We start from the raw sequence: 143004 nt of genomic DNA on the forward strand, positions 1-143004 counted from the left end.
ATCAACAACTCTAGATAGGGAAGTACTCGAAGGTGCACTCTGAGTTACACTTCACTTACACTGTTTACTCACTGTACCTCCCAGGAGACCCTCAAGGTTCCCCTATTGACTTTTAGATGAAGAGTTAAATGAGCTAGAGTTACCGAAGAGTTACATTAGTTGACGGTAGCTAAGTGTTTATGTTAGCATTAGCAGTTAGCTTGAGACTGAGTAGCTTCTAAGGCTAATACGTCATAGACACAATAGCAGCAGCTCAACTAATGGCTGTGTAACCCAGGAGACCTGACAAAACAGGTAAAGCATCTGTGCTCAAGCGATAAAGAACAATTAGATTACAATCTGAATCTCTCAGTAAAAGTGCAAAGACGTGTGCTGTGGAAGTTTTCTCTGCTACTCTAAAGGTATTACAAAACATGTGTAGAGTTGACAATTCAAAAGCAGTAAATCACCAACAGTATCCAACAATCTTAGAAAATAATTAGCTTAAAGTTTTAAGAGTGGCAAAGCTAATGTCGAATATATTGGGCACTTTAGGCTACATACTGTAGTAAAGGAATTAAACACACACCACAGTCAATATTTTAACCATTATGTTCCTTTAGTAGATGCAGTGGTTTAGTTTTTCTTACCCCCCATCGCTGAATTGCCAGGCTTTAATTTTGGATGTCCCCCTCACTCCTCTCCTCTTCTCCTTTTTGTGAATGTTCTGTCAATCACTTGGTTCGTGTTGGCATATCTATCCTTATTAAATCATTGTCATTAGATGTTTGGCACCAGAATCGTCTCCACTCTCACTAGTGTTCTGTCATGTGTCTTTCAATATCTTCCCAGCTCTGCATAGCTAGGATTCCTCTGGAAACGGGTCCATCTTCATTCTTTTAGCCGTTTCTTCTCTGTGATGTTTAATAACCTACCCTATCTTTATTTAGCACCACATTCAGACATTCTCTCTCCATTGTTCTCTATGTCCTCTCTTTCACTATCATTATTTTAAGTATTCTCGTACTCAGGACAGAGTGAATGGGTAAGCAATGGCTCTGGCATTCATTATCATACTATAACAGTTCAGTTCACTTTAATCAGTCATTTACACACATTTAATTTTAATTTCTTGAGCACCACAAATTCACATTACAGATCATCACTGAAACATAGGTATTGACATTGCAAAAGCCTTGCAGCCATCTTAGAGCCTTGAGTAGCCTTCAGACAGGCCAGAAACACCTTACCGACTCTAATTTGAACATTATAATGTGCCTTACAAATTCCCCATGCATGTATTCTCTCAACATAGTGACATACTCTTCACATATACTACTTGTCTTAAGCAGGGGCGCAACTTTGGTTTTAGAAGTGGGAGGGAACATATATATATATATAATTTTTTTATCGGATAAACACTCCAAACAGCCTACCCAACCGCTTGGAGGCGTCCGCATGGTCCTAAAGCACATCGTTGCCTCGTTTTGTATTAGATTCCAATTATAAAACTGGGAGGGACAAAAATGAAATTTCAGAATGTGGGGGGGAGGGGGGGCATGTCCCCCCCAGTCCCCAGGGAAAGTTGTGCCCCAGGTCTTAAGGGTAGAGCAGCATTATGTGTTGTTCATTTCCCACTCTGTTGACAACAGGCTTCAATGGTCGGCCTGACACTCATCTGTATACCTACCACCTGTAAGGGGGGACTCCCAGTCTGTATAAGGGGGACACCTGCTGGCTGATTGTGCTACTGCACGTTGTGCACGTTCATCTGTGATTTGATTTTGATTTTCCATTGTTGCATGCAAATAATCTCTCCTTCCTCCTGAAGTGTGTACTTGTTCACTACACCCCACAAAGTTAAAAGCATTGCATTGACGTAGGCCTGGGCTAGAGGGAATTTCCATATACCTGTAATTTCCTTTCAAACCCACGAAGGGGAGAAAGGAGAGATTATTGGGATGCATGCCCTGTAAGGTATGAGGGTTTTCCCAAAGAGGAGACGGTTTTAATCCCTCATTACCAAGTTCCAATGCTGAACACACCCACACATGCCTTTTGGGCCTCCCAGATACTTTTCATACATGTGTTTATGAGCTTGGTTTTACTTAAGATGTTGTTTGTTTTTACTCTCTCAGTTAATTTCCTCCACGTCTGCCTTTCTCCTGTCCGAGTTATGTCTACACAGATCCTTTGTATCACAAACCCTGACTCACCAAACCCATGAAGCTTTCGAGAATCAGCCCCTATGCTGTGTGATCATCACATCCTTCCATCTGCATGTGAATCACTACTTACAAACAGACACGGCCCAAATGATTGAATAATCCTTGCACAACATCATACGAAAGAGTTGAAAAAATGTAATTAACAGTATTTTATGTTTACCGCCTTTGTGTAGCTGTATTCTTTTTTAACACCACTGTTTGTAACAGCTGTCTCTGCCAATATGAGCTGCTCAGTTGGGCACAGTGGGAGGATAGATATAGAAAAGAGGGACAGACGGGTCAAGAGATGAGATTGAGAATGAGTGAATAGTTCCCCTCAGGAAGAAGCTTAGGCTACATGTTAATCATCATCAGAAGAAAAAAAAAATGGGAGCATTTCCCCTTCTGCCTCATTTCTGGGTAAGATAGGCATGGTTGCCAGTAAGGACAATAGTGATTTACATCACACCAGGAAGGAGAAGGTAGGGTAAGGCATACAATAATAATGGAGAAATGTGGGTTGAAAGACACATGAAACCTAGGTCATATGATGAATGATTTCAATAAAATGGTTCCCGTCAACCACAAAATACATTTAAATCAAGAAAAGACACACAATATACAGTACCAGTCAACCATTTGGATACACCTACACATTCCAGGGTTTTTCTTTATTTTTACTATTTTCTACATTGTAGAATAATAGTGAAGACATCAAAACACATATGAATCATGTAGTAACCAAAAAAGTGTTAAACAAATCCAAATATATTGAGATTTGAGATTCTTCAAATAGCCACCCATTGCCTTGATGACAGCTTTGCACACTCTTGGCATTCTCTCAACCAGCTTCATGAGGTAGTCACCTGGAATGCATTTCAATTAACAGGTAAAGTTAATTTGTGGAATGTCTTTCCGTCTTAATACGTTTGAGCCAATCAGTTGTGTTGTGACAAGGTAGGGGGTATACAGAAAAAAACCTATTTGGTAAAAGACCAAGTCCATATTATGGCAAGAACAGCTCAAATAACTTACTTTAAGACATGAAGGTCAGTCAATACGGAAAGTTTCAAAAACGTTGAAAGTTTCTTCAAGTTTCTTCCATTCCAGTCACAAAAACCATCAAGTGCTATGATGAAACTGGCTCTCATGAGGACCGCGACAGGAATGGAAGACTCAGAGTTAACTCAGACCTGGCCTCCACAATCCCCCATCCTTAACCCAATTGAGATGGTTTGAGATAAGTCGGACAACATAGTGAAGGAAAAGCAGCCAACAAGTGCTCAGCATATGTGGTAACTCCTTCAAGACTGTTGGAAAAGCATTCCAGGTGAAGCTGGTTGAGAGAATGCCAAGAATGTGCAAAGCTGACATCAAGGCAAAGGGTGGCTATTTGAAGATTCTCAAATATAAAATATACTTTGATTTGTTAAAAAAAAATTGTATACTGCATGATTACATATATGATATTTCATAGTTGTGATGTCTTCACTATTATTCTACAATGTAAAAAATTGTAAAAATAAAGAAAAACCCTTGAATGAGTAGGTGTGTCCAAACTTTTGACTGGTAGTGTACATACAGTGGGGGAAAAAAGTATTTAGTCAGCCACCAATTGTGCAAGTTCTCCCACTTAAAAAGATGAGAGAGGCCTGTAATTTTCATCATAGGTACTGTACACGTCAACTATGAAAGATAAAATGAGAAAAAAAATCCAGAAAATCACATTGTAGGATTTTTTATGAATTTATTTGCAAATTATGGTGGAAAATAAGTATTTGGTCAATAACAAAAGTTTCTCAATACTTTGTTATATACCCTTTGTTGGCAATGACACAGGTCAAAAGTTTTCTGTAAGTCTTCACAAGGTTTTCACACACTGTTGCTGGTATTTTGGCCCATTCCTCCATGCAGATCTCCTCTAGAGCAGTGATGTTTTGGGGCTGTCGCTGGGCAACACGGACTTTCAACTCCCTCCAAAGATTTTCTATGGGGTTGAGATCTGGAGACTGGCTAGGCCACTCCAGGACCTTGAAATGCTTCTTACGAAGCCACTCCTTCGTTGCCCGGGGGGTGTGTTTGGGATCATGCTGAAAGACCCAGCCACGTTTCATCTTCAATGCCCTTGCTGATGGAAGGAGGTTTTCACTCAAAATATCACAATACATGGCCCCATTCATTCTTTCCTTTACACGGATCAGTCGTCCTGGTCCCTTTGCAGAAAAACAGCCCCAAAGCATGATGTTTCCACCCCCATGCTTCACAGTAGGTATGGTGTTCTTTGGATGCAACTCAGCATTCTTTGTCCTCCAAACACGACGAGTTGAGTTTTTACCAAAAAGTTATATTTTGGTTTCATCTGACCATATGACATTCTCCCAATCCTCTTCTGGATCATCCAAATGCACTCTAGCAAACTTCAGACGGGCCTGGACATGTACTGGCTTAAGCAGGGGGACACGTCTGGCACTGCAGGATTTGAGTCCCTGGCGGCGTAGTGTGTTACTGATGGTAGGCTTTGTTACTTTGGTCCCAGCTCTCTGCAGGTCATTCACTAGGTCCCCCCGTGTGGTTCTGGGATTTTTGCTCACCGTTCTTGTGATCATTTTGACCCCACGGGGTGAGATCTTGCGTGGAGCCCCAGATCGAGGGAGATTATCAGTGGTCTTGTATGTCTTCCATTTCCTAATAATTGCTCCCACAGTTGATTTCTTCAAACCAAGCTGCTTACCTATTGCAGATTCAGTCTTCCCAGCCTGGTGCAGGTCTACAATTTTGTTTCTGGTGTCCTTTGACAGCTCTTTGGTCTTGGCCATAGTGGAGTTTGGAGTGTTACTGTTTGAGGTTGTGGACAGGTGTCTTTTATACTGATAACAAGTTCAAACAGGTGCCATTAATACAGGTAACGAGTGGAGGACAGAGGAGCCTCTTAAAGAAGAAGTTACAGGTCTTTGAGAGCCAGAAATCTTGCTTGTTTGTAGGTGACTAAATACTTATTTTCCACCATAGTTTGCAAATAAATTCATTAAAAATCCTACAATGCGATTTTCAGGAAAAAAAATTCTCAATTTGTCTGTCATAGTTGACGTGTACCTATGATGAAATTTACAGGCCTCTCTCATCTTTTTAAGTGGGAGAACATGCACAATTGGTGGCTGACTAAAGACTTTTTTCCCCACTGTATAGACTGTTTTGACTGTGTTGACTGCTTGAGTACATTGTATACCTCAGGTATAACTCCTCTATCATTTTTAATAGGATGACCACAAACCCACAGATCTGTATTGAAGTAAGAGTTAATTTGTTACCAGCTCGATGTTGTCTAGCAATTCAGCATGGTTCAGAACTGGATCACAGGAAAGTAGGTTATTGGGTTATGAATCCCTTACAGTATGCAATGGAGCTGTTAGTTGAAATCAAAGAAAAGTGGACCTATTGTTGACCATTGACTGGAAGGAAGGAAATGTTGAGAATCCAGTACAACGAAACTGCCAGATTCTTTACTCCACTGGCACAATTCAAACATTTACAGGAAGTTCACCCATGTACCACATATATCCTGAGGGGTGGGGGGACATTATATCAAGCTTTTAGCAATATGATTGTCAAATCCCCTAGTGAGGAGGGTTTTGCAAAAGAGGAGTTATGGTATAACAAAGTGACGTATGCATTCCTGGGTTATGAGGCATATGTCCTCTGGCTCAGAGAGCAGGAACTGGAACTCCGACTTATTCAACAGACTCTTAATTATTCCGTCAAAACAAGATGACAGGACTGGCCCACGCCCTCACCCGAAGGCAACTCATTACACACATCAGGTGTTTTTGTTTAAAGGTGTGTGTGTGTGCGAGCGTGTGAGCGTGTGCGCGTGTGTATGTGTGTTTGTCAGTCTGTGCTCATGTGTCTGTTCTTGTGTGTCTGTGTGTATTTGCGTGTTTTTTTTTTTCATACATTCATGAATGAGAGGTAGAATAACAGAAAAAGAGACTGCTAGAGCTACATAGATCCACCAAATCAGGACAGGTAGTTTGTGGGAGGAGAGAGAGAGAGGAAATACGCAGGTAGAGAGAGCAAGGCATAAGGTGTCCTATCACAGATAATAGTTTGGTGTTGTTTTGTTAGCAGGGGCTGGGTCACTCACAACAAATCCAAGTGGATTTCAGCAGCACCGATACACACAGAAACACACCAGCGGTCATTAATACAGCAGAAGACTTTTACAGCAGTAGGACAAGTTAGGCAGCCCGCATGATAGATCAAGTTTCACTGCCTGTGAATTGAGGGACAAAGAACAGGGTACGCGAAGGGAGAGAGAGAAAGAGAGAGACAGAAGGAAGAGAGAATAACCATACGTACTGGCACAGAGTTGTGAGAGGGAGAACTTTAGAAGTAGAGGGAGAGAAGGCACAAGACGAGGGGAAGGGAGAGACTGTTGAAGGGAGTTCTACTTGCTCCAGAGACTGAAGGACAGTGCATCCTCTGTACCCTGTGACCTGTGAGTCTGGGCCAGCTGAGAGGAGACTTCAGCACCATGAGTGTGAGTAGAGATGGAGACTACAGTCTGGGAAAATAGGGGATCAGGCTAATCACCTGTGGAGTAGTATTGATCACCTGTCACTCAGCTTTTACTGTGGACTCGTAGAGTAGTGGTTTACAGGTTCACAGTGATGAGACTTTAGAGAAAACATATGGGATAACATGGCTGTGTGTACCTGTATATAAATGTACGGTCTGTGTGTTTAGTGAACAATTGTTATATATGCAAATAGTTCCTTGCAAAGCAAGCGATCCTCAGGTGCATTTTAAAGTATTACCATGTTAAAGTATTACTGCCTCATTTTAAGGTGTCTATGCTGACAATATCTAATTTCTTGTGAGATCTACAGTGCATTCGGAAAGTATTCAGACCCCTTGACTTTTTCCACATTTTGTTATGTTACAGCCTTATACTAAAATGGATGAAATCGTTTTTTCCCCCTCATTAATCTGCATACAATACCCCATAATGACAAATCAAAAATTGGTTATGACTTTTTGCAAATTTCCGTCTGGACACTCTACCATAAAGGCCTGATTGGTGGAGTGCTGCAGAGATGGTTGTCCTTCTGGAAGGTTCTCCCATCTCCACAGAGGAACTCTGGAGCTCTGTCTCCCTGACCAAGGCCCTTCTCCCCCGATTGCTCAATTTGGCCGGGCGGCCAGCTCTAGGAAGTGTCTGGGTGGTTCCAATTTTCTTCCATTTAAGAATGATGGAGGCCACTGTGTTCTTGGGGACCTTCAATGCTGCAGAAATGTGTTGGTACCCTTCCCCAGATCTGTGCCTCGACACAATCCTGTCTCGGAGCTCTACGGACAATTCCTTCGACCTCATGGCTTGGTTTTTGCTCTGACATGCACTGTCAACTGTGGAACCTTATATAGACAGGTGTGTGCCTTTCCAAATCATGTCCAATCAATTGATTTTACCACAGGTGGACTCCAATCAAGTTGTAGAAAAATCTGAAGGATGATGAATGGAAACAGGATGCAACTGAGCTCAATTTCGAGTCTCATAGCAAAGGGTCTGAATACTCATGTAAATAAGGTATTTCTGTTTGTTATTTTTAATAAATGTGCGAACATTTCAAAAAACCTGTTTTCGCTTTGTCATTATGGGGTATTGTGTGTAGATTGATGAGGGAAAAAATGTATTGAATCCATTTTAGAATAAGGCTGTAACGTAACAAAATGTGGAAAAAGTCAAGGGGTCTGAATACTTTACGAATGCACTGCATATGTGTGAAATAGACATATATTAGGGTTTTTGTGATTGTACACATCTGTAGTTTTTGTAGTCAGCCTGCAGCTTTATGGATCTTGGTGCCAGAAAGGCTAAGTGATCAGTGATCAGTTTGTGTAGGAAACTGGTGTGCGTTTGTGTGTGAATGCCTATGTGTGCGCATGAATGTGTCTGTGTTGTTGGAGATCCCTGCCTTTGATTAAAACTCACGTGTAGCGTTTAAAATACAATCCACAAAGGAGAGAGAGCACCTTTTTATGCACAAAAGCGAAACATGCCAAGTGATTTTATCGGTTAAACCTTCTGTGACCCAGCTCTGCTTCCCAAGGTGCTTCCTCAATGCAAACTGGGTCTAGTCCCATTGTTCACTCTCCTGCATGGGCCAAATGGGCCAAACTACCTGAACACACCTCTGTCTCGCTCCCTCACACATGCATATACATCTGCATACATCTGTCTCTCTCTCTCTCTCTCTCTCTCTGTCTCTTTCTGTCTCTGTCTCGCTCTGCGTATTTGTCTCTCTCTCTCTCTGGGATTTTATTCCACCCCCCTTGTAAATGAATACCAACTGTCTGTCAAAGTGAATTCTTGCACTGAGGTCATCATTGACATAGATTGTGTGATTCAGGTTCGGGTTGTGTCTCTGCCATTATAAAATGTTGTTTTTAGATATCTTGTTGCAAAGTAGGCGATCCTCAAGTAATATATTTGAGCAAATGAATGTGTGTGGCCTGCAGTTAGTGACCTTTTATTTATTTACTTCACCTTTATTTAACCAGGTAAGCCAGTTGAGAACAAGTTCTCATTTACAACTGCAACCTGGCCAAGATAAAGCAAAACAGTGCGGAAAAACAACAACAACACAGAGTTACATATGGGATAAACAAAACGTACAGTCAAAAACACAATAGAAAATCCATATACAGTGTGTGCAAATGTAGTAAGTTATGGAGGTAAGGCAATAAATAGGCCATAGTGCAAAATAATTACAATTTAGTATTAACACTGGAGTGATAGATGTGCAAAAGATGATGTGCAAATAGAGATACTGGGGTGCAAATGAGCAAAATAAATAACAATATGGGGATGAGGTAGTTGGGTGGGCTAATTACAGATGGGCTGTGTACAGGTGCAGTGATCGGTAAGCTGCTCTGACAGCTGATGCTTAAAGTTAGTAAGGGAGATAAGAGTCTCCAGCTTCAGAGTTTTTTGCAGTTCGTTCCAGTCATTGGCAGCAGAGAACTGGAAGGAATGACCTATAATTTATATGTGGTCTACAACTCACTAGGAGTCTCTATTTTCGATAGTTTGCTATGTACTGTATATTGCTGGTCACCTTTGATGAAACAATGCAGGTATTTTGGTTATGTTTGGTACTGGTCAGTCAGCTGTCACCCCCTGAGATGTGTATAGTCACATTCAAGTTGAACTGGCTGACCTTCCTCTTCTCCCACCTCTGTACTCTGCATCCATTCTTTCCTTCTCTCCTTTTTTTCTCTCTCTTTGTAACCATATTTCCTTATCCTGCTCATTTTGACCTAGATTAGTTCCTGTTTACAGTACATCTATGTGGAGAGTTCCATCAACCAGCAGCGTCTCCATGACTCATGCAAATCATACAGGATCTCTCTCTCTCTCTGTGTGTCATTCAAATCAATATTCACATACAGTGAGCAATGTTTCCTCTAAACTGCGCGCGCACCTCCTCCAGGACTGCCGCACAGAACAACTGCCGCGCAGAGAGGCAACCGATTGAACTTTACTGAGTTCGCACAATAGTATAGATTCACTTTTTTTTCTGTGATCGAATCAACATTATATCAGCCCCTTTTCAATGCAACATACCAGAATAAATCGAACTATGCAAGATTGAGTCTGTGATTTTGTTGCAGGCAGAGCCAGAGCGCAACGGAGTAGAATTATATTGGCGGGTGTAGTCCAGGAGCGGTCTTTCAATCACCCGCGATTGAATGCGTTTTTCAGATCAGACCGCAGAGCCGCTCGTGTGCATGTTTGTTGATATTCTTTGCGAGTTATTAGCCCAGTTATAGATAATTGTAGGTCCGCAATGGAGAGTTACTGCTTCCTACAAGAGCACAAAACGTGTAGGCTACCTGTCAAGCTGTATTTGAAAAGCCAGTCAGGTAAAAAGCTTATGTCTTGCTTTTTGCCCAAGCACTACACAGCTGATTCAAATAATCAAAGCTTGATGATGATTTGGGTGGGGGGTAGGGCCGAGTTAGGGAAACCCTGCAATAGAGAACCAGTCCTCCCCTCCCCAGGTCACTAAAGGTATGTGACTTGTGTCAAACCTTATCTCTAAGCCCAGCTCCCAACGACTCAGCAACAGGGCGTCTTTAATGGTTTAGGATTGTAGTCAGTTAAATGTACAGTGTGTATATATATCTCACTTCTCTTTTTCTCCTAAGTTGTGGTTGTTTTGCTGTTCTTCTCCTCTATGTTGGTAGATCCCTTTGTTTTAGTTTCCAAATTAGACCAGACTGTCTCTATGGAGAATAGACAGGAATACTTGATGCAGATGAAGGGATTTCACTGGAAACTGAATTGAAAATAGCAGACATTGTGTGTGTATATATATATATATATTTTTTAAATACCACTTGAGAATGGCTCACTACCATGCTGCTTGATGTCAACACATACAGATAAAACACTAAAACAAACCTTCTTTGATTTTGGGTTATATTTAACGAACCTTAAAACCTGTTTTGTTTCTCAAATGGTAAATCTTTAAACAAAAGCACTGAGAACTTTAACTACAAAAGACCAACAGCAGGTAAGAACTGTCTGTATTTACCCAGCCACTAAGAGCCCTGTCCATCACTATAGCCACCACCTGTCTCTCCATACAGTATAACCCTCCATATCTGCGTGATAGTGTATTGTATGGTGTTGTCCATATTAGGACAGCCTCAGTCTCAGCAGGACTTGGGTTCACTGTTGCTGAGTGTGTCAGGAAGGACCAGATGACAGTCCGTAGACTGTACATGTGATGTTTTAGTGTGGTGACAGATTTGTACAGTATTTGTGGACCAGTTGGAGAGATTGGACAAAATAGCCAATACTGTAGATACCTAACAGACTGTTTGAGACACCAGTCATTGGTATTTTGATATGTTGTTGTTTTCGGTCGTGATGGCTGTTTCACCAGTGAGCAGGTTTCATTCACTGAGGCAATGACTTATGACTCATGACAGTTAATATGGCAGGTACTTGTGCTGCGGTACACCTGAATGATTCTACAATCATGAACACATTGTCATATAGAGAACAGTTAACCAAGCATATATTCTATTAAACAATAGATATATAAAGCTGGGGCAGAGTTGTCAGTTACATAACTTGAATTAAGTGATTTATAGCGTGACTGATTAGAATACTGTATAACATGCTCCACCATTCAAGATCTATTGTCTTTTAATGGAGTGGAACTGAACAGCATGAAGCAACTACATTTAGAGCAGAGAACCACACCCACACCTGAGCCTGTGTCATATGACTATCTCGGTCTCTGTGTCGGACGGGCCTGGGAATTGTGCCCACAGCACTAGGAATTACAGTCAAACACAACTTTGTGATGGGAGGCACACTGTGTTTCGTGTGTGTATCCTGATCCAATCTGTCATGCCGCCCTCTCTAGACCCTAGAACCTCACACTCTTTTACACACTGTCCCACATTCTGCACTGAGCACATTACGATCCACTTTGTCTCATTCTGTCTTCTCTCTCCAGACTGACACCTGGCTTGCTGAAGAAAGCAATATACCATTAAATCCTAGACAACAAGGTAAGCATTGTAGTGGAATTGATTCATTTTGCAATCATATTGCACAAGTATTGCATAATATCCAATATTATACTGTCCAATTCTGCTTTAGTTGCATGTGTCTACGTTTTAAATAGGTCCAAAATCCTGATTGTTCTGTCTCTATCTTCTTTTCCCTCAGTTGAAGTCCGGCCTGGTAAAAAACGAAAGCCCATGACGGCTCCGAACTCCCAGAAAGAGAAGTCCTCATCGACGAAGTGGGTCCTGATCACTGTGTTGATGGTACTGGTAACGCTGGGGATCCTGGTCACAGCTGGCTTCTTCAGTGAGTCCAGCTTCAACATCCATCATCGTTGCGTCCCAAATGGCACCCTATTCCCTACATAGTGCACTACTTTTGAACAGGGCCCATAAGGATCAAGAGTAGTGCAGTCAAACGTAGTGCACTATGTAGAGAATAGGGTGCCGTTTGGGACGCAACCCATCTCTACACCTTCTCCTCCCCTTAGCTAACACAATACATACTAGTACTTATCCCCCTGTACAAATGCTCAATGAGTCACAATGAAACCGTAGCAACATTATTGAATTTGTTTCCACAAAACTTTTTTGAATGTTTTATTTCAGTCAGCAAACAATATAATATCCTGTCCCTATCTTCTGTCTCTCCTCCTTTCATCCCCCTTCCCCCCTTTCTTTCTGTCCCCAGTCGCGCAGCTGATCAACAGTAAGTACTTCTTCTGCTCCCGGTCGGTGAAGTTCATTCCCCTGGACAAAGCGTGTGATGGGGTGGCGGACTGTTCAGGAGGAGAGGACGAGCTCACCTGTGTGGCCAAGATGACGGTCAACACTACCTTCTCAGGTAAACACACACACACATACACATGCACAAACACACAGAAAGGCACACACCACTCCATCTATAAATCTTTATACATCTGTCTCTGTGTCACTTCTATATGTTTAATCTCATTCTTACTTTCTCCTCTCTCTCTCTCTCTCTCTCTCTCTCTCTCTCTCTCTCTCTCTCTCTCTCTCTCTCTCTCTCTCTCTGTGTGCTCAGTGCGTCTGGTCTCTGAGCAGAGTGTTCTCCAGATCTACAGTGCTGGGACAGGATGGAGGAGTGTGTGTAGTGAGGACTGGACCCAGCAGCACACAGAGAAAGCCTGTCAACAGCTGGGCTACACCTAGTGGGTCTCCTCCCTCCCTAACTCACTCACCACTGAGCAACTTAAATACAGATTCCCCTTTACATTATTCAGTTTCTCTTAAATGTCTTGAAAATGTCTCTCTGTCTCCACTCGTTCCCACAGTAAACCCATCAGTAGTAGTATTTCAGTGCGGAACTTGTCCTCGTCCCTGAAGACAGGACCGTTCTCAGGGGTCAGGGTCGCAGCCGAAACCACCCCCATTTACCAGACTGTCATTGACCGGTAAGCATTAGAATATGGGTTATATTGAGCCTGTTACTGTCTACTGTGTTCTGATATTCACTCTGACACTTTCCAGCTATGAGATCTAGTTTCAACAGAAAGGTGAACGGATCAGTAAAAAAATTACACAGTGCCTTGGTATCAAATATGGTTGGATATGATCTTGATCAGTGCAGTAAATGGAGAATTGAATCAAGTCTAAATAAATAATCCCCACTTTGGGTACTTCTGTCTGTACTTGACTTATGGTACTTGTCTTATTTTTTATGTTTTATTGTAAATAGTAATTTGTTCTTAATTGACCTGCCTTAAATAAAAATAAATAAATAAATGACTATGTTGACCATGCAGCTTTGTCTGCATCACTGTCACACTGTTCACTATGCAGTGTTTGTGTTGGTTCACTCCCATTCCACTGCCACTGTTTGTACTAAGATGGCAGTTAAGGCTCAGGCAGTTGTGACATGGCATATAGAATGCATGACTGCCACTGATTACAGATGGGGTGGCACCGCCCTGTCTGTTTACTCTCTAAAACAGCCCAAGGCACTGGAAAAACAGATTAACCGGACTCTTTTTTATTTTCTTCTGTTTCCTTTGATCGTCTCTCACGGCTGTGTCATCTCTCTCTCTCTCTCTCGCTCTCTCTCTCGATATGTGTCTCTGACTGTGTCATACTATCTGTTTTTCTGACACATACAACTTTGGAGTTTCTGTTCTTTCCCAATCCTTTTTTTGCGTAATTAGAGGAAACAAGAAGTACGAGTATATTATGTCTGACAGGCACTGAACCAACACTGAAGATGAACTCTGGAATCAGACTCTTTGTCTACCGATTATGTTTGGTAATCGTGTTTTGGGTATGTTTCTTTGCATACAGCATGTGATGTGTCTATGTACTGTGTGTATGTACTTTGTGTTGAATTCCCCTCTTTGTTTGATTCCAGCCAGGTGTGTAACTCAGAATCCGTGATCTCCCTGACCTGCTCCGGTAAGCCCTTCCCCTGCCTCTGCTACCCCACCTCACACTCTGTCACCTCCCTGTCCCCCTTTAATGGACTCCCCCACTCCTTCCCCCCGACTGCTCATTGGGAAAAGACTTGAGTGATATTCATCATCCAAGTTCTCTAGGAGTTGAGTTATACAAGAGATATAGACAGAGAGACTGAGACTGGAGAATGCAGGCAAACTGGATCCAGGCAACAAGCCACTTTGTAATGGGTCAGTACTGGCTTGAGTGTGTTACTTAACTGACAGGTAGCAACGCTAACTGCCAAAGGGCTCATTTGAGTTCGCTCCCACTGCTAATTGTACATTTACTCGTCAAACTACCTTAGTGTACAAGGCAACTCCTGAGATGCTACTTTAGTACTTTACAAAACTCTTCAGTGAAACTAAACTGTCTTTCCCCTGTGTGTGAATCAGACTGTGGAGAGCAGGGGCAATCGGACCGTATCGTGGGGGGGGTGGAAGCGTCTATAGAACAGTGGCCATGGCAGGTGAGCCTGCAACACAACGGACAACACACCTGTGGAGGGTCACTGGTGTCACCACGCTGGGTCGTCACAGCAGCACACTGCTTCTCTGGGTCAGTACCACTGGACATCCAATACACAATATATACACTGTAGAATGTGTGAATATCTACTCTAGATATCTACAACTAGCTTAACCAGACATAAACAATCTAACTCTGACCATCCAACATGGAAAATCCCACAAAGTCTGCAATCGTATAATAGGCTTAAGCATCTGGAGATAGAGACAGAAGCCTTGCTGCTAACCCCTGTATCTCTTCCCTCTCCTGGTCCTACAGTAGTAAGGAGCTGAGTCGCTGGCGGGTTGTGTCTGGGAGGACCTACATGGGCATCCTGGGAGGCTCGTATGTAGACAAGATCATACTGAACGGAGATTACAACGCAGCCCTCAATGACTACGACATGGCCATGATGAGGCTGACCATACCCATCACTGTAGGAAGTATGTCACTTCCCCGACATGACATTTTAGCGACACACAGACTGTGGTACTGAATTTGCTGGACAATTCCAGGTTTCCAGGTTTCTCAAAGGCTAGACATAACAAAAGCCCCGCATCCACCTATTCTGGTTTTGAATGACTTACCATGTAGAACATTTCTCAGCACTCTAAAAAATGAATACTACGCACTACATAATGATATGGAAATATGTACTTGTAAAAGCAGTTCAATTCTAGGAAGAGTGAATGCATTCATGGTAGATTCTAACCTCTAGTGGCCAATTGATCAAACTGTCAATTTCAATGAGTCTTGCAACTTGGGAAATCCCTCTAGGGAAATACTGTATATTTAGATTGTAATGAGAGTAGGCTGTAATGTATTTATGAGGAAGTACATGTCAATAAAGTTCTGTTTCCTCCACCAGACTTTCGTCGGCCCGTGTGTTTGCCCCCTTTGAACCTGGGCCTGAAGGCAGGAGACCAAATGACGGTGACAGGCTGGGGCCACCTCCATGAGAAGGGTGAGCATACAGCAAACAAAACTACCCCTTCCCTTTCTCTCACCCTCTTCATCTCTATCCAACAAGCACATATACTCAAATCATTCTCACATAATGTTAATAGTTACTTTCTCCTCTTCTCCTTCTCACCCCTCTGTCACCTTTTCTCTCTCCTCAGGTAAAGCGTCTCCTGTCCTCCAGAAGGCTATCATTCCCCTTATAGACAGTGATCAGTGCTCCAGTCCCGCTGTCTACGGTGACTCAATTACTCCCAGAATGCTTTGCGCTGGTTACCTGGAGGGCAAAGTGGATGCATGTCAGGTATAAAGTGGAATGTTTGCTTTGAGAAAAACAGAAGAGAAACTAAGAAAGTGTTTGGCATGAATACATTCAATGCCTTGTCCTGTAAGAAAACAAATGGAAAGACTTTATAACACTATTGAATATTGAAAATCCACCCTCAACTTCGGCCTTTGGCATACGTGTATAGTGCGTAATTCTAGTGTACTTAATGCCATTGTTGGGTCATGTGTTGTAGGGAGACAGTGGTGGTCCTCTGGTGTACCTGTCAGGACAATGGCAGTTGGTGGGGGTGGTGAGTTGGGGGATCGGCTGTGCCAGAGAGGGTCAACCAGGGGTCTACTGTAATGTGGATGAAATGCTCAACTGGATCCACACTGTCATGGAGGTATGTATGCTTACACAGGAGCTAGGAGCTAGTGTATTTGAATAGTGTTTATTTTTACTTTGTACTATGTAGTCTAGATGTTGTATGCTGCTGCCCTGAAAACAAAGACTAATATTAGTGTATTGTACACTACAGTTGAAGTCGGAAGTTTACATACACTTAGGTTGGAGTCATTAAAACTCATTTCTCAACCACTCCACAAATGTCTTGTTAACAAACTATAGTTTTGGCATGTCGGTTAGGACATCTACTTTGTGCATGACTGTCACGGATTCTGCCGAGGCTGCCCCTCCTCCTTGCTCGGGCAGGTTTCAGCGTTCGTCGTCACCGGAGTACTAGCTGCTGCCGATCTATGTTATATGTTTCTATCTATCTTGTTATTACTCCGCCCCTATTTAACCCTGTGGCTCCCATTGTGTTCTGTGCATGTTTGTTGTTTGTTCGCCGATGTCGTGAGTGAGCGGGTTTATTCCTCACTGCGTGGAGGCCTCTTGTTACTTTACGTGGTTAAGTAAAGATACGTTTTTTCATTGAGTTCGGTGTCCTGCACCTGACTTCAGTCTACCGCATACACTGACATCGTGACAATGACACAAGTTAAATTTCCAACAATTGTTTATCGACAGATTATTTCACTTCTAATTCACTGTATCACAATTCCAGTGGGTCAGAAGTTTACATACACTAAGTTGAGTGTGCCTTTAAACAGCTTGGAAAATTCCAGAAAATGATGTCATGGCTTTAGAAGCTTCTGATAGGCTAATTTACATCATTTGAGTCAGTTGGAGGTGTACCTGTGGATGTATTTCAAGGCCTACCTTCAAACTCAGTGCCTCTTTGCTTGACATCATGGGAAAATTAAAAGAAATCAGCCAAGTCTGGTTCATCCTTGGGAGCAATTTCCAAACGCCTGAAGGTACCACGTTCATATGTACAAACAATAGTACGCAAGTATAAACACCATGGGACCACGCAGCCGTCATACCGCTCAGGAAGGAGACACGTTCTGTCTCCTAGAGATGAACGTACTTTGGTGCGAAAAGTGCAAATCAATCCCAGAATAACAGCAAAGGACCTTGTAAAGATGCTGGAGGAAACAGGTACAAAAGTATCTATATCCACAGTAAAACGAGTCCTATATTGACATAACCTGAAAGGCCGCTCAGCAAGGAAGAAGCCACTGCTCCAAAACCGCCATAAAAAAGACAGACTACGGTTTGCAACTGCACATGGGGACAATGATCGTACTTTTTGGAGAAATGTCCTCTGGTCTGATGAAACAAAAATAGAACTGTTTGGCAATAATGACCATCGTTATGTTTGGAGGAACACATCCCAACCGTGAAGCACGGGGGTGGCAGCATCATTCTGTGGGGGTGCTTTGCTGCAGGAGGGACTGGTGCACTTCACAAAATAGATGGCATCATGAGGAAGGAAAATTATGTGGATATATTGAAGCAACATCTCAAGACATCAGTCAGGAAGTTAAAGCTTGGTCGCAAATGGGTCTTCCAAATGGACAATGACCCCGAGCATACTTCCAAAATTGTGGCAAAATGGCTTAAGGACAACAAAGTCAAGGTATTGGAGTGGCCATCACAAAGCCCTGACCTCAATCCTATAGAAAATGTGTGGGCAGAACTGAAAAAGCATGTGCGAGCAAGGAGGCCTACAAACCTGACTCAGTTACACCAGCTCTGTCAGGAGGAATGGGCCAATATTCACCCAACTTAGTGGGAAGCTTGTGGAAGGCTACCCGAGACATTTGACCCAAGTTAAACAATTTAAAGGGAATGCTACCAAATACTAATTGAGTGTATGTAAACTTCTGACCCACTGGGAATGTGATGAAATAAATTATTCTTGACATTTCACATTCTTAAAATAAAGTGGTGATCCTAACTGACCTAAGACAGGGAATTTTTAGTAGGATTAAATGTCGGGAATTGTGAAAAACTGAGTTTAAATGTATTTGGCTAACGTGTATGTAAACTTCTGACTTCAACTGTATGTCATGGTCTGACTATGTATATTTTATTGTTCTAGAAAAACCCTTGAAGCCTCAAACCGTGACCAAAAGCTAATACTCTATTGGGTTGGGCTATCAGAATGGATTTAAGCGGATCTACATGGAGCTCTGTTAGGGGAATGTAAGAGGAATCCTCTTCAAAGTGCAATTCAAAACACCTACAACAATACATACCTCAAACAAACACACGCACATGCCCGCACACTCAGATAGGCACAAAAGTGCATAGACGCAAACATGCGGACACACACAACACTCCTTATTTACTATAACAGGTTATTTACAGTGTGGCTTGTGCCATTTTATGTATCTCTGGGACCACTTACGTGGTAGTGTAACACTGTCGCTGGAGACGACAGTTGGTATTGGGCTGCGTCCCAAATGGCACCCTATTGCCTTTATAGTGCACTACTTTTGACCAGAACCCAATGGGTAAAAGTAGTGCACTATCAAGGGAATGGGGGGCCGTTTGGGATGAAGCGTGGGTTTTTCACATGGCTGAGCACTTTGAGACAGGACTCTCACCAAGTGCCTCTGCTGTCTTTTTGTCAATGAGGTTGCGAGAAAACAGCCATACATGCTGTACTTGACCACGTTTATATATGTAAAGTCGTAATGTGACCACATCTTTATGTGAGTATTGAAATGCATTGCACAATGTTCAACATGTTCATCCAACTTTCCATGGGTGAAATGTCTTAATGAAAATATATGTAGATAAAGTATATGTGCCATTCAGTTGAAATTCGCATTTTACCTAATGTTAAATGATCCTCAAGTATGGTGCTGTGACGTCAACCTTTCTTCATATTATATGTCAAGGGCGGGCCATTAGTCCCCTCGACTTACCGTACTGTACATGCCATCATAGATTCACTTTTGCACTTTCAGGTGGTCAGACCTATTCACTGTGTGCCGACAGATTTCCAGTGTGTAATCGGAATAATCCTTACTTGCGCCAACATGCACATGTACAAGGTTCTGATTAATGACGTGTTTTTTAGAAATTGTGAACATTTAGTGTTTCTTTGTATATCTGTAAATATTGTATACTACGTAGAAATGGTTGTCTGTGTAAGATAAAAATGTGCCTGTATTGTTGGTATGTTTGATAAAGGGATGCCTATGTTCAATAAATGATCAGATTTGGGTTGGGATGAACTTTGAGTATTGTGATGTCTCAGCAGGGTCTGATTGTACTGCCTAAACCCTGTATCAATGACGTGTAAGCTTGTGTCATCCAGTGGGCTATATAGGGAAGTTACAAGACAGTAGTAACAATAAAGTTAATCCATAGCCTCAGCAACAAACAGACACATCCACAACAATAACTCCTTTTATGCAAACCTTTATTTCCTGTTTATTTCCAGAGAAAAACTATTGAGTTGCATAGTTATGAGAGGTGAGAATGTTGGACATTATTACAGAAACAGACGAATAGGAGGGGGAGTTGCACATTCACTTTATACAGTGGGGAAAAAAAGTATTTAGTCAGCCACCAATTGTGCAAGTTCTCCCACTTAAAAAGATGAGAGAGGCCTGTAATTTTCATCATAGGTACACGTCAACTATGACAGACAAAAATAGATTTTTTTTCTCCAGAAAATCACATTGTAGTATTTTTAATGAATTTATTTGCAAATTATGGTGGAAAATAAGTATTTGGTCAATAACAAAAGTTTCTCAATACTTTGTTATATACCCTTTGTTGGCAATGACACAGGTCAAACGTTTTCTGTAAGTCTTCACAAGGTTTTCACACACTGTTGCTGGTATTTTGGCCCATTCCTCCATGCAGATCTCCTCTAGAGCAGTGATGTTTTGGGGCTGTCGCTGGGCAACACGGACTTTCAACTCCCTCCAAAGATTTTCTATGGGGTTGAGATCTGGAGACTGGCTAGGCCACTCCAGGACCTTGAAATGCTTCTTACGAAGCCACTCCTTCGTTGCCCGGGCGGTGTGTTTGGGATCATTGTCATGCTGAAAGACCCAGCCACGTTTCATCTTCAATGCCCTTGCTGATGGAAGGAGGTTTTCACTCAAAATCTCATGATACATGGCCCCATTCATTCTTTCCTTTACACGGATCAGTCGTCCTGGTCCCTTTGCAGAAAAACAGCCCCAAAGCATGATGTTTCCACCCCCATGCTTCACAGTAGGTATGGTGTTCTTTGGATGCAACTCAGTATTCTTTGTCCTCCAAACACGATGAGTTGAGTTTTTACCAAAAAGTTATATTTTGGTTTCATCTGACCATATGACATTCTCCCAATCCTCTTCTGGATCATCCAAATGCACTCTAGCAAACTTCAGACGGGCCTGGACATGTACTGGCTTAAGCAGGGGGACACGTCTGGCACTGCAGGATTTGAGTCCCTGGCGGCGTAGTGTGTTACTGATGGTAGGCTTTGTTACTTTGGTCCCAGCTCTCTGCAGGTCATTCACTAGGTCCCCCCGTGTGGTTCTGGGATTTTTGCTCACCGTTCTTGTGATCATTTTGACCCCACGGGGTGAGATCTTGCGTGGAGCCCCAGATCGAGGGAGATTATCAGTGGTCTTGTATGTCTTCCATTTCCTAATAATTGCTCCCACAGTTGATTTCTTAAAACCAAGCTGCTTACCTATTGCAGATTCAGTCTTCCCAGCCTGGTGCAGGTCTACAATTTTGTTTCTGGTGTCCTTTGACAGCACTTTGGTCTTGGTCATAGTGGAGTTTGGACTGTGACTGTTTGAGGTTGTGGACAGGTGTCTTTTATACTGATAACAAGTTCAAACAGGTGCCATTAATACAGGTAACGAGTGGAGGACAGAGGAGCCTCTTAAAGAAGTTTCAGGTCTGTGAGAGCCAGAAATCTTGCTTGTTTGTAGGTGACCAAATACTTATTTTCCACCATAATTTGCAAATAATTCATTAAAAATCCTACAATGTGATTTTCTGGATTTTTTTTCCTCAATTTGTCTGTCATAGTTGACGTGTACCTATGATGAAAATGTTGGCCTCTATTATCTTTTTAAGTGGGAGAACTTGCACAATTGGTGGCTGACTAAATGCTTTTTTTCCCCACTGTAGTTCTTAAACGAAGCATCGTGTTAGAGACTGAGGGGGTTGAGTTGGGTCAGTCAGTGACTGCCTCACAGTAAGTGGGTGTGTATGTTTTGGTGGGTGAGAGGGCGAGCTGTTTTCCTCTGCACGAGCCACATTAGCCCCCATGCTCAGCTTGGGCTTAACAGTGGTCGTTACAATTTAGCAAGGCATTATGGAAGTACAGCATACTTTAACCCCAATAACAAATAGCAAATGTACTGTACTTAGTCATCAGTTAGGATGATACTGCCACTTGAGCCATTCAAGCCTGGCCAGCTAGTGACTACTAACCACAGACAGTAACCCTGTGGGTGAGGCCAGTGAGGGAGTGAAAACAGCCCCTCAGAACCCTGGACAGCTCCTTGGAGTAGAGGATGATGGGCAAAAACTGTGTACACCTGTATGTGTGTGTTGTGATCCTAACAGGTTATAACCTTGATACCTATGAGCTCAGAGTAAAAGTCCTATCTATTTGATAGTAAACTGTGATGTGTGTAGCAAGAGTTGGCTACAAGTGCAAATGCACAGCCATTGTAATAAGGATTAAAATATATACTTTTCTTTTGCTTGTTTGTTTCACTTGGCCTTGGTGGGCTAAAACAGCTCACAGCCGAGCCTTTAGAAAATGAGTTTTAAAATGCAGTTTGGCCAGAGGACCTGTACTGTACTGTATAGTATACTGCAGGTTGGAGCAGGGGGTGTTCCCTGCACTGGAATGTGGGAAGCAGAGAGCAGACTTCACAAACTCTTGGCTTGGCAGTGTGAGTAGGAGTCGCTCTGGCAGTGGGCCGCAGGAAACCCATATTAGTATCAAATCAGATGATTATTACATCTGTTATATAAGAAGCAGACAATGTTAGTACTGAGTGGATATATTTCTATCCCTGTCCCTTGACTGTCATTGCAGATCTTTATATTGAATACATATACCTTGTGGCAATATAATCTACAATGCATTGTTAGCAAATTGGAGTATTCTTATTTGAACTACAGAGAATTTATAGCATGTATTAGCGTTGATTGGATTTCCCATTGTATATAAGTATTTTGATAACATTGAACGTGAGATATAGCTCTGTATCATTTTCCAGGTTTTTGCTATAATACACTGCTCAAAAAAATAAGGGGAACACTTAAACAACACATCCTATATCTGAATGAATGAAATAATATTATTAAATACTTTTTTATTTACATAGTTGAATGTGCTGACAACAAAATCACACAAAAATTATCAATGGAAATCAAATGTATCAACCCATGGAGGTCTGGATTTGGAGTCACCCTCAAAATTTAAGTGGAAAACCACACTACAGGCTGATCCAACTTTGATGTAATGTCCTTAAAACAAGTCAAAATGAGGCTCAGTAGTGTGTGTGGCCTCCACGTGCCTGTATGACCTCCCTACAACGCCTGGGCATGCTCCTGATGAGGTGGCCAACTCCTGGACAGTCTGTGGTGCAACGTGGCGTTGGTGGATGGAGCGAGACATGATGTCCCAGATGTGCTCAATTGGATTCAGGTCTGGGGAACGGGCGGTCCATAGCATCAATGCCTTCCTCTTGCAGGAACTGCTGACACACTCCAGCCACATGAGGTCTAGCATTGTCTTGCATTAGGAGGAACCCAGGGCCAACCGCACCAGCATATGGTCTCACAAGGGGTCTGAGGATCTCATCTCGGTACCTAATGGCAGTCAGGCTAACTCTGGCGAGGACATGGAGGGCTGTGCGGCCCCCAAAGAAATGCCACCCCACACCATGACTGACCCACCGCCAAACCGTTCATGCTGGAGGATGTTGCAGGCAGCAGAACGTTCTCCACGGCGTCTCCAGACTCTGTCACGTCTGTCACGTGCTCAGTGTGAACCTGCTTTCATCTGTGAAGAGCACAGGGCGCAAGTGGTGAATTTGCCAATCTTGGTGTTCTCTGGCAAATGCCAAATGTCCTGCACGGTGTTGGGCTGTAAGCACAACCCCCACCTGTGGACGTCGGGCCCTCATACCACCCTCATGGAGTCTGTTTCTGACCGTTTGAGCAGACACATGCACATTTGTGGCCTGCTGGAGGTCATTTTGCAGGGCTCTGGCAGTGCTCCTCCTGCTCCTCCACAAAGGCGGAGGTAGCGGTCCTGCTGCTGGGTTGTTGCCCTCCTACGGCCTCCTCCACGTCTCCTGATGTACTGGCCTGTCTCCTGGTAGCGCCTCCATGCTCTGGACACTACGCTGACAGACACAGCAAACCTTCTTGCCACAGCTCGCATTGATGTGCCATCCTGGATGAGCTGCACTACCTGAGCCACTTGTGTGGGTTGTAGACTCCGTCTCATGCTACCACTAGAGTGAAAGCACCGCCAGCATTCAAAAGTGACTAAAACATCAGCCAGGAAGCATAGGAACTGAGAAGTGGTCTGTGGTCACCACCTGCAGAACCACTTCTTTATTGGGGGTGTCTTGCTAATTGCCTATAATTTCCACCTGTTGTCTATTCCATTTGCACAACATTATGTGAAATTTATTGTCAATCAGTGTTGCTTCCTAAGTGGACAGTTTGATTTCACAGAAGTGTGATTGACTTGGAGTTACATTGTGTTGTTTAAGTGTTCCCTTTATTTTTTTGAGCAGTGTAGTAAAACAGTGAATCATCATTGGATGCTTCCTGTATTACTGTGTACTGTCACAACGTGTACAAGGTATCAATACCGACGGACACATGACATAATTTGTTTCATTTCGTGGTTGTGCAAGTGTGATAAGAGTGTATCAAAGGGTGCTTAATAATACTGTGCTGTAATAATACTCATAATACTACCAGCCATGCTGTTAGTCTGTGTTGCCTGAGACGTTGGTTCACAGGGTGAGTTGTGTGGATCTGCCTCGGTGATGCAGGCTTGAGCTGATTGCAGCTTTTAGTCTATCATAACACGTGGTCCACAATGCATTACTTTGGCTATGCGACTGTCTCTAGAGCACCACTACACTGGGCATGCTCACTGCTGCACCCCGCAGCTCAGACATTCACAATCAGGCTCAGAGCTAGTGGATCTCAGCTCAGACATGGCTAGTCGACCTCAGAGCTTGTGGAACTACACATACTGAGGGGCTTGAACAGACAGTGTTCTTCTAGAGATACTGAAGCAGTGAACAGTGAAGGATAACTCTGTACTTAGTAACACACATTCTCAGATGATTAAAGTTAAAGAAGGGACAATGAATCTGCAAACAACAAGATACGAACACAGTAACTAGCCTTATGAATCATTTTCTTCATCAACATGATCCTTCTGAATACATCAACAGAGGGTTGATTATACAAAGACTGATTAGTATTGCTTTTCTCCCAGAGGCAGGCTTTGCGTGCTTTTCTCCAATGTCAAACGAGTAATGGTTCACTGACTTTACGTGGAACCAATATTGTGTGTGTATGTCTCTGTGTGTCACTGGTTTTTTACAGGGTAATACAATGGACAGGAGAGCCACCATGGACCACATCAATACAAACAGTTGGTACATCAGTGCAAAGAACAGGCAGCACGCCACCATACCCAATATCTAGGTTCATGAGCTGGTTATTGCATCATCTGTTTTACTACCACAACAGCAAATTAAAGTTTTCATTCTTATTGCTTCCATTAAACATAGGTATCTATGAATAGAAAACGGAAACTACAGTGATGGTAAATAGTGAACAAGGTGATAAGTTGCCATCTCATCCTCGGTGATTCTGCAAGAACCAGCTGAAATGTTGTTGCTACATCATGTATGTTACCTTGTGTTCTCTAAAGCTAAGACATTACATGGCGAAAGTAAGTCCAGTGCCACTAGTACGTCCATCAACTGATCCTACAGGATCGAAATCACAACCATGGGATATGGGTATGGCAGTGCTCTGTCTGAAAACATTCCCTTGCTCTCCATGTCACCAGGGCCCCTGGTAATAAAAAAAAGGTCCTGTAGGTCAAGTGATAAGAAAGACCTTTCCAAAGGTGCTAACCTCAACATGGTAAGGGAATAGAAGAGGAAGGTCTAGAATGGATTATCCCTAGACAGACTAGTTGTCCATATCTATCTATCTAATTGCCACCCACAATATGGTTATAATCAACTGGGCAACCATCACCCCCCCTGCAAAGTCTACTAGCACTCCTCTCTTTTTTCCTCACATCAACCACATTCTAGATATTCATAAGAATACTCTATATGAATAAAGTGCCTATAATACCCCTCCTAAGTCTACAGCACCACCCTCTTCCTAAACCCCTGTACATTTTCTTATCTGAGGGCGAGGAGAGGTGTGGAGAGGAGATTGAGGGGCCTGTACATTTACATCTCAGATGAGTAAAACCTACGAAGTGGACATTCATTTATAGTTCTATCTCTGCAATTACAATGATACTTTATACACACATAGACGTAGAGCGGTGTGGTTGTCATTTTAAATGGCAACACTTATTTTGAACAAATATGGCTGTACAAATAACACATTTGCTTTAGAAACAGGTATGAAATGAAATAAATACATTTAAATAGATAATTTATGGCTTTGCCTAGTTTGATTGCATGATTCCCATTAACGTGGCAATATGACATTCATTCTTGAGGGGACGGAGTCATAAGGGAATGCTTTGATGAGGGACAATGGACCTTTGTAGTACTAGAGTCATTGCATTCCGCAGCTCAAACTCCTACTCCCACAGCTGTCTCTATTTTGGGGGAACAACAGTGGATATTCATGAAGAACCATGCACATCAGTAGTGGGCCTTTTCGTTTATATGGTGACTGATTTGAATACGGGACATAGGCTACACAAGGTCAAGGGGTATCGATGATGAGCCAGCTTGGTAGTTGGCATCAGAGTCATCAATACAATGTTTTGCAGTATTGAAGTTGGAGGGCATTATCCTGTAATAGGCTAATAGCCACATTAACATGTTAGTCCTATGGGGGTTTACTTCAAATTAAGTGGATGTGGATAAACTACAAGTAGCCTACATATTCACTATACATACAGGCCAGGTGAGGACAGAACACTAGACATCAGTCTTTCCTGTGGTATGGACATGTCACATATATAAACAACATTCACATGCTAAAAAAAAAGCATTGGTTATTTGTTAGAAGCAGCATCATAAACGTTCATTCATTTCTATAGGGAAATGGGTTTCTAGGAATTGTCTTTACTTTAGGTCTTGGTCTTTTTATATTATCTGTGTTTTTTATAATTTTTTTGTGTTTTTTTCTGTGTGTTTTTCACAGCGGTTTTAAGGCTTCCTAAAAGCGAAGGGAGCAGGAATTAAGTACAGGCACCTGTGTTTCATCTAATGCAAACATGAATCAAACCAGTGTTGGGCTGGATCTATTATACACTCCAATGACTCCCTTCTTCCTCTTCTCCTTTATCACATTCCTTTTCTCCGCAGTGGCATTGTCCTCATAACCAGCCCACTGCTCTGCCTTCCAAAGCTTCAGAGCAGTATTTGTATTCAGTATGCAGATCTAATGAAGAGTCTTGACCTCAGTAACTGTAGCAGTTGTTGATAATAGTGGTAAACATCTTTCAGTTACTGTACATGCTATTGAATAGGCACAATTGATACTGTATGGAATTTGTTCCGCATCATCTTTAAAGGAATAAACTTTTTGTCAAAAATGGACTGTAAACGTTCACTATAGTTAAAGGAGGGAAGCTGTTTGCTCCCTGTAAAAAGTGTGCAGAGAGTACAAAGAATCTCCATCGGGCAGTAGGCTACCTTAAATATTGCTCTTAATCAAAAGAGCTGTAGAGATGGTCAGAATATATTGTGCTTTTGTAGAGTATACAAATGGCAGTTAATAGAATTTGGCAGTGTGTGAGTTACTGTGTGTGTGTGTGTTTATGCAGGTTGACATTTATTGGGATGAATCTTGTCCTGCAGGCAGCTCTGCAGGGTGGTCACTCGCTGGCTTAGCCACAAGTCATCAAATTACATTTTAAACACAGGAGGCTGGTGGGAGGAGCTATAGGAGGATGGGCTCATTGTAATGACTGGAATTGAATTATGGAAAGGTATCAAACACATTAAACATATGGAAACCACGTTTGACTCCATTCCATTTATTCCATTCCGGCCATTAAAATGAGCCTGTCCTCCTCTAGCTCCTCCCACCAGCCTCCTCTGTTTTAAACCTAATCTTAACCCTAACCTTAACCACACTGTTAACCTTATGCCTAACCCTAAACTTAAATCTAGTGGAAACCGCTCAGCTCTGCCCCCAGGACAAGATGCATCCCAATAAACGTCAACCTGCTGTTTTTACCTAGTGTACATGAATGAGTAACTGGTGAGACATCGATGTTGATTCAAGAAATGTTCAGAAATAGGGTTTGAGAAGATTCAGTTAAATACTTCAATAAACCCCAATTTGGGTACACAATATTTTAGGGTGTGTCATTGGAGTGTGTCTGATCCAGCCCTGATCACCTATCATGTTCCCCAAATCTCTAGCACAATTTAAAATATACATTTTACATATTATTTCACATTGGTTTATGTTATACTTTTGTCATTAGATAAAGATAAAACAGTCCATTGATAATAGCTTTCTTTCTATGTCTGTTCAATATATTTGCATGTGTACATATATACATGTACAGACATATATGTACATATACATAGGTGCACATGTTTCATGCCTTTGGTGTTGCTTTGTTGTCAGCTTTGGCTGTGTTGAGTCCATTGTCTGTGTTGTCCTGTCCTGAGCTCACAAGGCACTCTTTACTGTGAGAGGAGAAAGCAAGAGAGAGAGAGAGAGAGAGAGAAAGAGTCAGAGTCAGTGTGAAGAACAAAAGGCAGGTAAAGAAATGTTGATAAAGGCATGCATACCAATGTTCCATGACAGTTTCAAAGGGGGGAAGCGGTAGCCGAAGAGCTGTTGGTTCGAATTCCAGCGCTGACGGGAAACATGTGAAGGGGTGAGCTGGCAGGGTTGCTAGCATTAATATCTCAGGTGCCCTTGAGCAAGGCACTTAACTCCCAAACAGCTCAATGGGGCCACTCTGTGGCTGATCCTGTGCTGCTCCCAGCCTGTGCATGTGTGCACTATCTCTGTATCTCTGTAGCCACACACACTCAGATAATACATACTAACTGCATACTCTGCCATCACTTATACACCTGAGTTTTTAATCACTTACTTCTTCTCTGCAGACTTTCTTAGGATGAGGAGCACCACAGTTTTTGTCACCATGACAACGATGATCAAGCCAATGACTCCGCCCACGACAGACACGATGATGGTGGTTACGGTATTGTCAACCACTTTCACTGGGGAGAGGAGGTGGATAACAAGAGAGAGGGTGGAAGGGAGGGAGGAATAGAATGGTAAGAGGAAGAGAGGGTTCTGTAAGATGAGTATTCAGCTGTTTCCCTATAATCATAGTCAGGTGTACATTCTAGGAGAATATGATGAAGTAATTTGATGCAGATCTTTGACATTATGTCAAAGGTGTATCTGTAAACATTCAAGAAAAACGAACTGGCAAACATGTTTCACCAGGCAGCGAAGAGAGAGAAGGAGGGAAGAATTGAGAATGTGTTGATCAGTCTCACAACCACAGCGCTGGAAGATCGATTGATCCGCTCATGAGGAGATATGATACATTTTCATATAGCTTTTACCTCCAAGGAATTGATTCTAGTGTATGCTGTGTATACACTACGATCAACACACTCGGTTGGACAATAAATAGATAATTCTGCAACATAACACTTGACCATGGAACTGATATCAGGGTATTCTTGAGCCATTATACAATGTGGAACTTAGACACATGACAAATAAAGCAGATATTTGCCCTACTTCCACTTGAAGACATCAAAAAGACTGGTGACTGGGTGGCCTAAACTTAAAGTATGAAAATGTCGTCAATGAGTATGTCGTATGCAGTCAGGGAGTGTGCAGTGTCTTACACTCATCCACCACGAAGAGGGTAAAGATGGCGCTATGGTTGCGGTTCTTCTCCTTGGGGTTCCGGGCAAAACAGGTGTACTCTCCCTCGTCCTCGAAGGTCACGTTGAACAGCAGGATGGAGATGTTGTTGTGCTTACTGCTGCCCACAAACTCTATCCGCTCGTGGTACACCTGCACCCGTGGTTCCACACCTCCTATAGGGATCACTGCCTCACACAGCTGGAGAGGGAGAGGGAGAGGGAGAGGGAGAGGGAGAGGGAGAGGGAGAGGGAGAGGGAGAGGGAGAGGGAGAGGGAGAGGGAGAGGGAGAGAGAGAGGGTGAGGGAGAGAGGGGGGGAGGGGAGAAGGAGAGGGAGAGGGAGAAGAGGAGGGAGAGGAAGAGGGAGAGTGGGAGGGGGAGGGGAGAAGGAGAGGGAGAGGGAGAGGGAGAAGAGGAGGGAGAGGAAGAGGGAGAGTGGGAGGGGGAGGGGAGAAGGAGAGGGAGAGGGAGAGGGAGAAGAGGAGGGAGAGGAAGAGGGAGAGGGGGAAAGAGGTGGACAACAGGGGTGAAGCAAGCAAGCAAGCAAGCAAGTTTATTTATATAGCACAATTCATACATCGAAGCAATTCAATGTGCTTTACAAAGATGTTTATCAAAAGTAAAGGGGAGAGATGTTGAGATATGAGTTGAATGTCACATTGTTCATTGAGGGCGTGTTAGTGAGGGAGATAACCGTGTCAGTAAGTGTCATGCCTTCGTCATGGTGCCATTGTCGTTGTAGTGCCAGTTGAAGTAGAGGTTCTTGATGCCGATGCAGCTGGAGTAGGTGCAGGGTAACAGCACCGTGCTGCCATTCATCGCCTCCATGAAGGGCACCTTCCCCACTGACACCTCCAGCGCTGAAGCACACCATACTCCTGGAAGGGACGGAGGAGGGAGGGAAGGAGAGAGAGCGAGAGAGAGAGAGTGAGATAATATTATTAGATTTGTAAGTAAACCATTTGGGATTCAATGATGTGGCACACTGGAAGACAGAAATTGAAATGCTCTACAGAGAGAGAAACAGAGAACGAAGAAGGGAAAGCGTGAGGACATCATTTGTTTTTCACCAGCAGCAGTAGCCTACATGACCGTTCTTCTCTTATCTCCAGCAATTTTTTATAGCGGCCTGGCTGTTAAATGGCTGTTACGATCATCACTTACCCAAGGAGCTGGCACTGGGGTACAACACACACACACTGTCAAACTCAACTAGCTCTTAGTCTGACGTCAGAATTAGATGTTCATCGATGTTTCTCAAAATTCAAAATTCAAAGTTGTTGCAAATGTCAAATTTAAGGTTAAGTTTAGGCGTTAACTCTGATTTATTAAGTTAGAGTTAAGTTTAGGCATTAACCACGAAATCTTAAGGTTAGGCATTAACTTTGAATGTTTAAGGTAAGGGTTAAGGTTTGGGATAGGCTTAAAACAAACATCTCAAAAATAACTTTCTATTGCTGAATTTCAACTTGCAACCTTTGGAATCAGAGGCAGATGCTTACAACCATCTGCTATCCCCATCCACAATGCTCTAGCAAAACCTACTTGAAGGTAACTGTTGCCCCTAGTGGCCAGTTTCCACATCATCGCACAACGTCCTCAGACATGGATGGATGTCGAATACTGATTTGTGTCACGGGTGACCTGGCTGGTCAACCTCGGCCAATATAGACCTGCTGAGTGTTTGTGTGTGTGTATGAGTGTGTGTCCATCATGAGTCATCATGCCTCCCTAGTCAAAGCATCAGCGTGATCTCCAAAATATTTGAGTCCTTTCTATTCTACTGCATCCAAATCAAGTAGCCTATTCAAATATATTTTCAAGAGAGAGCGAGTGAAAGAGAGGGAAAGCAAAAATAGAGAAAGAGTAAGGGAATGGATGGATGTGTGTGTGTGGGAGTAGAAGGAGGAGGGACAGAGAGAGAGTGCGAGACAAAGAGAGAGCTAGAGAATGGATGAGGAAAGAGTGAAAGATAGACAGAGAGCCGGAGGAAAGAGAGACAGAGAGAAAGGGCAGGTTGTTTTCTGTCTGGTCCTGTGGGCCATGCAGTGCAGCCCGCTGCAGCACGACGGGCGGTGGTATTCTCACCATGTGGCTTGGAGTCAGAGCTGAGAGGACTGCACAGGGGCTATTTTTAAATCCTCTCGTCCCATCTCAATATTTCATTCTGGGAAAGAGATAGTGAGTGTGTGTGCTGATTGTATGTGCCTGTAAACAACCCTGGTACGAGTGAGTGTGTTTTTTGACTGTAAATGACTGAAGACTATAGTACTGCAGTCCCACCAGCCTTGCACAACATGGCAATAGATCAGATCAGGAGAATCAAGCAATCCCATCAGCCAATTACCCCAGCTTAGCCTAGCCCAGCCCCTGCCTTACCATAAGCATAAATGAAATCAAACATTGCCCTTTTAAAATAAATGAAATGAGGAATCAATGAAAATAATGTGTTTGTACTTGGCCAATACTACGGTATGTTAACACACTGTGATGTGATAATAATTGCCAATAGACGGTTGGGTTGGTAGCCTGGGTACCTGTCACGCCCTGACTCTGGGGACTCATATTTGTTGAGTCAGGGTGTGTATTTTCTGTGTGGTATGTTCTATGTTGCGTTTTCTAGGTTTAGATCTAGATCGTCTAGATCTGTGTTGGCCGGTGTGGTTCCCAATCAGAGGCAGCTGTCGCTCATTGTCTCTGATTGGGGACCATACTTAGGTAGCCTATTGGCACTAGGGGGTTGTGGGATCTTGTTCCAGATAAGGTATGTTGTGTTGTGCTGCCTTGGACTTCACGTTTCGTTTGTTGTTTTGTCGTTGTGTTTAATATTTAATAAACATGTACGCATATCACGCTGCGCCTTGGTCTGACCCGTCTGTAAGCGATCGTGACAGAAGATCCCACCAAACGAGGACCAAGCAGCGTGTTCAGGAGCAAATGGCGGGAATTCAACAGGAGGTTACATTAGTAGATGTCCTCCTCGGTTGGGGGAGAATTACGGAGGAGGAGGCCGTCCGCTACCGGAAGGCAATGAAGGAGGATGCCCAGGTAGGAGAGGAGAAACGGCGCCAACAGTGCCGACGACGGAGACCCGAGAGGCAACCCCAAGAACATTTTTTGGGGGGGGCACACGGTGTGGACGACGAGGCAGCAGGAGGCCGTTAAAGGGCGGATCTGCAGGTTAGGAGGCAACCATGTTACGGGGGCTATTGGTTCAGAGGGAGCAGGAGTTATTCGGTCAGAGGGAGGTGCTACAGGAGGCTAAAAGGGAGAAGGAAAGTGTAGAGGCACGGCGAGAGGAGTTGGTTAGGCAGCAGAAGGAGCGGGGGTTTATAAAGGAACCCAGTCCTGCTTCTCGCACCAAGAAAGTGGTGCGTGTCGCCAGTCCGGTCCGGCCCGTTCCTGCTCCCCGCACCAAGCCAGTGGTGCGTGTGTCCAGCCCGGCCCGGCCTGTTCCTGCCCCTCGCACCAAGCCAGTGGTGCGCGTCGCCAGCCCGGCCCGGCCTGTTCCTGCCCCTCGCACCAAGCCAGTGGTGCGCGTCGCCAGCCCGGTCCGGCCTGTTCCTGCCCCTCGCACCAAGCTAGTGGTGCATGTCGCCAGCCCGGGCCGGCCTGTTCCTGCCCCTCGCACCAAGCCAGTGGTGCACGTCGCCAGCCCGGCCCGGCCTGTTCCTGCTCCCCGCACCAGGCCAGTGGTGCGCGTCACCAGTCCGGTACGGCCCTTTCCTGCTCCCCGCACCAAGCCAGTGGTGCGTGTGTCCAGTCTGGCACGGCCTGTGCATGTTCAATCGGTGCCTGGTCCGGCACCGGTCAGCTGCTCCACTCCGGAGCCAGAGCAGTCCGCTCCACCGGTGCCCAGTTCAGCTCCGGTCAGCGGCTCCACTCCGGAGCCAGAGTAGTCCGCTCCACCGGTGCCTGATCCAGCTCCGGTCAGCTGCTCCACTCCGGAGCCAGAGCAGTCCGCTCCACCGGTGCCCGGTCAAGCTCCGGTCAGCGGCTCCAGTCCAGACCCAGATGTCAGCCCCTCTCCAGGTTCGGGGTCTCCCACACCAGGGTCCAGACAGGGCTTGGTACTTCGTGGGAGGAAGGAGAGGGGAAGCAGCGCGCCGAGGTCCAGACCAGATGAGGGGCGCAACAGGGAGGCGGAGAGTAAGTGGTCGTCACGCCCTGACCCGGATCCGCCTCCGAGGCGGAAAGCCCACCCGGCCCCTACCCTGTTATGTTTATGTTGTGCGGTCGGAGTCCGCACCTTTGGGGGGGGGGGGTACTGTCATGCCCTGACTCTGGGGACTCGTATTTGTTGAGTCAGGGTGTGTATTTTCTGTGTGGTATGTTCTATGTTGCGTTTTCTAGGTTTAGGTCTAGATCGTCTAGATCTATGTTGGCCGGTGTGGTTCCCAATCAGAGGCAGCTGTCGCTCGTTGTCTCTGATTGGGGACCATACTTAGGTAGCCTATTGGCACTAGGGGGTTGTGGGATCTTGTTCCAGTTAAGGTGTGTTGTGCTGCCTTAGAATTCACGTTTCGTTTTGTTTGTTGTTTTGTCGTTGTGTTTAATATTTAATAAACATGTATGCATATCACGCTGCGCTTTGGTATGACCCGTCTGTAAGCGATCGTGACAGTACCAGTCTGTTTCTGCTAACATTCCACTCCAAACATGGCATGAGACGGAGTGCAAGGAGTGGAATGTTAGCAGAAACAGACTGGTACCCAGGCTAGTGGGCTGGCAACGCCATGACAAAAATGCAAAAGGCTGTGTATTGTTGTTACTCTGATCGGTCGGATAGCTAGCAATAATGACTAGAAGCATGAGTGGCTTGCGAAAGTATTCACCCCCCTTGGCATTTTTCCTATTTTGTTGCCTTACAAAATGGAATTAAAATTGATTTTTTGGGGGTTTATATCATTTGATTTACACAACAAGCTTACCAATTTGAAGATGCAAAATATTTCTTGGGGTGAAACAAACAAGAAATAAGACAAAAAAACTTGAGCGTGCATAACTATTCACATCCCCCCCACCCACCCTTACTTTATAGAGCCAACTTTTGCAGCAATTACAGCTGTAAGTCTCCTGGTATGTCTCTATAAGCTTGGCACATCTAGCAATCTTTAAGTCATACCACAGATTCTCAATTGGATTGAGGTCTGGGCTTTGACTAGGCCATTCCAATACATTTAAATGTTTCCCCTTAAACCACTCGAGTGTTGCTTTAGCAGTATGCTTAGGGTCATTGCCCTGGTGGAAGGTGAACCTCCGTCCCAGTCTCAAATCTCTGGAAGAGTGAAACAGGTTTCCCTCAAGAATTTCCCTGTATTTAGCGCCATCCATCATTCCTTCAATTCTGACCAGTTTCCCAGTCCCTGCCGATGAAAAACAGGGGGATGGTGTTCTTGGGGTGATGAGAGGTGTTGGGTTTGCGCCAGACATAGCGTTTTCCTTGATGGCCAAAAAGCTCAATTCTAGTCTTATCTGACCAGAGTACCTTCTTCCATATGTTTGGGGAGTCTCCCACATGCCTTTTAGCGAACAACAAATGTGTTTGCTTATTTTTTTCTTTAACCAATGGCTTTTTTCTGACTACTCTTCCGCAAAGCCCAGCTCTGTGGAGTGTACGGCTTAAAGTGGTCCTGTGGACAGATACTCCAATCTCCGCTGTAGAGCTTTGCAACTCCTTCAGGGTTATCTTTGGTCTCTTTGTTGCCTCTCTGATTAATGCCCTCCTTGCCTGGTCCGTCAGTTTTGGTGGGCGGCCCTCTCTTTGCAGGTTTGTTGTGGTGCCATATTCTTTCACATTTTTAATAATGGATTTAATGGTGCTCCGTGGAATGTTCAAAGTTTCGGATATTTGTTTATAACCCAACCCTGATCTGTACTTCTCCACAACTTTGTCCCTGACCTGTTTGAAGAGCTCCTTGGTCTTCATGGTGCCACTTGCTTGGTGGTGCCCCTTGCTTAGTGGTGTTGCAGACTCTGGGGCCTTTCAGAACAGGTGTATATATATACTGAGATCAGGTGACAGATCATGTGACACTTAGATTACACACAGGTGGACTTTATTTAACTAATTATGTGACTTCTGAATGTAATTGGTTGCACCAGATCTTATTTAGGGGCTTCATTGCAAAGGGGGTGAATACATATGCACGCACCGCTTTTCTGTTATTTATTTTTTAGAATTCCTTGAAACAAGTTATTTTTTTCATTTCACTTCACCAATTTCGACTATTTTGTGTATGTCCATTACATGAAATCCAAATAAAAATATTTTTAAATTACAGGTTGTAATGCAACAAAATAGGAAAAACCCCAAGGTGGATGAAGACTTTTGCAAGGCACTGTATATTTGGATTTGTTTAACACTTTTTTTGGTTACTACATGATTCTATATGTGTTATTTCATAGTTTTGATGTCTTCACTATTATTTTACAATGTAAAAAATAGTAAAAATAAAGAAAAATTAGTGAATGAGTAGGTGTGTCCAAACTTTTGACTAGTAGTGTGTATATTTTTTGCACGCTACTCCTCTTACACCATTTAAACTAGAAATGTCATTCAAACTTTAAAACGTGCAGACTGGTCTGGACTGAGTTGCTTGTATACAACTTTTGGATATATTTTATGCTTTTTAAGCTATGAAACCTTTAGTCATTTTTTTGGTCCTCCATCCACTTTCAAGGGATTTCCTCAACATTCTAAAGGCCCAATTGTGACATCATCACTTTCAACATTGCATTCACTGTAAATGCAGCAATGCAACTTTTGACGCAAATCAGCTACTTTGACCCCTTTACCAACAACTTAGACAAACATTTAGAGGGTATGACATCTTGTTCTATTTCCCTGATATTCACATCTGAAATTGGAACATAATTATCTGTTACCAATCTAACGATACAGCTGTTTTGGTAACTGCATTAACACATTGTTATCCAACTTTTTCCAAACAATTGCCATTTTAACCACTCCCCCAACAAGTCAGACAAAGACTTAGAGCATATGAAATCTTCCTCTACCTCTATGCCTTTGAAATCTGAAAGCAGAACAGGAATAGCTTCTTCCAAACAACAGGTCAAGCTGTTTTAGTAACCCATCGACTGCTTTCATTATAGATGCAGTAAGTCATTTCAGACGCTAGCAGATTCATTACTTACCAACACCAGCTGCAAATTCCAATAAAACTACATCACATTTTGAAGGTCACTTTCCTTTCTTTGTCTAACAACACTATCATGAATCTAGCAAATAAGTTGTTTGGGTCAGAGTGCAGTATTTATTTAGTTTCATAGCACAAACTGTAGCATGTTTCAGACCACAACCACACAACTACCGACAACAACTACTGACCACAACTACATAACTACTGAACACATTTACTGACCACAACCACACAACTACTGACCACAAATACTGACCACAACCACACAACTACTGACCACAACCACACAACTACTGACCGCACAACTACTGACCACAACCACACAACTACTGACCACAACTACGAAACCACACAATTACTGACCATACTACAGACCACTCTCAATTATATGAAAGTAACATTTCTAATAACATAATGTGTGAGCAGCATTAGGTGAAAATGGATGAGAAATACTCCTACTAAACAGATGGAAAGATATACTTTCTGGAAAATGTACCTTTTAGTGTATCATATGGATATGGTTAGCTAGCTAGCTAACCAACAACTGTAACAATGAATTTGAAAGACAAGAACGTTATTTATTGGGCAAATTAATTTCTGTTTAAAAAAAATTATTTGCAGACAGTAGTTTATGTTGTCAATAATTATTTGATTGTAAGCCAACCCCATCTGTTTTTTGCCTCATGTTTATTTTTTGTGAGGGCATCGGTTTTGTTGGTAAACAACCCACCTCTCTATTATGCACTAGGCCTTTAAGGCTGCAGTTATGGTGTGGTTGGAGGTATGTCCAATGCACAGGTTCCATCTTGCGCCAGCCCAGCCCAGTCCAGTCCCACCTAGCACAGTCCCACCTAGCCCAGTCCCACTTAGCCCACTCCCACCCAGCCCAGCCTAGCCTACTCCACCCCAGCCCAATCTCGCTCACTCCCTCCTAGCCCACTCCCACCTAGCCCACTCCCACTCAGCCCAGACTCGCTCACTCCCACCTAGCCCACTCCCACGTAGCGCACTCCCACCCAGTCCCACCTAGCATAGTCCTACCTAGCCCAGCCCCACCTAGCCCAGACCCACCTATCCCAGCCCAGTCCCACCTACCCAGTCCCACCTATCCCAGCCCAGTCCCACCCACCCAGTCCCACCTATCCCAGCCCAGTCCCACCCAGCCCAGTCCCATCTAGCACTGTCCCACTTAGTCCAGCCAAAACTATCCCAGTCCCACCAAGGCTCTAGCATTCCCTCCCTATGCTGAGATGGAGCCTCCCATTCAGCTCCAAGGTCAGTGTTGCTGTATATAGCAAAATCATTTTCACCCTGACTGGGGGATGTGTGCCATTATGGAACACTTACTCATTAATGATGCCTATTATGATGGGAGTGTTCACATTTGAGCAGGTGTCACGGCTCTATGATCCACAGAGAGGTGATGATGATGCACAAAAATAAGATGTCTTCATGAAGAGAAGCAGGGAGGGGGGTTTGTGTGTCGAAGGATGGTGGCTGCAGTGGTGGATGGGTATGTTTGTGTGTGCACAATGTGCTTCTGCAATAGAAAATGCATTCAACTTGTTAGTGGCATTGATCTATTTCCGTTTTCTATACTGAACAAAATTATAAACGCAACATGTAAAGTGTTGGTCCCATGTTTCATGAGCTGAAATAAAAGATCCCAGAAATGTTCCATACGCAAAGAAAGCGTATTTCTCTTAAATGTTGTGAACAAATTTGTTTACAGTGAGCATTTCTCCTTCGCCAATATAATCCATCCACCTGACAGGTGTGGCATATCAAGAAGATGATTAAACAGCATGATCATTACACAGGTGCACCTTGTGCTGGGGACAATAAAAGGCCACTCTAAAATGTGCAGTTTTGTCACACAACACAGTGCCACATATGTCTCATGTTTTGAAGGAATGTGCAATTGGCATGCTGACTGCAGGAATGTCCACCAGAGCTGTTGCCAGGGAATTGAATGTTAATTTCTCTACCATAAGCCTCCTCCAAAGTCATTTTAGAGAATTTGGCAGTACGTCCAACCGGCCTCACAACCGCAGACCACGTGTAACCAAGCCAGCCCAGGACCTCCACATCCGGCTTCTTCACCTGCGGGATCGTCTGAAACCAGCTACCCCGACAGCTGATGAAACTGAGGAGTATTTCTGTCTGTAATAAAGCCCTTTTGTGGGGAAAAACTCATTCTGATTGGCTGGGCCTGGCTCCCCAGTGGGTGGACCTAGCTCCCAAGTGGGTGGGCCTATGCCCTCCCAGGACCACCCATGGCTACGCTCCTGCCCAGTCAGGTGAAATCCATAGATTAGGGCCTAATTAATTAATGGACTGATTTCCTTATATGAACTGTAACTCAGTAGAATTGTTGCATGTTGCGTTTATATTTTTGTTCAGTATAATTCATTGCAGATCAATAGACAATTTGCTGTGCCAGTGAATGGCAATACAGTCTCAAACGACAAGATATTGACTGAAAAAGGTTGTCTTAGTAAAAGAGTTTGTCCTTGGCTGTGATCGAACAGCTATTTTAAGCAACTTGCTAAGGAAAACAATTAACAATTCAACAGATCATTAATTGCACCGATTAACTGAGGCAATTACCACATTAGTGCTGATTCTTCCACTTCAATCCAAATAGTGTAGATCATTCTTTATGAATATCCCATCCGAAATATACCCCTAGCCCCTAGCTCCTACCCCCTAACCCCTAACAGCTAGTCCCTAGCCTCTAGCCACTTCAGTCCAAATAGTCTCAATCATATTTATATCACATCTGAAATCTAACCCTGTGATCTGGATTGTGTAATCAATATGGTATGAATTCCACCTAGAGGGCTAATTGGAGCTATTGGCATATAGTTTATACCCATCCAATCCGCTGTCAGACCTTGACAAATTGTTATTTTTACTTGGCCGCTGTGGCTGAGAATGACAGATGCTAGCATCAATCACACTTCAGCAAAGAGATGGAACTGACTGATGGAAGCAGACAGGTACCTGAGAGGAAGCTGGCGGATGCAAAACAAACTACGCTCCCTATTTTGTACTGCTTAAATGTAGCCTTCCCTGGTAATCTCCCTTCCCTGTTTCTAGGGATGCACACGCATAGGCATACGGTACACACAAACACTTGCACGCATGTACACTTCCCTCTTCAGCATCGCAATATATCCCTCCCTCCCTCCCGTTCTCTCTCTCTCTCTCTCTCTCTCTCTCTCTCTCTCTCTCTCTCTCTCTCTGTAATGCAGCAGAGTAATGCTGCAGCGTCTCAATATACTCTGTTTCTCTCTCTGCCTCCTTCTCTCTTGCTCTCTCGCTCTCTTACTGGCTTGACAATGTCGCTGTCTAACACTGCCCTTTCTCTCACACTGCACTCAATTTCTCTCCTTTTTGTCCCTTAACATACTCCCTACTCATCTTCTCCTCATCTTTACACAATTTATAGGCAACTGTTTTGTGGTGTTGTTGGTGTTGGCCCTCAAGGGCTCTGAGGCCACTATAAGCTGTATGATGCCAGCAGTGCTGGGCTAGCTGGGTTGGGGACAGCACGGCCGGTCAGTCGTGTGTGTGTGTCGTGGGTCCCCAGGAGGGCAGGACAAGACTAATCTCTCAGTGGTTTTAATTAAAGAACCACCCTTCTGCTCACCAGCCTCGACTGCCTGCTGCTGCCTGGCAAATATATGAACTCCCATCACTTTGTCACACATGCACAGACACAACACACACACAAACATATGACCACACACACACGCACACACACACACACAATCTTTGCCTCTAAGAGCGAGAGAGAGAGCGAGAGAGTGAGAGAGAGAGAGACAGAGAGAGAGAGAGACAGGCTGCCCTTGGACTGGTGTGTTGTTTATAGAGAAGGCTTGACTCCTCGTCCATTAGCCGTGACTCAGCAGACTGTTTATTCTGTTTATACAGTCAACTTGAAATTGTGGTGACACTGCTGTTATCATAGTCTGAGAGTTTTACATTACTGTTGTACAACACTGTAATATCCATTGAATGAAGAATATTTGTGTTCACCTGATACATGTTATTTGCCTTGTAGTTTAAGAGCTAGTGTCTATCGTACTGCTCATATCACGACTAAGCACATTTTTAAGCATGTGTGGTCTGTGTGATTGTGCGCCTAAATACTTAAACTTGCCTTTCTGCGTATCTGTGAGGTGTTTACTTGTTTGTCCTCTAAAATACATCTGTCTAGACTAGCAACCCAACCTGGCAGCCTCCCTGCCCTCTCCTGATTCCTTTAGTGGCCCTTGTGAATGCATCACAGCTGTGATACCTCATCTCAGATTAAATCAAGAACAGCTGTCCTCGAAGCCCACCATCACTCAGAATCTCTCCCTAACTGTTCCTCCTCTCCTCACCCTGCCCTGTGCATCCCTTCATTGCATTAAAAACTCAAAGTCGGTTAATAATTCATCTGTCCTTGGTTCTCCCCTCTCCTCTAGTCTCTCCTCCTCTCGTCTCTCTCCTCTTCATGACAGGAGTGCTGACTGGGTTGTTTTTTTGGGCCCACCACACGTGTCTCTACAGGCTGGGTCAGACAATGGGGAAGGCTCTTTATTTCCACTCAAACTTGTATTAATCCCATCTTCTTTCATGGGAGCTCCTAAAGTAACTAAACTCTTGTACAATGCATCTATTTCTGTATTCTCTCCATCCCGTTCCTCTTCACGTTCGTACTTCTTCTCTAAGTTAACCCTCTCTCATTCAATATCTCTGACCCTCTCTTCCTCCATATTCCTCTCCTCCTTTCCGTGCACGTTTACTAGTGGCTGCGAGGCCTTAGCCTGGAGCTCGGTTATCTATCTGGTCCCTTGGGCCCTCCACTTAGTGACTACAGGAGTAGGCAGCGCTATTGCATATGGAAATGCATCAGGAGGTTTTATAATGCAGTCAGACAGAAGCCTGTGAGTCACTCCATAGACCTGAGAATGACCCTCAACCTCAGCCTGAGTGGAGCAGTGATGTACAGAAAGTACACTCAGCCTGTGCAGCAGGGCTCTCTCTCTCTCTGGCCCTCTTACAGGCATACTGCTCCCTCTGCTACATCACACCAAAGCACAGTGCAGAGTGGAGGACATTGGTTTTCTTGGATCACTGTAGCTTCAGCTACACTGGAGAAAGCCAAGGAAAGACTGATTTGGAAGGTTTTTAGGAGTCAAGAAACTAATAAACATGGAAACATGCATACGTTATAGGTATCCAGTGTCATTTAAGGTCAACCCACCAACCCTCTCAAGAGAACGTGACTCACCTAAACAGCAGCACCACATAATGACATCAGACCCCCATTAGAACAGAACAGAATTTGGATTTCTCCGAAATACGCTATTTTCTTTTCCCAATATGTGCCCTCCCTTTGGGCGTTGCCACTTTGGGAAGAGTCAATCGAGGCAGTCTTGGCGGATTTGAACTATTGCCAAGTCTATCTTTAACTGCGGTCTAACTTAATCATAAACACTGAACGCGGAGCATAATGGTTTTGGATGCCATTATAGAGATCATGTATCTAAGCATTTTTGTTGAGAGCGTCATCCACAAGTCATTATCTTTTGAAATTGTTTCCAATTCCAGTGGGAGTATGCCATACTGTATTAGCACACATGAGGCATCATTCAACTTATTTGAAAACAGGAACACACAAAAATCCAAGTCCACAATAGACCCACATACCATAGCAAGCATCCCCCAACCCAAGGGATAGGAATTCATTAAAACATCTGCCTTCAATCAACTCCTCAGCAGGGACCCTTTGGTGTATACTTTCTATGTGCTATATTCAGGCTCTCAATGTACAGCCATAACTCATTTCCCTTGTAACCTATATGGGAAATCACTTGACGATTACTAGAACGTACCCTTCATAGAAAAATGAAAATTGACCCGCTTTAAAGGGCTTTCTGGTTAATTTGGACAGGTTTTAGGATATATCCAAGAAAAACGTTGATGCAGTCCTAGTAACTTCTTTTTCTAATCTACTTTATTCTCCCAAGGTACCTTCATTCATGAAGTCATCATACATGCCCTCATAACCTTGACATGCATAATCCTACAGTAAATGTAAATGGCCCAACCATGGACTACCACCTAGGACTTTAGTACAGCAATTCAAATCACCACTTCAGCAGGTGTGCAATACAAAAACAAGTGCCACTGCAGTGTTTCAGTCTAACATTATAACAACGGACCACAGCAAGGAGTCTGTCATTACACGTTAATCCATGTAGTTCAATGTCGCAAACAATGCCAGTGCATAGTGTTAGTATTACAACCCATTGCTATGTATGGTGGTCCTCTGTAGCTCAATTGGTAGAGCATGGCGCTTGTAACACCAGGGTAGTGGGTTCGATCCCCGGGACCACCCATATGTAAAAATGTAAGCACACATGACTGTAAGTCGCTTTGGATAAAAGCGTCTGCTAAATGGCATATTATTATTATTATTATTATTATTATTATTATGTACAGGCCGTCAGCACCGTCCAGTAACACTACACATGGGAGGAGTGCTGAGTGTCCATGTGTCGTCAGAGGGGTTATGTAGCTCTGGGAAGTATGTATCTGTATGTGGGTGAGGGTTGATGACATTCAAAACTGTGTGTCACTCACTCTCACTCTGCCTGTGTGTGCTTGCCTGCCTGCCTGTGCGTGTGGGGGAGGGGGGAGGGGGGATTCTTACGGTATTGGCAGGGCTGTAATAACTATTCGGCCAGTAAGAGTGGCATGTGTCTGAAGAGGTTATGACATCAGACCGGGGTGTGGGTTCAGGTATTGGCAGGGGTAGCTTAAGACGAGTATGGTTATGAACGCCAAGGCAGTTTAAATAATAAGACCGTCTACGTTGGACTTTAAAATGACAAAGTTGGACTTTGTTATAGGAGACAAACAGGCTCATGGCCAAATGTCAAAGAGTAAACTAAAGCTCAACATCTGAACAGCCTTGTGGTGTTGAGGTCTGTGAGACAAGACTGTTGGTCAGGTAATCAAGCCAGAATGAGAAGGAGACGTAGATGGAGACAGGGGCATCCCTCTAATCCCATTCACACTCTGACAATAATAAATGATCTACTCTCCCTGGTCCCAGCCACTTCGTCTATTTCTGCTGAGCTATGTCTTTAACATTCACTGCTGCTGGCTGGGAACGTTGTTACTCCACGGTTGTTTCAGATCTGTGTGACCCTACATGCTATTCATGACTATACAGAGTAAAATCATACATGATAAATAATACTGCATCTAAAGGCTTTAGCATTACATCCACATTAAATGGGATGGGTTGTGGTGGGTTTGCAGGAAATGGATCACTTCCCAATGCCATTTCTATTCACAACAACATAACAAGCCAACATCACAAGCCATACCAAAGAACCTCTAAAAAGGCCATGCCCTTAGTTTTAGTGGGGCTAAGAGGACAGGTGCAGCTAGGAAGAGAGAGGACCCCCCCCCCCCCCCCCCCCCCCCCCCCCTTCCCCCGTTGTAACCCCTAGAGTAAAATGCTACACCATAATACATGGTCAAAGTCTTGACCTCCAAAGGCTAGGCATGCCAGTCCATTATCTCAGGAGTCTATACACCACAGGTATTTATAGGATGTCATGTGTGTGTACATTATTTGAACGGCATAAAATCCACTGTATTGCATATCCAACAGATATCCACCGGGGTAGTTTACATGGCTATTTCAGAGATAAAACATCAAAACCCCTCCAGGAATTAAATGCCTTGGTAATGGTCAAAGTTATCTGATAGCAGACCCAACCACATATCCACCCAGTCTGCCCTGCAAACGTGACTTTCATATAGGGAGCTGAATGTAGCTTCAAGTTACACACACACTCTTAGAAAAAAAAGTTACAATCAAATCAAATCAAATGTTCTTGGTTGCGTACACATATTTTTACAGATGTTATCGCAGGTGCAGCGAAATGCTTGTGTTTCTAGCTCCAACAGTACAGTAATACCTAACAATACAATTCAAAAAATAAATAAAAAATATCAATATGACCAATGTCAGAATATAAATATATATGTATATGATGGTGTGTATAGACAGCATGGACAGTATATGAATAGAAAAGGTGTGTACAGCAGTAGTTATATGGGATGAGCCTTGACCAGAATACAGTATATACATATGAAGTGGATAAAACAGTATGTAAACATTATTAAAGTGACCAGTGTTCAATGACTATGTACAGTGCCTTCGGAAAGTATTCAGACCCCTTGACTTTTTCCACATTTTCTTAGGTTACAGCCTTATTCTAAAATTGATTAAATTGTTTTTTTCCCACATCAATCTGCACACAAGACACCATAATGACAAAGCAAAAACAGGTTTTTAGAAATGTTAGCAAATATATTACTAATAAAAAACGAAAATATCACATTTACCTAAGTATTCCGACCCTTTACTCAGTACTTTGTTGAAGCACCTTTGGTAGGGATTACAGCCTTGAGTCTTCTTGGGTATGACGCTACAAGCTTGGCACACCTGTATTTGGAGAGTTTCTCCCATTCTTCTCTGCAGATCTTCTCAAGCTGTGTCAAGTCGTTGTCCTGTTGGAAGGTGAACGTTCGCCCCAGTCTGAGGTCTGGAGCAGGTTTTCATCAATGATCTCTCTGTACTTTGCTCCGTTCATCTTTGCCTCGATCCTGACTAGTCTTCCAGTCCCTGCCACTGAAAAACATCCCCACAGCATGATGCTGCCACCACCATGCTTCACCGTAAGGATGGTGCCAGGTTTCCTCCAGACGTGACGCTTGGCATTCAGGCCAAAGGGTTCAATCTTGGTTTCATCAGACCAGAGAATCTTGTTTCTCATGGTCTGAGTGTCTTTAGGTGCCTTTTGGCAAACTCCAAGTGGGCTGTCATGTGCCTTTTACTGAGGAGTGGCTTCCGTCTGGCTACTCTACAATAAAGGCCTGATTGGTGGAGTGCTACAGAGATGGTTGTCCTTCAGGAAGGTTCTCCCATCTCCACAGAGGAACTCTAGAGCTCTGTCATTGTGACCATCGGGTTCTTGGTCACCTTCCTGACCAAGGCCCTTCTCCCCCGATTGCTCAGTTTGGTCATTATGGGGTATTGTGTGTAGATTGATGAGGATCTTTTATTTATTTAATCCATTTTAGAATAAGGCTGTAACATAACAAAATGTGGAAAATGTAAAGCGGTCTGAATACTTTCCGAAGTCACTGTACATAGGGCAGCAGTCTCTAAGGTGCAGGGTTGTGTACCGGGTGGTTGCTGGCTAGTAACAGTAACTAAGTTCAGGGCAGGGTACTGGGTGGAGGCCGGCTAGTGGTGACTATTTAACAGTCTGATGGCCTGGAGATAAAAGTTGTTTTTCAGTGTGTCACAAGGTCAAATCAATATATTGTGTTGTAGGTTTTATGATGCTTGTATTATAACCAAAGTAGATAGTTTTAAGATAGTTTTATACATCAGTTGGGGTCTCTATAAGCTACAATATGAGGTCCTAAACCTAGCATGAAAGTACATCCTTGTAGCTGTGTGGGCTAATATAGTCAAAATGTTTGCCTTGGGGTAAGTTGAGCCAATGGCCATGGGGCAAGTTGAGCCAATGGCCATGGGGCAAGTTGAGCCAATGTCCACCAGACCCCATACAAATTATGATTACATTTTGTCAGTGCTATGCATAATATGCATAGTATTTTTGAAATATGTCATGCATATGAACTCAGACATGCCCTGTTTATGCATATGTAAAACAAGCAGCGGTTTAGCCCCCCTTGAGGTTCATGAGAGTGTAGCCAAGGAATTGAGAGAAGGGAAGAAGTCCATTCGAGCAGCAGCAAATTATGAAAAAATAGACTGAATGACACTGAAGGGGTACATTGACAAAAAATTAAACAAACATGTACTTGTGCGAAAGAGAGGCTATGACAGAGTAGCAGAGACACACAAGGTCTTATCTGATGACATGGAGTCTGAGCTTGCTAAACATATCAAGAATTTTTCAGACCAGTTTCATCCCACTGGGCACAGATGTCAATTCAACGTCTATTCTAACTTGGTTCAACGTAATTTCATTGAATTGACATTGAAATGACATGGAAACAACGGTGATTCAACCAGTGTGTGCCCAGTGGGATGGGCTTAGAAGCCTCAAATGCAGAGAACTTGCCTACGAATTGGCACATTGAAACAACATCGCCGTCCCAGACAACTGGTCAAGAAATAGAAGGGTAAGTGATATTGAACAGAGAGATCTATATCTGAATGTAGGCCAAGAGACCACTTTTTTTGGACAAGCTATGTTTTCAAAACTGTTATGTTTACATGAATTCTGATTATTTCCAGGGATACACAACATCCTGAACTATATGTAGATATATTTGTTAGAAAGAAAACTATATTTCCCTTGACATAGTGATGCTGAATGTAAAAAATAGCTCAACTTACCCCACTCTCCCCTACATGAATTACCCATTAGTCTTGCTGAGGGTGAGAGTTGTTTTCTCCATTAGACTTACGGGAAAAATAGATGAAATTTGTAATGCCAGAACAGATGTTGGCTATTTCACGACTGCTCTCTCACTTCAAGCGCAAACAAACAAACAGATGAGAAGGGGCTTGGTTTTTCATCAGGACTGCACTGCCCTTAGTAAAGATGCAATCCAGGATCTTAAAGATGCAATACGCAGAAATCGCTCCGCCATTTCCTGGTTGAAAAAATTATAATAGTTCGTCTAATTTCAGTTTATGTGACAAAACAAGCATTCAAAATGTAGAGAATCATTGTACCATCTAAACTGCTGTGAAATATTTATTCATTATTCCAAAATATTTTATTTTCAGCTGTTTGAAGCTGGTGTACAGAACCAAACGTAAAAGATGCAAAAATGAAACTTAAGAACGAGAAGCATAGAAATAGCGCACATAGAACTGATCTACCGCTTCTTAGACTTGCTTTCAACGAGAATGACAGATATATACACTACCAGTCAAAGGTTTTAGAACACCTACTCATTCAAGGATTTTTCTTTATTTTTTCTATTTTCTACATTGTAGAATAATAGTGAAGACATGAAAACTATGAATCATGTAGTAACCAAAAAAGTATTAAATAAATCAAAATATATTTTATGTTTGAGATTCTTCAAATAGCCACCCTTTGCCTTGATGACAGCTTTACACACTCTTGGCATTCTCTCAGCCAGCTTCATGAGGTAGTCACCTGGAAAGCATTTCAATTAACGTGTGCCTTTTTAAAAGTTAATTTGTGGAATTTCTTTCCTTAATGCGTTTGAGCCAATCAGTTGTGTTGTGACAAGGTAGGGAGGGGTATACAGAAGATAGCCCTATTTGGTAAAAGACCAAGTCCATATTATGGCAAGAACAGCTCAAATAAGCAAAGAGAAACGACAGTCCATCATTACTTTAAGACATGAAGGTCAGTCAATACGGAACATTTCAAGAACTTTGAAAGTTTCTTCAAGTGCAGTCGCAAAAACCATCAAGCGCTGTGAAATTACTGGCTCTCATGAGGACCGACACAGGAATGGAAGACCCAGAGTTACCTCTGCTGCTGCGGATAAGTTCATTAGAGTTACCAGCCTCAGAAATTGCAGCCCAAATAAATGCTTCACAGAGTTCAGGTAACAGACACATCTCAACATCAACTGTTCAGAGGAGACTGTGTGAATCAGGCCTTCATGGTCGAATTACTGCAAAGAAACCACTACTCAAGGACACCAATAATAAGAAGAGACTTGCTTGGGCCAAGAAACACGAGGAATGGACATTAGACTGGTGGAAATGTGTCCTTTGTCTGGAGTCCAAATTTGAGATTTTTGGTTCCAACCGCCGTGTCTTTGTGAGATGCGGTGTGGGTGAACGGATTATCTCCGCATGTGTATTTCCCACCGTAAAGCATGGAGGAGGAGGTGTTATGGTGTGGGGGTGCCTTGTTGGTGACACTCTCTGTGATTTATTTAGAATTCAAGGCACACTTAACCAACATGGCTACCACAGCATTCTGCAGCGATACACCATCCCATCTGGTTTGGGCTTAGTGGTAGTATCATTTGTTTTTCAACAGGACAGTGACCCAACACACCTCCAGGCTGTGTAAGGGCTATTTTACCAAGAAGGAGAGTGATGGAGTGCTGCATCAGATGACCTGGCCTCCACAATCCCCCAACCTCAACCAAATTGAGATGGTTTGGGATGAGTCAGACCGCAGAGTGAAGGAAAAGCAGCCAACAAGTGCTCAACATATGTGGGAACTCCTTCAAGACTGTTAGAAACGTTTTCCAGGTGAAGCTGGTTGAGAGAATGCCAAGAGTTTGCAAAGCTGTCATCAAGGCAAAGGGTGGCTATTTGAAGAATCTCAAATATATAATATATTTTGATTTGTTTAACACTTTTTTGGTTACTACATGATTCCATATGTGTTATTTCATAGTTTTGATGTCTTCACTATTATTCTACAATGTAGAAAATAGTAAAAATAAAGAAAAACCCTTGAATTAGTAGATGTTCTAAAACCTTTGACCGGTAGTGTATTTCACATTTCTATGTGAATTTGGTCAGGTCGCCCAAAAAGTGACATATTGCATCTTTTAGCACAACAAATACGTAACATATAGTACGAATTGGATTTGTAACATATCATACGAATTGCAAAGAAAACATTTTAAAAAAAATCTGGATGTAACATATCATACGAAATGGATGATATAGTACACAATTGGATGACGTAGTACACAAAAAACGGGGACCACATTTGGCTCGTGAGCACAACAAAATTATTGGCTGAAATTATACTAACGTTTAAAAGTGCATCTTTAAGCCTTACATTTTTGTATTTGTCTGGCTACATCCTGATGTGCGACTAAGATGTCCTAATTCCCTGAACTTCTGTCCATCACCTGATGTGAAGGACAAGTCTCCCAGCTAACATCTCTCATACTGTAGTCCAATAGTCTCTCTCTCCACTCTGCCAATATAGAACGACCATAGGATCTAATTATATAACTGCCGGGCCATTATATGTGACATATTGACGCACAAACGTTCCAGCAACATTATAGAACCTTCCCTGGTCTCTGATGGATGTCTCGAGGGGGTGATGGCTTGCCCTAGACCTGGCTGGTCAATATGTAAACCCAATCTGTTTTGTTGGAGGTTAAACCCCTCCGCTATAAGCTAGGGGTTTACATATGAACATGCACATTAACCCTTCGCCCCCCCAGCTGTAGAAAAAATACCTGCCGTAGTATTAAAGCCTGTACTTCACCTTGAAGCAGAGCCAAGGAGAACCGCCGGGCAGAGAATCCAGAGAAAACTGGCCAAGGATACACACAGGCAAGAGAGGTTACTTCTAATGTCATGTCACATTCCATCTCAAAGAAATATGCAAATGAAAAGCCTATTTATTATCGGTAGCTCTCTGCTGTGGCAGCCGCCTTAGAATTGTATGCTAATTTAGATTTAAAAACTTGTTTTAAGATGTTTTGTGCAATCTTGTGATCTTGCTCTTATTTGATCGGTGGGTTGATGTCAGTGTGAAAAAGGCACTCACCTCAAAAGATGCTGAGGAGTCTTAGGTTATCACACTATAACAAACTGATATGATAAGGTGTGGATTCTCAAATACATAGGGCATAGTTTTTGTCTAAAGCTTGAGTAACTATATTGTATTACTGTACATTATATAGCACTATATGTTGAAACAATATGGAATATGATACAATGCAATTTGTGGCAGTCAGGTACTCTACTACAAAGCAAACCTATACAGTAATTTGTATCATAATATAGCATATCACTCAGACATATAAATATAGGGTACCATGTGGTTACTGGACCATTCTTAGTGGACACACTAGTCTATACGTAGCTAAACAAAACATGTTAAAAGCAGGAAGAAGACTGGGGAGAATGAGAATGGATGGATATCCTGCGATTTGAGTAGTTATTGATCCAACCTTCTCATTATCTGACTTTAAACAAATATTAATTAAATATATTTTCCCCAAAATATATAAATACAAAATATGATATTCCTCCATACATTCCTATACACTTCCCTCACTGTATTAAGACCTTACACTTAATCTCATCAGCTGTATGAGTTAAATATGTCCCTGATTAAGTGACATGTGTAAATGTTCCGTGACAGAATGAAGTGCGTAGTAGAATCTGCATCACTAGTTCCTCTGATGAGAAGACAGTGTAAAGGGCTGTCTTTTGACAACTACACTGTGATCCTCACATGACAACTTCCATTCCATTGCCTCAACTAGATGTATATTGTCTTGTCCCATGGATCATTCCCTCCATTCCCCCCTAAAGATGTAAACATTGGACATTATCATACTCATTGACTTGGCAGGTCCATTGGTAGTGCCCATCATTCCACTTGCCCTAAACAGGATCCATTGTTACCGGCATCCTCTTATTGACTCAGCATCTACGCCTTCATAACTCAAATTGATCCCCTCCACTCACTCTCTTAGTGAGACGTAAAATAGCAAGACGCAGCACTCGCTGCCCCGACGTGGCTAAAACACACAACTCCGAGTCTCCCAATATAGAAAAGCATGAGCCATGTAACCAAATAAACCCCTGCCTTACAAGCAACAAATAAATAAGCGTGCAACCCTGTCTGCCAGCGTCAGACACATTTCTGCAAGCGCGGCAGAACCTGCAGTGATTTGGCTGGCACCCCAGGGATAGATGGAGGGAGACGGGTGCAGAGAGAGAGAGAGATAGAGATAGAGAGAGAGAGAGCAAGAGAGAGTTAGAGAGAGAGAGGGTTAAGGAGAGGAGAGGAAAATTGCCAGTATAAAGTCAGCTTTTGGACTCACCGAGCAGAAGTGTGACGACAACACTGGCGTGGACGGTGTCTCCTGAGCGCAAACACCTGGACATAGAGAACCTGCCGCTTCCTTTGGACTCCATATCCTTCTGCGTCCGTCTGGCAATCTGTCCGTCCGTCTGATTATCTGTCTGTCTGTCTGTCTGCCCCTGGATACACACTCTGGGTGTGTGTGTGTTGGCTGGAGCAAGCAGGGGTGTGGGTGGGATAGAGGGGAGGGGTATGGCGAGGTGGGACGCAAAGCGAGCAAAGAAAAATAGCAAGACTCCTGCTGTGAGTGTCTCCCTCTTCTTCTCCCCTCCTTTGCGATGAGTCCCAGAGAAGGAGAGTGAAGGAAGGCTTATTCCTGAATTATGAGTTCTGTCTACCCTTCTGTATGTGCCAGGCTGAAGACAGACTGAAAGAGAGAGTAACAGAAAGAGACAGATGAAGGGAAGGCTGCTGCACCTGATCCAGGCTTTCTCTCACTCTTTTTGCTTCAGTTCCTCTCTTTCACTCGCCGACACACTGATTATCCGCTGAATCCCTCAGCTTGAGAGCTAGAGCAGGCAGAGGAGAGCAAAAAAACTCATTCAGAGAGAGCGAGAATCTGCACCATAGAGCTATGGAGCTGTGGAAGCAGTCAGGGGATGTCAGCGTTGCCCCTGACGGAGAGCTGCATGTGGGGGGAGGGAGCGGAGAGGACAGCAGTGCCTGGAGCTCAGGCAGACAGGCAGCAGGCAGCAGGCAGTATGTGTCTCCCTAGCCGGCACAGGAAGGAATGAGTGGGGAGGGAGAGCCACTGCAGCAGAGGCATGGAGGACAGAGCGAGAGAGCGTGAGAGGGAAAGAGGGGAGGGGGAGGAATGGGAGAGGAGAGGGGTTGAAGGTGGGCCTTCAGCCTGATTGCATCTGGGGGCTATCTCACACACGGTGCTGGGTTCAGCCCTGCACTGGAGGGTCCTGCAATCCACCCTGTCAACCACTGCACCCGTGGCCGGGTTTAGGAGGGTTTCTCTGGGTACACTGCCATCTATACTGCCCTCCATCCTGGATCACCTCCCACCGCTCTCCATCAACTTTCCATATATTTTAGAATAATGACTTTTCCTTGAAAGCTGTTTTTATTTCTACATGTACCATTCCATGACTCATCTAATTCCCCTACATGTACCATTCCATGACTCATCTAATTCCCCTACATGTACCATTCCATTACTCATCTAATTCCCCCTACATGTACCATTCCATGACTCATCTAATTACCCGTAAATGTACCACTCCATGACGGATCTAATTCCCCCTACATGTACCATTCCATCAGTTCACGTTCAATCCAGTTGGATTTCAAACAAAGACAGTTCATTTTTTCTCTCTGAGAGATTTCAATCCGAGGGATTCCTGCAATTTTTATTTATTTTTTATTTCACCTTTATTTAACCAGGTAAGCCAGTTGAGAACAAGTTCTCATTTACAACTGCGACCTGGCCAAGATAAAGCAAAGCAGTGCGATAAAAACAACAACACAGAGTTACATATGGGGTAAAACAAAACAAAGTCAAAAATACAACAGAAAAAAAAAATATATATATATACAGTGTGTGCAAATGTAGCAAGTTATGGAGGTAAGGCAATAAATAGGCTATAGTGCAAAATAATTACAATTAGTATTAACACTGGAATGATAGATGTGCAAGAGATGATGTGCAAATAGAGATACTGGGGTACAAATGAGCAAAATAAATAACAGGTTGTAACCAGTGAAGTCACTGAGGTCAACTACCAGATCAGATGCCACGGCAGATATTTGATGAGCATGCATGCATAGTAACATGCCGTTATTGATACACGTTCAAATTGTATGGGTCTTTATAGTCCTGCTAAAACATCTCTGTCGCATCTGCTGTTTCTGCAGCAACATTGAGCGTACTTTATCACAAATGCGTTTCACTCTATCAACCAACTCTCCAAATAATGATGAAATCAAAACATACCACTAAAATAACCGTAGTTTAAGAAAGGCTATCGTAATGGCAATCACGTTGATTGATTTCTGTGTGTACGTACATAATCTCCTGTACATGTTGCTTTGAACTTGACTGGCCACGTCTCACTCTCTGCCTCTCTCACCCCCCCACGCCCACCCTAACCCTGTCACCCATATGATTGACGGCCCTGAATGAATGGCCTCCACCACCTGTCACCGGTTGAGTGGGAGTAGATGTCTGGTGACCCATTCCCATGGCGGTGGGCGCTTGATGCCTGGGGGGGAACTATGTGGGTGTGTAGGGGTGTGAGAGGGGTGTGGAGATGAGGGGCGCTGCAAGGTGAGAGGTACAGAGACCCCCTAATAAAGGTCGCTGTAATTGACCTATGAGGGTTCACGTGACAGAATCCAGAGGGGCAAGGGCCAATGGTTATGTAAAGGAAGATACCGACCAAAACGCAAAATATTAAGCAATATTGTAGCCAAACATCCCCACTTTGATAAAGACATTCCCATACTCTCCACCAATACTCGACCAATACTCTTGAGTGTGTAAAGTGGTGTGTGTGTGAGCTGCTCTATATGAGGTGATTGATGCTTGTCATTCAACATGATGTAAACCTTGATCTGAGAACAGCTGTCACCCTGGCATGGGAAGTGTGTGTGTGTGTGCGTTTGTGAGTGCGCATGCGTGCTTGCGTGCATGCTTGTGTGCGTGTGTGTGTGGCATGCAATACTAATAAAACAACCTCATTCAGCATAATGCAATTGTTTTAGCTGACAACGGACGTAAGGAGCTACCTGAGTGGTTTGATATTTGCATATTCACTGAGGCACCTACAGTTCTGTAGAAGTGACATGTTCCAGGCGGGATTGATGGATTTTTGATTCTGCACCTTCCCACCACACACACATAAAACAGAAGCGCACGTACACATGTGCACACACGTGCATATAGAAAAAGCCAACACAAACACACACACACACACACACACACACACACACACACACACACACACAGTCCTTCTTTATTGCAGCGTCATGTGTGTTGAGGTAGGTGGGGGGGGATTGGGCTAGGAAGAAATTCACATAATGTAGTCTGTAGTCTAGGGCTGGGCAGAGGAAGAAGGGCAGGTGTGACTGCTATCGACTGAGAGAGATATGGGATAGGGGAGAGAGGAAGAGAAGGAGGATAGGAGTTGGACGGTCGGGACGGAATAGGTGAGACCATGGCGTGTGGCGAGGGGGGGGGGGGGGGGGGGGGGTTGTAAGGGCGATAGGGTATAAATGAAAAGAGTTTAGGGAGGATATTTGGGGGAACGGACAGCGAAGAGAGTGGCTATAGTGGATGATACATGCCCTAGTAGCTATGGAGCCCAGGACTAAGAGCAAGGAAAACAACGCAGATTCTGAACTCTGTCATTGAGCGCTGTCGCAGGACTTAAACGGAACCAACAGAACATTTAGATTTCTGAAGCACACAATGGAGTATGAGAAAGAAACGCTTATATAGATGCCCCTCACCTTGAGAAGGAGCAAAGAGTAAAGCTATGGGTGCTGAGGAGAGGGAACCATAGTGATCCTATGAAATTACTATCTGTAATTCTATGGTTGGAACAACATGAAGTGGTTGGAGGGACAAGAAAGTGACTGCTTCCTTGTACTACTGCAACTGAGGGGAGCACGATGAAGCAAACTCTTTGGCAGAGTGAGAGAGGAGGGCAGGGTTGGGCAGCAGAGGGATGCAGAGGGGAGGGGAGGAGAAGCGAGGGAGGATATGATTGGAGGACAGCTGAAGGAGAGACAGAGGAGGGAAAGTCTTCAGAGACATTTACGCATATAGAATGCTCAGCACTGACCTAGCATTCACTCTCCTTGGTCTCTCTCGTTCTATCATTCCTTGCCTCTTGGGCTTTGCCTTCACTATATCCCCTCCCTTTGAGAAGGTAAAATGGTGCATCGAGCCTCGCCTACCTGAGATTTAAAAATGTGACCTTAGCCATCCCAGTAAGAACTCAGCGCGACAGAGAAAGACAGAGCTGCTCTGCTCCCCCTCCCTCCCTCACCATCCCTCTCTCCCTGCCTCCCTCCCTTCCACCCTCTGCTTCTCCCCCTCCCTCTCTCTATCACACACACACGTTCTCTCTTCCTCGTAGCAGCCGGTGAATGTACAGAGCTCAGAGTAAGGCCTAAATGCGAGGACATGGATGAGAATAGGGTGGGCCGTAGTTCTCATTTTTGCTCCTTCGTTATACTCTTTGTTTTGCATGTGTGGTGTCAGTTGTTGACAGAAAGACCGTTTTATTTATTTGTTTTCTGCCATGGGGACCTTGACAAGGTGAGTGACCATCTTGTCTGAAGTTTTGAACCACTATGTTGTGGCACTGGTGAAATGTTGTAGCCACACATTCCTAATTATAGCTATACTACTGTGTGTTCAGTGTTTTGCATTGGGTGATGGTAATCAAATGTGTGTTTATTTGTATGGGTGATTGCTGTACGTGTGTTGTAAAATAAAATTATGACCGGTTCTGGAGGTAGTCCAAATTGTATCTTCTTGTGTAGCGGCTGGCAGTGACATCATTGTGTAAGGACCGATACTGTGTGTACCTATAAATTCTGATAGAGGCATTACTTGCTTTATTGCAGTTATCTGTTTAACAGGCAGTATTGCACATGTAGTGAATTAAGCAAAACATTTCAATATTTGTGAACAAGCATAATTTGCTACAATGACTACAATATTTTAAAGAATCATGAAAACAACAATACATTCAACTTTGTATTCTTACGGTAAGCAATTGTAAGCTGAATCCTCTCAGGTGACCTCTCAAGATTACCTCAGTATCTTAATTTTCAGCTCTGTGTGGTGTGCTTTTATGTGGGATAGTAAGAGTTTGCATGGCATGTTATTACTATAGTGTATGTAAACTGCATTCAACCTCTGTTTGTGGCATACATAATTGAAAAGACCTGTCTCAAGTGAGATTGACATGTATGACTACTAAGAACTTGACAAACGTACTGTTCAGTGAGATGTACTGCAGTGTTCATGTTGGTGTATTTAGAAGTTGGAGTCAGTATGACTGTTGTAGAGAAATTGAGTACAGTATATCAGAGATTCAATAACTCCATGATTTTGATGGGATACTCTAAGACATCACCGTGACAAATGTTTACCGATGACATTTTTTGGGCCAAACATTGACCCCAAAATCTGATGATTTGACTGACGTACAAATCTGATCGGTGCCTGATTGATGCCAGGATAAACATGTTTGATCAATCTTGGTACAGCACTAAAATTAAAACATCTGGGCTGTAAGAGTCGCAGCTTGTTTTTCTGATGGACATGATCCGTTACAATTGGCCACAAACTTTGAATGGACACAATGCATTTTGGGAAGTCTTCTGTAGACAAACTTTTTTTGCTAGACAGGGTTTACAACTAGTTGTCTTGTCATGTCATCATGGTGGATTCAAGCTTTTATGCTTGTGATGGGTAAGTTGTTATGTGTATTGATGGCTAACCCACTAACAATTTGACCACACCACAATCATCAAGATAGACAAGTAAAGATACACTGACGTGGTTGTTTTAAAGCAGTTAACAGTATTATTCTGAGGTGTTTGGATACACTGACGTGGTTGTTTTAAAGCAGTTAACAGTACTATTCTGAGGTGTTTGGATACACTGACGTGGTTGTTTTAAAGCAGTTAACAGTATTATTCTGAGGTGTTTGGAAGTCCAGGTTGCTGGTTTTGCTTCAACACTGCAGTCAGATGCCTGTGTTAAATGGCTGGGGTCCAGTAGGGATATATTCTGATAGCCCGACAGAGTTCCAGCATCCACCACCATGTTGTCTAGGAAGGCTTCCTCAGACCTGCCCAGGGCCTTGGTACTCTGGGGAAGAGGAGGCAAGGACTCATGTGGGGTTGGCTATTTTCATGATCAATTGCGACTGGAGAATTTCTTCACAAACCAGACAGAGTAATCCACAGCGGAGCAGAACCTATCAATAGGCCACAACATGGAGTTTTCTCAAAAGAGTAAGACTAATCTTGTCGAGCACTGAGAAGCAACAGTAATGTATCTGTCGCTGCATGTTTGGGTAAGTTCATAACTATTACATTTTTTGTCCATTTTTTTACATTTAGTGATGCTCATTGTTAATATTTCTCAAGAGTGGTTTGACACTATTCTATCTAACTTTTAAGGAGATAGTACTTTCCTCTGAGACCGAAAAGTACATATATTTTTCAGTTTGTGAAAATAATAATTTAAATTCACCATTGGCCTTATTATTCAATATGTGGCTCTCATCAGACACAGTTCTGCTGAGTTTAGTCTTTTTATAATCAGCATGACTAACAGGAACTAAATATTGATTTTAGAGAGGGAGTCCGATTTCAGATAAGCTCTATTTCTCTTGATCAGGATATCCCGGAATTGAGAGGAGGTGTTTTAAAGGGAACGGAGGAAAGCGAAAGAGAGAATAACTCCAGTGTGATGATGGCTTAAAAGCTGAGGACTAGAGAGCTGGAGGAATTAGAAATATTGTGTGTTATGTAATGCAGTTAAGATCCCAATAGAGAAACTAATGAATAGCTTGGCTATGGTCTTCCTAATTATATATTCTGAGACCAGATTTACTGACGGCTATTTAGGAGTTTTAACTGTTTCAGTAATGCACTCCTGGCAAAACACTCGAGCTTTTAGTGTTGGCAGCTCCCTCTCCTTTCACAAATACACACCTCCAACACACACGCACACACACACACACACACACACACACACACACACACACACACACACACACACACACACACACACACACACACACACACACACACACACACACACACACACACACACATATACCTATACCTAACTCACTCTAGGGCAAACGGCTGAGGTGACAGAATTGCTGGCACTGGACAGCAGCTGCGGCATTTTTGACCTAGCATGTCTGAGTAGGATTTTACCTGCGCAATGGAGTGTGTGTGTGTGTGTGTGTGTCTATAACTGAGTTTGTGAGCATTCATTTGCATGTGTGTGTCACCTTCAGTCCTGTCTGTGCAGGAGACCCCTTTGTTGGCTTATCGCGCCACACTCTACAGTGACCTTTTGACCTTGCTGTCATCTTAACCCCGCCAGACCCATTTATTAAGAACTCTCCCACTGAGACCCAGATACCTGCACCACATTTTTTACATATTCATCCTCCCTTCCTCTCCTCCTCTCTCCCTCCGCCTTCTCCCCTCCCTTCTCCCCAGGCTCCAGCAGAAAAGCTGACCTTCCTCTCTCTATTTGTCTCACATTAAAAGAGCCAGAGGGAGAGAAAAAAGGAAATGTAGAGCGAGAGAGAGAAAATCTATCTGCAGCTTGAGCCGCAGTTTTCTTCTTTTTTTTTTACCCGCCAAGATGAAGTCTTTGGATATTGCTACAGTGCTGCCCCATGGTAGTAGCTACACACAGAACACTGGTGCATTGGCCATAACCTAGAATTACAGCCTCCACACTTCACCTGCTATCATTAATCACCCCTTCTCACCAGTAGTAATTCCATGGCGCAGTTTTAGAGCCAATTTGCCAGGGCTTAGTAAAAAATATAAAGCTAATTTGCTGACAATAAAATGCACACTGTAATATACTCATTTTTATTTCAAAATACAATAATTATTACAGCTCATTCTTAAAGACACAGTGCAGTGCAAGCATTTCTGGTGTTCGGTGCGAGAGGGCCTGGTTAGAGCCATGCGTCACAGAGGAACACTGCAGTAAAAACATGCATGATCACACAGAGACAGACATGCAAACGCAAAACTCCGGGACCTCCACTATCCCAGCTAGCTATCCCAGCATTCAGGACTCTAGCGGAGATGTCAGAGTGAGTGACAGGAGAAATGGAGGTCATGTTTATTTTTTATTTATTTTCCAGAACATGTGCTTTGTCCCCTACCCATCGGTAGCATTGTGTGTCAGTGTGTGTTCATGTATAAAATACAGTACAATATTTTTTTACATTCTTGAGGTACCATCATTACTTTGGAAATTAAGTCTGATTGTGACTTAGAGATATATTCTCTGGTTGTGATAACAAGCTTCCCAGACTTATTTCTAACCATACATCTAGCTGATGTCTCATTAGCCATACATGCTGATTAACACCACAGTCAAAATTGCACATAAGATTAATTAATTAATATAGTAATTAGTAATTAAGTAGTTCTAGAAGGGGAGCGTGTACGCCCTACAGGTGGAGATCAGCATCAACCTTCCACTGTTTAATTAATGATCTTTCAGATGTGAGCTCCCCAAACTCAGGCCAACTTACCAAAGACCAAGTAATGATGGCTACCATAATGTCAACAGCTAGGACAACCACAAAGTCACATCATAAAGTACAAATCACATGACTATTTGGTACAAAATTCAACAATATCAAAATACAATACTCAATCAAATGAAATCTAAATTAGAATGGATAGAATCTGAGGAGACAAATAATAAGAAACAAAGTAGAAAAGAAACAAGCTTTGGCAGTGAATAACGTCAAGGCAGCCTATGAATGGAGTGCCCATTGCAGAGACAGGCAGAGACTGTCTCCAGATGAGGTAGGGCACTCCTGGGCACAGAATCAGCATGGCCCCTGGCTTTAGGCCTTAAAACCACATCAGACAACACCAGAGGCACCCAGTCATATTCTGCCAAACTACAGTCACACTCCCATAGGCTATCTGCTCCCCCAACACTCTCTGTTGGAAAATACAAAGCCAAGACTTTTAGACAAAAGGAGCAAATGAAGATAGTATATTACAAATATTGACTAAAATAAATAATGTTACTATTTTACGGTTGTGATATTGTTTAGCAACTAAACAGTTTATCTGTGCTTTTGTGATCCTTCACAGACTTACATACATTATAATGCTCTTATGATAATGTAACGTAAGCCCTACATCTGTGAAGGTAGTTTCAAATTCACTGGGTGGAAAGTGGAATGATTGATTGTACATTAATTTCAAAAGTAGTTGTTACGTCAACTTGGACATCTCACGTTGTCTCCCAAATACAATCACAACCAGTGCAATACTAATACAGCTAAATATGTAACATCCAAAAAACATCCAAGATCAATTACCTCAGAGGAGAGAGGTCCCATACATTCAAACATTGATAGTTTAAGACAGTGAAGACCACACCTAAATAGTGACAGCAATCAAAGCACACCTTTAGAGTACAGCTTGGTATTTGGTTAAAATGTATAAATATATGTATCTGATATAAATTATACTCTATCATACTTTTTTTTCTGTTTTCCCTGAAAGTGCTCAGCTTGTATGTATGTGTAGGCCTCAGCATGTGGACTTCTGATGTGCAAAACAGCTACACGGCTATATGTGGTGTTTGAAGCTTATGTGTTGGATCATGTATAGTCAATGTGTCTGTGTGCTCATTTGAGTGTGAACGACCAACTGAGGCCGGACATTCAGGTGTTGTGTAAGGGTTACTGCAGGTGGACAAAAGGGGGACATCATTTGGGATTGGGCTTTTTGTACAATGTCAATTACTATATCATCACAGACCAACAGATTAATGATCCATCCATTGTAGGCAGAATTGTGCCTGACATAATGTATGCAAAAAATGTCAATACAAGATGGCGTATTGAATACACAGCAGTACAAATCACCTCAAGATAAAAACAGAATATTCAATGCCAGTAAGTTAGACTAAATATTAACATTTCGTATATTCGAGGGTAACAACATTCAATCTGGATAATAACACAAAACAAACTATAAGGCCAGAGAAATGTATCGACAAATATTACAACAACACGCAACACCCAAACATGACGGAAGATAAACGAGGAGAATCAATCTCCAAGAGAAAACGCGACTCCTTGACTGATACAGATTATTTATGCTTTTCACCACTGGGACTGGTAAGTTTGGAAAGTGACGTGTTGAAGTCGATAAATGACAAACTGGGCATACTAGAGTTGGTCAGTAATGATGTAAAAGAGTTGAAGGCGAGTCTTGAAATGAGTGTCGGAAAAGCTGCGATAATGGAGAGCGATACAAAAAAACTAAAAGGGACAGTCACTAGGATGGAAACGGACATTAAGGAACTTAAAAAGGAGAACAACTTTCTGAGAGAAGCCTTACTAGACATACAAACTAGATCGATGAGAGAAAACCTAGTACTTACGGGTATCCAGGAAAAAGAGGGAGAGATTACAGAAAGAATTGTGAAGGACTTCTTTCTTACAGCGCTTCAAATTCCACTCGAGGCTGTCGACAAAATCCAACTCGAACGTGTACACCGTTTCGGACAAAGAGGACAGAGATATGAGCATCGAATCGTGGCCAAATTTGCTTTTTTTAAGGATAAAGTAATGGTTAAAAGCCTAGTTAAAAGACTTGCTGGCACGAAAATAGGCATGAATGATCAGTTCCCGAGGGAGATTGCAGAATGGCGCAAAGTTCTGTACCCAATCTTCAAGGAAAATAGATTAAAAGGGAAGTGTGTTGCTCTTGTTGTCGATAAACTGTATATTGACAACCAAATGTTCCGCGACACAAAGACTACTCCATGGCTATTCTGAAAGTTCTAATAGAGGAGTCGAATAATAGAACACCCAATACTAGCCATGGTAGGGATTGTAATAATAAAGCACATTTATAGTAGGTATTGTATTTTATAAAGGGATAAGACGGTGTTACAAGAAAAGATAACAAGCAAAATAATACATCTTCAAATACAACTAAATTAGAACACAAGTACTCAATCAACATAGTGGAGATAAAAACATAGCGAACAGAAGACATAGAAGGCACAGTATGTGGGTATGTGTGGATGAATTGTGATGGAAGGTGTGGTGTGCGTTTTTGTGTTTGAATAAGTCTGGCGTTAATTGAGTGAGAAAGGAAATGGTTGCATATCCCAAAACCAACGTGTGTCTGTGAGCAGGGGTTGTGAGATTGAACTTTCAATTTTGTACAGATGAGGGATATACATTTTAAAATATAGTATACTTCTAATATATTTTTTTATTGTCCTATAATGACGGAACGATCTCCAACCCTATATCCTAGACACCCACCCATACACCAAATAGAAGTCCCAATCTGTTTTATGGACCTGCTGTGTGTTGCCTATATGCAGCCAAAACTGTTATTGGACCATAAACAGATATGTCTCATTAACCTTTACGGACCAAATAATGATGATCCACACTTATTTGACTATATATAATCAATTATCAATCCTGCAAGAAATTCAAGACTCTATTATTATGGTGGGAGATTATAATACCGTTTTAAATAGCTCAATGGATAGTAAAGGAATTCACACTACAAACAATCACCCTCATGCTCTTAAGGAAATCGTGAATGTCATGGATACATTAGAACTAGTAGATATATGGAGACTTAAATATCCTGATCTAGTGAGATATACATGGCGGAGACTCAATCAAGCTAGTCGTCTTGACTTCTTTCTTATGTCATTCTCGTTGACACCAAAAGTTTAAAAAGTGTTGATAGGGGACAGAATGCGGTCGGACCATCATATAATTGGCATATACATTACTCTTACTGAATTTCCACATGGGCGAGGATATTGGAAATGTAATCAAAGCCTATTGGATGATAACTTGTTTTGAACTAGGACAGAGGAATATATAACTGATTTTTTCCGACATAACATAGGTACAGCAAATCCCCTTATTGTATGGGACACCTTTAAATGTGCCTTTAGAGGCCATGCAATTCAGTACTCATCTTGAAAACAAAAGCAATTTAGGTCAAAAGAGTCCATATTAACAAAGGAAATAGAAGGTCTAACAGAACAGATAGATAGCAATAAAAACTGTAACATAGAGGCTCAGAATAAATTAGAGTCAAAACAAAAAGAAATGGAGAAACTTATTCAAGAAAGATCAAGTGTAATATATTATAAAAATAAAGCAAACTGGATGGAATATGGGGAGAATTGCACTAAATTATTTTTTAATCTTCAACATAGGAATGCTACCAAAAATAATTTACTGAAACTGTTTACAAATGACGGCGTCACCCATGATTCACCAAATTATAATTTGAAGGAGGAAACAAAGTACTTTAAGCATATGTTTTCGTTTCAGTCGCCTCCATCTCCTCTAACTGAAGCTAATTGTAGAGATTTTTTTTTCTATTGATAATGTAAAATTAACAGCCATACAGAAAGACATGTGAAGGTGAAATTACAGAGGAGGAACTTCTGGATGCAATTAAAGACTTTAAGTCCGGGAAAACTCCAGGGTTGGATGGCATACCAGTCGAGGTATAGCAAACCTTTTTTAATATACTCAGAGGACCGTTATTAGCATGTTTTAACCACTCCTATGTAAATTGTTGATTATCAGGCACTCAAGAAGAAGGTCCGATTTCATTATTACTGAAACAGGATACAAGTGGAAAATATAAAGATCCAGTCCATTTAAAAAATTGGAGGCCCCTTACACTTCAGTGTTGTGATGCAAAAATTCTAGCCAAATGTATAGCGCATAGAATTAAAAAAGTATTGTCGGACATTATTCATTCTAATCAGACAGGTTTTTTTTTTTTACATGGAAGATACATTGGAGATAATATAAGGCAAGTACTGGAAACAATAGAACACTATGAACAATCTGGGAAACCAGGCCTGCTATTCATAGCAGACTTCGAAAAGGCATTTGATAAAGTACGACTGGGGTTTATATATAAATGCCTGGAGCATTTCCATTTTGGAGAATCTCTTATAAAATGGGTTAAAATCATGTATAGTAACCCTAGGTGTAAAATAGTCAATAATTTTAATCTGTCAAGAGGAGTGAAACAAGGTTGTCCACTATCGGCATATCTATTTATTATGGCCATCGAGATGTTAGCTGATGATTCATGTTTTCTTTTAAATCCACAACTTGAATCCCTCCACAGCCTCATAGAGGATCTAGATACATTTTCTAACCTCTCTGGATTACAACCAAATTATGATAAATGTACTATATTACGTATTGGATCACTAAAAAAATAAAAATGTTACATTACCATGTAGTTTACCAATAAAATGGTCTGATGGTGATGTGGATATATTCAGAAAACATATCCCAAATGAAATAAATGATCTCACTCCAATACATTTTAATAGAAAGTTAGCAAAAATAGATAAGATCTTGCTACCATGGAAAGGTAAATACCTGTCAATTTGTGGAAAAATCACCCTGATTAACTCTTTAGTATTCTCCCAGTTTACCTATTTGCTTATGGTCTTGCCTATGCCTAGCGAACAGTTTTTTTAATTATATGAGAAAAAAATATTCCATTTTATTTGGAATGGCAAGCCAGACAAAATTAAACGGGCCTATTTATATAATGAATATGAATTCGGAGGACATAAATTATTAAATATTAATGCATTATACCTATCTCTAAAAGCTTCAGTCATGCAAAAGTTATATTTAAATCCGAACTGGTTCTCTAGCAAATTAGTAAGATTGTCTCACCCAATGTTCAAGAATGGCCTTTTTACCTTTATTCAGATTACAACCTCTCACTTTCAGTTATTTGAAAAGGAAATCATCTCCCAAATATCACTATTGCTAAAACAAGCCATAGAGAGTTGATTGCAATTTCAATTTAATCCTCCAGAAACTACAGAATAAATAATGCAACAAATATTGTGGTTAAACTCAAATATACTAATCGATTAAAACCTAAAAATAATAAAATAAAAATAAAAATAAGGTATAATCTTGGTAAATGATATCATCGGTAGGACTGGTGGAGCTAACAAAAACATATGGAAATGTCTGCGCTACCCAAAATTACAACCAAATAATTGCAGCATTACCGCAAAACTGGAAGAGGAAAGTGGAAGGGGGAAAAAGTAAGGAACTTGTCTGTCGGCCTTGCATTAAAGAACATAATTGGTTAAAGAAAACTGTGATAAATAAAAAAAGTATACCAGTTTCATTTAAGGACCAAAGGATTGACAGCCGTCACATATAGATTGCAAAATAGTTGGGAAGAGATTGTTGATGTACCGATCCAATGGCATAGTGTTTATGAACTGACACGCAAAACGACACCGGATTCAAAAATGTGAATCTTTCAATTTAAATTATTATATAAAATTCTTGCTACCAATATAATGTTATTATTATGGGGGATGCAATCTTCCCAGCTCTGCAGATTTTGCTGCAAAGAGACAGAATCATTAGATCATTTGTTTTGGTACTGTCCATTTGTTTTTTGTTTTTGGACACAGGTCCAGGAATGGCTAAAGGATTGCAATATTTACCTGGAGCTAACCCTGCAGATAGCATTACTGGGTGATCTGAAAAGTCATAGTCAATCGATCAATAATATAATAATACTTTTAACAAAAATGTTTATTTTCAATTTACAATCTGTAGAAACAATGAGAATAGAAAGGTTCAGAACTTTTGTAAAACATCACAGTACAGTTGAAAAATATATGGCAAAAATAAATCCAATATGGATGGTGTTAAGAGATAGATGGGTGTCGTTGAATGGAGTTGAAGGATGGGACTAATAACAACTAACAACAACTAATAACAACATGATAACTAATAATGTAAGCATACTGTGTCCATAATAAGTATATAGGTTATAGGTTGAGAGCTTTTGTGAAAGAGCACAGTTAGAAAGATATGGCATATAGAAGCAAACCGGATGGACACCATGAAAATGATCGGAGAGGTTGAGGGTAGAGGAAGTTCAGGAGTAAAAACAAACAAAATATAATTATTTTAAAATTGACTGTGTCCATAAAATGTATATAGTATGTATAAGCTGGAAGTAGAGGCCTAAGCATTGTTGTTCACTAGTTTACTCCAATTAGGGAAGGGGTGGCGGGGTTGGAAAGTAATTTACATTCACATTTACGTCATTTAGCAGACGCTCTTATCCAGAGCGACTTACAAATTGGTGCATTCAACTTATGATAACCAGTGGGACAACCACCCTATGTTTTTTTTATGGGGGGTGTGAGGGAGAGGGGGTGGAATGATTACTTTATACTATTCCAGGTATTCCTTAAAGATGTAGGATTTCAAGTGTCTCCAGAAGGTGGTCAGTGACTCCCCTGTCCTGGCGTCGTGGGGGAGCTTTTTCCACCATTGGGGTGTAATAAAGGGAAATATATTTTTTAAAAGGATATGTACAGTTGAAGTCGGAAGTTTATATACACTTAAGTTGGAGTCATTAAAACTCATTTTTCAACCACTCCACAAATTTCTTGTTAACAAACTATAGTTTTGGCAAGTAGGTTAGGACATCTACTTAGTGCATGACACAAGTCATTGTTCCAACAATTGTTTACAGACAGATTATTTCACTTATAATTCACTGTATCACAATTCCAGTGGGTCAGAAGTTTACATACACTAAGTTGACTGTGCCTTTAAACAGCTTGGAAAATTCCAGAAAATTATGTCATGGCTTTAGAAGCTTCTGATAGGCTAATTGACATCATTTGAGTCAATTGGAGGTGTACTTGTGGATGTATTTCAAGGCCTACCTTCAAACTCAGTGCCTCTTTGCTCGACATCATGGGAAAATCAAAAGAAATCAGCCAAGACCTCAGATTTTTTTTTTTTGTAGACCTCCACAAATCTGGTTCATCCTTGGGAGCAATTTCCAAACGCCTGAAGGTACCATGTTCATCTGTACAAACAATAGTACGCAAGTATAAACACCACGCAGCTGTCATACCACTCAGAAAGGAGACACGTTCTGTCTCCTAGAGATGAACGTACTTTGGTGCGAAAAGTGCAAATCGATCCCAGAACAACAGCAAAGGATCTTGTGAAGATGCTGGAGGAAACAGGTACAAAAGTATCTATATCCACAGTAAAACGAGTCCTATATCGACATAACCTGAAAGGCCGCTCAGCAATGAAGAAGCCAATGCTCCAAAACTGCCAAAGAATACCCAGACTACGGTTTGCAACTGCACATGGGGACAAATATCATACTTTTTGGAGAAATGTCCTCTGGTCTGATGAAACAAAAATATAACTGTTTGGCCATAATGAACCATCGTTATGTTTGGAGGAAAAAGGGGGTTGCTTGCAAGCCGAAGAACACCATCCCAACCATGAAGCATGGGGGTGGCAGCATCATGCTGTGGGGGTGCTTTGCTGCAGGAGGGACTGGTGCACTTAAAAAAATAGATGGCATCATGAGGAAGGAAAATGATGTGGATATAATGAAGCAAAATCTCAAGACATCAGTCAGGATGTTAAAGCTTGGTCGCAAATGGGTCTTCCAAATGGCCAATGACCCCAAGCATACTTCCAAAGTTGTGGCAAAATGGCTTAAGGACAACAAAGTCAAGGTATTGGAGTGGCCATCACAAAGCCCTGACCTCAATCCTATAGAAAATGTGTGGGCAGAACTGAAAAAGCGTGTGCGAGCAAGGAGGCCTACAAACCTGACTCAGTTCCACCAGCTCTGTCAGGAGGAATGGGCCAAAATTCACCCAACTTATTGTGGGAAGCTTGTGGAAGGCTACCTGAAACGTTTGACCCAATTTAAACAATTTAAAGGCAATGCTACCAAATATTAATTGAGTGTATGTAAACTTCTGATCCACTGGGAAAGCTGAAATAAATCATTCTCTCTACTATTATTCTGACATTTCACATTCTTAAAATAAAGTGGTGATCCTAACTGACCTAAGACAGGGAATTTGTACTAGGATTAAATGTCAGGAATTGTGAAAAACTGAGTTTAAATGTATTTGGCTAAGGTGTATGTAAACTTCCGACTTCAACTGTATATGTATGTGTATATATGTATGTATGTATATATGTATGTATGTATGTATGTGTGTATGTATGTATGTGTATATATATATATTTGCAAGAAAAAAAACATGGGGGGATTGGAAGTGATGCAGACAATTACATTGATGGAAGTTACAATCTATCTGCAATATTAAAGCTGATCTACCCCCCTTTTTAATTTTTTTATAAAAAAATATGTCATGCTAATGTATGATGTAGTACTAACTTCATTCATAACAATACAAATGTGTCGTTTCGATGTATGAGCAAGCAACACAGGCTAAAATATCATATTGGAGGTGAAGCAAGGGTTCAGAAGACTTGACTACTGATAAAATCATGCCTGGCTTCTCCATTCAGGGAGAGTCTGAGTTTGAAGAAAAGACATTCGGACACTCTATGGACACTCAAACACATTCTCAAACACACACACAAACACACACATATTCACACACGTGTATACACCCACACTGCTCGTAGTTACATCTGAAGGTCATTCACAAGCTTATACCCTGTACATAAAAACAAACACACAGAGCCAAAAATCCACCCATACCATTCTCACACAGAAAGGTTGTCATTTGGACACACACTATAGCTGTCAAAAAAAACATGGAACTTTTTTGCCCCAACCATTATGCATCGCTAAGTAATGTGATAGAGCAAGAAAAAGAGAGAGAGAGAGAGAAGGAAGGAAGGAAGGAAGGAAGGAAGGAAGGAAGGAAGGAAGGAAGGAAGGAAGGAAGGAAGGAAGGAAGGAAGGAAGGAAGGAAGGAAGGAAGGAAGGAAGGAAGGAAGGAAGGAAGGAAGGAAGGAAGGAAGGAAGGAAGAGAGAATAATATGATTTGATTTGGAAGTAAATCACTTGTTATCCAATGGTGTGGCAAACTAGAAGACAACAATTTGAGAGATAGAGAGAGTGAGAGAGAGAGAGAGAGAGAGAGAGAGAGAGAGAGAGAGTGAGAGTGAGAGTGAGAGAGAGAGAGAGAGAGAGAGAGAGAGAGAGAGAGAGAGAGAGAGAGAGAGAGAGAGAGAGAGAGAGAGAGCAGGATCTTTCCCAGTAATCACGGATGTCAATTCATCCATTTACTCTACAGATGTAGGATTTTAATTTGAGCCAGTTTGCTACAGCAGGAAAATAATCCTGCAGCAACAGGAAATGTGAATTATTATGTGGATTATAATTAATTTATATTTTTCTAAGAGTTTATAAATTTTTCGTAAGGGAAAACTTCAGAAGCCTTTTTAAACCTCAAATACAGTACACATTTATCCTGCAACAGGGTGATCAAATTAAAATCCTACATCTGTATATTTAGAGAGACTAGAAGCGAGAAAAAGGGGAAAGAGGAATGTCGTTTGGAGGCTACCGTCCACTAGTCTCCTCCACCTTTTGTGGCTTCCCGTCAAAGAAGAGAGGAGCTAAGATGGCTGACTGAAGATAGAGGCAGGGGTGGCATGGGTGGCGTGGCTGGTGGCTGGGGCTTCCCATAACTGCAATCTTGTTTGGCTGGACAAGAGGGAGGCGGCGTGGGGTGAGGCAGATGCTGGACGAGGATTCAAGCAAGGGTCACTATACATCTTCAGGCAGGAATGCTTTTCTGAAGGTTATGGTTAATCGGAAACAGAGAGGCAGGGAAAGAGAGCAGAGATATACATGAGCTCAGCGATACAGTACATATAGTACATCAAATCCACCTATTGAACAAAAACAAGGAAACAGCACCCCAATACCAACACACTAAAGAGATGTGAAAGTCACATGAGAGTAGAAGACAAGATAGTTTAAACATCTAGGTCAGTGCTTCCTAAAGTAGACACTGGTTGTCTTGCCAACCTGACTTGTTTTTAAGCTGATTTCCATGCTATTGTTGTTGTACAGTATTTATATACCACTGTAGGATCAGGGGGAAATGTTGGGACATGTATTAACTTGTACAATTCCATACATCAAACACAGACTGCACCACACACCCATCACCACACCACATTGGCTAGTACCACAATGCAAACACAGCAATAGCTACTGTGCAGAAACAGGCAGGGGTTGATCTCTTATAGAGTTAGTGTGGAAAATATGTTAGTTACTAGTAACTGAAAACCTAGTAAAAACACACAAACACATTGCCCTGAGACATGGCTGTAGACTGCTATAGCTTCCAAAAAAAGCTATGACACATCACATTTTCATAGTCCCTTTCTAGATGCTCTACAGTCTATCTACAGACTATCAGTAACATTTCAACTACAGTTGAAGTCAGAAGTTCACATACACCTTAGCCAAATACATTTAAACTCAGTTTTTCACAATTCCTGACATTTAATCCTAGTAAAAATTCCATGTCTTAGGTCAGTTAGGATCACTACTTTATTTTAAGAATGTGAAATGTCAGAATAATAGTAGAGAGAATGATTTATTTCAGCTTTTATTTCTTTCATCACATTCCCAGTGGGTCAGAAGTTTCATACACTCAATTAGTATTTGGTAGCATTGCCTTTAAAATGGTTTAACTTGGGTCAAACATTTTGGGTAGCCTTCCACAAGCTTCCCACAATAAGTTGAGTGAATTTTGGCCCATTCCTCCTGACAGGGCTGGTGTAACTGTGTCAGGTTTGTAGGCCTCCTTGCTCGCACACACTTTTTCAGTTCTGCCCACACATTTTCTATAGGATTGAGGTCAAGGCTTTGTGATGGCCACTCCAATACCTTGACTTTGTTGTCCTTAAGACATTTTTCCACAACTTTGGAAGTATGCTTGGGGTCATTGTCCATTTGGAAGACCCATTTGCGACCAAGCTTTAACTTCCTGACTGAGGTCTTGAGATGTTGCTTCAATATATCCACATAATTTTCCTTCCTCATGATGCCATCTATTTTGTGAAGTGCACCAGTCCCTCCTGCAGCAAAGCACCCCCACATCATGATGCTGCCACCCCCGTGCTTCACGGTTGGGATGATGTTCTTCGGCTAGCAAGCAACCCCCTTTTTCCTCCAAACATAACGATGGTCATTAGTGCCAAACAGTTCTATTTTTGTTTCATCAGGACAGGTCTACAATTGTGGAGGTCTCCAATTTTGTTTCTGAGGTCTTGGCTGATTTCTTTTGATTTTCCCATGATGTCAAGCAAAGAGGCACTGAGTTTGAAGGTAGGCCTTGAAATACATCCACAGGTACACCTCCAATTGACTCAAATGATGTCAATTAGCCTATCAGAAGCTTCTAAAGCCATGACATCATTTTCTGGAATTTTCGTGTATGTAAACTTCTGACCCACTGGAATTGTGATACAGTGAATTATAAGTGAAATAATCTGTCTGTAAACAAATGTTGGAAAAATTACTTGTGTCATGAACAAAGTAGATGTCCTTACCGACTTGCCAAAACTATAGTTTGTTAACAAGAAATTTGCGGAGTGGTTGAAAAACGAGTTTTAATGTCTCCAACTTAACTGTATGTAAACTTCCGACTTCAACTGTATCTACTAACCCTAACCCTATCTCTAACCCTAACCTAACTCTTATCTTAACCCTAAACTTAACCCCTTACCCGTATTCTAAACCTAAACCTAACCCTAACCCTAACCGTAACCTTAGCAAGCAGTTGCTTATCAACATATAGTTTGTTGATAGTAAGACCATGAAAATCCGGACTATCCAAATAAAGTGCGACCCAAATTCATCCTGGAACCTTGCACGGTGGAGTCTACAGCCATGTGTCAGGTCAAACAAACACACAGGTGCAAACTAATGGACAAAATCTAACTTGAGATACAGTGAGCACATGTACACTTTCCTTCCCCATGAATCATGTTAGACAACATATTTGTGCAGACAAGTTCTGTGTTTGTATCTGAAGTTAGGATTGAGCCCTACAGGCATTCAGAATCAGAACTGATCAGATCTAAGTCCTGGAAGAGAGACGATCAGGTAGAAAAGAGGTTGAAGGTAGAAGGGAGAGCAGACCAGAGGGGGAAAGGCAGGATAGGATTGACCATTCTATTGGATGAGATCAGGACAGAGGTTGAGAGTGAGACTGTCTCAACAGTCCTTTCCATGTCTCCTGTCCTTCATGACCACTGATACATGAGATGACAGCACATTGATTTAATCTATTGTCCTTTCACATCAGTGGTCATACGGGAAATGAGCCAGGGACAGACTATTATTTTGAGATTGTCAGGACAGAGCCTCATAGTTAAATATCAAACAGAATTTGAAGTTCCCATCACCTTGGTAACGAGAGAGAGGGATGAACAGAAAGGTTTGGGGAAGAAGGAAGAAGGCCATAAGTGGCCACTTCTTCTTGGCTAACTGGGGTCACATGACCAGCACAAAACACCAATCACAGATTGTTACCAGTGTGAGGGAGGGAGTGGGGCTCCAGCGAACGTTGGGCCTCCAGGACCATGCAGGCCGGTTATAGCTGCCTGGCTCATGGCAATATCCACAAACAAACAAACACACACATACACATTCACGCACACACACACAAGAACACACATATAAATGCAAACACACATACCCGCAGGAACACACATTCAACATACATGCAAATAAAACAAGAAGAATAAAAGAAGGGAAGAGGGATACTTGTCAGCTTTGTTCAGGGTGGTTTTAAGAGAAATGTATGACTCCACTTATGCTTTACACCGGACATATTTCTGGAATGTGTTTCCATAACATCTATATTTTGTGAAGTTTCTGGGGTTATTCCAACATGTTGTGGTATAAATGATGGACCACCCCGTCAGTGCACATACTATGTACAGTTGAAAGAGAAATATAATTGAAGTCGATTTTAAGACTCAAGAGCATTGCCTCAAGTAGATGACAGAAGGAGAGAGAGAGAGAGAGAGAGAGAGAGAGAGAGAGAGAGAGAGAGAGAGAGAGAGAGAGAGAGAGAGAGAGAGAGAGAGAGAGAGAGAGAGAGAGAGAGAGAGAGAGAGAGAGAGAGAGAGAGAGAGAGAGAGAGAGAGAGAGAGAGAGAGAGAGAGAGAGAGAGAGAGAGAGAGAGAGAGAGAGAGAGGAGAGAGACAAGCAGCAAAGAGAAAAGAAAGAGAAGGAGGATAGCCTAAATCAGGTGACACATTATTATCATTTCCCAACTTTTAGAAAGAGTCAGAGTAAAGCAATATACAGATGTAGGATCTTAATATGATCACCCTGTTGCAGGACATGTTACACTTGTACTGTATTTGAGGTTTAAAAAGGTTTCTGAAGTTTGCAAATTCCACTTAGAGGAATTTCAGACTTGACTTTCCCTTAAAAACGTGTAAAATCCCAGAACAATTTCCATTAATTATAATACACATAATAATTCACATTTTCTGTTGCTGCAGGATTATTTTCCTGCTGTAGCAAAATGGCTCAAATTAAGATCCTACATCTGTAGAGGTATCGAGGAAGAGATACAGTTGAAGTTGGAAGTTTACATACACTTAGGTTGGAGTCATTAAAACTTGTTTTTCAACCACTCCACAAATTTCTTGTTAACAAACTATAGATTTGGCAACTCGGTTAGGACATCTACTTTGTGCATGACACAAGTCATTTTTCCAACAATTGTTTACAGACTTATAATTCACTGTATCACAATTCCAGTGGGTCAGAAGTTTACATACACTAAGTTGACTGTGCCTTTAAACAGCTTGGAACATTCCAGAAAATGATGCCATGGCTTTAGAAGCTTCTGAAAGGCTAATTGACATCATTTGAGTCAATTGGAGGTATACATGTGGATGTATTTCAAGGCCTACCTTCAAACTCAGTGCCTCTTTGCTTGACATCATGAGAAAAACAAAAGAAATCAGCCAAGAATTCAGAAAAATAATTGTAGACCTCCACAAGTCTGGTTCATCCTTGGGAGCAATTGTACAAACAATAGAACGCAAATATAAACACCATGGGCCCACGCAGCCGTCATACCGCTCAGGAAGGAGACACGTTCTGTTTCCTAGAGATGAACGTACTTTGGTGCGAAAAGTGCAAATCAATCCCAGAACAACAGCAAAGGACCTTGTGAAGATGCTGGAGGAAACAGGTACAAAAGTATCTATATCCACAGTAAAACGAGTCCTATATTGCCATAACCTGAAAGGCTGCTCAGCAAGGAAGAAGCCACTGCTCCAAAACCGCCATAAAAAAGCCAGACTACGGTTTGCAACTGCACATGGGGACAAATATCATACTTTTTGGAGAAATATCCTCTGGTCTGATGAAACAAAAATATAACTGTTAGGCCATAATGACCATCGTTATGTTTGGAGGAAAAAGGGGGTACCTTGCAAGCCAAAGAACACCATCCCAACCGTGAAGCACGGGGGTGGCAGCATCATGCTGTGGGTGTGCTTTGCTGCAGGAGGGACTGGTGCACTTCACAAAATAGATGGCATCATGAGGAAGGAAAATTATGTGGATATATTGAAGCAACATCTCAAGACATCAGTCAGGAAATTAAAACTTGGTCGCAAATAGGTCTTCCAAATGGACAATGACCCCAAGCATACTTCCAAAGTTGTGGCAAAATGTCTTAAGGACAACAAAGTCAAGGTATTGGAGTGGCCATCACAAAGCCCTGACCTCAATCCTATAGAAAATGTGTGGGCAGAACTGAAAAAGCGTGTGCGAGCAAGGAGGCCTACAAACCTGACTCAGTTACACCAGCTCTGTCAGGAGGAATGGGCCAAAATTCACCCAACTTATTGTGGGAAGCTTGTGGAAGGCTACCTGAAACGTTTGACCCAAGTTAAACAATTTAAAGGCAATGCTACCAAATATGAATTGAGTGTATGTAAACTTCTGACCCACTATTATTCTGACATTTCACATTCTTAAAATAAAGTGGTGATCCTAACTGACCTAAGACAGGGAATCTTTACTAGGATTAAATGTCAGGAATTGTGAAAAACTGAGTTTAAATGTATTTGGCTAAGGTGTATGTAAACTTACGACTTCAACTGTAGATGTTCAGAGGAAGATGGGTAAAGAAGAAGAGATGACTGAAAGAGAAAGTTAAAACAAAGAGGGGTTCTCACTTGGTTCCCTCCTCGGTGCCCCCCTCTGCATCCAGCTTGCCCTCTTCTTCCATCTTCTGCTCGTCAGAGATGAGCTCCTGTTTCTTGTGGCGCCGTATACACTTCACCACCACCATGGACAGGATGAGCAGAGCCAGCGCACCGCCGACTGACGCCCCGATCGCCACCGCTATGGTCGAGTCCCGCGGGGGAGGCACTGTGGAGGGGGAGAGGAGGAGGGAAGAGCAGGTGAGATAGTTCTGTAGATAGAGTGTATAGTTGGCAAAGGGCTGATTAAACCACAGTGTGAGGATACGAAAAACCAGGAAAGCAATGCTGAAATTGACTTTTATGTATGTATGTGTGTGTGTGTGTGTGTGTGTGTGTGTGTGTGTGTGTGTGTGTGTGTAAATGCATGTGTGTAATCATGCATACATGTGTGTGTAAAAGTGTGCATGTGTGAGACCAGCATTTGTGAGAGGCAATGATTCTGAGGTGAGCTGGGTTGGCACGACCTTCAATAAGTAAAAAGCTGTATAGTGTTGTGTCATCATGTCCTGGGCTGAAGGAAGGTTGAGACTGAGACTAAGGGAGAACAGAAACACAACCAGATGAGGAACTGAAGGATGGAGGGATGGATTGGTGAGTGAATGGATTGATAAATGGATGAATGGCAAGGGCAGGGCACATTAATTAATGACATGCTGGCAAACAAGCCTCAAGGCCAGGGATGGGCTGGTATGGGTGGATGGATGGACCAGTTGACCACAGATTAGTGCTGAGCGATTAGTGCTTTTTGAGGTCGGTCCGGTTTTGATTCTATTATAAAAAATGTATCACAGTTTTCGGTTTCTATATATTTTTTAAACATAAAATGCACTTTGCTTTATGTGGGTTGAATGCTGTAACAACACAGAATAAAACAATTAATACAAGTCCCATGATGGTAGTGACTGCCCATTACTGCTATTCACTTATTAACCATCATTTATTCACATTACTTTACTTTAATAAAATATTTGTTTGATTTGATGACTTTATTATTTCATTCCAGGTCATCATCTCATCTCTATAGAGCTTCTGCCTATGCGGTCTGACGAAATCACAATTTTAGTAGTTCTTCAAAGTAAATAAGGCATACTTTTATGACTGCTGAATACCAACTATCAATCACTTAGATCAAGTATTTTCAGGCTCGCCAAGCAACTGCTAAGCAACTTGCCCCCTGTCCCTCTTATTTCTCCCTGCCTTGCCCCCTGCCCTTACATTCTGTGACGACAAACATGTTGATGATTCCGTGGCCCTGGATGCGGTCAGGGGGGTTGCGGACGTAGCAGTTGTAGATGCCCTCGTCTGACAGCTGGACATCAGAGAGGGTGATGGACAAGTCGTTCTTTTCCAGGTTACCCACAAACTGCACCCGGTCACTGAACCGGTCCGTCCGCAGGGGCATCATCCCCTTCTTATAGGTCATGAACTGGAGGAGAGAAGAGGAGGAAGAGGGGGATTAGCAGAAAGATAGACAGAAAACATGTAGTTTTTATTGAACCCAGGACTCCCTGGAAAACAGTGGCAACTGTTACTGAGTACAGATGTAGGATCTTAATTTGATCACTCTTTTGTTGCTGACAATTTTCCTGCACTGCAGGAAATGCAGATGAGCTTCGTGATTTGCATACATTCACTGAAAACCTGCACTAACACACGGTTATATTAACATTATTGCACTTTTCATGTTGCCTACTTTTGTCCAGCTCATAGCCTAACCACTGATCAAGCAACATAATGGACTAAACGTTCAAATCCTGTTGCGGCAGGAATAATTTGCTAAGACAATACTGGTCAAATTAAGATCCTATATCTGTAGACTATACTGGCTAAATAAATACAATGAAATGAAACACATCTAAAAAAATAAAATAAAAGAAGATTAATGTTACTGTATATCATGGCAGAGTCAGGGGGACGGTGTCCATTTTAGCCTTACACCTTACCCCTCCTTGAGTCAGTCCTCACCTTCCTTGAGTCAATCTGAGGCTGAGGGTGTCCTAAAATGGACACTGTGCATCGGCCTGGCATTGACACAATACAAGGGCAGACACACGGTCTGGTCTCTCACCATCTCCTCAGTCTCGTTGGTGTTCTCCTGGTAGGTCCAGTTCATGGCAAACTTGTTGACATCCATCTTGTAGCAGGAGGTGAAGATGCACTGGATCCTCACCATGGTGCCATTCAGGACGTTGATCTGGTTATGGACCAGGACATCCATACTAGACGCAGGGCAGGCTGGGGGAGGGAGGGATGGAGGGGATTCATTATGAAACACATAGATCTGCTACACATGGAAGTATGGATTTTGTTGTTTACTGTTCTATAGGAAGGAATGAGTTCATTCACGAGAAAGATCATACAGTTGAAGTCGGAAGTTTACATACACTTAGGTTGGAGACATTAAAACTTGTTTTTCAACCACTCCACAAATATCTTGTTAACAAACTATAGTTTTGGCAAGTCGGTTAGGACTTTGTGCATGACACAAGTCATTTTTCCAACAATTGTTTAGAGACAGATTATTTCACTTATAATTCACTGTATCACAATTCCAGTGGGTCAGAAGTTTACATACACTAAGTTGACTGTGCCTTTAAACAGCTTGGAAAATTCCAGAAAATGATGTCATGGCTTTAGAAGCTTCTGATAGGCTAATTGACATCATTTGAGTCAATTGGAGGTGTACCTGTGGATGTATTTCAAGGCCTACTTTCAAACTCAGTGCCTCTTTGCTTGACATCATGGGAAAATCAAAAGAAATCAGCCAAAACCTCAGGAAAAATTTGTAGACCTCCACAAGTCTGGTTCATCCTTGGGAGCAATTTCCAAACGCCTGAAGGTACCACGTTCATCTGTACAAACAATAGTACGCAAGTATAAACACCATGGTACCACGCAGCCGTCATACCGCTCAGGAAGGAGACGCGTTCTGTCTCTTAGAGATTAATGTACTTTGGTTGCGAAAAGTGCAAATCGATCCCAGAACAACATCAAAGGACCTTGTAAAGATGCTGGAGGAAACTGGTACAAAAGTATCTATATCCACAGTAACACAAGTCCTATGTCGACATAACCTGAAAGGCCACTCAGCAAGGAAGAAGCCACTGCTCCAAAACCGCCATAAAAAAGCCAGACAACGGTTTGCAACTGCACATGGGGACAAAGATCGTACTTTTTGGAGAAATGTCCTCTGGTCTGATGAAACAAAAATATAACTGTTTGGCCATAATGACCATCGTTATGTTTGGAGGAAAAAGGGGGTACCTTGCAAGCCAAAGAACACCATCCCAACTGTGAAGCACGGGGGTGGCAGCATCATGCTGTGGGGTGCTTTGCTGCAGGAGGGACTGGGGCACTTCACAAAATATATGGCATCATGAGGAAGGAAAATTATGTGGATATATTGAAGCAACATCTCAAGACCTCAGTCAGGAAGTTAAAGCTTGGTCGCAAATGGGTCTTCCAAATGGACAATGACCCCAAGCATACTTCCAAAGTTGTGGCAAAATGTCTTAAGGACAACAAAGTCAAGGTATTGGAGTGGCCATCACAAAGCCCTGACCTCAATCCTATAGAAAATGTGTGGGCAGAACTGAATAAGCGTGTGCGAGCAAGGAGGCCTACAAACCTGACTCAGTGCTACCAAACACTAATTGAGTGTATGTAAACTTCTGACCCACTGGGAATGTGATAAAAGAAATAAAAGCTGAAATAAATCATTCTCTCTACTATTATTCTGACATTTCACATTCTTAAAATAAAGTGGTGATCCTAACTGACCTAAGACAGGGCATTTTTACTAGGATTAAATGTCAGGAATTGTGAAAAACTAAGTTTAAAGGTGTATGTAAACTTCCGACTTCATCTGTATGTATGAGATCATCACTTAAACAAACTGCTATGTATTTCAAAATATATTTTTTTCTGGGTCAGTGAAATCCTCTGTAAAGCAACCACCATCAGCTGAAGGTGATAGTAGTATTAGGATACTGCTTTAGCAGTAGTGTCTATCCACACAACCTGGGAGGAATTGCGCAGTACACAACCGTACTGTAGTAACATCTCGGTATGCACACAGTGACTCTCTCCTGCACCGGTTACTCTTAACGCACCTCTTGACACACCGTGTACAGCACTCCCTCTGAAGTGCCCTGAACCATACTGAAGGAACGAATGAACGAATGCTTAGACAACACTTTGAACAGCCAGAGTGGTTGAATCGGTGGTTCAGTTGTAGGCACAGAGGAATTCAGCCCGGTAATTCTGCCCTGTAATCGTTCCACTCGTATTGCTAATGGTATTCATTGTTTGCGGGTTGGCGTTTATTGCGACGATGGCTTATGCATGAGTATTGGCTAAAGCTGCAGAAAAAGAGTTTGACTGAATCTCCTGAATACATAACTCATTGAGGCATTGAGGCAGAACTGTGCTGTATACCTGTGTGTGCCTACAGCGTTGTGTCTGTGAACTGCATATGATGACAATGCACAGTATCAGTTAGGCATGTGAACACTTGCACATCTGTTTGTTTCTTTGTGTGTGTGTGCGTGTGTTTGTGTGTGTTGTGTGTGTGCAGGGCCTTTGCCAGAACGAATCAGTTGGGTGGGCCTTTGATATCCAGAGGTGGGCATGTTTTTTCACGGGACGTCCTGTTTGTGCACACATTTGTGTTGGAAAGATATTTCAAATACTGAGGAACTATCATTTGCAAGGGATGTAAAAAAAATAAAAATAAAATACTTTGTATACAATGTGAGGTGAAGAAAGAATTACTGAGAAGATCAGCTTATTAGTGGTGGACATGGTGAGTTAAGACAATCAGAAATCAGACATTGCCCAATGGGCATTTTCCTACATTTGCACACAGCAGGCCTGGTAAATTACTGTAATTAATACATGCATTAACATAAATTAATGTAGTCTAATGACAGGGGACTAACAGTAAATTTACTAGGCCTACTGGTGACATACAGTACCAGTCAAAAGTTTGGACACACCCACTCATTCCAGAGTTTTTCTTTATTTTTACTATTTTCTACATTGTAGAATAATAGTGAAGACATCAAAACTATGAAATAACACATATGCAATCATGTAGTAACCAAAAAAGTGTATGTAACCAAAATATGTGTTATTTCATAGTTTTGATGTCTTCGCTATTATTCTACAATGTAGAAAATAGTAAAAAATTAAGAAAAACCCTGGTATGAGTAGGTATGTCCAAAATGTTGACTGGTACTGTATGTAATGGGGAATTGATAAAAAAGAAACAATCAAAGGGCAAACAATTCACAGAATTAAACAATGAATGTGCAAGAATTGGCGGGAGACAGCTGAGCGACATTCTGGAGAGCTGAGTGCATGCATTCTGGAGAGAGACATGCCATATCTTCGCCACACACCCCTCCCCTCCTTCGTGTTGCAACATTTTAAATCATACTCAAGACACATTACCTTCACACCTATTTTAGATGCTTTTCACTGATAGCCGCAACTCAATCAGCTAGACTTATTGCAACATGTGCACTACCCAAATTGCAGGCTTCCCAAATAGGCATAGGCCTACGCACTTGTGATTTGAAACTATCCACATAGATTTATTTTAGGCTAAGTCATGCTCTCTGGTGAAGTATTTATAATGTTTTCATTTAGGAGTAATTATGTAATTTTGGCAAAACATAAATGTACTTTAAGGGAAGCCCGCATCCTAACAGTGCACTGTGCACCCACCAACTTTCCTTTCCAATTCGCAAGAGGCTGAAACCAGAGATCTGTATATAATGACAAGATGCTCATGTCTCCACCCTAACAATGGGTGTCGTTGTCCCAAAGGCGGGAAGGCAGGCGACAAGCTTAGGTCTGCATAATATGCCCATAGAAACGCATTGTGCTTACTCTGGACAGATTTTGGCGAGAGTGAGACCTCTCGCTTCACCTCTTCCTCTCTGCTGAAACTCTCTCACCGGATAAAGCATCCGAATGAAGTAATGGCGCCGTAGGAGATGGCTGCCGTTTTACGGCTCCTAACCGATTGCGCTATTGTGTGTGTTTTTTCGCATTATTTGTAACTTATTTTGTACATAATGTTTCTGCCACCGCCTCTTATGACCGTAAAGAGATATATCAGGACAGCGATTACTCACCTCGTACTGGCCGTAAAAAAATTATTTAACGAGTCGGACGCGAAGGATTTACTTCAGACACCAGACAAGGCCCAAATCCCCGTCATTCACAGGAGAAAGAGACGGAGATATCGGGGACGTAGGTTGGGGTGCCTTGTAAGGATCCGACGGCGAGTGGGTAATCTGCCTCTACCATCAGTCCTATTAGCCAACGTACAATCATTGGATAATAAAATAGACGAGCTACGATCACAAATATCCTACCAACGGGACATTAAAAACTGTAATATCTTATGTTTCACCAAGTCGTGGCTGAACGACGACATGGATAACATATAGCTGGCGGGGTTTACGCTGCATCGGCAAGAGAGAACAGCGACCTCCGGTAAGACAAGGGGTGGTGGTCTGTGTATATTTGTAAACAACAGCTGGTGCTAGAAATCTAATATTAAGGAAGTCTCTAGGTTTTGCTCGCATGAGGTAGGGTATCTCATGATAAGCTGTAGACCACACTATTTACCAAGAGTTTTCATCTATATATTTCGTAGCTGTCTATTTACCACCACAAACCGGTGCTGGCACTAAGACCGCACCAAATTTACTGTATAGGGCCATAAACAAACAGGAAAATGCTCAACCAGAGGCGGTGCTCCTAGTGGCTGGGGACTTTAATGAAGGGAAACTTAAATCCATTTTACTTAATTTCTACCAGCATGTTAAATGTGCAACCAGAGGAGAAAAAAAAACTCTAGACCACCTTTACTCCACACACAGTGACGTGTACAAAGCTCTCCCTCGCCCTCCTTTTGGCAAATCTGACCATAATTCTATCGTCCTGATTCCTGCTTACAAGCAAAAACTAAAGCAGGAAGCACCAGTGACTCGGTCAATAACGAAGTAGTCAAGATGATGCAGATGCTAAGCTACAGGACTGTTTTGCTAGCACAGACTGGAATATGTTCCGGGATTCTTCCAATGGCATTGAGGAGTACACCACATCAGTTACTGGCTTCATCAATAAGTGCATCGATGACATCGTCCCCACAGTGACCGTACTTACATACCCCAACCAGAAGCCATGGATTACAGGCAACATCCGCACTGAGCTAAAGGATAGAGCTGCCACTTTCAAGGAGCGGGACTCTAACCCGGACACTTAGAAAAAATCCCGCCATGCCCTCCGACGAACCATCAAACAAGGCAAAGCATCAACACAGGACTAAGATTGAATCGTACTACACCGGCTCCGATGCTCGTCGGATGTGGCAGGGCTTGCAAACTATTACAGACTACAAAGGGAAACACAGCAGCGAGCTGCCCAGTGACACGAGCCTACCAGACGAGCTAAATTACTTCTATGCTCGCTTCGAGGCAAGCAACACTGAAGCATACATGAGAGCATCAGCTGTTCCGGACGACTGTGTGATCACGCTCTCCGTAGCCGATGTGAGTAAGACCTTTAAACAGGTCAACATTCACAAGGCCGCAGGGCCAGACGGATTACCAGGATGTGTACTACGAGCTTGCGCTGACGAACTGGCAAGTGTCTTCACTGACATTTTCAACCTGTCCCTGACTGAGTCTGTAATACCAACATGTTTCAAGCAGACCACCATAGTCCCTGTGCCCAGGAACACTAAGGTAACCTGCCTAAATTACTACAAACCCGTAGCACTGACGTCTGTAGGCATGATGTGCTTTGAAAGGCTGGTCATGGCTCACATCAACACCATTATCCAAGAAACCCTAGACCCACTCCAATTTGCATACTGCCCCAACAGATCCACAGATTATGCAATCTCTATTGCACTCCACACTGCCCTTTTCCACCTGGACAAAAGGAACACCTACGTGAGAATGCTATTCATTGACTACAGCTCAGCGTTCAACACCATAGTGCCCTCAAAGCTCATCACTAAGCTAAGGACCCTGGGACTAAACACCTCCCTCTGCAACTGGATCCTGGTCTTCCTGACGGGCCGCCCCCAGGTGGTAAGGGTAGGTAACAACACATCTGCCACGCTGATCCTCAACACAGGGGCCCCTCAGGGGTGCGTGCTCAGTCCCCTCCTGTACTCCCTGTTCACCCATGACTGCATGGCCAGGCACGACTCCAACACCATCATTAAGTTTGCCAAAGACACAACAGTGATAGGCCTGATCACCGACAACGATGAGACAGCCTATAGGGAGGATGTCAGAGACCTGGCCATGTGGTGCCAGGATAACAACCTCTCCCTCAACGTGATCAAGACAAAAAGAGATGATTGTGGACTACAGGAAAAGGAGGACCGAGCACGCCCCCATTCTCAACGACAGGGCTGTAGTGGAGCAGGTTGAGAGCTTCAAGTTTCTTGGTGTTCACATCGCCAACAAACTATCATGGTCCAAACACACCAAGACAGTCGTGAAGAGGACACGACAAAGCCTATTCCCCCTCAGGAGACTGAAAAGATTTGGCATGGGTCCTCAGATCCTCAAAAGGTTCTACAGCTGCACCATCGAAACCATCCTGACTGGTTGCATCACTGCCTGCTATGGCGACTGCTCGGCCTCCGACCGCAAGGCACTACAGAGGGTAATGCGTACGGCCCAGTTCATCACTTGGGCCAAGCTTCCTGCCATCCAGGACCTCTATACCAGGCTTTGTCAAATTGTTAAAGACTGAAGCGACCCTAGTCATAGACTGTTCTCTCTGCTAATGCACAGCAAGCGGTACCGGAGTGCCAAGTCTAGGTCCAAAAGGCTTCTTAACAGCTTCTACCCCCAAGCCATGAGACTCCTGAAAAGCTAATCAAATGGCTACCCGGACTATTTGCATTGCAGTGCACATCTCGGTCAAATAAATTATCAATATTTCAATGTTTTATTTGGACAGGCATGGAGGTACGGTAGAATGGGCCAGGCCCCCTAAGACCCGCTCATAACGGCGGCCCTGTGTGTGTGTGTGTTCTGTGAGTGCCTCAGTGGGATGTCTGTGTGTGTATTGGTCTGAGTGTGGCTGTTAGTGAGTGCAAGCACGTGCGTGATGGCTGGGGTGGGATGGGTGTGTTTCATCGGCTCTGCACCATTCGTTCCCTCTGCAGTCTGTCGAGTTTTGTGTTCCTGGACAAGTTCCCCCTGCTGCTGCAATCACTCTTCATCGTACTGGGTCTCTGCAGCAGCTAGTCCCTCTACTCACACCCTCCTATATCTCTCTCTCTCTCTCTCTCTCTCTCTCTCTCTCTCTCTCTCTCTCTCTCTCTCTCTCTCTCTCTCTCTCTCTCTCTCTCTCTGTTTGTGTGCTGTAGTGGTGCAGTTAGTGTCCTGTCCCTCGGATCACTCACTTCCTCCCTCTCTTCTCTCCCTCCCTTCCCTCCCTTCCTCTCTCTGAATCAGGTGTCCTCTGGAAGTACTGCAGTACAGCACCTGCTTAGAGAGGAGAGAGGCAGGGAGGGACAAATACAGTGAGGGAAAAAAGTATTTGATCCCCTGCTGATTTTGTACGTTTGCCCACTGACAAAGACATGATCAGTCTACAATTTTAATGGTAGGTTTATTTGAACAGCGAGAGACAGAATAACAACAAAAAAATCCAGAAAAACGCATGTCAAAAATGTTATAAATTGATTTGCATTTTAATGAGGGAAATAAGTATTTGACCCCTCTGCAAAACATGACTTAGTACTTGGTGGCAAAACCCTTGTTGGCAATCAGAGGTCAAACGTTTCTTGTAGTTGGCCACCAGGTTTGCACACATCTCAAGAGGGATTTTGTCCCACTCCTCTTTGCAGATCTACTCCAAGTCATTAAGGTTTAGAGGCTGACGTTTGGCAACTGGAACCTTCAGCTCCATCCACAGATTTTCTATGGGATTAAGTTCTGGAGACTGGCTAGGCCACTCCAGGACCTTAATGTGCTTCTTCTTGAACCACTCCTTTGTTGCCTTGGACGTGTGTTTTGGGTCATTGTTATGCTGGAATACCCACCCACGACCCATTTTCAATGCCCTGGCTGAGGGAAGGAGGTTCTCACCCAAGATTTGACGGTACATGGCCCCGTCCATTGTCCCTTTGATGTGGTGAAGTTGTCCTGTCCCCTTAGCAGAAAAACACCCCCAAAGCATAATGTTTCCACCTCCATGTTTGACGGTGGGGATGGTGTTCTTGGGGTCACAGGCAGCATTCCTCCTCCTCCAAACACGGCAAGTTGAGTTGATGCCAAATAGCTCCATTTTGGTCTCATCTGACCACAACACTTTCACCCAGTTCTCCTTTTGTTGTTATTCTGTCTCTCACTGTTCAACTAAACCTACCATTAAAATTATAGACTGATTATTTCTTTGTCAGGTGGCAAACGTACAAAATCAGCAGGGGATCAAATACTTTTTCCTCACTGTAGGCTGACATCCCACACACATACAGATACACTGTATGCTCACATGCAGTGCATTCAGAAAGTATTCAGACTTTTTCCACATTTTGTTATGTTATCGCCTCATTCTAAAATGGATTAAATAAAAAATAATAAACAGAAATACCTTCTTTACATAAGTATTCAGACCGTTTGCTATGAGACTGGAAATTGAGCTCAGGTGCATCCTGTTTCCAATGATCATCCTTGAGATGTTTCTGCAACTTGATTGGAGTTCACCTGTGGCAAATTCAATTGATTGGACATGATTTGGAAAGGCACACACCTGTCTATAGAAGCTCCAACAGTCGACAGTGCATGGAACCACCAATACTATTCCTAGAGCTGGCCACCCTGCAAAACTGGGCAATCGGGGGAGAAGGGACTTGATCAGGGAGGTGACCAAGAACCCGATGGTCACTCTGAGAGAGCTCCAGAGTTCCTCTGTGGAGATGGGAGAACCTTCCAGAAGGACAACCAACTCTGCAGCACTCCACCAATCAGGCCTTTATAGTAGAGTGGCCAAACGGAAGCCACTCCTCAGTATAAGGCACATGAAAGCCCGCTTGGAGTTTGCCAAAAGGCACCTAAAGACTCTCAGACCATGAGAAACAAGATTCTCTGGTCTGATGAAACCAAGATTGAACTCTTTGGCCTGAATGCCAAGCGTCACATCTGAAGGAAAGCTGGCACCATCCTTACGGTGAAGCATGGTGGTGGCAGCATCATGCTGTGGGGATGTTTTTCAGCGGCAGGGACTGGGAGACTAGTCAGAATTGAGGGAAAGATGAATGGAGCAAAGTACAGAGAGATCCTTGATGAAAACCTGCTCCAGAGCGCTCAGGACGTCAGACTGGGGCGAAGGTTCACCTTCCAACAGGACAACGACCCTAAGCACACAGCCACGACAACAGAGGAGTGGCTTCGGGACAAGTCTCTGAATGTCCTTGAGTGGCCCAGCCAGAACCTGGACTTGAACTCGATCGAACATCTCTGGAGAGACCTAAAAATAGCTGTGCAGCGACGCTCCCCATCCAAACTGACAGAGCTTGAGAGGATCTGCAGAGAAGAATGGGAGAAACTCCCCAAATACAGGTGTGCCAAGCTTGTAGCGTCATACCGAAGAAGATTCGATCCTGTAATCGCTGCCAAAGGTGCTTCAACAAAGTACTGAGTAAAGGGGGGGGTTATTTCTAAAAACCTTTTTTTTTTAATCAACTTTAGATTGAGGCTGTAACGTAAAAAAAATGTGGAAAAAGTCAAGGGGTCTGAATACTTTCCGAATGCACTGTATAGACCTATAGCTACACATTGGCAAAATATATGCACACCCTGTACGTCACACACACACACACACACACACACACACACACACACACACAACACGTGTACTTGCAGAGTCAGCACTCAGCAATGCACTCTAATCTGCACTGGTGCTACGTGAATGTCTTCCCAGTCCATGGTTTGGCCTTGTATATTCCCATTTAGCTATATACAGATGTAGGAACTTAATTTGAGCTAGAAATCAAGTCTGTCATTTTAAAGTGGAAATTACAAACTTTAGAAGCCTTTTTAAACTTCAAATACATTATATGTTCTCAGCAACAAAAGAGTGATCAAATTAAGATCCTACATCTGTACTGTATCTAGTGCATCTATAGGGTGAGTACATTCTGGAGGGGGTTACTTTACAGTATGTCCATCACATCCTTCAATATGCAGTACCAGTCAAAACTTTGGACACACCTACTCATTCCAGGGTTTTTCTTTCTTTTTATTATTTTCTACATTGTCGAATAATAGTGAAAATATCAAAACTATGAAATAACACATATGGAATGATGTAGTAACCAAAAAAGTGTTTTAAACAAATCAAAATATATTTTATATTTGAGATTCTTCAAAGTAGCCACCCTTTCCCTTGATGACAGCTTTGCACACTCTTGGCATTCTCTCAACCAGCTTCATGAGGTAGTCACCTGGAATGCATTTCAATTAACAGGTTTGCCTTGTTAAAAGTTAATTTGTGGAATTTATTTCCTTCTTAATGTGTTTGAGCCAATCAGTTGTGTTGTGACAAGGTAGGGGTGGTATACAGAAGACAGCCCTATTTGGTAAAAGACCAAGTCCATATTATGGCAAGAAAAGCTCAAATAAGCAAAGAGAAACGACAGTTCATCATTTCTTGAAGACATGAAGGTCAGTCAATACGGAAAATTTCAAGAACTTGCAGTCGCAAAAACCATCAAGCGCTATGATGAAACTGGCTCTCATGAGGATGACCACAGGAAAGGAAGACCCAGAGTTACCTCTGCTGCAGAGGATAACTTCATTAGAGTTACCAGCCTCAGAAATTGCAGCCCAAATAAATGCTTTACAGAGTTCAAGTAACAGACACATCTCAACATCAACTGTTCAGAGGAGACTGCGTTAATCAGGCCTTCACGGTCGAATTACTGCAAAAGAAACCACTACTAAAGGACACCAATAAGAAGAAGAGCTTGCTTTGGCCAAGAAACACGAGCAATGGACATTAGACCAGTGGAAATCTGTCCTTTGGTCTGATGAGTCCAAATTTGAGATTTTTGGTTCTAACCGCCGTGTCTTTGTGAGACGCATAGTAGGTGAATGGATGATCTCCGTATGTGTGGTTCCCTCCGTGAAGCATGGAGGAGGAGGTGTGATGGTGTGGGGGTGCTTTGCTGGTGACACTGTCAGTGATTTATTTAGGATTCAATGCAAACTTAAAAAGCATGGCTAACACAGAATTCTGCAGCGATATGCCATCCCATCTGGTTTGCGCTTAGTGGGACTATTTTTTATTTTTTTTTACAGGACAATGACCCAACACACCTCCAGGCTGTGTAAGGGCTATTTGACCTTGATATGTATGATGCCAACATCGTTGTCTAGAATTATAGGCCTATACACACATATATTGAACTATAATATTATAGTATGTGTAGCATTCTGAGAGAGAGCTACATTATCTCATCCAATAAAGAAAGTATGTAAATAGTGTTTAACACCCATGTGACCCAATGCTTTTGCTGCACTACTTGATCTGCTATTACAAGGCAGGAAATACTGCAGTGTATCGCCCTCTCCCTCCCTCCGTCCTTCTTCACTCTCCCTTACTCTCCTCTCCCTCCCTCAGCACACCCCATATATCCCTCCTCCTCTCTCTTTCTTTCAGCTGCTTTTTTCGGCGGCTCAAGAGAAGGTAAAGACAAGGCGCACTGCAGTGCTGTAGAAACTACTTTTAAAATGTCATTGGATTACTGTGTGGCAGTATATAAACATGGTCGCACACACACATGCACCAACACATGCATGCACGCACAAAGTTGCATTCTCCCTCAGATGCCATTCTCGAAATAAAGCACTCTGTCTCTCATCTCATACGCAAAGTATAAACACATTATGCATGCATAAGCACACACACGGGCGCACGCACGCACACACACACACACACACACTGCACCAAGATAAATTCAGGCAATCATGATTTGTTCTCTACAGTTAACATCACATATTGCCAATACTAAGATAAAGTCCACACTCTTAGAGAAAAGGGTTCCGCAAGGGTTATTAGGCTGTCCCCATAGGTGAACGTTTTTTGGTTCCAGGTAGAACCCTTTTTGTATCCAGGTAGAATCCTTTTGGTTTTGCTGTAAAAACCCTCTTTGCAAAGGGTTGTACATGGAACCGAAAAGGGTTCTACCTGGAACCAAAAGGGTTCTACCTAGAACCAAAAAGGGTTATTAAAAGGGTTCTCCAATGGGGACAGCCGAATAACCCTTTTAGGTTCTAGATAGTACCTTTCTTTCTAAGAGTGTAGATTCGATACTGTACTACTACACCTATCATTTCAGATGCAGCTGTAAAACTAGCCAAAACACTAATAGCACGGAAGAGAATGAAAGCTTTTATTGAGTTTCTACCATACCACCTTTATTAATCTCTGAGTGTGTTTTGTGGGGAGAGTGGCGTTGTAGTTTCTTGTGGTTTCTTAGCTAACAGGACATTGTCAGCAGAATGTTTGTGCAGTGTGTATACAAAGACCAGACTTAATGGTTCAATATGTGTGTGTTTGTGTGTGTGTGCGTGTGTGTGCGTGTGCGAGCATACTTGTGTGCAAAGGACTTAATGTGGTAGATCAGTGTTGGGAAAGCTCACTAACTAACAAACAGCAATCCACTGAGACTGCGGTTCTGGCTTGGTACTCTTTCACCTGGTTCAAGACTAGTTTGGACCAGAGCCATGTATTTTGAGAGTTGGGCCAACTTTTAGAATTTTGAATTTGTTCTAATTCTAGACATTCAGTTACATAGCATTATTAAAATATTACCCATGTAAGGTAATGGGGCGTTAAGTCTAACATGGATGCCATAGAATTTTAAAGTGTTATGTAAATGAATCATAATGCAGAAACATCAATGGCACAACACATGGCTCTGGTTTGGACCAGAAGCTGTCGTCTCCTTCTCTACCAGTGGCATAGATGTCACCTCACCCCCATGTCGATTCCATTTCTCACCCTGTAGGTGGGTGATTGCAACCCAGCAGGGTTCATACCCAGGCTGCCTGCTGACAGGGCAGGTGTTGACTGGCTGATGGATAGGCCGACCCAGGTGGTTGACCTCTGGGCCCATTAGCTGCCCAGTGATCCATAGCCTTGAATAAAGGTGATTGCCAATGTCCTTGGTCCTGTGTGTGTTTAGTGTGAGTATGTGTGTGTGTGTGTGTGTTTGTTTGGCTGTGGGCAGTGGGCAGTGGCTCAGCATACTATATGACTAGTGAGTGCAATGGGGGAAGGATAATGTAGTATAATACATTATTGAGGGACTGACCTTAATATGGTGGTCATAATGTTATTACATTTGGTTTTAAGGAGGTAACAGTGTTCAAGACTGGTCAAATGTATTGGATCTCTGTCTTTTGATGGCTGAGGTATGTGTCTTTGATATGACACAGAACACATTATTAGGTGAACCTGCTGACAGGCAAGGTCATTATGCAGGCTATGGGATTACAAACTACACACTGTAGCCTGTACCTTACAGCTCAATCTAATCATGTAACCTACAGTATCCCTTCCATGATGAAGCAGCTATTCCTACTCTCTACTTCCTCACATTCAAAAGGAGCAGCCTTATGGCACCATCCTGAGAATGAGAATTGATGATCTATCCCATGAAATGAATGCTGCCAGCTCTGAGCTAAACTGCTGCATAGCAACAGTAGGCTACAGACTGCAGAGTGGGCTATACAGTGGCAGTGGATGTGGAATAGCCTGCCCCCTTGTGGATGAAATTAAAAAGTGCGCTCAAAGATCCCAATACCGAATGGACATCATAAATACTGTTGGTTGTTAGTCAGCAACCGGTTTTCATCGAATGTAGCCTAGTCCTCTATATCAATCATCCATACTGTTGTTAAATAGCATTTATGAGCTCCTAAAAGTCTACTATTACCAACTGCTCCTTCAAATAGTATGAGAGGCTGTATGTGAGCTCAGCATGCCATCATAGCTGCTGGTCTATCTGCATGGCACTGTCTCCCTCTGGTGTAAAAGTATAGGAGGCGCAGCAGCATGACAATACATGATTGTTCTAAAATGGTGAAGGTTTCAGAGGCTGGTGTGGTAGTAGTCATCTCTTCTGCTGCACACTGCACAATGACCAGACAGTGTGAACCAGATGACACAGACATACATTTGCATCACCACAACAGTTTGAAAGTGCTAGGCTATGCTATTTTTCCAATACATATTTCTACATTTTTAACCTACCCTTTATTTGTAATATCCTACAACATTATGATAACACAGATATTAACATGCATATTTGGAAAATAAAGGTTTAGGCTACTGCATAGGCTTAATGGTGTCATGGCATCAACATTTCAGATCGGGAAATTCATCTCATGAGCTGTCATTACGCACCAGTAACGTTAGCCTGTTGCCAAGCAGGCCTCTGCTTAGCACAAAACAGCGCTCTCACTATCCATCTTTACCTGAGTGCTCTTTGGGATACGAATAATAAAGTGTAGGCTATGTGAATAAACGGGAAATATAGCCTACATTGGTGAGGCAATGTGAATAGATTATTGTATCCACCCAGATGCGCTAAACTCAGTATAGGCTTCCTCATAGCCAGCCGACGGTGCTGTGCCAGTCACGCTTCGACCCGCTATTGTGAGAAAGCAAACACTATGACGAGTTCTTTATTTAAATTGAGGAGAAACGACAATTTCTTTCAGATTCATGGCCTGTTTACAAATAGCCTGTACGCAAGGCGATGTTGCTAGCGATGCGTCTCTAGTGCCGAGATGATGGAGATACGCGGTGTCCGTGCGTCTGCGTCCATCCACTCCACTCCGCACCTGCATCAGTAGAGAGAGCATCACTGGACCTGCCTGAGCCCTGATACATACACGACTGTTACACATTCTGAATAAGCTATAGGTAGATAGCGGGCCGATAATAAATCCCCACGTTGTTTTGGTTTATCCTCGATATATATCAGGCGTTGGGACGCTCGAATGATCCTTTTTTTGTGATTCACTGCGTTTATCTCTGGATTAAAAACAACCGCACATCGTTTAGCCTACTGTTTTGGTTCCTTGACTGAATCTGTTGACATAGCCTACAGATGTATTAGATCGAATTACTAATGGTGAGGGAAAAGTGTTAGGCTTAGAGGTGATGAAGTTGGTAATTTACAGTGATGGCAAGCGGCGTATTTCGTGAGCCACCAGTCAATTAATTAGGTAGCCTACCATAATCATACAGCATTTCAGGAATATCTCAATTTCGCTAATTTACAGACACACACACTCACACTTACACACACAACGCGCGAGGAAACGGTGCACATTTGATCCAAGATAGTAAAATTGCGGCTCTGTCATTCATCTTTCCAAATTACGATCCGCTGTTACATTAGGCGCTTCCGTTGTAGCCTACTTACCCATAATATAAACCACCAATCCCACGATGCTCAAATTGATAGCTTGTTTCCACGTCTTATTTCGCTTTTGTAATATAAAATGCATTGTATCTCCTTGAAGTAAAACGTCACGCTATATAATAAATATACAAATATCGTCAAAATCTTCCGTTTTACTTTAAAAAATCTTAAAATATGTGTTATTTTTCAGTGCTATGATATGGCTGTCAGTGACTGTAGCTGTAGAAATAGTTGATTATATGGTTGTCGGTGTCTCTCAAAAGAAGGCGGGGAGGTTAGAAATTGAATAAAATCGTCTACTCTTAGCTCACTCCCTTTCTTGCTCTCCATTTCCCCTTTTCATATCTCATATTTCAACGTACAATTATTAAATTACATTTACTCGCAATTATCTACAGTTTCAAACCAGGAGTTTTCCAACCTTTCCTTTGGGGACCTACAGCCATGTATTTGACCTATTCCACAGTTATTAACACCTGATTCAACTTGTCAACTAGTCATCAAGCCCTTGAATAGGTGAATCAGGTCTGCACAATTGTGAAATGTCTGTGAAATGAAATGTTGTGTAATTGATGTCCTGATTACTGAGCAGTTGGACTGCTATAGACATAAACAATCCCCAATAACACTGACAGAAACTGTCTGGGATTCCATCCATAATGTGTTGACAGACAAATGCATTGCTCTTGTTTAGGTGACGTCAGAGGTGCCTTGTAATCTCTGAAAGTCAAAGCCTTTGGCCTTTACTACTTTAGCACATATAAATGCATTGCATAACACATTTATAAAAAGACAGTAAAAAAAGAAATCATAAGGAATAAGGTTTTGAGGTGTTTGTCCTATATCTAGGAGATAAGAAAGCTCAGGAAATATTTTTGTTTTTGGACACATATTTAACACTTTTTTTGTTGGCAGAAAACTACCTCCATACTTCCATTCATTTGTATGGGTTACCTTCAGACACTTGTGGGGGTCATAGAGCAACACGGAGAACACCATCGTGTTCGTGAGAGTCTCATCTTTCCGTAGAGTTGTATTAGTTAGTAGGCCAAACCGTTCGGACACTACAGACGTTTTCATGAGAATATACATTTTTGGGTGTCCTGGTCTGACAAACAGCGCTGTAGCTCTGCCACTTTCCACCGCAGATGCAAAAGTCCAACATAGGCTGATGTGGTTGATTGAGACGCAGCCCACGCAGATATCTCTAGCTTAAACTGACACATTTTAATGGAGATTTATTGTGTTAATTAGATTGACGCACAGTTGCATCAGTAGACTCCTTAAAAGGTAATTTACACTTGAGCTGACATTCACAGCGTTCACCATGAATGCGATCTCCGCGAACATTGGGGAAATTCCCTTTAAAAGGTGCATTGTTGGTAGTTCAGTGTACAGTGGTAGAATGCGCTTTCGCAGGGTAGAACACAATTTGAATTAATACTGGACATCTTCTAACATAGCCTGAGGACAACAGACCTCATGGCTTTTTAGGCTAAACTGAATGGGATTTTTTTTTTTACAACTATTGAGATTAGTTCACTTTGCTGTCTGTCAACATGTGGTATTCTTTCACATGCCGAACAAATACTATATAGTATCAGAAAGCTTCCAAGAAAATTATAGTTGATCTTTAAGGTAATGTGATTCTTAGCATTTTACATGTGATATCTCTACACAGGGTCATAGAATGAACAGAGACTTGCAAAGATAAAGGATGAAGATGTGTTTATGAGCACTGTCTCTCAATTTCCTGGGAAGAGGAGTTTGGGAAGTCTGGGAAAAGATAATTTGAAGAACAAAGTGGTCGTGGTAGCCAAACAAACAAAATTTTTCAACCTGCTTCCAGCAAGACCCTGCCCCTCCCTTTCTGTTCATCAATAGCAAGTGCAGGAATAAAGAGGTACTGAGGAAGAAAACAAGGGAGGAAGGGAGCTCTAATATGGATGTTAAGGGATGGGATGAAGAGATAGATAGCAGGGAACGAGTGGGATGTACTGTGAGCTCCAGATGAATGGATGAGGATGAAAAGATCAATACTGACAAAAGAGAGATTTCGGTATTAAAGGCCTTACTGATCAGTCAAGCACAATGGCACTACACACTAATAGCTACTGTAGAGAAACATAGAGTGAAATGCTAAAGGTAGAGGAATAAATAAATAAAGTGAGACAAATATAAAAAGGGATGAGAAATTCCACCTGGAAAAATCGTGAGGATGGATATAATCTTGTCAAGTACAACCCTATCATTTTTTGTAGAACATTCCTCTTGCTACAGTTAAAAAAAGCAGCATAACCCACAGGGTACTCAGGTGTGCTAGTCCAGTGGTGATAATGAGTGTAAAGGACTCCATGGCTCTAGTTTGGCCATTCCAACAGATTGCAGTGTGTGTGTTTGTGTGTGTGTGCCCCTTGAGAGAAGGCAGCATTTGACAGCAGGCAGTGCCATTTGGCATAAGCCTTCACATAGATGAGAATGCAATCATTCTGGGGATTCAGGGGATGAGTCGAGAGGCTTTAGAGCAGAAACTAATAAATAAACAAGGATGCTCACGCATCACACTGGAAAAGGGCAGAGAGATAGAGAGACAAAAAAGAGAGGGAATGGTAAGCATTAGATAAACAGTGGAGGAGATTGATAGGAAGATTAAATAATGTAATGCATATTTGTATAAGTTATCATCATTTGCATCTATTAAGACTTCAATATAATGTGTTAGCTGCAGTAATGCTCCATCAGTGGTGTAATGATATGCAATCCAGAGTTGCCTTTTTAAAGTCTGCTGTCGATGAGCATCAATGACATTGATCTGTATTGAAACTGAGCTGCCCAATAATGTTGAGCAATAAGTGTTCAGCCACAACTCTGAGAGAGGAGCACACTGGGACTAAGGGCTAAGGACACATTGTGTAATGGTCAAGTCATTCCAGATGACTAAAGGCTACATCAAATGTTGCTCCCCAATCGATTATATAGCAATTCAGCTTACCAATAACAGAGAGCTAGTATGCTTGTTGAATAATCAAACGAAAACAATCTAGCGTCTCAACAGAAGTGGAAGGGAAAGTATCTACCTGTTTCTCTAACTGTCATGTGCAAGACAGGCAAGACCGTTTTGAAGAACAGTTTTAGCCAGTTTTAGCAAAATAATTGTTTATTAATTATTCTGTCAATGAAGACCAACTTAAAAACTTCACACCAAGACAGCCAATCATAAATAACGAAAAACAAATCACACCCTTGCAAAAAGTATCTACAGGAAGGCCATATGTAATGGATTGTCCTGTGCATGGTCTGTGAATGTCCTGTACATATCCTGTGGAATGTCCCCAGGATAATTGCCACAGAGAGAGCCGGCTGGTGGATGAAACCATGTGCAAGATTACCCCTCTCTCCACTTTTTAAAATCCCTACCTGTCAAACATAATAACTGTTTCATCTCTGTTAGGGTTAACCTTAAGAGCTGAGAGGACTCCTCTGCAACCAGGGAACCATTAGCAAGAAGGAAGGATCTTCTAAGTAATAGTAATACATTATCTTTATATAACTAAATTATAGGAATCTTATTTTTCCTAACTTCAATAACCACTCTGATTATAGTGTCAGAGATTTAGGTGGTACTGGAGGTGGTATTTCTTTTCCAAAATAACAGACTTCCACCCCTTCTGAAATGACTCAAACACAGTGGTTCTTTGGCAATGTCACAAAGGAACAATGGGGGATTTGGTCATTCTCTCCATTTGAAATAGCCGAGCTACTAGCCTCAACACATTCATTCCCTATGTCTGAGTCTTTGGGGAGGGTTGGGTTAGTTCTGGACTTTCTCCCAGTAGAAATACTTGAATTGTTTAAAGGACAAAAAACACCACTGTTATTTGGAGGTGTTCCAAGGAAGTGTTGGGGCTTTGTGGGTATTTCCTGCTGCAGTCATGCCTCTGGGAGAGTCTTTCTGCTGGGGTGAGTCTGGGGCTGGGAATGGACACCTGGAGGTCCAGCGGGAGTGCCGTGCTAGATGCAGGAAGGAGAGAGATACGTGGGAGATTACTCTGATACATCACAAACACGCAAACATGCACATGAGCTCACGCACACACACACACGCACACACACAGATTCATGCACAAGGACAGTCAAGTGGTCAAACAAAAAACAATATATTATCAAGGACTGTATTGAGTGTAAGAAATGGCTGAATGATGATCTCAAAATAGATTAATTAAAGCCTCTGTTCTGTACACAGTGTGCTCACCATGGTAACATAGAAGCCCTCTCCTCTAGAGGGTGTGGGAGGGGGCGGGGCCCTGAACTTCTGGAGTGTGACATAGCAGTTTGTGTCCTGTGTTGTGTTAAAGCAAGCAGGTACAGAGGGAAATGTTACACAGCTGGGACATCAGAGTGGATGAAGACACCAATTCAGCACATAGGGATTGGTTATTATTGGTTTGTTGATTGACTGAGAGAGAGAGAGAGAGAGAGAGAGAGAGAGAGAGAGAGAGAGAGAGAGAGAGAGAGAGAGAGAGAGAGAGAGAGAGAGAGAGAGAGAGAGAGAGAGAAAGAAAGCACGCAGCAGAGAGGCAACAGCCAATCAGGATGTGTTACATCAGGGCGGCAGGAGTTACCCAGGGGATTTCCATAAACCTGATGTAACACATCCTGATTGGCTGTTGCCTCTCTGCTGCTTGCTTTCTTTGCTGTTCCTGGTGGGAGGAGTCACACTGGGAATGTGGGCGTGTCGGAGGAGGTCACAGCAGCAACACAATGACCAGTGGTGAGATAATGCTGAGAGAGACCAGCAGGTGGACATGAGAGAAAGGATAAGACGGGGAGAGGGCATTGTCAAAAAACACATGCAAGATATTAATATTTCAGAGGCAGAGAAAAATAGGACAAAAATATTGGAGACATGAAAGGCTTTTTAAATGTTCTTTCAGTCACATCCAGGTGAACCTAATACGCAGAGAAGACACACAGGAAGCCAATGGAGACAAGGTAACTGCTCATTCTCTCTCTCTCTCTCTCTCTCTCTCTCTCTCTCTCTCTCTCTCTCTCTCTCTCTCTCTCTCTCTCTCTCTCTCTCTCTCTCTCTCTCTCTCTCTCTCTCTCTCTCTCTCTCTCTCTCTCTCTCTGCCCTCACAGTTTCCCCTTCCCCAGAAGACTTGCTGACTAAACCACATTGTGTGTTCTCAGTCTTCTGATTCAATTCATGGGTTTTTTAAAGGCTGTTATACACATATTTAATGTTCCAGTTGGAAGGATTAAAAAAAAAGTAGTAATATCTCCTGACCATATATAGTTCCTTTGATAATACACTCAAATCATTCAAACTAAATGTCCCTACTGCCTCTTGTCCCTCTTCCTTCAGTGGGGCTCCTGCAGACTGTAGCGTCCTATGTCTATGAGGAGGTGAAGTAGAGCTGCTGTTGCCATGTAGATGAAGCATCCCCTTTGACTTTCTGTTCCACAGATCTGGGGTGTATTCACTAGGATCCCAAATAGAAGCAAATAGAAGCAAACGTAATTAAATGGGGAGTGACCTACCTGAATTTGTCCAATAGAAACCCTTGTTGCGAAACATTTTTGCTATGGTGTTTACTAATGACTACACCCCTGGTGGTGTTCACTATCTGCCTCAGTTGAGAGGAGGACTGTCCTCTTCTCTGACTATGATGGATGGGGCTCATGATGCACACCTCACAGGAGTAATTCAAAGCTCTCTCCTTCACAGACTCTCTGAATGATCTAATTAAAGATACTCCGAGCAACCCAAGGCCCTCAGAGTAGGCCTATGCTGGTTACATTGTAGCATTTTAATCAAACATCAGAGACAGAATCTGTAAATTGCTAAACAAGTGACTGACTTCTGGCACACCAAAGACACTAACTGTTCAATTCATTACCTGGTAGACACAGAATAACAACAGGATCAAACTACCATAAAGAAAAGGTACATCTGAATCATAAGCCCTCAATAAAAACATAATCAGGAAGTGAACTGATCTTCAGAGGGACTGTATTTGTCTATCACAGTAAATTCCTCCCCACACTGGCGGCGTGGTACTGATTTAATTCCACTAGATGTCAGTATAGCATTATACCATACTCCTCTGGGAGGTCAAATACAGACAAGCTCCACAATATGTGTTGACGATTTGTTAATAATTTATCAAGAATGAATACGCTTTCCTCTAATCATCTCATGAATATTCCATGAGACCACACACACTCATAAAATCAGAGATACGCCACAGTTGGAGATAGGAGAGAGGAGCCGCAGATCGGGCCTATCCCACTTCATCATGTTACCATTAATCCTAATCCAAGTCCTGTTTTGACGATATGTCTCTAAGTATAGCCTCAGGGTAAGGTTGGATCCTGGCTTGTAATGGGCACAGGGTTGGCATCAAGGATACAGATCACACTTATCAGCTTTTGGGGGTTTGGAACACAGTAATCAAACAACAACACAAAGAACTATCTATCCACAATGGAGATGTACGGATAAACCACTTATCCAACCTTTTCGGCCACATAACAAAGAACCAAGAGCAAAAATCACACCAATTCACAAAAGTGGATTCAAATTTGACCCCAACAATTACAGTAGAATCTGCGTTAACAACAATCTCTGAAAAATCCTCTGCACTATAATCAACAGCAGACTCCAACGTTTCCTCAGTGAAAACAATGTCCTGAGCAAATGTCAAATTGGCTTTCTAACAAAATACGATACGACAGACCATGACACTTATTGACAAAAAAAAACTAAACAAAAGCAAAGTCTTTGTTGATTTTCAAAAAAGCTTTTGACTCAATTTGGCATGAGGGTCTGCTATACAAATTGATGGAAATCAGTGTTGGAGGGAAAGCATATGACATTATAAAATAAATGTACACAAATAACAATTGTGCAGTTAAAATAATCACGTTTCTTTCCTCAGGGCTGTGGGGTGAGACAGGGATGTAGCTTGAGCTCCACCCTCCTCGACATCAATGAATTGGCAAGGGCACTAGAACAGTCTGCAGCACCCGGCCGCATCCTACTGGACTCAGAAATTAAATGTCTACTGTTTGTAGATTATCTAGTGCTTCTGTCCCCAACCAAAGAGGGCCTACAGCAGCACCTATATCTTCTAGATTATGTCAGACTTGGGCCCTGACTGTGAATCTCAGTAAGACAAAAATAATGGTGTTCCTAAAAAGGTCCAGTAGCCAGGACAACAAATACAAATTATATTTAGAGCACAAAAACATACTGAACAAAAATATAAACTCAATATGCAACAATTTCAATGATTTGTAAGGAAATCAGTCAAATCAGTCAAGTAAATAAATTCATTAGGCCCTAATCTATGGATTTCAAATGATTGGGCAGGGGCGGGGCCATGGGTGGGCCTGGGATGGCATAGGTCCACCCAATTAGCAGCCAGGCCCACCCACAGGGGAGCCAGGCCCAGCCAATCATTTGAAATCCATAGATTAGGGCCACAGACAGACAGGGGAGCCAGGCCCACAGACAGACAGAAATACTCAGTTTCATCAGCAGTCCGGGTGGCTGGTCTCAGACGATCCCACAGGTGAAGAAGCCGGATGTGGAGATCCTGGGCTAGCGTGGTTACACGTGGTCTGCGGTTGTGTGGCTGGTTGGACGTACTGCCAAATTCTCTAAAACAACGTTGGAGATGGCTTATGGTAGAGAAATTAACATTAAATTCTCTGGCAACAGCTATGGTGGACATTCCTGCAGTCAGCATGCCAATTGCACGCTCCCTCAAAACTTGTGGCATTGTGTTGTGTGACACAACCGCACGTTTTAGAGTGGCCTTTTATTGTCCCTAGCAATATTGATCATGCTGTTTAATCAGCTTCTTGACATTGGTGGAAAAAGCACTCAATTGTCACGCTTGAGTAAAAGTAAAGATACCTTAATAGAAAATGACTCAAGTAAAAATGAAAATCACCCAGTAAAATACTACTTGAGTAAAAGTCTAAAAGTATTTGGTTTTAAATCTACTTAAGTATCAAAAGTAAAAGTAATTGCTAAAATATACTTAATTATCAAATGTATAAATCATTTCAAATTCAAAGTAAAGCATTTGTGTTTAGTGAGTCCGCCAGATCAGAGGCAGTAGGGATGACCAGGGATGTTCTCTTGATAAGCATGTGAATTGGACCATTTTCCTGTCAAAATGTAACGAGTACTTTTGGGTGTCAGGGAAAATGTATGGAGTAAAAAGTGTATTATTTTCTTTAGGAATGTAGTGAAGTAAAAGTATAAGTTTGCTATAATATAAATAGTAAAGTAAAGTACAGATACCCCCAAAAACAACTTAAATAGTACTTTAAAGTATTTTTACTTAAGTACTTCTTCTTGTACTGCTTCTTGATATGCCACACCTGTCAAGTGGATATATTATCTTGGCAAAGGAGAAATGTTCACTAACAGAGATGTAAACAAATTTGTGCACAGCATTTGAGAGAAATAAATAAGCTTTTTGTGCATATGAACATTTCTGGGACCTTTTATTTCAGCTCATGAAACATGGGACCAACACTTTGAATGTTGCGTTTATATCTTTGTTCAGTATAGATCATTCAGAGAGAGTTTGTGAAGGAGAGAGCTTTGATTTACTCCTGTGAGGTGTGCAAGATGAGCCCCATTCATCATCGTCATAGAAGAGGACAGTCCTCCTCTCACCTGAGGCAGATAGTGGACACCACCAGGGGTGTATTCCATTACTGCACACTATAGCAAAAAGTTTTGCAGCGGAGAATGTTTTGCAATAAAAACAGGAGTTTTTATTGGACCAGTTCAGTCACTCCCCGTTTCATTCTGTTTGCTTCTATTTGCTTCAGTTTGGTTCCTAGTGAATACATCCCATATCTTCTCTAGGACAGCTGGAGAAAGTGGTGGAGCTGATATCTGGAGGAGCACAAATTGCAAGGAAAGGTGGAGCACTTTCTCAAAGGTTTGAATGAACTTGTGAGAATGAGCTGTTGATGTGTAGTACAGGGGACATCAATGTCTAGGACTTCAAGGCCCCTGCTGTGATTGTTGGAGGGTCGTGGCACTTCAGAGAAAAGGTGATGAAGTGTCCAGCTTCAACCAGGACGAGTTTGCTTACCTGCTGCAGTTCACCACTGGCTCCTCCCAGCTGCCCACCGGCGGCTTTAACACACACCCTCTGCCCCTCATTCCATATCATCGCTGCTCCCACACACAGCACCCTGCCCACCGCACACACCTGTTTTAACCAGCTGTGCCTTCCCACCTATGACTCCTATGAGGAGCTGCACAAGATGCTGAAGCTGGCCATCAGTGAGGGCAGTGAGGGCTTCAGGTGGCACTATCCCTGGAGGTCCTTTCCCTGGAGTTCACCCACAGACCCCAGACCCTGGACACAGACTGTGGTCCAGGTCATGCAAAAACGGAGGAACATTTAAATGCAAAAGCAGCCTACACAAAATGTGGAGAAACTGCACACCCCATTGCACTTTGGCCTTAACTGATCAGGGAAGGATGTGTGTCAGTGGAGGCTGGTGGAAGAGCTGTAGGAGGACAGGCTCATAGTAATGGATGAAATGGAATAAATGGAACGGTATCAAACATATGGAAGTCCTCCTATAGCTCTTCCTACCAGCCTCCACTGATGTGTGTATATAGTACAGAAAAGTATGAAAATGTATGCACTAACTACTGTAAGTCGCTCTGCATAACAGTAGCTGCTAAATTACTAAAGTAAAAAGGTTCTATCTGCAAAAAGACGATTCTGAGATAATTGGCTTTAAAGTTTCGAACCCTCATGGTGTCAGCAATTTCTATCTTCTATTCTTTTGAACTTAACAACATGAATTGGGGTATTTAGAGTACTATATAGGTACAGAACATTGAACCGAGCAAGGCTATTTTATCAACTAAATTTGGACAAAAATGCAAATAGAAGCTCTCAATATTACTGTAAGTAATATATTACCCCCAACACTGGTCCCAAGTGATTCTGTTGCAATTTGTCAATTCTTTTCCCACATTAAAACTGTATTGTTTTGGTATAACTGGCATCATCATTGCTTAAATGGCAACTGTGAGAAAGTACAGACATGCTACTGTAAATATACGTACACATTTCTGATATTCTGAGAATATGGCAACCATGTTCTGGGTATGTTTCTATCAGAGGCAACACTACCACCTGGGCCATGTTTCAGCAATAAATGAGCAATATTACAGATAAAAATGTAATGACGAGAGCTGATGTGATTCCTTATCAGAGACATGTTTGTTCTGCATGGTACAGTGAGGGAAAAAAGTATTTGATCCCCTGCTGATTTTGTACTTTTGCCCACTGACAAAGACATGATCAGTCTATAATTTTAATGTTAGGTTTATTTGAACAGTGAGAGACAGAATAACAACAAAAAAATCCAGAAAAAAACATGTAAAAAATGTTATAAATTGATTTGCATTTTAATGAGGGAAATAAGTATTTGACCCCTCTGCAAAACATGACTTAGTACTTGGTGGCAAAACCCTTGTTGGCAATCACAGAGGTCAGACGTTTCTTGTAGTTGGCCACCAGGTTTGCACACATGTCAGGAGGGATTTTGTCCCACTCCTCTTTGCAAATCTTCTCCAAGTCATTAAGGTTTCGAGGCTGACGTTTGGCAACTCGAACCTTCAGCTCCCTCCACAGATTTTCTATGGGATTAAGGTCTGGAGACTGGCTAGGCCACTCCAGGACCTTAATGTGCTTCTTCTTGAGCCACTCCTTTGTTGCCTTGGCCGTGTGTTTTGGGTCATAGGTCATGCTGGAATACCCATCCACGACCCATTTTCAATGCCCTGGCTGAGGGAAGGAGGTTCTCACCCAAGATTTGACGGTACATGGCCCCGTCCATCGTCCCTTTGATGCGGTGAAGTTGTCCTGTCCCCTTAGCAGAAAAACACCCCCAAAGCATAATGTTTCCACTTCCATGTTTGACAGTGGGGATGGTGTTCTTGGGGTCATAGGCAGCATTCCTCCTCCTCCAAACACAGCTAATTGAGTTGATGCCAAAGAGATCGATTTTGGTCTCATCTGACCACAACACTTTCACCCAGTTCTCCTCTGAATCATTCAGATGTTCATTGGCAAACTTCAGACGGCCCTGTATATGTGATTTCTTGAGCAGGGGGACCTTGCGGGCACTGCAGGATTTCAGTCCTTCATGGCGTAGTGTGTTACCAATTGTTTTCTTGGTGACTATGGTCCCAGCTGCCTTGAAATCATTGACAAGATCCTCCCGCGTATATCTGGGCTGATTCCTCACCGTTCTCATGATCATTGCAACTCCACGAGGTGAGATCTTGCATGGAGCCCCAGGCCGTGGGAGATTGACAGTCTTTTGTGTTTCTTCCATTTGCGAATAATCACACCAACTGTTGTCACCTTCTCACCAAGCTGCTTGGCGATGGTCTTGTAGCCCATTCCAGCCTTGTGTAGGTCTACAATCTTGTCCCCGACATCCTTGGAGAGCTCTTTGGTCTTGGCCATGGTGGAGAGTTTGGAATCTGATTGATTGATTGCTTCTGTGGACAGGTGTCTTTTATACAGGTGACAAACTGAGATTAGGAGCACTCCCTTTAAGAGTGTGCTCTTAATCTCAGCTCGTTACCTGTATAAAAGACACCTGGGAGCCAGAAATCTTTCTGATTGAGAGGGGGTCAAATACTTATTTCCCTCATTAAAGTGTAAATAAATTTATAACATTTTTGACATGCTTTTTTCTGGATTTTTTTGTTGTTATTATGTCTCTCACTGTTCAAATAAACCTACCATTAAAATTATAGACTGATCTTTTCTTTGTCAGTGGGCAAACGTACAAAATCAGCAGGGGATCAAATACTTTTTTCCCTCACTGTATATGTGGTGTGGATTTCAGAAAGACGATAGAGAGATGCTCAGCTATCTAGAATTCATATGAACTGTAACTCAGTAAAAATTGTTGCATGATGTGATTATATTTTTGTTCAGTATACAGTGGGGAAAAAAAAGTATTTAGTCAGCCACCAATTGTGCAAGTTCTCCCACTTAAAAAGATGAGAGAGGCCTGTAATATTCATCATAGGTACACGTCAACTATGACAGACAAAATGAGAATGTTTTTTTTCCAGAAAATCACATTGTAGGACTTTTATGAATTTATTTGCAAATTATGGTGGAAAATAAGTATTTGGTCACCTACAAACAAGCAACATTTCTGGCTCTCACAGACCTGTAACTTCTTCTTTAAGAGGCTCCTCTGTCCTCCACTCGTTACCTGTATTAATGGCACCTGTTTGAACTTGTTATCAGTATAAAAGACACCTGTCCACAACCTCAAACAGTCACACTCAAAACTCCACTATGGCCAAGACCAAAGAGCTGTCAAAGGACACCAGAAACAAAATTGTAGACCTGCACCAGGCTGGGAAGACTGAATCTGCAATAGGTAAGCAGCTTGGTTTGAAGAAATCAACTGTGGGAGCAATTATTAGGAAATGGAAGACATACAACACCACTGATAATCTCCCTCGATCTGGGGCTCCACGCAAGATCTCACCCCGTGGGGTCAAAATGATCACAAGAACGGTGAGCAAAAATCCCAGAACCACACGGGGGAGCCTAGTGAATGACCTGCAGAGAGCTGGGACCAAAGTAACAAAGCCTACCATCAGTAACACACTACGCCGCCAGGGACTCAAATCCTGCAGTGCCAGACGTGTCCCCCTGCTTAAGCCAGTACATGTCCAGGCCCGTCTGAAGTTTGCTAGAGTGCATTTGGATGATCCAGAAGAGGATTGGGAGAATGTCATATGGTCAGATGAAACCAAAATATAACTTTTTGGTAAAAACTCAACTCGTCATGTTTGGAGGACAAAGAATGCTGAGTTGCATCCAAAGAACACCATACCTACTGTGAAGCATGGGGGTGGAAACATCATGCTTTGGGGCTGTTTTTCTGCAAATGGACCAGGACGACTGATCCGTGTAAAGGAAAGAATGAATGGGGCCATGTATCGTGAGATTTTGAGTGAAATCCTCCTTCCATCAGCAATGGCATTGAAGATGAAACATGGCTGGGTCTTTCAGCATGACAATGATCCCAAACACACCGCCCGGGCAACAAAGGAGTGGCTTCGTAAGAAGCATTTCAAGGTCCTGGAGTGGCCTAGCCAGTCTCCAGATCTCAACCCCATAGAAAATCTTTGGAGGGAGTTGAAAGTCCGTGTTGCCCAGCAACAGCCCCAAAACATCACTGCTCTAGAGGAGATCTGCATGGAGGAATGGGCCAAAATACCAGCAACAGTGTTTGAAAAACTTGTGAAGACTTACAGAAAACGTTTGACCTGTGTCATTGCTAACAAAGGGTATATAACAAAGTATTGAGAAACTTAAGTTATTGACCAAATACTTATTTTCCACCATAATTTGCAAATAAATTCAATAAAAATACTACAATGTGATTTTCTTTATTTTTTTCTTCTCATTTTGTCCGTCATAGTTGACGTCTACCTATGATGAAAATTCCAGGCCTCTCTCATCTTTTTAAGTGGGAGAACTTGCACAATTGGTGGCTGACTAAATACTTTTTTTTTTCCCCACTGTAAATATATACAGTACCAGTCAAAGTTTGGACACACCTACTCATTCAAGGGTTTTTCTTTATTTTTACTATTTTCTACATTGTAGAATAATAGTGAAGACATCAAAACTATGAAATAACACATGAAATCATGTAGTAACCAAAAAAGTGTTAAACAAATCAAAATACATTTTAGATTTGAGATTCTTCAAATAGCCACCCTTTGCCTTGATGACAGCTTTGCACACTCTTGGCATTCTCTCAACCAGCATCACCTGGATTGCTTTTCCAACAGTCTTGAAGGAGTTCCCACATATGCTGAGCACTTGTTGGCTGCTTTTCATTCACTCTGCCGTCTTACTCATCCTAAACCATCTCAATTGGGTTGAGGTCGGTGGATTGTGGAGGCCAGGTCATCTGATGCAGCACTCCATCACTCTCCTTCTTAGTAAAATATCCCTTACACACCTCCTCCTCCATGCTTTACGGTGGGAAATACACATGCGGAGATCATCCGTTCACCCACACCGCGTCTCACAAATACACGGCGGTTGGAACCAAAAATCTCCAATTTGGACTCAAGACCAAAGGAAAAATGTCAACGGGTCTAATGTCCATTGCTCGTGTTTCTTGGCCCAAGCATGTCTCTTCTTCTTATTGGTGTCCTTTAGTAGTGGTTTCTTTGCAGCAATTTGACCATGAAGGCCTGATTCACACAGTCCCCTCTGAACAGTTGATGTTGAGATGTGTCTGTGACTTGAACTCTGTGAAGCATTTATTTGGGCTGCAATTTCTTAGGCTGGTAACTCTAATGAACTTATCCTCTGCAGCAGAGGTAACTCTGGGTCTTCCATTCCTGTGGCGGTCCTCATGAGAGCCAGTTTAATCATAGCGCTTGATGGTTTTAGCGACTGCACTTGAAGAAACTTTGAAAGTTCTTGAAATGTTCCTTATTGACTGACCATGTCTTAAAGTAATGATGGACTGTCATTTCTCTTTGCTTATTTGAGCTGTTCTTGCCATAATATGGACTTTTACCAAGTAGGGCTATCTTCTGTATACCAGCCCACACACACACCTTGTCAAAACACAACTGATTGGCTCAAACGCATTAAGAAGGAAAGAAATTCCACAAATTAACTTTTAAGAAGGCACACCTGTTCATTGAAATGCATTCCAGGTGACTACCTCACGAAGCTGGTTGAGAGAATGCCAAGAGTGTGCAAAGCTGTCATCAAGGCAAAGGGTGGCAATTTGAAGAATCTCAATGTCACACTGTGATCTGTTTCACCTGTCTTTGTGAAATTCTTTACCCTCCTCCAGGTGTCGCCCATCTACCCCATTATCCCCAGTGTATTTATACCTGTGTTCTCTGTTTGTCTGTTGCCAGGTCATTTTGGTTTGTCAAGACTACCAACGGTTTCCCCTCGCTCCTGTCTTTCTGAAGTTCCTGTTTTCTGTTCTGTACCTTGTCACACCACCCTGGATTATTGACCTCTGCCTGCCCTAACCCTGAGACTGCCTGCCATTCTGTACCTTTTGGACTATGATCTTGATTACTAACCTCTGCCTGCCCTTGACCTGTCGTTTGCCTGCCCCCTGATAGTACGAACTGGACGGGACTGACCCAGCAGACTCGGACCAGCTCCGCAACACCATCTCCTCCCATGGAGCCACCATTGGAAGGAACGAGGAGTTGCTTCGTGGTCTCATGGAAGGGTTCCAGACCTTGGCCGAACGCCATGACCGAGCGTTTAACACATTGCTGGAGCAATTTGCGGGTTGTCTGTTAGGCAGCCTACCACGATGGTAACTTCCCAGCCCCTCAGTAACCCGGCTATTAGCAGTGCGGCCACCCCGGTTTCCCGAGAACCCTGCTTACCTCCCCCGGAACGCTTCGCTGGAGAGTCTTCGCTCATCATTGAGTTGCAGCCCTCCTCCTTCCCCTCGGACCGCTCTAAGATAGCGTACCTTGTCATACTAATGTCCGGGAGGGCTCTCGCCTGGGCTACGGCAGTGTGGGAACAACAGTTGGCCATATGCTTCAGCACTCATCGACTCTGGGGCCGATGAGAGCTTTATAGACGCTACCCTGGCGTCCGAGCTGGGCATCCCCACTCAGCCCCTCTCTATTCCCATGGACGTTAGAGTGCTGGACGGGCGCTCTATAGGCCGGGTCACCCGCAATACTACCCCAATCAACCTACTAGTATCAGGGAACCACAGCGAGATGATCCAATTCCTGCTAATTAAGTCTCCTCAGGTTCCCGTGGTATTAGGTTTCTCTTGGCTCCAGTGACACAACCCCGTTATTGACTGGTCTACTGGTGCCATCATGGGCTGGAGCCCGTTCTGCCACGCTAATTGCCTAAAGTCAGCGCAGCCTGCCCCGGGACGTCTTCCTGGGGGCTCGGAAGTTGCCTCTGACCTCTCCGACAATTCATGCGAAGTACCAGGACCCCCGGAAGGTGTTCAGTAAGGCCCGTGCCACTTCGATTCCGCCGCACCGACCCTACAACTGCGGAATCGACCTTCTCCCAGGCACCACTCCACCCCGGGGACGACTGTACTCGCTGTCAGGACCTGAGACCAAGGCTATCGAGACCTACATTGAGGACTCCCTAGCTGCTGGGTTCATCCGTCCTTCTGCCTCCCCCACCGGCGCAGGGTACTTCTTTGTGGAGAAGAAACACAAAACCCTGTGCCCGTGCATCAACTACCGGGGCCTCAACGACATCACAGTGAAGAACCGCTACCCGCTACCACTCATCTCCTCTGCGTTCGAGCCGCTCCAGGGGGCCAACATGTTCTGCAAGCTGGACGTATGGAATGCCAACCACTTGGTGTGGGTACGGGAGGGGGACGAGTGGAAGACTGCCTTCAACACGGCTAGTGGTCAAGACGAGTATCTGGTCATGCCCTTTGGCCTTACCAATGCTCCAGCTGTGTTCCAAGCCCTGTTTAATGATGTTCTCCGCGACATGTTGAACCGGTTCATCTTCGTCTACCTCAACGACATCCTCATCTTCTCCTGTTCTGCCCAAGAACACCTGCTCCACGTCCAACAGGTCCTCCAACGCCTCCTGGAGAACCAGCTTTTTGTGAAAGTCAGAAATGCGAATTCTATCGCTCCACCATCCCCATTCCTGGGCTACATCATTGCGGCAGGGAGTGTACAGATGGATCCCGGGAAGGTGAGCGCGGTGGGGGATTGGCCCCAGCCTACGTCCAGAGCACAGCTGCAACGTTTCCTGCGATTCGCAAACTTTATCCGGGGTTATAGCACCCTGGCTTCCCCCCTGTCTGCACTCACCTCTCCCAAGGTTCCGTTCACATGGTCCCCAGCTGCTGACCGGACGTTCCGGAACCTCAAACACCATTTCACCACTGCTCCCATCTTGGTTCGTCCTGACCCGTCCCACCAGTTCGTGGTGGAGGCTGATGCTTCGGATGTCAGAGTGGGGGCGGTCCTGTCCCAGCGTTTGTCCCTGGACCTCAAGTTACATAATAATATAATAATAATAATACGCCATTTAGCAGACGCTTTTATCCAAAGCGACTTACAGTCATGCGTGCATAAATGTTTAGGTATGGGTGGTCCCGGGGATCGAACCCACTACCCTGGCGTTACAAGCGCCATGCTCTACCAATTGAGCTACATCCCTGCGCCTTCTTCTCCCATCGCCTCAACACCACGGAGAGGAATTACGATGTGGGAATAATGAGCTTCTCGCGGTGAAGATGGCGTTGGAGGAGTGGAGGCACTGGCTGAAGGGGGCGGAACATCCGTTCATTGATGGACAGACCACAAGAACTTGGAATATCACCGCACCACCAAGCGTCTCAATTCCAGGCAAGCTAGGTGGGCCCTGCTTTTCACTCGGTTCAACTTCTCCCTCTCATACCGACCGGGATCCAAGAATGTCAAGCCAAATTTGCTGTCACGCTGCTTCCCACCTCGTGCTTGGCGATGGCCATCAGTTGGGGAATAGGGAAGAAGGTCCGGGAGGCGCAGTCGGAGCGAGCCAACCAAGACCTGGAGACGACTCTGTGTTGCCTGGTCTCCGCCAACCGGACCCTGGCACCCCGGTATCATCTCGGTCAGGGGGTTCCAGTACCTGGTTGACTGGGAGGGTTATGGCCCGGAGGAGAGGTGCTGGGTCCCCGCTAGGGACATCCTGGACACAGGCCTCATCGCTGAATTTCAACACCGGCACCCGGTCTCAACCAGGTATGTGCCCAGGTAGGATGCCAGGTGGTGCACCTAGGGTGGGGGGGGGGGGGTACTGTCACACCCTGATCTGTTTCACCTGTCTTTGTGATTGTCTCCACACCCCTCCAGGTGTCACCTATCTTCCCCATTATCCCCAGTGTATATATATACCTGCGTTCTCTGTTTGTCTGTTGCCAGTTCGTTTTGTTTCGTCAAGCCTACCAGCGTTTTTCCCTTTGCGCCTGTCTTTCTCAAGTTCCTGTTTTCTAGTTCTCCTGGTTTTGACCATTCTGCCTGCCCTGACCCTGAGCCTGCCTTCCGTTCTGTACCTTGTCACACTACCCTGGATTACTACCCTGGATTACGTTTGCATGTCCCCTGTTTTTGTAATAAACTTTTGTTACTTCGACACTGTCTGCATCTGGGTCTTCTCCTGAAACGTGATACTGAAATCTCAAATATATTTTGATTTGTTTAACTCTTTTTTTGGTTACTACATGATTTCACATGTGTTATTTCATAGTTTTGATGTCTTCACTATTATTCTACAATGTAGAAAATAGTAAAAATAAAGGAAAACACTTGAATGAGTAGGTGTTCTAAAACTTTTGACTGGTAGTGTATATAATGTATTTTAGTCAATGCCACTCCGGGGTGGGGGGGGGGGGGGCAGTGCATGATGAGCTGTTCAGGAGTCTTATGGCTTGGGGGTAGAAGCTGTTGAGAAGTCTTTTGGACCTAGACTTGGCACTCCGGTACTGCTTGCTGTGCGGTAGCAGAGAGAACAGTCTATGACTAGGGTGGCTGTAGTCTTTGACAATTTTGAGGGCCTTCCTCTGACACCGCCTGGTATAGAGGTCCTGGATGGCAGGAAGCTTGGCCACAGTGATGAACTGGGCCGTACGCACCACCCTCTGTAGTGCCTTGCGGTCGGAGGCCGAGCAGTTGCCATACCAGGCGGTGATGCAACCAGTCAGGATGCTGTCGATAGTGCAGCTGTAGAATTTTTTGAGGATCTGAGGACCCATCTTTTTAGTCTCCTGAGGGAGAATAGGCTTTGTCGTGCCCTCTTCACAACTGTCTTGGTGTGTTTGGACCATGAGAGTTTGTTGGTGATGTGGACGCCAAGGAACTTGAAGCTCTCAACCTGTTCCACTACAGCCCCGTCAATGAGAATGGGGGCGTGCTCAGTCCTCTTTTTTTTCCTGTGGTCCACAATCATCTCCTTTGTCTTGGTCACGTTGAGGGAGAGGTTGTTATCCTGGCACCACACGGCCATGTCTCTGACCTCCTCCCTATAGGCTGTCTCATCGTTGTCGCTGATTAGGCCTACCACTGTTGTGTCGTCTGCAAACTTAATGATGGTGTTGGAGTCGTGCCTGGCCATGCAGTCATGGGTGAACAGGGAGTACAGGAGGGGACTGAGCACGCACCCCTGAGGGGCCCCCGTGTTGAGGATCAGTGTGGCAGATGTGTTGTTACCTACCCTTACCACCTGGGGGCGGCCCATCAGGAAGTCCAGGATCCAGTTGCAGAGGGAGGTGTTTAGTCCCAGGATCCTTAGCTTAGTGATGAGCTTTGAGGGCACTATGGTGTTGAATGCTGAGCTGTAGTCAATGAATAGCATTCTCACGTAGATGTTCCTCTTGTCCAGGTGGGAAAGCGCAGTGTGGAGTGCAATAGAGATTGCATCATCTGTGGATCTGTTGGGGCGGTATGCAAATTTGAGTGGGTCTAGGGTTTCTGGGATAATGGTGTTGATGTGAGCCATGACCAGCCTTTCAAAGCACTTCATGGCTACAGACGTCAGTGCTACGGGTCGGTAGTCATTTAGGCAGGTTATCTTACTGTCAGTGGGCACAGGGACTATGGTGGTCTGCTTGATACCTGTTGGTATTACAGACTCATTCAGGGACATGTTGAAAATGTCAGTGAAGACACTTGCCAGTTGGTCAGCACATGCTCGGATTACACGTCCTGGTAATCTGCCTGGCCCTGCGGTCTTGTGAATGTTGACCTGCTTAAAAGTCTTACTCACATTGGCTATGGAGAGCGTGATCACATAGTTATCCGGAACAGCTGGTGCTCTCATGCATGCTTCAGTGTTGCTTGCCTCGAAGCGAGCATAGAAGTGGTTTAGTTCGTCTGGAATTCTTGTGTCACTGGGCAGCTCGCGGCTGTGCTTCCCTTTGTAGTCTGTAATAGTTTTCAAGCCCTGCCACATCCAACGAGTGTCAGAGCCGGTGTAGCCGATGACTCTTTGCCTGTTTGATGGTTCGTCGGAGGGCATAGTGGGATTTCTTATAAGCGTCCGGGTTAGATTGTAGACCTACACAAGGCTGGAATGGGCTACAAGACCATCGCCAAGCAGCTTGGTGAGAAGGTGACAACAGTTGGTGCGATTATTCTCAAATGGAAGAAACACAAAATAACTGTCAATCTCCCTCGGCCTGGGGCTCCATGCAAGATCTCACCTCGTGGAGTTGCAATGATCATGAGAACGGTGAGGAATCAGCCCAGAACTACACAGGAGGATCTTGTCAATGATCTCAAGGCAGCTGGGACCATAGTCACCAAGAAAACAATTGGTAACACACTACACCGTGAAGGACTGAAATCCTGCAGTGCCCGCAAGGCCCCCCTGCTCAAGAAAGCATATATACAGGGCCGTCTGAAGTTTGCCAATGAACATCTGAATGATTCAGAGGAGAACTGGGTGAAAGTGTTGTGGTCAGATGAGACCAAAATCGAGCTCTTTGGCATCAACTCAATTCGCCGTGTTTGGAGGAGGAGGAATGCTGCCTATGACCCCAAGAACACCATCCCCACCGTCAAACATGGAGGTTGAAACATTATGCTTTGGGGGTGTTTTTCTGCTAAGGGGACAGGACAACTTCACCGCATCAAAGGGAGGATGGATGGGGCCATGTACCGTCAAATCTTGGGTGAGAACCTCCTTCCCTCAGCCAGGGCATTGAAAATGGGTACCCAAAACACAAAGCCAAGGCAACAAAGGAGTGGCTCAAGAAGAAGCACATTAAGGTCCTGGAGTGGCCTAGCCAGTCTCCAGACCTTAATCCCATAGAAAATCTATGGAGGGAGCTGAAGGTTCGAGTTGCCAAACGTCAGCCTCGAAACCTTAATGACTTGGAGAAGATCTGCAAAGAGAAGTGGGACAAAATCCCTCCTGAGATGTGTGCAAACCTGGTGGCCAACTACAAGAAACGTCTGACCTCTGTGATTGCCAACAAGGGTTTTGCCACCAAGTACTAAGTCATGTTTTGCAGAGGGGTCAAATACTTATTTTCCTCATTAAAATGCAAATCAATTTATTACATTTTTGACATGCGTTATTCTGGATTTTGTTGTTGTTATTCTGTCTCTCACTGTTCAAATAAACTTAACATTAAAATTATAGACTGATCATGTCTTTGTCAGTGGGCAAACGTACAAAATTAGCAGGGGATCAAATACTTTTTCCCCCTCACTGTATGTACAGGTACTTGAGAAGTGTTCTCTCCGTTTCGTTATTTGTTTCAGTCTTAGGTAGTATTTCATTTTTTGGCTGTCAGCCGGTGTTTGAAGACTTATTTGCTCCACCTTTCTTTAATCGTGATAAGTCCGTTATTTTGTATTTTGGCTTCGGGACCACCAGTAAAGGTCCTTGTTTCACCATCTCTGCCTACTGCCTACTGTATATCCTGCACCGTACCTGGGTCACACCTCACCCCAACCCTTACAGACATCAATAAGAGATCATAGCTTTCACCTATGTCACTGAAAGAGCAGATGTTCTTCATGTTTTGTATACTCAGTGTATATCTTAGGTTTATCAAGAGAGTCACTCCACAAAAAGCAGAAGCGGTTTTGCAGCCCTTTCATTATAACACCAGAGGACTGATAAGGACACATCTGAGACACAGTGGCACAGACAAAGCACTCATTTTGGAGATTTTTTCTTCATTTTCTCAGAAACTAAAGAGCTCTGTTGACCACAAATTGACATGCACCACTTCCCTACCCACAGACACATATGCACAGTTTAGTAATGTGAACCACCAGTATGTTGCTGTAACTTTTTGCACCTTGTAGCTGTAAGCATTTCCACAGTGTTCAAAGTTAAGAGGCACATTGACAATAGAGACGGATCAGAGTGGACTGCCTTAAGTCAAAACAGAGAAATTAACATTAATATACAGGTAAGATCATGTTAATGTCATAATTTAAATAAGGAATATTATTGAATGTGGTTTCTGCTATGCATGTTTATTTGTGTGTGTGTGTAGTAGTAGTAGTAGTAGTAGTAGTAGTAGTAGTTGTAGTAGTATTCACAGTGTGTAGCTCTCTAGCAGTGGTGGAAAAAGTACCCAATTGTCATACTTGAGTAAAAGTATAGATACCATAACAGAAAGTTACTCAAGTAAAAGTGTAAGTCACCCAGTAAAATACTACTTGCGTAAAAGTCTAAAAGTATTTGGTTTTAAATATACTTAAGTATCAAAAGTAAATGTAATTGCTAAAATATACTTAAGTATCAAAAGTAGAAGTAAAAGTATAAATCATTTCAAATTCCTTATATTAAGCAAAGGAGACAGCACCATTTTCTTGTTTTTAAAATGTACGGATAGCCAGGGGCACACTCCAACACTTATACATTATATACAAAAGATGCATTTGTGTTTAGTGAGTCCGCCAGACCATAGGCAGTAGGGATGACCACGTTTTCTCTTGATAAGTTATTTTCACAATTTTTCTGTCCTGCTAAGCATTCAAAATGTAACAAGTACTTTGGGATGTCAGGGAAAATGTATGGAGTAAAAAGTACAATAATTTTTTAAAGGAATGTAGTGAAGTAAAAGTAAAAGTTGTCAAAAATATAAATAGTAAGATACGACTTAAGTAGTACTTTAAAGTATTTTTACTTAAGGACTTTACACCACTGCACTCTAGGTTGTGTGGTGACCGGCCCAAACCAGACAGTTGAAGCAGGCTCTAACATCCATAACTGACAGATTATCTGTAGTCTCTACATCTTCATTTCCCAGGGCGCCACAGGAGTTTCCCAGGAGATTTCCATAAACCTGATGCAACCCATCCTGATTGGCTGTTGCCTCTCTGGCATGTGCTGGATTTGCTGTGCCTGGTGGGCTGAGTCACACTGGGAATATGGGCCTGTCGGAGGTGGTCACCAGCGGTGAGATAATGCTGAGCGAGATCAGCAGGTGGACATGAGAGAAAGGAGAAGACAGTGTCATGACTCTCTTGGCTGAGGATCTAAGGCCTCAGATCAATTTTTCAATGGCTGGCGATCACCAGACCCCATCTCACCCACAGGAGAGGAGGATGGGGGAGGTTGGCCGGTTTTGACACCTCACACCCTGTCAGAAATTAGGGAGGAGTGGAATCTCCCCTTTGCTCTTCAGTATTGGTAAAGGAATGTCCCTTTGTCTCAAGAAGACTTTTGCCGCCAAAACTTTTACATCCATAAAGTGAATACTGGAACAATGTTTCTAACAACAGAATGTGTGGAATGATGACAGTTGGTCTACGGAAACAAATGTCTATTTTGTGATGTCATTAAAAATTTTATAAAAATGTCATAACAAAAATACTGTAATTTGGAAAGTACTCTGTCAAGTTTATGTCCAAATGTTGTATAAGATATATGATTAATAATGAGAGTATTTTTTTAAGATAGGAATGTGATTTTAGTTTTCTAACGAAATCATAGTTTTCATATAAGCTTTGCACCAGTCAGTAGCCACACCCAAGTGAGCTCAGAGATCGTGTCAGCTAGTAGGAACGCCCCTTTTACCAAGAGTGCATAAAGGTTTGAAAGACAAATTCACATCAGACCAGAAAGACGTGAGACGGTGGTCTACACGTCTGAAAATGGTTAGAACGTTGAACCTCAACATGAGGTGAAGAAGATCAACTCCCAGACTAGACAAACTAAGAAGAAGGACATTGTGACCTCTTGTGGTCAATCAGAGCCTTACACCCACAGGACAATCAGAGCCTTACAAGTGAGCTGAGCGAAGATCCAGCCAAAACCTCCTTTCTAAGAGGGCTTGGGTCAACAGAGAGTGAAGACTCAGTCAAAACCTCCTTTCTAAGAGTGCTTGGGTCAACAGATATAGATGACGAACAAAGACATCCACACGTAAATACATTCATGATTTCTTACTCCAAACGGGAGGTGGTTCGTGAGCAAAGTATTATGATTACTTTGAGGGTAGTTTCCAAATGTATCAACGATAAGTGTATCTTTCTCTTTGTCTCTCTCTCTCCCTCAATATCTCTACCCTCCCTCTTTTGGTAACCAAGCAGTCATGTTGTTGTTAGTCCGCTAGGGACTTTTTCTCATGTATTAAGTGGGTGTGTTATTATTTAGTCAGCTAGTAAATAAATAATTAAGCCAATTTGTGTAGTGCTAAATTATAAGTAAAGCTGGGGTTCGTGCAGATCCAAGAAGTCTGCGACCATTCAGAATGAGACTGATAAGAGGTAATGATTAATACATTGACTGTTTTATACATATTGATAGGTAAAGACCTTTAGAGTTTAATTCAGGAGATGGTAACTCTATAAACAAAATCCTAATGAGTTAAATGTTACATGATTCATTTAATCAAGTAACAATCAAACATAGTTAGTTGATTCGATAAATAACAGTCATCATATTACAGTTTTTCTCAATTGTTTACACAAAAATACTGGTACTTGAGACACAATGACCACAAGATGTAACTCATGCACCAACCCCCTGAACCAATTCTGCTAAACTACAAGGAAAATTCCTGCTTTACACTCAAATTGCAGTTCTACAACACACTTTTTTCAAAACACTACACACAAATCTTTGCATTTGGCACAATTTTCATGCAGAAAATATCTTGTTTTCACAATGAACACACTGCCATTCAAATATGCACACTGACTCATCACATGGGCAAACACCCGTCACACAGTTTTACAATTAGCAATCAGAGCTTTAGCATAAAAGGACAACAGGTGAGCTCTTCTGTTTTGGAGCAATGGATGCCAACATTGGAAACAGAGGCAGAGCCAGAGGAGTGAGAGTAAGAGGAGGAGGACGGGGAGGACAAGGACAAGGACGAGGATGAGGAAGGCCAAGAACCGTAATCTCTGATGAGATCCGAGCCACTTTGGTTGATCATGTGGTCAACCATGGTCTAACAATGAGGGAGGCTGGGCAAAGAGTACAGCCAAATTTGAGCAGGTACACTGTAGCATCCATCATCCGGACATTCCGAAATGAGAATAGGTAAGAAATCTACTCTCACTAGAAAATTGCAGTACTGCATATCAATACAGTACTCAATGAGTACAGTAGTACAGTATTGCCTGTGGACTGTTCTGTAGGACTGTAAAAAATAAAGTATGTTTCAAATATTTGGGACATGTATTTCTACTTTGTATTTACAGCATTTTACTATTTGTTTGGCAGAACTGAAAGATTACCAACACAAGGTGGTCGGGAACGTGTTCTGTCTCCTGAACAGGAAACTGAAATCATAAACATGGTCCTAGAAAATAACGCCATAACATTACGGCAAATACATTTTTTTAAAATAGAAAACAATGAGATATTTCAAAATATTGATAGGGTAAGCTTATCAACACTGGACTGTGTCTTGCGCATAAATAATCTCAGGATGAAGCAGGTCTACAGGGTGCCATTTGAACGCAATTCAGAAAGAGTCAAATAATTGCGATATAACTATGTGCAAGTGAGTCCTATACAATCCCACAATTGATGCATACTCTCAACACTGTATAAATTATACATATTTCAGTATTGTAATCATAATGATTGTGCTTCACAATAGTGACCACTCCATGTCTATTTCTGATATTGTCATGTGTGTTTCAGAGAGTCCTTGAGCTAGAGGTGGCTGCAGTGGAGCACCAGTTCATCTTCATTGATGAGGTTGGATTCAACCTCACAAAAAGACGAAAGAGGGGAAGGAATATCATCGGCCAGCGTGCCATTGTTCAAGTCCCTGGCCAGCGCGGAGGGAACATCACAATGTGTGCAGCGATTACCCACCACGGCGTCATCCATCACCATGCTACCCTTGGCCCCTACAACACCGCCCATCTGATCACATTCCTGGACACCATACACAATACACTCATTCCACCAGATCAGGTAGATGGCCCAGAGCAGCTCAGGTACGTTGTCATTTGGGACAACGTAAGTTTCCACAGGGCTGCTCTGGTTCGTAACTGGTTCACTGCCCACCCACGCTTTTTAGTTGTTTATCTCCCTCCATATTCTCCATTCCTCAATCCTATTGAGGAATTTTTTTCTGCCTGGAGATGGAAAGTGTATGACCAAGATCCACAAACGCGTATACCTCTTCTCCAAGCTATGGAAGATGCATGTGGAGATACAGCAGCTGATGCTTTTCATGGCTGGAATCGCCATGCTAGGCGATATTTCCCCCGTTCTTGGCCAGGGAAAACATTGCTTGTGATGTGGATGAGGTGCTGTGGCCAGACCGCAACAGAAGAGAGGATGCAGCATAGTTTTGTATTTTTTTTGTATTTTTATTTTATTTTTTACTGTAACTGTATACATTAAATTCTTCTGTTTTGTATGTAGACCACTGCATGTGCAACTTTGTGTTGGTTGGGAATGGGATGTACACTGTGTACATTGTTTTTGTGGGAAAAATGAAATATATTTGTTACTGTGTATTTGTGTGTTCTGAGTATAAAAACAATATTCTCAAATATTTTACAACACACTTATGTATGTACTGTCTGTAGTAATGGCAACACTGAACCAAAAAAAGGCCTAAGTCATTATGATGAATGGAGAAGAAGTGTTTTCCATTCATCATAGTGTTTTACATTGAGCACATCAGTGTTCAACTGGTTCTTATAAATGTCTATTCATATGATGGTTTGTGTGTGTCATTTGAAAACAAAATACCATTTTGATTAGAAATATCATTGTTTTGAATGTAAAGTTTCATTTTGCTGGAGAATTGAGGGGTTTTGTCCATTGTGTGTATGTTTTTTGATTTGTGTGTAGAGTTCTCAGAATATGAGGCATGCTTTCAGAAAATGTGTGTAAACAATCGAGAAAAACTGTAATTAAAGTTACATCCTGACAACAGGGAGAGGGCAGTGTCAGAAAATACATACAAGATATGCCTATTTTAGAGGCAGAGAAAAATAGGACAAAAATATTGGAGATATGAAAGGCTATACTAAAACTAATCAAAAACAAACAATTAGTTAGTAAAGAGTTTGTTTGAAGCTCTGCTTCAGTGCTAAGACTTTGGCATTTCACATGTTGGATGTGGTTATCGGAGAGTGGAAGATTCTTTGAAATAAATTATCCAGCGAATGAGCAGTGTCTTTCACATAATTTTTCTGATGTTGATGGATGATGACCGTGTAACACTGATGATGATGATGAAGATAAGAATGAAAATGATGAAACAATTAAAATGAGGAAAAAGAGGAAATGTGACGAGGTGTGAAAGAAGGAGTCAGGCGCAGGAGGTAAAATACCGAAGTCCAGAGTTTAATCCGTTTACATAAATCAAACGCCCCAAGCATCAAACGAAACTGTATAAGGGAAAACATCCACCTTGGCAAAACACAGAGAAATGTAGCTCAACCGAGCTACACGCTCTCACAACAAAACAATCACTCACAAAGACAAGGGGAACAGAGGGAACACTTATACACATACTAATTAGGGCAATGAGCACCAGGTGTGTGTGATTGACAAGACATGACAAGTGGAGTGATGAGAATGGGATCGGCAGTAGCTAGTACTCCGGTGACGACAAACGCCGAAGCCTGCCCGAACCAGGAGGGGGGGCAGCCTCGGCGGAAGTCGTGACAGGAAATGGTGATGATGCTAGTGTTGATGTCAAATACCAAGATGACTCAAAAAACAACAACAGTCCCTTTCCTTGCTCAAAAAAACAACTTCAGAAATGAAATGAAATGGTGTTATGAGCCAGACTCCGACACACAAGCGATGAGCCGCCCTCCATTTCCAAGCCCCCATTTCCTTCGAGAGGGGTAGAGGATGTGTCTGGCATATTCCCTTTGTCTTGTATAATAGATCAATCTGTTACATTTGTAGGAAGGGTGGCTGTGACACAAACACTCTGATGACATTCCCAGATGTCCCTCTTCTGCAGGGCCAAGAGGACCTGGCCTTGATGTCAGTGATCCTCCACAGAGACGAGGGAGAGATGGCTCACACCAGCATCCAGCAGGACCAGGAGGCCAGGTGGCAACCGCATTCTGGCCATCCAGGAGGCTGTTCATAAAGTAGCTACAGATTGTACCCCAGATAATGTGATATGACCAAAGATTTTTGGTATCCATTACCAGGCGTTACAGGTTTGCTTATACAAAACGTTGCCATAGATTTTTCAAATAACCTAGTATTGGCGATACTATCTTTGTTCTCGATTCGGCCGAACTTGTAGCTTCTAAAATGTCATTGTCCAGTTGCAGGTGGTTCGTTTGAATTGAGAAAATGCTCTGTTATTCAAATAAATACATATTTTGCTTCATGTAGTAATGCAACAATGTCGCCATCTTGTCTATTTAATATCTTCTCTCATTGATTGAGACAGGTGGTTCCACCCCAAAGTGCTGCATGTCATGATGACCTGTCTCGATCAATGAGAGAAGATTTGAAATAGACAAGATGGCGGCGTACACATTGTTGCATTAGTTCATGGAGCAAAACATTTATTTATTTGAATAGCAGAGCATTTTCTCAATTAGAATGAACCACCTGCAACTGGACACTGAAATTTTAGAAGATACATGTTTGGCCGAATCGAGAACGAAGATAGTATCGCCAATACCAGGTTAGTTGAAAATCTATGACAACGTTTTGTATAGGCAAACCTGTAACGCCCAGTAACGGATACCAAAAATCTTTGGTTATATCACATTATCTGGTGTACAATCTGTAGATATTCATAAAGGATGTTCCTACTTCATGTTTGATTATCACATTCTCATTTTGGAGATAAGGTGTTTGATTCCAGTGGTAAAAACATAACAGAAAAAATTAACATATTGATCCTCTCTTGGCTGTGTAAATCTCCAATATTGTTCTGCATTTTGTGATGTTACACAGAGCAGGGTCCAAATTGTGCCTCTCTTTTCATAGTCTGTCTTTAGAGTTGTTTTTCCACAGACATGGTTTGCCTGGAAACCCTACGTTGAATTGCATTGAATTCCACATCGGGCAGAAATGAGCGTGTTATATATTGTCTCACATTCTTACAGCCAAAAGGACCAAGCGCACAGACAACCGGTAAAGTATGTAAAAATATACAGTACCAGTCAAAAGTTTGGACACACCTACTCATTCCTACTCATTTTTCTTTATTTTTACTATTTTCTACATTGTAGAATAATAGTGAAGACATCAAAACTATGAAATAACACATATGGAATGATGTAGTAACCAAAAAAGTGTTAAACAAATCAAAATATATAACTTATTGGTCAACCAGTGCATCCACCCACCCCGGCATATCACAACGAGGTAGGAGGGTCCCTCTTCTCACCCTCACCCTCTCACTCGCTACAATTACATGGCTGCCTCACTTTCAACCAATAAAGCGCATGGGCCTGAGATCTCAACCAATAAAGAGCAAGCAGCTTGAACCACTGACCAATACGTTTTGTGAAGAATGACTACTATGCCCACCCCCGGCTGAGACCAAAGCTGATGGATGATATGCATATAAATGGCTTTTCTTTTACAATCCGCTCATAATCTAGGGTTAATTCTGAAGTTGTACAGATGTTTTACCGTAGTGCATGGGCAAGAGATATTACAGTTTGTGCAGCTGTCATTACTACCAGTCGTTGAAAAGTGTAGATTGCTGAAGTGTGGAAACATATTCTAAAATAAATCTGTGAGACTCTGAAAGCCAACTGAGCAGAAAGCAGTGCAAGTGGCAATAAACCCGAAAAGACTGAGTATAATCCGATGCAGACACTGTCCAAAAGTATTCCACTACAGAGTAGAGGTGGACTCATTGTACCAATAAACTGCAAAATAATCCCTCGACTGCGCCTCTCAGCAATCCTATAAGCCCCTGTGTTCTGTGCATGTATAATATTTATCCTTTACATTTGGATGATGAGCCTGAGACTAGGGGAATGGATGGCACTGGACAGGTATAGTCAGAGTGAGCAAGATAAGGAGGAAGGGAGAGAGAGGGTTACAGAGAGAGAAGATGAGAGCAGTGAGTGAATCAGAGGAGGAGAGTTTAGAGGAGTTGAGTGGAAAAATAGCACATGGAACCGGTGGAAAAAGGAGAGAGTGAGAGAAAGGGAGGTAGGGAGTAGAGAGAGCTGGAGATGGATGGAGTGAGAGGCATGACTTGCACAGTGAAAGGTTTTGACTGCACAGAGGGTGAGAGCGTGAGTGATTAGACGAGAAAGAGACTTGCATAGAGAGCTGGAGAGGAGAGGGAGAAGGAGGGTGGTGCGGAGAAAGATGACATTTAGCCTAGACAGATGATGGGGGAACTAAGGATAGATTGGGCGTTGCAGATAAACAATTAAACAACCTGAACAGACAAGTGGTTGCATTCATCAATGAGTCTTTTCATGAATTAGGTGGTATGCTGCTGTGACTTCAGGATTTAAAAAAATATAGAAACTTTATTGTATTGATTATTGGTGTGATTGTGTTTATAATATGTACATTATATTATATCACCTTACTAATTAAACATGTGTACTGTGTAGGAAACTTAAAGAGCAAACAAATCACTTGTCAGCATTTTCTCTCTCTCTCTCTCTCTCTCTCTCTCTCTCTCTCTCAATTAAATTCAGTTAAATTCAAATGGCTTTATTGGCATTGGAGACATATGTTTACAATGCCAACGCAATTGGAGTAGACAATAAACAAAAGGTAGAGGGCAATGGGTTTGATAACTGATTGAAGTATTATTAGCCAGATCATAATAGGGATGCTGAATTTTATGTGCCTTTTGATGGCATAGAAGGCCCTTCTTGCCTTGTCTCTTTGATCGTTCACAGCCTTGTGGAAGTTACCTGTGGTGTTGATGTAGTTGTAATTCTTTGTGTGCTCTAGGGCAACAGTGTCGAGATAGAATTTGTATTTGTTGTCTTGGCTACTGGACCTTTTTTGGAACACCATTATTTTTGTCTTACTGAGATTCATGTCAGGGCCCAAAACTGAAATAATCTGTGCAGAAGATCTAGGTGCTGTTGTAGGTCCTCCTTGGTTGGGGACAGAAGCAAACAGCAGACATTTGATTTCAGAGTCCAGTGGGGTGAGGCCGGGTACTGCAGACTGTTCTAGTGCCCTCGCCAATTCATTTATATACATTTTACATTTTAGTCATTTAGCAGACGCTCTTATCCAGAGCGACTTACAGTTAGTGAGCGCATACATTTTTCATACTGGCCTCCCGTGGGAATCGAACCCACAATCCTGGCATTGCAAGCACCATGCTTTACCAACTGAGCTACAGGAGGCCCACTACTGGTCAAAAGTTTTAGAACAGCTACTCATTCAAGGGTTTTTCTTTATTTTTACTATTTTCTACATTGTAGAATAATAGTGAAGACATCAAAACTATGAAATAACACATATGGAATCATGTAGTAACTAAAAAAGTGTTAACCTCTATGGGATCGGTGTCCCATATACAGGACGGTTGAGCTAACATGCGCTAATGTGATTAGCATGACTGTTGTAAGTAACAGCAAACTTTCCGGGATATAGACATGTCTTATATGGGCAAAAAGCTTAAATTCCTGTTAATCTAACTGCACTGTCCAATTTACAGTAGCTATTACAGTATTACGTATCACTGCAGATGGTTTGATACATTCACCTCTGAAGGTAAATAATGTACTTACATTCAGTAATCTTGCTCTGATTTGTCATCCTGAGGGTCCCAGAGATAAAATGTAGCATAGTTTTGTTTGATAGATTCCATTTTTTTATTCAAATGTAGGAACTGGTTTCTACAGTTTGAACCCTTGCTGTCTCTGGCTCCACACCCACCCTACCCGGCCATCTAGATGTGTGAAAGTTAGTGTATAAGCTAATGATCCATCATGTATGACATTCCTGGGAGTGCGTAAACTTACATTTTGTATTAAAATAATTTTTGTATTTTCTCTGTAGTTATGTACTTGAAAATGTATCAATTAACCAATTTGGCACATTTGGGCAGACTTGATACGAAATAGTCCAGTATTGCAGTGCTTCTCTGGATCAATCTGAAACTTTGCACACACACTGCTGACATTTAGTGGCCAAATTCTAAACTGCACCTAAACTGCAATATGATATTGTGGCCTTTCTCTTGCATTTCAAAGATGATGGAACACAAATATTAATAGAAAGTGCATGTTTTTTTGTTTGTATTATCTTTTACCAGATCTAATGTGTTTATTCTCCTACATCCATTTCACATTTCCACAAACTTCAAAGTGATTCCTTTCAAATTGTATCAAGAATATGCACATCCTTGCTTCAGGTCCTGAGCTACAGGCAGTTAGATTTGGGTATATCATTTTAGGTAAGAATTGGAAATAAAAGGGTTCGATCCATAAGAGATTAAATAAATCAAAAATATATTTTAGATTTGAGATTCTTCAAATAGCCACCCTTTGCCTTGATAACAGCTTTGCACACTCTTTGCATTCTCTCAACCAGCTTCACCTGGAATTATTTTCCAACAGTCTTGAAAGACTTCCCACATATGCTGAGCACTTGTTGGCTGCTTTTCCTTCACTCTGCTATCTGACTCATCCCAAACCATCTCAATTTGGTTGAGGTTGGTGGATTGTGGAGGCCATGTCATCTGATGCAGCACTCCATCACTCTCCTTCTTGGTAAAATAGCCCTTACACAGCCTGGAGGTGTGTTGGGTCATTGTCCTGTTGAAAAACAAATGATAGTCCCACTAAGCCCAAACCAGATGTGATGGCGTATCGCTGCAGAATGCTGTAGTAGCCATGCTGGTTAAGTGTGCCTTGAATTCTAAACAAATCACAGACAGTGTCACCAGCAAGGCACCCCCCACCATAACACCTCCTCCTCCATGCTTTATGATGGGAAATACACATGCAGAGATCATCCGTTCACCAACACCGTGTCTCACAAAGACAAAGCGGTTGGAAACAAAAAATCTCAAATTTGGACTCCAGACCTTGGGACATATTTCCACCAGTCTAATGTCCATTGCTCGTGTTTCTTGGCCCAAGCAAGTCTCTTCTTATTATTGGTGTCCTTTAGTAGTGGTTTCTTTGCAGCCATTCGACCATGAAGCCTGATTTACACAGTCTCCTCTGAACAGTTTATGTTGAGATGTATCTGTTACTTGAACTCTGTGAAGAATTTATTTGGGCTGCAATTTCTGAGGCTGGTAACTCTAGTGAACCTATCCTCTGCAGCAGAGGTTCTCTGGGTCTTCCATTCCTGTGGCGGTCCTCATGAGAGTCAGTTTCATGATAGCGCTTGATAGTTTTTGCGACTGCACTGGAAGAAACTTTCAAAGTTCTTAAATGTTCCGTATTGACTGACCTTCATGTCTTAAAGTAATGATGGACTGTCGTTTCTCTTTGCTTATTTGAGCTGTTCTTGCCATAATATGGACTTGGTATTTTACCAAATAGGGCTATCTTCTGTATACTTCCCCTACCTTGTCACAACACAACTGATTGGCTCAAACACATTAAGAAGGAAAGAAATTCCACAAATAAACTTTTAAGACGGCACACCTGTTCATTGAGGTGACTACCTCATGAAGCTGGTTGAGAGAATGCAAAGCTGTCATCAAGGCAAAGAGTGGCTATTTGAAGAATCTCAAATCTCAAATATATGTGTTTAACACTTTTTTGGTTACTACATGATTCCATATGTGTTATTTCATAGTTTTGATGTCTTCACTATTATTCTGTAATGTAGAAAATAGTTAAAATAAAGAAAAACCCTTGAATGAGTAGGTGTTCTAAAACTTTTGACCGGTTGTGTATATGTTAAAGAAATGAACAGAAATGAACAGTAAACATTGCACTCACAAAGGTTTGAAATAGACAAAGACGTTTCAAGTATTATTATATCAGCTATGTACAGTGTTTTAGCAATGTGCAAAGAGTTGTATTACGAATAGCAGGGGAAGATAAATAAAAATATAAATGTTGGTGGTATTTACAGTGTTGTTTGTGTTGCACTGGTTGCCCTTTTCTCATGGCAACGGGCCACACATCTTGCTGCTGTGATGCACACTGCGGTATTTCGCCTAACAGATATTGGAGTTGATCAATGTTTTATTTGTTATCAAATTCTTTGTGTGTCCATGTGATCTGTGAAAAATATGTATCTCTAAGGTGATCATACATTTGGCAATAGTTTAGGAAGTGCAGCTCAGATATCACCTCATTTTATGGGTCTTTTCTCAAGAGCCAGGTCTGCCTATGGTGGCCTCTCTCAATAGCAAGGCTATACTCACTGAGTCTGTACATAGTCAAGGATTTTCTTAATTTTGGGTCAGTCACAGTGGTCAGGTATTCTGGATATATAGTACTCTCTGTTTAGGGCCAGATAGCGTTCCAATTTGCTCTTTTTTCCCCCCGGTTGATTCTTTACAGTGTGTCAAATATACTGAACAAAAATATGAATGCAACATGTAAAGTGTTGGTCCCATTTTTCATGAGCTGAAACAAAATATCCCAGAAATGTTCCATTTGCACAAAAAGCTTATTTCTTTCAAATTTTGTGCACACATTTCTTTACATCCCTGTTAGTGAGAATTTCTCCTTTGCCAAGTTAATCCATCCACCTGACAGGTGTGGCATATCAATAAGCTGATTAAACAGCATGATCATTAAACAGGTGCAATTTGTGCTGGGGACAATAAAATGCCACTGTAAAATGTGCAGTTTTGTCACACAACACAATGCCACAGATGGCTGAAGTTGAGAGAGCGTGCAATTGGCATGCTGACTGCAGGAATGTCCAACAGAGCTGTTGCCATAGAATTGAATGTTAATTTCTCTACCATAAGCCGCCTCCAACATTGTTTTAGAGAATTTGGCAGTACATCCAACCGGCCTCACAACCGTGTAACCATGCCAGGCCAGGACCTCACATCCGTCTTAGGAGGGAGAGTGGGATGCTGAGGAGTATTTTTGTCTGTAACAAAGCACTTTTGTGGGGAAAAACTCATTGTGATTGGTTGGGCCTGGCTCCCCAGTGGGTGGATAGATTAGGGCCTAATGAATTTATTTCAATTGACTGATTTCCTTCTATGAACTGTAACTCAGTAAAATCTTTGAAATTGTTTCATGTTGCATTTATATTCTTGTTCTGTATAATTGAAGATACTCTGAGTAGGTACATACAGGACAGAGCAGATGCAAAACCCAAGGCCCTCGAACAGAGTAGGCCTATGCTGGTTCCATTCTAGAATTTTTATCAAATATCAGAGACGGAATCTGTATATTGCTAACCAGGTGAATGATATCTCTGGCACATCAAAGACACAATTAATTAAATGACCAGGTAGAGACAAAAAACTATAGGATCCAAAGGACTGGACACGTCATAGAAACAACACTGTAAAGAAAAGGTAACTCTAAATCATGAGCCCTCAATAAAAGCATAATCAGGAAGTGAACAAATATGGTCTTCAGAGGGACTGTTGTTGTCCATCACAGTATATTCCTTCCCATGCTGGAGGCGTAGTACTGATTTAATTCCAGTAGATGTCAGTATGGTATTATATCAAACTCCTCTGGGAGGGAAAAAAATAACAGAAGAGCTTGACCATATGTGTCGTCAATTTGTTAATAATTTATCAAGAATTAATGAGCTTTCCTCTGATCACTTCATGAATATTCCATAATACCACATGCACTCATAAAAATCTTAGCTTGGCGACAGTTGGAGGAGACGCAAATCAGGCCCATCCCACTTTATAGTTTTACCCATAATCCTTGTCCTGGTTGGACCATATGTCTCTAAGTATAGCCTCAGGGTAAGGTTAGATCCTTACCCTGAGAGCGAGAGAGAGAGAGAGAGAGAGAGAGAGAGAGAGAGAGAGAGAGAGAGAGAGAGAGAGAGAGAGAGAGAGAGAGAGAGAGAGAGAGAGGAAAGAAAGAGGGCCAACGAGGGACAGAAGAGAGAGAGAGAAAGGGAGAAAGGGAGAGAGAGAGAGAGTTGACAAGTGATTTTCCATGATGCAACAGCAGTGCTCTATAGATTCAAAGCACTTTGTTTGCTACTTGAGTTTTCTACACAGTACACATGGTTATTTAGTAAGGTGATCTACACTTCATTCATGAAAACACTGCTTGGTGAATGCAACCACGTGTCTGTTCAGGATGTTTCATTGTTTATCTGGAACTCCCAATCTATCTTTAGTTCCCCCCATCATCTGTCTAGGCTACATGTCATCCTTCACCACGCCCCCTCCGTCTCCCTCTCCTCTCCACTCCTCTCCTCTCCAGCTCTCTATGCAAGTCTTCTCTTTCTCATCACATCACCCACTCTCTCCCCCTCTGTGCAGTCAAAACCTTTCACTGGGCAAGTCATGCCTCTCACTCCATCCATCTCCAGCCCTCTCTTTCTACTCCCTACCTCCCCTTCTCTCACTCTCTCCTTTTTCCACTGGTTCCATGTGCTATTTTTCCACTCAACTCCTCTAAACTCTCCTCCTCTGATTCACTCACTGCTCTCATCTTCTCTCTCTGTAACCCTCTCTCTCCCTTCCTCCTTATCTTGCTCACTCTGACTATACTTGTTCAGTGCCATCCATTCCCCTAGTCACAGACTAATCATTGTAAAGGTAAAATATTGTACATGCACAGAACACAGGGGTTTATAGACTTGCTGAGAGGCATAGTCAAGGGATTATTTAGCAGTTTATTAATACAATGAGTCTGTCACGATCGTCGAAATGAGTGGACCAAGGCGCAGCGTGATATGCATACATCTTTTTAATAGTGTACTGGCAACACGATACAAAATACAAAACAACCAAATGAAACGTGAAGTCCTCGGTTAACAACACAAACCAACACGGAACATGATCCCACAAAACACAAGTGCACAACAGGCTGCCTAAGAATGGTTCCCAATCAGAGACAACAAGCAACAGCTGATTATCATTGCCTCTGATTGAGAACCGCCCCGGCCAACCTAGAAAACACATGAACTAGAAACTGAACATAGAACACAAAACATAGACCCTACACACCCTGGCTCAACATGTAAGAGTCCCCAGAGCCAGGGCGTGACAGTACCCCCCCCCCCCCCAAAGGCGCGGACTGCGACCGCGCCAACATAAACCCAACAGGGGAGGGGCCGGGTGGGCATTCCGCCTCGGAGGCGGATCCGGCTCCGGGCGTGACCACCATCCTCTAACAACCCCCCCGTAGCGCCCCTGGTCTGGTCTGGCCCCGCTGGCTGGAGCTGGACTGGACATCGGTGGAGCGGATTGCTTAGGCTCCGGTGTGGAGCAGCTAACCGGTACCTGACCAGGCACCGGTGAAACAGGCACGGGCTGTGCCGGACTGACGACGCGCACCACAGGCTTGGTGTGGGGAGCAGGGACGGGCCGGACCGGGCTGGCGACGCGCACCACAGGCTTGGTGCGGGGAGCAGGAACAGGCCGGACCGGGCTGACGTCGCGCACCACTGGCTTGGTGCGGGGAGCAGGAACGGGCCGGACCGGGCTGACGACGCGCATCACAGGCTTGGTGCGGGGAGCAGGAACAGGCCGGGCCGGGCTGGCGACGCGCACCATATGCTTGGTGCGGGGAGCAGGAACGGGCCTGACCGAGCTGACGACGCGCACCACAGGCTCGGTGCGGGGAGCAGGAACAGGCCGGGCCGGGCTGGCGACGCGCACCATAGGCTCGGTGCAGGGAGCAGGAACAGGCCGGGCCGGGCTGGCGACGCGCACCATATGCTTGGTGCGGGGAGCAGGAACGGGCCGGACCGAGCTGACGACGCGCACCACAGGCTCGGTGCGGGGAGCAGGAACAGGCCGGGCCGGGCTGGCGACGCGCACCATAGGCTCGGTGCGGGGAGCAGGAACAGGCCGGGCCGGGCTGGCGACGCGCACCATTGGCTTGGTGCGAGGGGCAGGAACAGGCCGGGCCGGGCTGGCGACGCGCACCATAGGCTTGGTGCGAGGGGCAGGAACAGGCCGGACCGGGCTGGCGACGCGCACCATAGGCTTGGTGCGAGGGGCAGGAACAGGCCGGACCGGGCTGGCGACGCGCACCACAGGCTTGGTGCGGGGAGCAGGAACAGGCCGGGCCGGGCTGGCGACGCGCACCACAGGCTTGGTGCGAGGGGCAGGAACAGGCCGGACCGGGCTGGCTACGTGCACCACAGGCTTGGTGCGGGGAGCAGGAACAGGCCGGACCGGGCTGTGGAGACGGACTGGAGGTCTGGAGCGAAGAGCTGACACAACCCGTCCTGGCTGAATGCCTATTTTTACACACTCTGTGTGAGGCATCAGCACAGGACGTACAGGGCTGTGTACTCGTACTGGCACTACAGCACGTGACACTGGCGCAGGATATCCGGGACCGATGAGGGGTACTGGAGGCCACGAGCGTTGAGCCGGCACACTCCGTCCTGGCTGCATGCCCACCTTAGCACGACAGGTGCGTGGTGCTCGCACAGGACGTACCGGACCGCGGCACAGTACGCAGCTCCGCATACCTCGGAACCTGCCCAGTCTCACGCTGCCTAGCCTGAGTACGGGGAGTTGGCTCTGCTCTACCTCTAGGCTCCGCCAACCTCCCTTCCAGCCCCCCAAACCCGGTGGCTTCCTCTCCTAATCCCCAAACTCGCCCCGTAGCTGCCTCCAGCAGCCCCGTCGTCCATGCCGTGTGCCCCCCCAAAAAAATGTATTGGGGTTGCCTCTTGCGTGTCCGACGTCGACCCAGTTGGCGCCGCTGCTCCTCTCTATGGCACCTCCACCGTCTCCTCCCACGGACGGCGATCCATCCCGGCCTGGATTTCCTCCCAAGTCCAGGACCCCTGCCTGTCCAAAATCTCCTCCCAAGTCCAGGCTGTCTGCTCCTGGACACGCTGCTTGGTCCTTTGATGGTGGGATCTTCTGTCACGATCGTCGAAATGAGTGGACCAAGGCGCAGCGTGATATGCGTACATCTTTTTAATAGTGTACTGGCAACACGATACAAAATACAAAACAACCAAACAAAACGTGAAGTCCTCGGTTAACAACACAAACCAACACGGAACATGATCCCACAAAACACAAGTGCACAACAGGCTGCCTAAGAATGGTTCCCAATCAGAGACAACAAGCAACAGCTGATTCTCGTTGCCTCTGATTGAGAACCACCCCGGCCAACCTAGAAAACACATGAACTAGAAACTAGACCCTACACACCCTGGCTCAACATATAAGAGTCCCCAGAGCCAGGGCGTGACAGAGTCTTCCTCTACTCTGTAGTGGAATACTTTTGGATAGTGTCTGCACTAACGCTGATTGTCAATTATACATTGGATTATACTCAGGTTTTTCAGGTTTATTGGTACCAGAGAGTGGGAGGAGCTATAGGGGGATGGGCCCATTGTAATGGCTGGAATGGAATAAATGGAGTGGTATCAAACACATCGAACATATAGAATCCACATGTTTGACTCCGTTCCATTTATTCCATTCCAGCCAGTACAATGAGCCCTTCCTCCTAAAGCTCCTCCCACCAGCCTCCTCTGATTGGCACATGCGCTTGCTGCTCAGTTGTTTGTGTAGCAGCCATTACTACCAGTCGTTTCAATATTCTGCAGATTGCTGAAATGTGGAACCATATTCTAAAATATATCTGAGTCTCTGGAAACTGCAATAATTCTCTCCCATACACTACGGTAAAACATCTGTTAAACTTCAGAATTAACCCTAGATTATGAGCGGATTGTAAAAGAAAAGCCATTCATATGCATATCATCCATCGGCTTTGGTCTCAGCCGGGGGTGGGCATAGTAGTCAGGCTTCACAAAACGTATTGGTCAATGGTTCAAGCTGCTTGCTCTTTATTGGTTGAGATTTCAGGCCCCATGTGCTTTATTGGTTGAAGGTGAGGCAGCCATGTTATTGTAGAGGGAGAGGGTGAGGAGAGGGACCCTCCCACCTAGTTGTGAGGGGCCGGGGTGGGTGCACTGGTTGACCCTGTGCTGAGCTGTCTGTCTGGGGAAAGGATGGATCGGCACGTGGCTTAAGACCTCCACTGCAACTTGAAAAAGCCTCAGAGGAGGACAACTGATACTGTATTCTGTTTGATGTATGAAAGCAGGTGTGGATGTTCAGAGCAGAGGGAGATAGAGCAAGCGATTGTGGGATTTTGTACCACTTCCTTTTTTTCCTTTTTTCTTTAGACTTTTGAAAGTGTTTGTCTCAAGTTTTCCGTAAGACTTTATTAATCCTGTTAAGGCGACAAATCTGAGGATGAAACCTTCAAAGAGAAGTATTGTGCTGGCACTATGGGCAAGCTATCTGATACCATGTCTAAAGATGGATATGAAAAGAAAGGCACAATTTGGACCCTGCTGTGTGTAACATCACAAAATGAAGTACAAACAGTAGACAATGCAGCCAAGAGAGGAAAACATCAATAAGTGTATTTAATTTTTTTTGCTAGGGTTTTACCACTGTAATTAAACACCTTATCTTCAATATGAGAATATGAGAATCAAACATGAGGGAGGAACGTCCTTCATGAACAGCCTCCTGGATGGGCAGAATGCAGTTGCCTCCTGGCCTCCTGGTCCTGCTGGATGCTGGTGTGAGCCATCTCTCCCTCGTCTCTGTGGAGGATCACTGACATCAAGACCAGGTCCTCTTGGCCCTGCAGAAGAGGGAAGTCTGGGAATGTCATCAGAGCGTTTGTGTCACAGCCACCCTTCCTACAAACATAACAGATTGATCTATTATACAAGACAAAGGGAATATGCCAGACACATCCTCTATCCCTCTGAAGTTGTTTTTCTGAGCAGGGAAAGGGATTGCTGTTGTTGTTTGAGTCATCTTGGTCTTTGACATCAACACTAGCATCATCACCATTTCCTCTTGTTCATCATCATCATCATCATCATCATAAAACATTTTTTAAATAATAATTATCTTCATCATCATCATCGTTACACCGTCATCATCCATCAACATCATCATCAAAAATGATTTAAAGCTGGTTGCCACTGCCCATTTGCAGGGGAATTTATTTCAAAGAATCTTCCACTCGCCACATAACCATACTCCACCCATTCAACATGTGAAATGCCAAAGTTTTAGCACTAAGGCAGAGCTTCAAACAAACTCTTCACTAATTGCTCCATCCAGGGATTTGGTTATCACATTCACACCCATAAATCACTTATTCACTTCATCTGTCTCTATATACCATGTGAACAGGGATATCCTTGCTTTCTGTCAGCCTGTGCTTTGCAATGACACGTCTATTGTTCTGTTACAAGAGCATTATTTGACATGTTTGTCTCCCCCTGCTGGTGATTTTTATAAGCAGTTTCTTCCTTTAGTGACCTTGACCTTACCTGTCTTAGTAAACAGGATGTTTTCTCAGTAATGGAAGATGATCATTTTATTCTATATACAGTACCTTTGTAATCTCCATTCATCTGCAAATGTTTTATGCCTTTCATAGCATCATTGGTATGTAACATATTATTTATTAACTACTTACCAGATGGTTATTTTGGTGAACTTTGATACATTTCAGTTATTATCTATTTTTCTCAGTTTCAACATTTCCCAGTCAATAAACCTGAGGAGAAACAGATATACTATCTCCAGAGTCTCTACATACAAGGAGGACAGAACATCTATGAGGTTTTTGTGGAATGGTCACCGGTCGTCACCCGTGGAAAGGACATCAGACATCTGTCAAATTCAATTTTGGGTGTAGAGAAATCCTTGTGTTCCTAGCTCCAACTGTGCAGTATTATCTAACAATTCACAACAATACACAAATCTAAAAGTAAAAGAATGGAATTAAGAAATATAAATAAATATTAGGACGAGCAATGTCGAAGTGGCATTGACTAAAATACAGTAGAATAGAATACAGTATATACATATGAAATGAGTAAAGCAGCATGTAAACATCATTAAAGTGACCAGTGATTCCATGTCTATGTATATAGGGCAGCAGCCTCTAAGGTGCAGGGTTGAATAACCGGGTGGTAGCCGGCTAGTGATAGCTATTTAACAGTCCGATGGCCTTGAGATAGAAGCTGTTTTTCAGTCTCTCGGTCCCAGCTTTGATGCACCGGTACTGATCTTGCCTTCTGGATGATAGCGGGGTGAACATGCCGTGGCTCGGGTGGACGGTTGATGTCCTTGATGATCTTTTTGTCCTTCCTGCGGGCGGTGCAGTTGCCGTACCAGGCATGAATACAGCCTGACAGGATGCTCTCAATTGTTCATCTGTAAATGTGTGTAAGGGTCTTAGGGGCCAAGCCAAATTTCTTCAGCCTCCTGAGATTGAAGAGGCGCTGTTGCGCCTTTTTCACCACACTGTCTGTGTGGGTGGACCATTTCAGATTGTCAGTGGTGTGTACGCCGAGGAACTTGAAGCTTTTCACCTTCTCCACTGCGGTCCCGTCGATGTGGATAGGGGCGTGCTCCTTCTGCTGTTTCCTGAAGTCCACGATCAGCTCCTTCATTTTGTTGACGTTGGGGGAGAGGTTATTTTCCTGGCACCACTCTGCCAGGGCCCTCACCTCCTCCCTGTAGGCTGTCTCGTCATTGTTGGTAATCAGGCCTGCTGCTGTTGTGTCATCTGCAAACTTGATGATTGAGTTGGAGGCGTGCGTGGCCACACAGTCATGGGTGAACAGGGAGTACAGGAGGGGGCTGAGCACGCACCCTTGTGGGGCCCCTGTGTTGAGGATCAGCGAAGTGGAGATGTTGTTTCCTACCTTCACCACCTGGGGGTGGCCCGTCAGGAAGTCCAGGACCCAGTTGCACAGGGCGGGGTTCAGACCCCCGAGCTTCATGATGAGCTTGGAGGGTACTATGGTGTTGAATGCTGAGCTATAGTCAATGTCAGGTATTATGCCACGTTCAAAACAACTGGGAACTCGGAAATCTCCGACCTAAGTGCGTTCAAGACAACTGGGAACTCTGAAAAATAAATGAGTTCTGACTGGGAAAAATCATTTTGAACGGTCATCCAACTTGGAATTCTAAGTTGGAAACTTGGGCATTTTTGTAGAGCTCTGACTTTCTGACCTGAAGATCACTGACATCATGATTTTTTTCCAAGTTCCCATGCCGCGTTCACGTGGTAGTCGGAACTAGGAAACTCAAACATTTTATTTGCATGGATCTAACGACAACAGCCTTGGGTGTCTGGAAGGCGTTGCTTTTCAAGTTATCTATCCATATTGCTCCATGATTAGGATCTGATGTAAGTACCAAAGTAGGTTGGTTCGTGAGCTTTGAAACCTGTCCAACTCAATCACAAAGCATTTCAGTGGAAATGTGAGTTTCAATGTAGCTGGCCAAAAATGATGACAGCAGCAACAGTGTAGTAATTAATGAGGGCCCAGAGCCCTCCAGACACTATCGTCCTGTGGGACATGGGCTTACCATCCCTGAACAACTCAGCTAGCAGTGACTCTAAGTCACTCTGGGCCGTGGCATTGTTCTGGTTTTGAATAATCAGTCCTGCTAGAACTACAGAAAAGCCTCAGGCACCTCTGACCAAGGTTGAGGGAAATTAATATGAATCATTTATTAAATGGATACTAAATCATCCTTATCCTTAGTGATTAGCAAAGTGTTAAGATTGGTGGAGGCATCAGGACATTAGAGCACGGTCGTGTTAACATCTAAAATGACTAAAGACTTCTTGTAATTAACCCAAACTCATCTAGAGGACACAAATCTGGTCTCAGAGGAAGAATAGATTTTCTTACAACAGCTTTCCTCTGGTTATTAGAGATCAGTCAACAAACCCTCCAGTCAGAACCAGTGTGCACAGCAGACAGTGGGCGCCAGGCGATGCCATGTAGACGGGCGCTAATGAGGTGGCATGGCAGCACTCTGTTTCAAGAGGTCCCAGTTCGTTAGGAATGCACAGGTTGGTGACCCACATTTCGGAACACCGTCCGAGTGTGTCCAAATGTTAATGAGTCTTGGATAAGGTCAAGGAGCGGAATGAATTAATGTTGAGACAACCCTGAGAGAGGAGGGATGATAACGTGAAGGCTGTCTAGAGAGCACTGGCATGGATCTAATGACAACTGCCTTGGGTGTCTGGAAGACGTTGCTTTTCAAATCAAAACAGGTAGTTTAGTTATGTTATTAATGCAGTGTTGTGTTTTGGAGTTCCTGTTAAATTGGATGGCTATACTGTATGTAGATGAGTAGTATTTGAGGGAATTTCATACACACCCACTGTGGTCCCACTCAGAAGTAATTTGACACCTTCATGGTACCCACTTTGGAGCAGTTATCACAGTCTCTTTATCTGTCTCAATTTCATCACTTTTCTTCAATACATGGAGAAGACTTTGAAGTGACAATATGAAATGTGCTATGAAATCATTAAACATTAAGAAATCTATCCTGAAGTTTTACGATTCATTTGTGATTACATAGCTTTGAATCAAAATGTTATGTTAATTAAATAAGTACAGGTAACACACACACACACACACACACACAGTACCTTTAAACCTCCTATGCTTCTTTGAGACCCCTCTTTCAAAGTCACTGAGATCTCTTCTTCTAACCACGGTATCCAAAATAATGGGCAACTGGGCATTTTTATACATGGCCCTAAGCATGATGGGATGTTAATTGCTTAATTAACTCAGGAACCATATATATGTGGAAGCACCTCCTTTCAATATAGTTTGTATCCCTCATTTACTCAAGTATTTCCTTTATTTTGGCAAATACCTGTATTTCTAAAAATGAATGTAATGCAACATAAATGACAAGGGACAAATGCCCTAGGTTTAACCAGGTGAAGTCCATTCAGGACTGCAGCTCCACTAAAATATGCAGTGCATAATAGTCCATGTTAAATGCATCCCAAGCGGCCTGATGGGAAAATGCCATCAATGTCCAATAAGATATTTTATCTCAGGAACCGATATTTGCATTAGGGTTGTGGCGGGCCGGACGAGGAGGACAAATGTCTGGCTTTGTGTTTGTTCCTGGCCCAGATGTTAGCCTGTGTAATGATTTCTGGCTTCTGCCACCGTGCCTCAGCCTCGCCTTGCCACCAGAGAGATACGAGAGGCGATGATGGTGTCCTCTGAAGGGCCATCCATCCATCATCACCCACGGTCCTCCTCTGTTCTCACGCTTGCGTGACTTAAAGCTGAGCTGTGTTAATTTTTTATTTTTTTTATTTCACCTTTATTTAACCAGGTAAGCCAGTTGAGAACAAGTTCTCATTTACAACTGCGACCTGGCCAAGATAAAGCATAGCAGTGCGATAAAAACAACAACACAGAGTTACATATGGGGTAAAAAAACATAAAGCGCGTAAGCGTGTAAGCCTCGCGTCAATTACTGCCCTGAGCGTAGATGGTTACATGTAGATAAACCACACACTGATTAACTGAATAAGGACCTGTGAAAGGGAGATATTGTATGTTAAACACTAATGATACTTGTGTGTCTGTGTGTAATATGCGTGCCTGCACACACATTGTTAACCACTCAAACCCTTTTGTTGTGTGATAACTGTCAGGTGGGGTTGAGAGGAGGAAGAAGAGCGAGACCTCGTTGATGGTTGGTCAATAATCATAATGTGGTCTAAGATTAAAAGGTTTGCTTGAAATAAATGGGTTAGTGAGGGAGATGAGAGTTACTTGCAGATGGTAATAGGTTGGACATGCTGATAGAGATGTTTGGGGACGGAGGAAGAAACAAATATGCGCTGAATATTGACCCATTACTTCAAACTGAACAAGGTGAAATTCATCAACTGTCAGTCACTGGCGCCACTCATTTGAAAGCAATGGCTTTTCACTTGAGATGTTGAATTCATAGGTCCACATGGTTAATGTAATGTCTCTGCTAACCTAGCGTACGGTTCCCTTTGCGGAGGCGTGTGTGGAGTCTGCAAGGCTGGCGGAAGGAAAGGGAAACCATGGGATGTAAACAAGGAGAGAGGGAATGAATCACACGGCATAATGGAACATGTCAGGTGGTTCTCATCCTCTCTCTTCCTGCTCTCTCTATATATATCTCCCCATCACATTATCCAGTAGAATTTGCATGGGAACAAAAAGTGTATGTAAATCACATTAACACTTTGAAGGGGATGTGAATTAAAACTTTGCCCTTGTCTGGATTACCAGGCCGCGTTCAAATAATATTAATGTGGACTAATTCAAAGACATAATAGGCGAACATTAAGCGGTTCTCTGGCAAATTAATGCACATTGTTCAGCGGAAGTCTGGACAAATTTAAGAGCGTGTCTGCATCCATGAAGTATGGGTAGGAGATGGTGGGGCGCGGAGGAAGAGGCAATAGTATTGTGTGTGTGTGTGTATGAGGAGAGTGCTGCTGGCTTTGTATGAAAGCAGACTATCTTCATTCCCAGAATTCAAATCAAATCAAATCCAATTTTATTTGCAACATGCGCCGAATACAACAGGTGTAGACATTACAGTGAAATGCTTACTTACAAGCCCTTAACCAACAATGCAGTAAAAAAAATAAAAAGTGTAAAAAATAGATAAGTAAAAAATATAAAATAGCAAATAATTAAAGAGCAGCAGTAAAATAAGATAACAGTAGGGAGGCTATATACAGGGGGTATCGGTACAGAGTCAATGTGCGGGGGCACCGGTTAGTCGAGGTAATTGAGGTAATATGTACATGTGGGTAGAGTTAAAGTGACTATGCATAAATAATAAACAGAGTAGCAGCAGCGTAAAAGAGGGGGATGGGGTGGGGTGGGCAATGCAAATAGTCCTGGTAGCCATGATTAGCTGTTCAGGAGACTTATGGCTTGGGGGTAGAAGCTGTTAAGAAGCCTTTTGGACCTAGACTTGGCGCTCCGGTACCGCTTGCCGTGTGGTAGCAGAGAGAACAGTCTATGACTAGGGTGGCTGGAGTCTTTGACAATTTTGAGGGCCTTTCTCTGACAGCGCCTGGTATAGAGGTCCTGGATGGTAGGAAGCTTGGCCCCAGTGATGTACTGGGCCGTACGCACTACCCTCTGTAGTGCCTTGCGGTCGGAGGCCAAGCAGTTGCCATACCAGGCGGTGATGTAACCAGTCAGGATGCTGTCGATAGTGCAGCTGTAGAACCTTTTGAGAATCTGAGGACCCATGCCAAATCTTTTCAGTCTCCTGAGGGGGAATTGGCTTTGTTGTGCCCTCTTCACAACTGTCTTGGTGTGTTTGAACCATGATAGTTTGTTTGTGATGTGGACACCAAGGAACTTGAAGCACTCAACCTGTTCCACTACAGCCCCGTCGATGAGAATGGGGGCGTGCTCAGTCCTCGTTTTTTTCCCTGTAGTCCACAATCATCTCCTTTGTCTTGATCACGTTGAGGGAGAGGTTGTTATCCTGGCACCACACGGCCAGGTCTCTGACTTCCTCCCTATAGGCTGTCTCATCGTTGTCGGTGATCAGGCCTACAACTGTTGTGTCTTTGGCAAACTTAATGATGGTGTTGGAGTCGTGCCTGACCATGCAGTCATGGGTGAACAGGGAGTACAGGATGGGACTGAGCACGCAACCCTGAGGGGCCCCCGTGTTGAGGATCAGCGTGGCAGATGTGTTGTTACCTACCCTTACCACCTGGGGGCGGCCCGTCAAGAAGTCCAGGATCCAGTTGCAGAGGGAGGTGTTTAGTCCCAGGTTCCTTAGCTTAGTGATGAGCTTTGAGGGCACTATGGTGTTGAACGCTGAGCTGTAGTCAATGAATAGCATTCTCACGTAGGTGTTCTTTTTGTTCAGGTGGAAAAGGGCAGTGTGGAGTGCAATAGAGATTGCATCATCTGTGGATCTGTTGGGGCGGTATGAAAATTGGAGTGGGTCTAGGGTTTCTGGGATAATGGTGTTGATGTGAGCCATGACCAGCCTTTCAAAGCACTTCATGGTTACACACGTGAATGCTACGGGTCTGTAGTCATTTAGGCAGGTTATCTTAGTGTTCTTGGGCACAGGGACTATGGTGGTCTGATTGAAACATGTTGGTATTACAGACTCAGTCAGGGATATGTTGAAAATGTCAGTGAAGACACTTGCCAGTTGGTCAGTGCATGCTCGGAGTACATGTCCAGGTAATCCGTCTGGTCCTGCGGCCTTGTGAATGTTGACCTACTTAAAAGTCTTACTGACATTGGCTATGGAGAACGTGATCACATAGTCATCCGGAACAGCTGATGCTCTCATGCATGCTTCAGTGTTGTTTGCCTCAAAGCGTGACTTAGCTCGTCTGGTAGACTTTTGTTACTGGGCAGCTCGCGGCTGTGCTTCGCTTTGTAGTCTGTAATAGTTTTCAAGCCCTGCCACATCGATGAGCGTCAGAGTCGGTGTAGTACGATTCAATCTTAGTCCTGTATTGACTCTTTGCCTGTTTGATGGTTCGTCGGAAACTTTTGTTATTGACCAAATACTTATTTTCCACCATAATTTGCAAATAAATTCATTAAATATCCTACAATGTGATTTTCTGGATTTTTTTCCCTCAATTTGTCTGTCATTGTTGACGTGTACCTATGATGAAAATTACAGGCCTCTCTCATCTTTTTAAGTGGGAGAACTTGCACAATTGGTGGCTGACTAAATACTTTTTTTCCCCACTGTATGTTATCCATGTTGTCCAATACGAGGTGAGTAATTGCTGTCCTGATATCCAGAAGCTGTTTTTGGTCATAAGAGACGGTAGCAGAAACATTATGTACAGAATAAATTACAAATAACTCGAAAAAACACACATAATAGTACAAATGGTTAGAGGGCTGTAAAACGGCAGCCATCTTCTCCGGCTACACTCAATTTCCAAGGACATGGAAATAAATTAATACAGGAGAATGAACAAGCCATTGGAACAAAAACTAGCCATCAAGGTAATATAATTTAATCATCGTCGCTAGACTTTCAATGAATTTTCATGGCCTTCAAAGAAATTGTAAATTATTAAAATGCTTCACTGATAATGAATCAGGTGGGTGGTTACACAATGGATGAATTGAGTTCTCCCCTACATGAAAAAGTACTGTACTTTGAGCACTTCGAAGAATTAAGCAATAGTATAGTGTAGGTGTAGCTATAGTGTCATTGTATATCATTTTCCCATATAATCAGCAGGTTAGTAGGCCTATTATTGTGTTCATCTTCACTGTTTGATGCCTTAACATATACAGCAATGGAAGTAGAACTAAGGTTAATAGTATGAGGTGTCATGAGTATTCATCTGAAAAGGTTAAATTGTACCCCATGCGGCAAGCTAGACATATGAAACATTGATTCCTCATTTAAATTCCACTGTACCAAATAACAGACGAAATGAGATAAGATCAATGTCATAGATTTATCTTCTATTGCTCTTTGAGAGACATATTGAAGCTGCTCAGAGGGAGGTGCTGAGGAAGGAGTTGGCTCAAGGTTGGGACTGTAAGCAATCAAGGAGTCAAACAGTGCAGTGTCAATACTTTTGATCGGGCTAAAGGACTGTCAGTCACTCAGAGAGTCAGAACGTCACAGAGTGTCTAGCCAGCAGTGGGACATCCTCCAATATTGATCCACCCCACTAATGGGTCTTAGTTTGGGCCCATTGACCATGCCTCACTTCACTCGGGTAAAGTAGACTTGAAAGTACAGTACAAAAACAGATCTTTAGGTACAAACTGAGTTACCCATGAAAATGTGTGAAATGAAACCCAGATACTTTCAGTTGTAGGAGGGTGGTTCCAACATTTCCATCACATCAACAATGCATTTTTACATTCCCAACCCCTTACTTTTGATGCCACATTCAAATTTCACCTCCATCTTCCTTCTCTATAATTCATGGCTCTACATTTGACTAAGTCATCATCAATATCTTTTGTCGTTTAGCAGATGCTCTTATCCAGAGCGACTTACAGTTAATGAGTGTATACATTTTTCATACTGGCCCTCCGTGGGAATTGAACCCACAACCCTGGCTTTGCAAGCGCCATGCTCTACCAACTGAGCTACAGTAGGGCTATGGATGAAGCCTCTCACTGTGCATCCAACCAGATTTGTTCTCCTCCTACGTGTTGATGTTCCCAGGTTCTGATGTGTAGCCTACTGTTCT

At 43.1% G+C, this 143004-nt stretch overlaps 3 protein-coding genes across 3 annotated transcripts; 1 reads left to right on the plus strand and 2 right to left on the minus strand.

The window, feature by feature from the left end:
* The first annotated feature begins 6141 nt into the window (after positions 1-6141).
* On the plus strand, positions 6142-19542 carry LOC311101271 (transmembrane protease serine 4-like). The gene is made up of 13 exons (XM_084142402.1): positions 6142-6723; positions 11720-11774; positions 11935-12078; positions 12463-12615; positions 12817-12943; positions 13067-13186; positions 14134-14177; positions 14612-14774; positions 15003-15166; positions 15592-15687; positions 15845-15987; positions 16205-16354; positions 18401-19542. The coding sequence occupies exons 1-13, from the start codon at positions 6718-6720 to the stop codon at positions 18410-18412; spliced, it is 1377 nt and encodes a 458-aa protein (XP_083998528.1). The 5' UTR covers positions 6142-6717; the 3' UTR covers positions 18413-19542.
* Positions 19543-28135: 8593 nt separating this feature from the next.
* Positions 28136-51559, minus strand: LOC311101606 (sodium channel regulatory subunit beta-4-like; the record flags this gene model as incomplete). The annotated part of the gene is made up of 5 exons (XM_084142734.1): positions 28136-28226; positions 28643-28772; positions 29418-29637; positions 30152-30315; positions 51466-51559. 5 exons carry the CDS (start codon positions 51557-51559, stop codon positions 28136-28138), a joined length of 699 nt encoding a protein of 232 aa, XP_083998860.1.
* Positions 51560-69860: 18301 nt separating this feature from the next.
* On the minus strand, positions 69861-92925 carry LOC311101429 (sodium channel regulatory subunit beta-2-like; the record flags this gene model as incomplete). Its single annotated transcript, XM_084142575.1, has 5 exons — positions 69861-69888; positions 75323-75518; positions 76568-76778; positions 77421-77587; positions 92841-92925. The coding sequence occupies 5 exons, from the start codon at positions 92923-92925 to the stop codon at positions 69861-69863; spliced, it is 687 nt and encodes a 228-aa protein (XP_083998701.1).
* Between the last annotated feature and the right edge of the window lie 50079 nt (positions 92926-143004).

Source organism: Coregonus lavaretus (assembly GCF_964263955.1).
Source record: "Coregonus lavaretus genome assembly, chromosome: 26".
Lineage (NCBI taxonomy): Eukaryota > Metazoa > Chordata > Actinopteri > Salmoniformes > Salmonidae > Coregonus > Coregonus lavaretus.

What these genes read in the sequence shown, in the direction of transcription:
- LOC311101271 (XM_084142402.1), top strand. An exon ending in GGTCAACACTACCTTCTCAG is followed by an intron (nt 12,616 to 12,816) that starts GTAAACACACAC and finishes CTGTGTGCTCAG; the next exon opens with TGCGTCTGGTCTCTGAGCAG. An exon ending in GCAGCACACTGCTTCTCTGG is followed by an intron (nt 14,775 to 15,002) that starts GTCAGTACCACT and finishes CTGGTCCTACAG; the next exon opens with TAGTAAGGAGCTGAGTCGCT.